Source organism: Archocentrus centrarchus, chromosome 11, assembly GCF_007364275.1.
Source record: "Archocentrus centrarchus isolate MPI-CPG fArcCen1 chromosome 11, fArcCen1, whole genome shotgun sequence".
In the NCBI taxonomy this organism is placed as follows: Eukaryota; Metazoa; Chordata; class Actinopteri; order Cichliformes; family Cichlidae; genus Archocentrus; species Archocentrus centrarchus.
The window spans coordinates 9,434,983-9,579,161 of record NC_044356.1 but is presented as its reverse complement, the minus strand read 5'-3'; the positions used below and the strand labels follow the sequence as shown (position 1 = coordinate 9,579,161).

General features: G+C 42.7%; 3 protein-coding genes, 1 long non-coding RNA gene and 4 other non-coding genes across 10 annotated transcripts; 1 reads left to right on the top strand and 7 right to left on the bottom strand.

Moving 5' to 3' along the window:
• Nucleotides 1-12,456: 12,456 nt before the first annotated feature.
• LOC115788343 (cyclin-dependent kinase 5 activator 1) lies at nt 12,457-14,978 on the top strand. The gene is made up of 2 exons (XM_030741324.1): nt 12,457-12,981; nt 13,601-14,978. The coding sequence occupies exon 2, from the start codon at nt 13,735-13,737 to the stop codon at nt 14,725-14,727; it is 993 nt and encodes a 330-aa protein (XP_030597184.1). The 5' UTR covers nt 12,457-12,981; nt 13,601-13,734; the 3' UTR covers nt 14,728-14,978.
• A 17,199-nt stretch (nt 14,979-32,177) lies between these two features.
• On the bottom strand, nt 32,178-115,213 carry myo1g (myosin IG). The gene is made up of 22 exons (XM_030740957.1): nt 115,089-115,213; nt 110,127-110,335; nt 107,354-107,447; nt 107,048-107,213; nt 102,936-102,989; nt 102,711-102,806; nt 102,524-102,640; nt 102,212-102,418; nt 101,889-102,034; nt 101,672-101,786; nt 100,190-100,360; nt 99,220-99,290; nt 93,822-93,896; nt 93,508-93,640; nt 90,512-90,678; nt 88,673-88,880; nt 87,956-88,179; nt 86,539-86,683; nt 83,597-83,701; nt 82,876-82,989; nt 77,727-77,884; nt 32,178-33,369 (listed from the first exon to the last, which is right to left on the bottom strand). Exons 1-22 carry the CDS (start codon nt 115,181-115,183, stop codon nt 33,207-33,209), a joined length of 3,033 nt encoding a protein of 1,010 aa, XP_030596817.1. The 5' UTR covers nt 115,184-115,213; the 3' UTR covers nt 32,178-33,206.
• Nucleotides 115,214-118,082: 2,869 nt separating this feature from the next.
• rbm43 (RNA binding motif protein 43) lies at nt 118,083-121,875 on the bottom strand. 3 transcript variants are annotated; one of them, XM_030741495.1, is made up of 3 exons: nt 121,805-121,875; nt 120,782-120,880; nt 118,083-120,706 (listed from the first exon to the last, which is right to left on the bottom strand). In XM_030741495.1, exon 3 carries the CDS (start codon nt 120,704-120,706, stop codon nt 119,576-119,578), a length of 1,131 nt encoding a protein of 376 aa, XP_030597355.1. In that variant the 5' UTR covers nt 120,782-120,880; nt 121,805-121,875; the 3' UTR covers nt 118,083-119,575. The 3 variants fall into 3 exon arrangements, with proteins under 3 accessions (XP_030597355.1, XP_030597356.1, XP_030597357.1); XM_030741496.1 differs by having other exon boundaries at nt 121,818-121,868; XM_030741497.1 differs by lacking the exon at nt 121,805-121,875 and adding an exon at nt 121,455-121,543.
• Nucleotides 121,876-122,751: 876 nt separating this feature from the next.
• LOC115788538 (uncharacterized) lies at nt 122,752-127,480 on the bottom strand. The gene is made up of 5 exons (XR_004020598.1): nt 127,355-127,480; nt 126,452-126,559; nt 124,448-124,555; nt 123,341-123,448; nt 122,752-122,927 (listed from the first exon to the last, which is right to left on the bottom strand). It is a non-coding gene; the product is annotated as an uncharacterized LOC115788538 (long non-coding RNA).
• Nucleotides 123,156-123,287, bottom strand: LOC115788851 (small nucleolar RNA SNORA9). The gene has a single exon (XR_004020642.1). It is a non-coding gene; the product is annotated as a small nucleolar RNA SNORA9 (small nucleolar RNA).
• LOC115788850 (small nucleolar RNA SNORA9) lies at nt 124,263-124,394 on the bottom strand. The gene has a single exon (XR_004020641.1). It is a non-coding gene; the product is annotated as a small nucleolar RNA SNORA9 (small nucleolar RNA).
• Nucleotides 126,267-126,398, bottom strand: LOC115788849 (small nucleolar RNA SNORA9). The gene has a single exon (XR_004020640.1). It is a non-coding gene; the product is annotated as a small nucleolar RNA SNORA9 (small nucleolar RNA).
• A 10,856-nt stretch (nt 127,481-138,336) lies between the features above and the next one.
• trnal-caa (transfer RNA leucine (anticodon CAA)) lies at nt 138,337-138,447 on the bottom strand. The gene is made up of 2 exons: nt 138,410-138,447; nt 138,337-138,382 (listed from the first exon to the last, which is right to left on the bottom strand). It is a non-coding gene; the product is annotated as a tRNA-Leu (tRNA).
• Between the last annotated feature and the right edge of the window lie 5,732 nt (nt 138,448-144,179).

Genomic DNA, 144,179 nt, shown 5'->3' with positions numbered 1-144,179 from the left:
CAGTTGCCACATGGGCCTCCTGATTCCCGTCTGCTGCTGAAGCCACCCCATGGTACAGTTTGGAGGCTGGTCGGGTCCAAGCAGCATCACAAGGCCACCTTTGTGATCACAACCACCCACGAGCCTGAGACTAAAACTCTATATCGGTCAGATATGCAGCTGCCTGGGAACCATCCAAAAAAAATTAAAAAAAAATACCCAGCAGTCACGGCGATGAGCATGAAATCACTGAATGTTGGTTATTTCACTCTGAGAAAAAAAGAAAAGAAAAACTTCAAAGGCTTCTTAATCCAGCGATGAATGCACTAATTGTTTCAGCTTTTTGTCTCTCCATCTGATAACAGTTCATTTATCAGGAAGCTATTGAATAATTTACATGACAGGCTGAAAGAAAAAAATGCAGACCTCTGATAGATGACTGACATTAATGTGTTTGGGTTTTTTTTTTGCAGTGTATTTGTTTGGGCAGGCAGATATTAAACTGCCAGGGCCTCCAGCCTCGCCGTCTTAGTATGACCCCAGACCCAGGACCAGGGGCGAGCTGACCCCAGCAGCACAGCTACTAGGATCACATGGCCACACAACCCTTCCACCACGAAAAGGTGGTGATTCACGAGGAGCAGCATAAAGCTCAGAGCAGAGCCCCTGCTCCTGGTTTAGGCATGCCCAACTGCAGACCCAGGGCACGCTGGTGACATCATGTTTCTGTCTGGCCTCTGCATCCCTCCAGACAAGCTGGAGGAGGTGGCTGGAGGCATGGAAGTCCAGACATCTCTGTCTAGACGGCTGCCCCCTGTGACCTGGATGAGCAACAGAAATCGGATGGATGGATGGATGCTGGGCTATATGTTCCCTCTAAGGATGCCTGACCCCTACTTTTGTTCCACTGTATAAGCATACCAGTCATCCCAAAAAACAGTTTTCCAGGATCCCAACAGCAATCTATGATCCAGCTCCTCTGGTGCTGAAAAAAGCAGTGCAGTCAGTAAAAACAGGCCCACACTTCATCTGCTACAGTCCCGCTGAGCGTCACTACTTTTGTTCTCTGCCAAAACAGGTTAAGTCCAGACTAAACTGGCACCCAGTGATTTAACATCACAAACAACACACGGAGAATTTAAGACGGCCATGCAGCCATTCATCATCCACGTACATGTATATACTGCCCTCTACTGGGAAAGATGTGCAAAACAACCACAAACCCAGAACCCGGCAAAACATTTGAGCTCCCAGTTCGAGCCACATATGCACAACTCTCACACAAAGGTGGCATCAAATTAAAGATACTCAGCATAAAAGAAGCAACCACGAAGGAAGTTTAATGACTTAAAGTCAGTTTTTTGTGTCTCTCTTTTTACCTGGAGTATTCTCTGAGGTGCAGAACACATAACCAGGTCGAGCGCATGCCGTGTTCAGAGTTTCGTTTAAAATCAGCTGGATTCTTTCATTTACATCATATTTTAAGTTGAATAGATTCGCTGCTGGGGGAAATGTTTTATATGTGGAAGCTGTTAAGCCGCACTTTATTAAAAAAAAAAAACACTGAATGAAGCGCAAACTGTGCCTCACATGATCTGCAGAGAAATCAGGCTGTGGGACGGCAACATTTAACATTTAAATGTATCCAGTTTAAAGTTTCAGAGCTCTGATGTGCAGCCGCACCTCAGCAATAAACAGCAGCACTGAGAGCGACTCGGCAATAAAATAGTTAACTGGAATTAAAACGTTTATGTGGGCTGAACTTTTACATCGATTTTTTTAATGTTCTTTGTAGATTTTTAATTACAATTTTATCATCATTTGACAGTGGCGGCTCCACAAATATTTTTCTGCAGGTGCTGGGGGGGGCTAAGCATTTTACTGAGGGTGCTATGAAGGATCACCCGTTCTTTCAGTGCTCAGCACACACAGACATGAGCTATTTTCTTGGGGGTGCTACGGGGTGCTGACTTTTCCAGGGGGGAGCTATAGCACCCCCTAGCGCCCCCCGTGATAACGTTTCTGAATGGTAGCACTTTCGTCCATCATTTCGTGTAGAAGAGTCACATGACCATGAAGCGCCCCCTTTTTATGTGAGCGCGCACAGCACCTGAGGCAAAAAGCCAGCTGAAAATGATTATCGATGTTTGTATGTGTGTTTTTATGTCTAATAACCTCGTTTATGTTGGTAAACAGGCTTTATGCAGGGATTACAAGTCAAATAAAGGAACGAGCTGTTTTGCAAGTATCCTCAATACTCCGCGTTATTGTTCTACACTGAATTCAACCCAGTCTTTTTTGGACACTTAAAATATCATAGACGCTTCTACCATGTGACAAATCTTTTTTTTCTGGCTCAAAATGACTGGATATCCTTCATGAGAGACATGTTGAGATTGTAGGTCAACATTTTAAACAGTTAAGACTGATAACCACCGCTGTGATGCTGCTTATCTCCAGCTGAGGCAAAGAAAGTGTGGCTGTGTTGAACCTCGTTCATCAAAAACACCTGCGGTCACTTAAAATACACGTTTCTAATGTTTAATATTCAATACTTTGCATCTCAGACACAAGTAGGTTTCAGTGTAACAGAAATAACCTGATAATAAAACTGTCTTTCACTCAGTGACGGTTATGCTAAAACTTCAAAGAATGCATAAACAGTGATTGACTCTTAACTGCAGCAAACAGGTAAACATGTTTTACCTGCGCGTTCTTCTTCCTGTCGAACAGCTGGTTACATTCACTGGTTACATTCAGAAGCAGCTGCTGATTTTTTTTCTTCACTTCCCTTGATTAATGAAGTTCAGTCATGTTTTCACACCATATTTGTTGTTAGTTTGTTTGCTTGTCAGGGTGCTAGCAGGCCACGCCCACTAGCACCAGGACCTCAATTTTTAATTGTAATTTCTCTTTTGTCCAGCAGGCGTCGCCAAAACTCACCCTGTCACATCAAATATATTTGAATTCAGGAGACAGACACCTCTCTACTTTTAATACTGGGATTTTTTCCTTTCCTAAACCCTAAGGCTCTGAATGCTGAGGGACTTCCCTTCATTCACTGAACATTTCTGAACCAGTCACAGCAGCTGGCTGCCCCTCACTGAGCCTGGATCTTTTGGAGGTTTATCATTGGAGGCATTATCATCTAATTAAAAATATATATATTGTATGGTGATCACTTTATAAATTCATAAACTTTAGAAGGAAATATATATATATATAAATGTACAGAAGTTAAAAGCAAATTACATTATTTAATTCATTTCTTTCCCAAGTTATACTTCCTACAGACTGTTTTCCTGTAGAGATAGACGAACATATTTAAGAGTCAACAGTGAAGCTGCATACATCAGGAAGGCCAGATAAACTCTCTCATTTTCCTGGATTTAGGATCAGCACTGTACGTGCACTGGCTTGTGTCTCCTCCCAGTCTCAAACTGCGATCTTTGATGAGGAAATCATCAGAACAAGAAATGAAGACTTTTATTTGATTGTGTCCAAATTTCAAATCCAGTCATCCCACCAAGTTGACTGATAATTCTGGTATCGAGCAAGGCATTCATGTCATCACTCTCTGACACTATAACCACATATTATGCATGAATATTCAATTAAACAGTCAGTTATTACTGCTTTAAGAACAGCAAACCAGCTTTCATGAAGCAAGTTTGCACAACCAGTTTGTCCACTGGAGAGCAGTATCACCACATGGATCCACAGCATGGTGAGGCAGCATGCAGCAGCAGACTGCTGCAAAGGCCCATTCATTCATTCAAACAGAGGCACACAGCCTTGTATTAATTTGTCTTGTATACATGTGTGTTGGAAGGATCCAGGGATCCAGGCTAAAACTGGCAGCATGACAGTATGTATTTTAAGTGTTCAGAGTTTCTGCTGAAAATCTGAACTGACGGAGACGTCACTGAAACAGGATTTGTTTTGATGTGGGACACCTGAGCGAGTGGTGGAGGAAGTAATGAGATAAAAGTAAAATTAACAAAAATAAAATGTAAAATACTTTATTTCAAGTGCATTCTAAGCATCAAAAGTAAAGGTATTAAATACAGAAAAAAATATGCTACATTCATTATTGATGCTCCTGCTGAAAGGTGCATTTATCATATTAATTACAAAGTTGGTCAAAGTGAGGCTAATGGGAACTTTTTTATATGTTGTTAATCAGCACTCCTGCATATTTTATAAGTCTGTGTTTTCATGTAATTTTGGAGCCCTTTCCAGTCTGGAGGCTGCTGTTCCAGAAGCAGACTGCATGTATGCTTATTAAAATAGATGCTACATTGTTGCGTTTCCTTTCTGCTGCATCGAATGTGATTAGAGCTGTAGTTAAGACCTTTTAGAAAAGCTTAGAAACCTTCAGTGTCAGGTACTCTTTGTTCTGTTGCTGTTATTTGACCTCTGATTTGAAGTGCTGAATCACTGTGACCCGGAGATCAGGACAAGGAGACTTATTTTTTTCAGAATCTCGGATCCACAGATAAGATGCTCATTTGTTTGACTTTTGATTGAATTTGAGCATTTTAGGTGGAAATAACTCAGAGGTAAAATCACAAACAGAAACCATTTTGTTGTTGTTTCTTTTTCCCATCCAGACAAAACAAATCAATATTTGATGTTTAATAAAAGCCTGAACAATGGCCTGAAGCATCCTGTAATCCCCCTGCGGCGTGTGTAGTCTTTTCCCAGTGTGTTGTCTGCTGCTTCACACAGGTCTCTAAGAGGGAGATTACAGAGTCTGGGTGAGTCAGACCGACAGATGTGTCATCAGGTGAACCAGTTTGACTTCAGCAGCAGCCACAGCTGAGCTTACTGTCCCTCTCTGACCGTCTGTGCCCTCGTTCTGCAGCCCCCGTTATTGTCTCCTCTCACTCTCGCCGTCTCTCTCCTGCCTCTGTTCCCATCTGTCTGTGTCCTCCTTTCACCCACTCCTTTTCTGTGAAGTCCCTGCCCTCGTTTCCCTCGTGTCTCATGTCTGCATCCCCTTACTTGCTCTCATTCTGGCACTTTTTGTTTTGATGTGGCTGGCTTTGTTTTTGTTCCTTAAAGAGTTGAGGGTGGGATGCTTTCCAACCTGAAGTGCCCCTGCTGCTGCTGCTGCACAATCTGCCTGAACTCAAATGGCCTGAAAGTCCAAATGAAAAGATGTCGTTTGAGGCTGCAGCACAAAGGAAAGTCATTATGTTACAAAGAATTCAATGCAAACGAGTGACAAAAAAAAAAACACTGGTGAGCTGTAATTATTCCAAGAAACACTTGCATGAAACAACTGAGGAAGCCCTGCTGCTGCAGAACAACTCACTGCAGGCTTCATTTCAGCGCCTTTCTGTAAGTCTTTTAAAGAAATGAAATAATAAGATCAGTGGGTGTGTGACAGACAGGCGAGATGGAGCCGCTGTGTTTTGATGTGAGCTTAGGAGCCTCTTTGTGAGAGAAGCCCTGCTGAAAAACAAACAAACAAACAAAAAAAGACAGGAAACGATTTGTTGGCTGCGCCCGTCTTCCTCTCCTGCTGCAAAATGTGGGACATGACGCTGCAAATCACAATTGCATAATGGATCTGGGTCAAACAACAGAAAATGACAGACCTGTGGAAAAGCAGCACAAAACAAGGAAACTTTGTGAGCAGTTCAGACATATTTAGGCAACTGCTAAGATGTAGCCACATGCCTTCCATCCACCTTTAATCTGAGGATTTAAAAGATCAAATGTCATAAATGGGGATTAGGATGACACCACAGGTCTGTGCTCAGGATTCCTGCTGCTGTAAAGTGATGTTGTGTGTGTGTGTGTGTGTGTGGTGTGTGGGTGTGTGTGTGTGTGTGTGTGTGTGTGTGTGTGTGTGTGTGTGTGTGTGGAGGGATAGAAAAGAGGCAGGGGGTGGGGGGGGTGGGGGGTCACCAGTGGACAACAACAGCTCTTTTCATGGTTGTCAGTGTATCCGGGTCAGCTGTGCAGGAGATGCTGAGAGTCCTGCAGCTGTTGGAGGGAAGAACAGCAGAGCAAATGAGGACGGAGGAATAGCAGAGTGTGTGGTGCGTGTGTGTGTGTGCGGTGTGTGTGTGGTGTGTGCGTGTGTGTGTGTGTGTGTGTTAATCATGTTGTGGGGACATGAATCAGTTTTACACAGATTGTAGCGATCTGCCTCCTTTTTGGGGACAAAAATCAAGCCCCCGTAATCATCACACCGGGTGATGAAGACCTGGTTTAAGGTGAGCGTGTGTGTCCATGCTTGTGTGACTGTGTATGTGTGTGAGTCTTCTGTCTGTTGAACGAGGAGATCTCCCCTATACAGCTCGAGCAGCCAATCAGCCGGCTCACTCTGACATAAAACCTAAACAGAGGAGAAAACAAAGATGGCTTCACGCCAGAAGACGACTGCGTCTGCTTGTTTTGTCTGGATCTTGTTGACTATTCATTCTGTCATGTGATCTGATACCCCGTGAATAATCCACACACATAACTCCAGATATGAGGAGAACATCCTCTCATGCGTTCCCCACATTCCCGTATTTTTCTTCTTCTTTCAGAAGCAGAATTTGGTATTTCTTTCTTATTGTTTTAGTTTCGGGGGGGGGGGGGGGGGGGGGGCACTGAGTCTTGCTTCTGTTGTGACAATAGTGGTGACTCATGCTCTCAGACAATGTGCCAAATTTGTCCATGATTAAATTCAGATTTACCATGATTAAATTCAGATTTATTATGCACAGTGATTCAGCTTGACGCTTTGATCTTCGATCTTGATCCTCTGTAACCGGGCAGAAGGGCTCACTGAGATGATTGAAATCTCTGCACTGTCAGAAGGGAGACAGCACAGACTTCTTGGAGACAACAGTGAGGAAAAATCACCTATTTTTTATATAGTTGTATTAAATGTACGTGCAGAAATGTTCTTCAAAACAGCGCATGCTCAGATGACGTGAAAATTAAACGTGACACCGAGCAGTCCTGAAAATGAATTTGCATGTGAAGAATTTGGACTCAGACCTGTCTCATCCGACCACTGATGCCAAAGGACGCCTCGAGCCGCTCCGAGAGGCCGACTGCTCTGACAGAACTGATGCATTTGACAACCCTGGCTTGAAGGACAGGATAAAGGTATTGACCGAGCCTCCAAACTGCCAAGATCCCAGTCCAGATGCACAACTTAAAGGATGTGACAGACTCCACTGACCTGGTTCCCTTGGGCAGGTCATCCCAGCCTTGGGGATTGACTGCAAATGTCCAAAACCAGTCGTGATCATCATCATCAGTGGCTACATTCATCTTTATATACAGCATTTAGGCTGAGCTAATTAGCTACAACAAACTGTATCAGATATGAGAGTCACTTCAGTCTGTGAACTCCCTGCACGATCAAATTAAGGTATTTCCCAAAATGTTGCACTACTCCATTAAAACGTGTATTTATTTAGGTTTTTATGTGTTTGTTCGGCTGAGCTGGTGAGAGTTTTAAAAAAAAAAATCCTGTTTTCAAACCCCCAAATCCTTCATGAATGAGAGAACATTTGCAGTAACTATGAAGGGATGTTGTGAGTGCAGAGTTTTATCTTATTAAGGCCTCTGTCTTCTGGAGGATGAGTCAGTAATAAATACAGCGGAGGGCTGTTTTTGTGACAGCTTGTTAGAGAAGCTGCCAAACAAGCTTTTAGACACATTCTGTGAGGTTCTAAAGTGATTCATGATCAATCAGGTGAGTGGTTTCAACCAAAATAACTTTTGAGAGGTCCTTTGTTATGGTTTTCCTTTTCACTGTTATTCAGCTCGTAGATTCACTCTTTGGAAAAGATCTAATTAATCTTTTGGAATTTAACTACCATGTTTCTTATCTTATCCTCTGGATTGGGCACCTAAACAAAAGATCCATGAACACTAAAGCTGAGATGTGCTTTCACTGAATGAAGGGTGTCTTTGAGTATGTCTTTCCCCACCCGACTGTCTCTGGGGGAATTTTGTCCTTCACAGCTGCTGAGCTGGGGGGTTTTAGCACCGGGGGAAGGAATGACGTGTCTGTTTGACAGATTTGAAGCCATCAAGGTGATCTGATTTTACTGCTTCATTTTCTTCTGTAGCTGCTGTAGTCATCCTTGAAAACTCCACATCTGTGCACTGATGACATCCCTTTCTGTTCACTGCAAATATGGACACTGGATGACGCAGGCAGTATTTGGTGTACAAATGCATAATCTTATGGTATTTTATGGTATTATACCGAGATAAATTACTGGAGGCATTAAAGGAATAGTTCAATACTTGCTTGATCTTGCTGAGAGTTACAAACCTGTGCATCAGGGCTAAATCCTGTGCACAGGATTGCAGGCCAGTAGGGCTATTCGCGCCTTTAATTGGATGATAGAGTGGTCGGCAGCTAAATTTATCTCACTTGTTTATTTCTGGACATAAGCACAGCGCATTTACGCTCTGATTAACTTTCTTCTTGGAAGCAGTTCAGAGTGTAAAGGGGATCAGAATACATGTTTAAGGTTTAGACTTAAAGGGGGGCGACTGTAATTTAAAGGGGACTTGTTATACTCATTTCCAGCCTCATATTTTTACTCTTGGAGTCTACTAGAGTAGTTCTGCATGACTCAGAATAGTCCTTATTTATGTTGTGATGGGCCTTGGTGAAGACTCTCAGTTTGTCTGAATTGCTTTAGTTCCCCTCCCTTTAAGGTGGCTTTTTTCTGATTGGCTGCCCCTCACAAACAGAAGGTGAGTGGGGATTCTGTGCTCACAGTCAGAGCTGTTTACCTGAGATGACCATATTAGTGATATCCAGTCTCTTTGATATCATACAGGGCCAAAAGTAGAAAAAAAACTGTTTAGAGCAGCCTGAACAAATGCAAAACACACATGAACAAATGCACATGTGCAAAATGAGTGTGTGTGCAAGTATTGATAGAGGAAAAGCAGTGCAGCTACACAGCCCCACCAGAGTTCATCAGTCTTACAGCTCCAGGGAAGAAGCTGTTCCTCAGTCTGGTGGTCCTGCTCTTGATGCTCCTCAGCCTCCTGCCTGAGGGGACGGGAACAAAAAGTGTGTGTGTGCTGGGTGTGTGTGTGGTCCTTCAGGATGCAGGGGACCCTTTTCCTGCATCTGGAGGTGTAAATGTCCGTGGTGGTGGTGGATAAGCTGACTCCAACAGTCCTCTGGCACATTCTCAAATCGGAGTCCGGCAAACGTTCTTCAATAAACTCCCCATCAGAGAATTCTGTGTGAAATCACAACGCTGGTAGAGAAAAAGCACAATTCCTCTTCTAATGTCAGCTGACATTTTTCAGGGTTTGTCAGGTCCAACACATTTACAGCGAAGCTGCATTCCCTTGCGCGCGCGCACACACACACACACACACACACACACACACACACACACACACACACACACACACACACACACACAATAAATAAAAAAATAGCAGTCACCTTCAAAATAAAACCATAAAACTGCAACAAACAAACAAATAAATGGGGAGTTTGATAATTATTCATTTATGTTTGAATCCTAATTCCTCATTGACCTCATATGGGCCAGTCAGTGACCAAAGTGTGACCTACGGGCTGTTCAAGGTCTGTTCTGAGGGGACAAATAAACCTAAACCATGCCTGCAAAAAGCCACCAGATACCCCGATGAAAGGGTCAGATTTCCTCTTTAACTTGTCACCTGTCTGTAACAGAAACATCTAACAGTGTCTCTAAATGCCAAAGATTTCTCTTCCGTCTCCCTGTCTTCACTCCTCCACTGCCTGTTTATGTTCTGCCTGCGTCTTTCCACCCTCTGACAATCCTTCCTTATCTCTTCGGCCCATTATTGCTCATTTAAAACTCTGCTTTCCTGCAATCCTTCGTCTCTGGGGAATCCTTGAGATACAGTCTAAATTTATCCTGTTTTCCCAGAAAGTCGTGAGCTCTCCATTGATGTCGAAGTGCCAGGGAAAGCCTCTGAGTCTCTGGCATGGAAAACTAAAGAGCGAGGTAAACAAATCCAGGGAAGCACTTTCCAACGAGACATCTTTTAAAAGGGGTTTAAATATATTTTCAAGTAGCAGGAAGGTGTTTTTTTGTATCCATGTTTTATAGATCTGTCTGACTGTTGTTTCACCAAAGGCATATAAAGTTATATAAGGCTGCAATAACGCAAGTTAAAGGCATTAATGTAGGTATTTTAATCCTTCAAATTTGCAGTTGTAAATATTATCAAGCTAGTAATAACAGTGCAATTACTCAAGGTGATTTTACACAATCTATAATCAATACTTATTAAAGGCTTAAATTTGATCTGAAGCTTAAATTATGTCTTTGTTGCAATTTAAAGTACTCACAAGCACAAAAAAAAAAAGGTTTCACAACATGTGGTTTCATGACAAAGATGCAACAGAAACTGTGCAAATGTTGCTGCACGTGACTTCATTTCCTCACACGTAGCTCCGAAGCAGCAGCAGCAGAAGTTTATTGATATTATCCTTCCTTTCAAACAGTGTATCCGACCCTCCTGAGCTTGACAGCTCAGGCTGATGAATGACCCACAGCGCAGGATAGACGCATGAAGACGGTTGCATAATACCTCCACGTGAGGGAGGCTTACTCACTGTAACTTCCAGTAAACCCTCCCAGGTGTGGGTTACTCACTGTCGTTTCATCATCGTCAAAAACATCATCATGTGATATTTCATTTTCTCTCTTTGATTTGATTTGTGTCCAGGGGGGTTATTCATCTGAGGATTGTCACGACCAACAGGAGTCCCAGAGCAGCAAAATACAATAAAAATAGTAAACAGGAGCAAAGCCTTCAGGGAGGTGCTCCGTGCGCAGTTTCATATATCTGTGAGGAGGACATTTAATCTAACGATTGTGCCTTAATGTTCCTATAAATCAACACGAACCTATCATTTTAAGGGCCCCTTCCTCCCGTGCTTGACACTTCTCCCCAGGCTTCTGGGGACTATAATGCAACTTCATTCAAGTCATTACACCTTTATTGGCCCAAATGCATTCTGCACCATTTGCAGTTTATGCAGCTGAGAGCATTTATTAGACAATCCCATCATTCAGCATGTGAAGCGCTGATGTGTGCAGAGCTGACAACAACATTTGTGCAAATGCAGCTTTGCAAACAAATAATACTACAGCTGTTACTGCACTCAAACCGCCTCAAACACCAATAAACTAACAGTTAACTGACGGTGCTGCTGTTTCTCTGCAGTTTGGTTTTATTACAACTTTCAGATGACTCCAAAAAAACGTCTCACACAAATTCAATCATTATTTTTGAAACGGAGAAAACAACAGTGAAGAAAGTTCAGTATCTACTATGGAGCAGATGATGGTTATCAGTCTGTCCATCCATCCATCATCCATCCATCCATCCATCCATCATCCATCCATCCATCAGTCCATCCATCCATCATCCATCCCCATCCATCCATCCATCATCCATCCATCCATCCATCATCCATCCATCCATCCATCCATCCATCCATCCATCCATCCATCCATCCATCCATCATCCATCCATCATCCATCCATCCATCATCCATCCACCCATCCATCCATCCATCCATCCATCCATCCATCATCCATCCATCCATCCATCCATCCATCCATCATCCATCCATCCATCCATCCATCCATCCATCATCCATCCATCCATCATCCATCCATCCATCCATCCTCCATCATCCATCCATCCATCATCCATCCATCCATCCATCCATCCATCCATCCATCCATCCACCCATCAGTCCATCTGTCTGTCCATCATTTGTCCATTAAATGAATGTAATTTGTTTATTTTATTTTACTAACTTTCATAACAGTAACTTGTAGTTAGGTACTTTTTTTAACCATTATTTTCTATTTATTATTATATGGTTAATTCATTTCATACATAAACTTATTTATTAAAAAAAATTTTTGTTTATGTAATTATTTCATATTTTTTGTATAATTTCATGAAATCTCACATAATTTTATTTTATTATTTTGTTGAATTATTATATTTCAACCTCACCTGTATTTACTTACATTATATTTAATTTAGGCTGTTAATTTACTTTTTAATTTTTTTTGGCTTAAATAATTATATTATTTTTATTTTTTTCCCTTTTATTATTAGAGCTTATTTTAAATGACCTGTATGTTCTGTTGTGCATTTTTTGTTATACATGTACTACTAAAAAGCTCTTATATAAGCACATTTTTTTAAGCTACTGGATCCCGGATCCATTAAATCTTCTTGCTGCTGCTGATGAATCTAGATTATGTGTAGCCTGCTTTACTGTACAATTTGTTTATTTATGTGACTCTCTCTCTCTCCGTCTCTCTCTCTCTCTTCTGTGTGTTGTGTGTGTGTGTAGCAGTCGAGCCCTGTTAGGAGGAGTCTGTGTCAGAGGGGGGCGGTGTGTGCCGAGCCGCTCCGTGCGCTCACTGGCTGCTCTGTCTCTAATGTGTGAGAGCGCTCTCAGAGGTCTGACTACCGGGACCGACCACCGGTCATTAGGTGACTGAAGCTCGCGGTGTGCGGACTCTCCAGCACCACCTCAGTCCGATCCTGGGACCGGCGAGGTCAGACGGAGGAGACTTTACGCACGGCTCTGCTGAGGAGATGGAATGCATTGAAAGGACTCAGACTCTGTGAAAGTTTGCATGTTCCCTTCGGGCATGGAGAAGCAAATGAAAGACGATTAATCGGAATGCAGTCACCCTTCACTCTCGCCTGGGTCTGAGGCGCAGCGGAGGATGACACCTGCACCCCGCCTGGCGCGGACCACACTTGGCATCTGCGAATAGTCGGTCAAAGCTTCTGCGAGAGTGACTTTCTGGCTCTCATTCTGCAAACAGATACAGTCCAGTTATTTTCAGCAGCTGCAGAATCAGTGCATGTGTTGCGCTCCAATAGCCTGTCTTCATCTTTGCACCATCGCGGACTGCGGCAAAAACACAAAAGCGGGCAAACCTCTCATACCTGGACTGCGTGTACACACAGGTGAGCAGCGCTGAGGACGGTCGTGTACATTTATGGTTCCGATGCCACAGTTTTTATCACTTTAAACTAAACAGAAGGTATAAGACAAAGAATATGTTTCTGTAAACAGCCTGAAGTGTGTTCTGTGCGCGCTATCCTATATTTTCACCCTGTCGGCTCATGCATTTCCTGATTAAGAGAGGAATCCTTAAAATAGTTTAAAATCCAAGAATCTGGAGAGAGATTCAATTAGGCTGGTGGCTAAGCCTTTACAGACTAGTTTCACTGTGTATTGTCCCCTTAAGGGTTGAAACAAATGGTCTTAATCCGCACTGACTAAACATGTTAAACATGTACAGCAGCAGCTTCATTCAGCTCCCCAATCATTTTTATTCTTAGTGAAATATTTAAACTTAATTTCAAGATATAATGTGATATGATATGAAAGATATGATGTGTTGTGTTTGGGATCCCCTCTAAAATGCAATGACAAGTTGACATAAGATGAGCTTAAGGAGGTTACAGTCAACAGTGTTCACTTGGCAGTAGATGATGTGTTTGTGGGATTAGTTGGTTTTGTTTGTGTTCATTCTAATTTGCATTAGTTTCAATTCTTTCTTCCTTTGTCTCTGTCATTCAGTCCTCTCTGACATGTCTGCACAGCTCACCTCTTCATGAGATCACATCTGTTGGATATTTAGAAAAAAAAGAGGAAACGCTCCCTCCACATCACCAGTGAGGCAGTATAATCTCTGGAGCACCGACTGACTCACCATGGGCACCGTACTATCGTTATCGCCCAGCTCCCGCAAATCAGGCTACTATGACAACCACCCCGGCTCGCTCAGCCACTACCCGAGCCTCAGCAGCCGCTCCCTCAACAGCCAGAAGGACCGTGGGCTAAAAAGGGGCCAGTCCATCTTCCTCCCGGCACTCACATGGAAGCGACTTGTGGCCTCTACAAAGAAGAAGGGCAACTCAAAGAAAGGCTCCAGCGGTCCGGTGGCTCTCGGGGATCCTCTGAACAACAACAACAACATTAACATCTACCAGAAGGATCCTGTGCTGCACCTCAACCGTGAGAATGTGAAGAAGTCCCTGTCGTGTGCCAACCTGTCCAGCTACGAGGGCCCGGCCGGTCTGGGTCTGGGGCTCGGCTACGGACTGGGGATGGGTCAGGGACACGGATATGGCTACAGCAAATCTCAGCAGCTTTCCTCTGTGAAAAAAGTCCCCCAGGGCACGGTGACCTCATCTCCGAAGCGCGTCATTGTCCAGGCCTCCACCAGTGAGCTCCTCCGCTGTTTGGGAGAGTTCCTGTGCTGTCGCTGCTACCGCTTGAAGCATCTGTCTCCGGCCGACCCGGTGCTCTGGCTGCGGGCTGTGGACCGCTCGCTGCTGCTGCAGGGCTGGCAGGACCAGGCCTTCGTCACGCCGGCCAATGTCGTCTTTGTCTACATGCTGTGCAGAGATGTAGTGGACGGTGATCTGGTGGCATCGGAGCACGAGCTGCAGGCCATCCTGCTCACCTGCCTCTACCTGTCCTACTCCTACATGGGCAACGAGATCTCGTACCCTCTCAAGCCCTTCCTGGTGGAGGCAGGTAAGGAGGCCTTCTGGGACCGCTGCCTCGCCATCATTGATGCCACAAGCTCCAAGATGCTCCGCATCAATGCAGACCCGCACTTTTTCACACAAGTATTTGCTGAACTGAAGAGCGAAGGAGGCTGCGGCCCCCAAGACTATAGCCGGGTGCTGGATCGGTGAGCACCCGTCCTTGCTGACCGCATGCCTTTGTGTACACTCATGCACTCGCACACAGACACACATACAGTTATCATGCAGATTTCTCCAAACCTTTTTTCTTCTATGAAGGCTTATCTTGACAGAATTATAAAGACTTATTGAATCATCCCATTTATGCTTGTTGCCATTGTCCTTCCCATCCACAGATAACTGGCTAACTGCAGCTTAAAGTTGTTTCTGTGTTTATTTAACTGGGGAGCCATTTGGTACACCTGCCCCCCCCCCCCCCCCCCCCCCCCCCCCCGCCCCCCGGTTGCAGTCGTCTCAGCTGCTCCTCTGCATCTGCGCGGCCTCACCTGAATGTTATCAATCAGTGTAAACAAGGCAGAAAGATGCCATCATCATCATCGCTCAAAAACACATTTTTCCACTAGTGACAGAAGACAAAATATGGCTCAGACAACACAGCCCACATGATACTTTCCTGGATAATACAAGGCAGCATCTTGACATCCTCCGCTGGCTGAGCTTCATGTGCCAGCGGTTCAAAGTGACCCAGACTGTTGGGAACAGCTGAGGGGTCTGTGTCTGGTCCTGTTGGTCCTGCTGTGCAATCAGTGAAACAAAACGAACAGGCAATGTTTCAGAGATGACATTTGGTGTTTTTTTTCCCTTCACTGTGGTTCCCCCTTTGTTTACATGTCATTTAACCCCGAGGTGGAAGCAGAACATGGGCATGTTTGGTGTGAGAGCATGCATGGCCGTGTGCGTAGGCATTGTGCAGTGGACAGCAGCCAAGGTCATCAGCTGTTTACCCCGTCCTTTGTTCCCTGCGTCTTGTTGACAGGGCACCCACGGCCGTGGTATTAATGAGATTAGCCGATTACTGCTGCCCCTCCCTTCCGTCAACCTCTGCCCCCTTCTTGTCCGGCAGCCCTGCAGGCCTTCAGCGGCTAATCAAGCCAGGCAGGAACTGGGCAGGAATGTAGACACACACACACATATTTAATACTTTGTTGTGTGTGCTTGAATGTGGTGGCACACGTGTGCAGCTTGGGGCTGAGGTGGATGCAAGCGAGCCTTTCCCAAAGGCAATCCAGGCAGAAATTGACAGATGAATGCTGTTGTGGTTAAAGGGGTTTGTTGCTGCTGCTTCTGAATTTGTCCCACTTTCTCATCCCCTCACCTGCGCATCCTCACTGCTATCAAGAGGCTTTCAGGAACTGGGAATTCATTTCTCTCATGTTCCTCCCTCCACTCAAGCATTCCCTTGAATGAACCATTGGCGTGTGTGCTTCAGTGACTTTAATCCCTAGTCCCCGCATGTCAAAGATGGGTCACAGATGAGCTCCAAGTTCATCGTGTTTAGTTTTTTAAGAGCTTATCAACTGCATTTGGACCACTGTAGTCATAAGAAGATTTTAATCTACAGTCATTTATATTTGGTAGTAGCTCCCCATCCTTCCACATGCATACAGAGAAAGCCAGAGGCAGGGAGAGCAGCAGAGCAGGCATCAGTGGCCACAGACATGATATTTATTATATCAGACAGAGCATGAAAGGAGGTGCTGCGGAGGAAGTGTGCTGCAAAGTGGCTTGCAGTTGTGCAGCAACTGTGGGCAGGTTAAAGCAGTTTAAATAGCATGCCCTATATGAAATAGCCAACTGGATGTGTAGAGGGGTATGGCTGAGTGATCAGCTGATGTGGGCTGGCGTTGAGATCAGCTGATCTGCCCAGATTTTGCAGCTGAGCTTGACTTTGTGGCCTCACTGAAGGAAAGCTATGCTCGATTTCATCTCGTAATAACGACTGTCTGATAAAGACATTTTTGAACGTGTTTGGGATAAAATGAAGTGGTTCCCAACTTATTTTGGGCTTGTGCCCCTTTAATAATTAACTATGTATCTGTGACCCCTCACTGAGGAATTTACAAGAAAATAAATATTTGTGTTAATTTGGTAATTTTTTTTCCTGCTTCCTCCCTCTTTTAATCATCTCCAGACACTTCAAAATTTTCCCGTGACCCTTTATTGGGATCTTGAGTGGGTTTAGGATGCATTTAGTCCAGGAAGCTGTTTAAAAACCTAAAAATCTCTAATTGTGTGAAAGCCTTAATCTTATTGTGGCCAGGCATCTGGAGGTTTGGTGCTCCACCTCCCTCCTCCACGTGGCACTCACTTTGCTGTCATGCTTCTCTACATTCTCCCACAGAAGGTCGTATGATGCACGAGCATCCCGCTTCACATATGACCTTTACGCACATGCAGATGCACTGTTGTGCACATATTCTCCTCGGGTAATCCAGTCCTAATCCTCCTGCCCAATCAAACAGAGAGAGGAAGCGCAGAATGGAAACATGAGAAATAAGTAAATGGCTCACAATCCGTTTGGTGAAACACTTCCCCTCAAGTGAAGCCTTCAAGCCCCCATCTCTGACAAACTGGAGGCTGAGAGCTCAGCCCCGCTGCCTGCTCCATCTCATTCAGGCTACTGGAGTCAAGCCTGCCTGCCCTCCTGAGGGGTCTCGCATGAGCTCACAGCAGTGAGCCTGAGTGGAGCGACGGCGCTGATTCACGCTCCGAGAGTCGAGATGTGAAACATCGCTTTCTCTGGAGCGTTGACTAGCAGCCATTTTGGACTTGTAGGTCTCTGCGGCCTCGCTTCGGCTTTGACAAGGACACTTGTGTCTTAGCTTGCCCCGTCCTGCCTCTCCCCTCCCCACGCCACACTCAGCTGTTGTTCCCTGCCTGTTTTCATTAGATTTGACACCCACACCCGCCAGCCATTGTCAGGACGAGGAAGGGCAGAATGGGCCAGTTTGTTGGCACCGGCCCTGGTTGTGTTTGTGTGCGAATGCAGGTCAAAGTTAAGGGCAACATCTGCTGCAGCCATGCACCTCCTGTGGACTTGGAAGATAATTAAATCAGAAGATGCAGCATCTCATTGACATCAGTGAGAAATAAGGAATTAAAGACCTCATTGTGACGCTTCCCTCTAATGAAAAAGGATGCTCAGTTACATGTGGCTCATTCTTCACACTCTGTAACAGCACACGGCGCAGCACCATATTTTATTTCAGTTCGAGCTTTAACACAATTTTTTCAGTTGTTTTATAATTTTGAGCCTAAACAAAAAGGCATCTTTTTTTTTTTTGTTCAGGCTCAAATATCTGTCAATCAGTCAGCGAGCTGGATGATGTAGCTGTTCCTCAATTAACTCGCTTTTCAGCTGGAGCTGTGATTGTGCTGATCCAATCAGAACAGATTCCAGAGCGAATTCATGCATCTGACTGATGGCAGACACGCGATGCCTGCAACATCTCCAGAGATTTAACTTTGATAAAACAGGATGTTTGGTGCAGTTTGGACCTCGCTCTGTAGATGGGACCTTTGCCTGGGACTTTGGCAACTCAGAGTCACAGAATAGTTGGGCTGGCTCTGTGCAGGAGACCCCGGCTCTGTGTGAACGATGTGATGAGTCTGGTGTTAATCTTTACATTCTTGCTGTCAACAAGCACCACGCATCGGACTGAGTTTTTACACTTTCAGACATGTCTGCATGTTTATCTGCAAACCAGTTTGTTCTGATTAAAGACGGGATGTGAATGTAAACTTTTATTTTATTTTAAAAAAGGTGGTTTTTAGTGAACATCAGTGAAACGGGAGTAAATCTGTTTGGGACTGCAGATGAATGCACATTGTGCATTTACAGCTGCAGGGCTTGACTTGGATGACTACAGTGCCTACATTCATTAAATTAAGTAGTCTCTGTGTTTAATAGTTTAATGGCTAAGGCTCAAAGGGTTAAGCTGCAGTATATCAATAATTATTTGATTTGTTGACACTAAGAAATCTTTAAAGTGTACCACCACTTATCCTTTAAGCTGCCACAGCTCTGTGAGCTGTGTTATTTCAGTGCTGCTGCTGTAGGTTGGTGTGTAATTTCCATGGCACGCCTTAGACTGATGATGTAAATATGTGTAACAAAAAGAACTGTTAAGAATGAAAAAAAAAATGAACAAGAAATAATATTGCTGTGTAGTAGCATGCATGCCAGCCAGGTAGCTTAGACCGTTTTCTTTCTTTCTTTTTGTTTTTACTTCTGCTTTTGTTTGATTTGTTTTTATATATGTGATGTTTTAAATGAATTCCTATGGTAATTTAAAACTGGATCTCATTGGTTACAGGAAAGATGATGTCATCAGTATTAAAGTGTCATGGTTGCAGTGTAAGTATCATCATTACCGTGGTCTGCTGATGTTTAGAAACACTAGAGACAAAAAAAAAAAGCTAATTTTTCTAAAATCCTGAGAGAATGAAGCATGTGATGTGACCGACTCTCACACTTCGTTTAGCCGTGGTCAGCTGGAGGGTTTTTAAAAAACCTGAGCTCCGGCCTTTCTTGTTGCTAAATTCGTAAAGAACTGATCGAGTTAGAGGTTTTCCCCATCGATGCTCCAGCTGGTGACACAAAGCCGTCCATTGTGCGTGCAGCGGTTGTCGCAGGCAGCTCCAGCTCAGCCGGCGTCCTCTCTCATCGAAACAACACCTTAAAAAATTTTCACAACTTTGTTTTCTGCACCTTTTCTTGTGCCAGAACTGACAGATGTTATTACGAGATAAATATATAACTGTCCAGCATCCATCTCCTCCTCCACCGCTGCTGCTCCTGAGTTTCCATGGTTACTTTCCTCAGCCATCTTTGTAACTGTCACCGAGATGAAGCAGCACCTCGAGCGACTTTTGTAGAGTCACTCAAGTGTGTGTCTCTAAAAGTAAAAATACTGTTGATGGGGAAAACTTGAAGACAAACAAATGTGACTGTTTCATTTTTTTGTTTATTTTCTTTTTCATGATGATGATGATGATGATGATGTTTACTATACTGATTATTTAATAAAGTATCGAGCTGAAATCCAAACCTGTGGTTTCCCATTTTCCACTTAACTAAACTGCCTTTGTCCTTCACACAGCACACATGATGGTGTACTACAATCCGCTAACTTCAGGGTGGCTGTAAATTCATGTGGGACACACACACACACACACACACACACAAAAAAGCCACACAATGGCTCAATGCTGCAGATGCCTTTTGGCTTCCTGTCAGCGAGGGGTGGGCTCCATCTGAGCATTTCTCTGCGCTCAGTCGCCACCCTCTCCTCTGCTACCACAGGTGGAAATGCTGCGATGTGATGCCGCCTCTGCTCAGCAACAGTTTCCTTCAAGTGATGTGAAGATTGGATTTGAAGCCTGCATACGACATGAAAGAACAAAGTCGGTGCTGCAGAGCGGAGACAGCTTTGTTCTGCAAGCGTACGTGAGATTAAAATGAGAAACGCAGAGACGAAAGCAGGTTTTGTGTTGCTGATATGGTAGCTGTGGTCAGCAGAGTGTCTGCCTCAGGCTGCCTTCACACACACACACACACACACACACACATCTCTGCATCTTAACTGTGCGTCTTTCCCCACAACAGTTTTTCTTTTGCATCAATGAAAATTCAAAACACTGCAAACCTGAAACAGTTTACATTTATCCCTTTGCTTTCATTTACCTTTTAAAAAAAAAGAGTCATGTGATGCACTGCCAATAATAATAATGTATAATAAATAAATGAACTGCATACATCAACTTTATATGTAATATTGACTGTGAAAATAGAATATTCTCTGACATGTCCCAAAATACAGAACTGAGGGGAAAACACAATCATAATATCTCACATGAGCCCATTATTATTATTGTTAAAGGTAATATTGAAATCCATCATGCACCACCTAATGTTGCTTCACATTAGACATCTGTGCAGCAGCCACTAAGCGACTTTAGTAAACAATTTGCTGGATAAGTAATAAATGCAGCCAAAGTTTGTGAGTGCTTAAATATGATAAATATATGCATTCCCCGAATGGCTGGAAAGCAATTGCTGGGTTTTGGTGAAGGTTACTGCAACCTTTGTGATCGCTAGAAGATTGTAGTTTGTAGGGAGGATGCAGTCTGCAAACACACAAGTGAGAAACTTTAAAAAGTGAGATGCAGACCAGAAATGGTAAATGGACTGGTCCAGGGATACTTTGGCATGCAGACTGGAGCAGCCAGGAATTGGACCACCTTCCAATTAATAGGTGACCTGCTCTACCTCCCGAGCTACAGCCACTCCAAATAAGGCATGTGTTGGTTGCCTGAGGAACGCTGGACTTGGGAGTTCAGTCCTGATCTTGTTCCACAGATGTGTGGTGGAGAGCGTCCTCTGCTCCTGCATCACAGAGAAGAAGGCTCTGCTGAGGGTGGTGAAAGCTGCACAGAGGATTGCTGGCAGCAGCCTCCCCATCGCCCCAGCAGATGCAGGGAAAGGGCCTCATGTATCTTGAAAGATCCTACTCACCTAGCACGCACACACAATCCCACTCCCCCTCGGGCAGGAGGCTGCAGAGCATCAGGAGCAGAACAAGCAGAGGAACAGCTTCTTCCCGGAGGGTTGTAAAACTGTTGAACTCCGATGGTGCTCTGTAGTCTCTGCTGCTCCCAGCCAAAGGTGACACAGAAACCACTTGTGTCTTTGTACCATCCACCACACATTTTCTTTGAAACTTGTAAACTGCAACATCTAAATTTAGTCAAGTGCATATTTAATACTTACTTTCTGTCTTACCTTTATAAAACTCTTCCAAAATTTAAAAGTCATTTGGAGGCATTCAGCTAGTCAACTTTAATTACTACTGTTAGCAGTTACTAGCTGCTGCAGCTACAGTCAACCTTTTAGCTAGCAAAACCCTGCAGTAACTATTTTTACTTTGCATTTCCAGAGTAAATGGGTTTTTGGTTAAATATCTGACATGAAGTCAGCGGTAAAGTACCCCAATCATAGATTTTTAAGGTTTTATTTGTCCTAGAAAAGGTGCTTGCTAACAGGTGGCTAAATGAGAGTAGCACCTTTAAGGCTCCCTCACTAACAGCTACCTCCTTAAGTGATTAATCCATACAATTAAAAACACAAACACATGGGTTTTCCTCTTAAGCTCATATATTTAGCTTTTGTCATGTAACAGATGTTCTCCATAAAACTAAGACTTCTGAGTGAAAGCAGCTTACTTGGTGGCGCAGCCCTATGTCTGTCTGTCTGATGATATTGGAAAATGATTATTTAAATGCCATTTATTATCTCTTCACAATGAGAGCGTGAGAGGGCAGTTGGGGAAAACTATACGGGGCTGGTCAGAGCTGGGGTCAATGGCCGACGCTGGGGACACCTCAGAGGGCAAAGAGGTGAGGGAGCTGAGGCCGGGGGTCCTTTAATAAGAAAAAGGAAGAAGACGGATGAGATGAGATGGAGAGGATTGGCTGCAGATGGCTGCCACAGCTTGACTGAGGCCTTTCCAGCTTTCTCCTATCCTCCGAGGACACAAATCACCAGCTCTCTGCCTCCCAGTGTCACTCTCCTATAGTGCCTCTGAGCTCCCTGTGGCTTTTCAAAGCCTCGGCTGCTGTTCGCTGACTTTTATCGGCCCTCTGGGAGACATCATCAATTCAAGCTGTGCTGCACTTTTCTACCTCAGCCCCAGCTTTAAAATATACAAAAGAAACTTATTCAGTTATTAAAATGAAGAGCAAACAGTAGCCGTCCAACTGCATATCCATCAAAGCTGTGATTGTTAATATGTCCGGCTATTGCCTACAGAAACCAAACACTGCTTCTACGGCCAAGGAGTACATTACTGCATAATTAGGTCACATTAGTGTGTGGTGGTCATAATAATAAAACCCTGTTTACAAGAACAAGCATATCCACTGTGGCGACCATATCAGTTATGTCTACTCTCCATAATGTTGGACGTAGGGGTCATTTCCAAAGCTCAACATTCGCGTCATAGTGTAATTACCATTTTACCATTTATAAACAGCACTCGCGTCAACACTAATCAACACTGAATGGGAAGGTTGTTTGGTTAGTGTTTAAACGAGCCAGCTGAGTCATTATTTCCTGCTAATAGTCCAGCAGTCGAAAAGATCTGGTGTACTTAAAGTACTCGGACTAACTAGCACGACTGCAGAATGAGGACAGAATATTTTTTTATTTCCAAATCTTCTACTTGGATCACGAACCACTGAGGGATCTGTTTTGCCCTTGACTTTTTAACTTCAGAGCTTCAGAGCCACTACCCATAATCAGGCCCCATCTTATCTTAAGGACCTCATAGTCCCATATCACCCCAACAGAGCACTTCACTCTCAGTCTGCTGGCTTACTTGTGGTTCCTCGGATACTTAAGAGTAGAATGGGAGGCAGAGCCTTCAGCTTTCAGGCCCCTCTTCTGTAGAACCAGCTCCCAGCCTGGATTCAGGAGACAGACACCCTCTCTATGTTTAAGATTAGGCTTAAAACTTTCCTTTATGATCAAGCTTATAGTGATAGGGCTGGGTCAGGTGACCCTGAACCACCCCTTAGTTATGCTGCAATAGGCCTCGGCTGCTGGGAGGTTCCCATGATGTTTCTTTTTCATTCATCTCTTTTCACTCTGTTTTTACTTCACTCTGCATTTAATCATTAATTATTATTAATCTCTGTCTCTCTTCTACAGTGTGTATTTTGTCCTGTCTCTCTCCACTCAGCAGATGACTCCCTGAGCCTGGTTCTGCTGGAGGTTTCTTCCTGTTAAAAGGGAGTTTTTTTCCTTCCCACTGTCGCCAAGTGCTGCTCATAGGGGGTCATTTTAATTGTTGGGTTGTCTCCATAATTATTGTAGGGTCTTTAGCTAACAATATAAAGCGCCTTGAGGCGACTGTTTGTTGTGATTTGGAGCTATATAAATAAAATTGAATTGAATTGAATATAAGGCAGCTGCTTGTCAGTCATCGCTCTGAAGCTGACATTTAGTGACTGACATCTGCTGACTTTCTGGCTCCAGATGTAGGTAACTCTATTTCCCACCCTGCCATATGTTAGCCACGGGTGCTTTTCACTCTCACTGGTAGCTGCTTAAATTGCTTCCCTCAAAGTTAAGACATCATCAGATGTGCCCGGGTCCAAATGCTTCTTCCTCAGCTCTCAAAATCAAGCAAATATTGAAGTACCACTGAGACTTAAACGTGATAGGTTGCTGGTTGAGCAAGTGACCCATTTTCCTGCAAGGCTGCTAGCAAAGGCCTGAGTTTGAGTCCGCCCACCCAGACTGTTTGTTCTATGTCTTTTTCCTAGCTTTCTTATCTTTTCTTCATTGTCCCAATTCAATCTGAAAAGCTTCCAAAAAAACAATTAAAATTGATATAAATTATTTCTGCATGACTGCTCATCCAGGTGTTACATGAAAGTTTAAAGTCCAAGCATCCATAAAAACAGAGGATTTATGAGGTATAGAAGCAGAGACAGAAGTTAGCAGCATCCAGCAGAAAGCAAACAAAGATGTACAGCACTACTGTAACTTTTGATGTAAATCAAGATAGAAAGCTAAATATCGGTGATATTTCTAGGTTAGTAAAGGGGAGTTAGTTGACATAAAATGATCTAATACCTTGTGGTTAGCTATAGAGCTATGGTTAGGCTAATATAAAGAGATGCTGACAGTCTTCGATCAGTAGAAACAAATAATAGAAACAGTCAAAAGTTCAGCCAGGAGAATATCTGCGATAAGCCCTTCCACAGCACAAAGTTAGGCATTAATGCTACAGTCACCACAGTGGTTGGAGACTGTGAGACAACCAAAATTATTGCGCCCACATGCAAGGAAGTTGCTTCAAAGAAAAGGACCAGATCTGCAAACACTTGCATTCAGATGCCATCTTTAAAGAAACTTTGGAGCATCAAGATGATAAAACGCCAATAAGATGGAGTCAGTCTGTTCTGACAGCAAAAAAGTCACTGAGCACAATCAATGGGCAACCACCTGGTCAGAAGGAGGTTGGCATCCTGTTTTTAAACCTTCATCCAAACATGGTCCCCTCTGGCACCAAAAACAAACAAACTGTGGCTGTAGCCTAAAAGCTAATGTTGTGCTTTTCAACAACATCAGACCGCCAGGGCCTCCACCCCGACTGTCAGTGGGCACACACTGCACCTGACCCCTACGGCGCCTCCTGTAGGTTGTGAGCCCACAGGAGGCATCAAAAGGAGCCGGCTGAGATGGTTCAAGCATTTTATTGGGACGCCTCCCGGTCACCTCCTGAGCAATGTGTGCTGGGCGTGTCCTATTGGGAGGATGCCCCAGGGGCAGGCCCAGGACACGTTGGAGAGATTACATCTCTTGGCTGAGCTGAGAACGCCTCAGTCTTCCCTCAGATGAGCTGGCCGGGGAGAGGGAGGTCTTGTCTTTGGCTGCTGCCCCCATGACCTGGTCTAGGATAAGCAGCAAAAAATGGATAGATGGATTTGTGTCAGGCTACGCCTTACTATAAGTAATATTATAAATCAAGCCTTATACTGTCGACCTGGGCCCTTCAGCATGCTAATATGTGGCTCTTCAAGCTGATCATCAGGCAGCTCGGTTGTTTTTAGGCTCCTGCAGAATCTGGTGACGGTAGAAACGAACATCTGCTGCTCGAACATGAACATTTGCTGTACTATTCAAGAAAGGCGGTATAAGATATAAAAGACAAAAAAGACATTCTTCATATCGCACCTTTACAAGCTAACCGAACGACATAAAATACGTTTCTTTTATTCAAGTTTGGTTGCTGTGGTTTGTCAAACCCTTCCTGATTAGTAAGCATTCAGGCTGACGGCATGCTGGCTCAGAGCGAGCCAAAGCAAAAACCAATCTCCCCCCTCATGTTACTGTAATCTGCAGCATGTGACCTCCCCTCGGCCTGATGATGGAGGGATGCTGGAAAACCTGCAGGGCTCACCAAACTGGTGGCTGCTGTGCACTGAGAGGATTTAAGGGGAAAAACACAGAGGCTCTGGGACACATTATATTCCCACTGGTAAATCCTCTCCAACTCATTACCAAATCCTCACTGCAGGGCTGCTAATCTCTAAAGAGAGACGAACCAGGTGCCAGTCTTTTTGTAATGGAATGGCACGGCAGTTTAAGTGATTGCATCAACAATTGCCAGCCCTGATAAATTAGATTAGACGTAGGAGAATCCTGTTTGCATACTATCACTGTAAGAAACCAAGAAACTTCATGATGATCCAATGCAAACATCAGATGAAACACTGTTAGCGTCAATCTACATTCTAACCACACAGCTGATTGCAGTATTGTGTTTATGCCTGCAAGATTGCTTTTTATTCACAGCGAGGAGAGACGTGATTGGAGCTGTCAGAGAGGAAAATGACTGCAAAAATGATGTGGAAGAAAAGCCTGGCAGCAGCAGCTGCGAATGTGATGAGGAAACAATTGGGAAAATAAGTTGCATTTGTGCTAATGGAAAAGATGACATTAAGCTAAGCCCATCAAAAAGCAGGGGGGTGCACAATGACTGCAGCTCTGTGCGAAAAAGAGGCAAAATATCCTCATTTGAACTGATGAATAACTGTTTGCATGCATTGAAGACGCACGTGAAACACACTTAATAATCAGAGATGGAGAAGCTTCGGGCGCTGCTCTGACACGTAATTGATAAATCACAGCTTTTACATGAATGATTAAAGGATTACACACAAACAAATGCAGCACATAATCTCCGTTTTCTAACACACAGTCTTCAGTGAGCGATTGGTGGAGATGTAACTGGGGAAGAGCCGTGGTTTTGGTGCAGAGGAGCAACAGGAGATTAGCACAGAAACTCTGGAGGCCTTCATTTGGCGCCGAAACACAGAAAGATTCCACAGTAACGCTGCGGAAGTCCGAGGCTCACGCTGAGGCGCTGCTTGTGGCATCTCGGTTAGGGAATCCTGAGCTTCCCTCTGCAGCTGTAGAGCCCTTTGGATTTTCTTATTTCCTGAGACGCAAACTCAAAATTAGATTTACAATTAACTTTGTTTTGCCACTAAATGCAATTTGCTGTGAAGAGAGGAGCATGAGGGCAGAGGGCTGAGGTGTGCGGACGACAGTGATTTCTGATGCATGTTTACTTTCATTTTTCTTTGACTAATGAGATCTGAAAATAACAAAAATCACGCCTTGTGTTTTCTACGCTTTTTATTAGCGATTAAATATTCTGATTTCGTGTGGGCGCTCCGTCTTGTTCTTGAGCTCACCCCACTGAGAAATCCTGGAAGTGCCCTTTCTGTCAGCTAGTCTTGCCACTTGGCGTCCACTGTGAACAGCAATGGGTGCTTATTTGGGAAATTCTTTTATTTCAATGGTCACAGGAACATAAAAGCTGCATCTGCAAAATTACCAGTCAAATATCATTAAAACTCCTTTAAATTTTTGCTAACTTTGCTCCAAAATACATTTTAAAAGGGTTTTTTCCTACTCTAGAAGGTATAAGGTATATAATGTCTGGTTTTAATGCTTTTCGAATCCAACAACACTACGCAGCCTCTCATGATACTATTAGACATTTGATTTCTTCAGGCTCTAAGTCGGCAGTCACTTTATTTTGCTGTATTATTCTTTAAGACGTCTCACACAGCTTTACCAGAGGAAGATGAGGCATTTGAAACTTCCTCTGGGTCGTTCACATGTTAATGTCACGTTGCAGTCATGCGAGAGTCGTTACAGTTGCGAGAATAAAGGTGCGAATTGACCTGAGAAAGGATGTCAGGATAGCTTTGTAGTTCCAACAGCACTTTAGAGGAAAGCAGAGAAGCTGCTGCATCAGTTCTAAACTCTTTGATGTCGTGGTTTGGTTTCACTAGCTGGTTAATGTGAAGCATTCTCTCCTTAAATGCACTTTAGCAGAGCATGATTTTTAGCTCGGTGATGGCTGAGCAGTGTGCTAAAGGTGTCATCTGATAACCCTTTGGGAAACTATCATGTGGGAATAGTTTAAAAGGCCGTTTTCACACATGAAGTCTGAACAGTTTAGGGAGAGCTGGGCTGGAATATTTTCCATAGTTGTCCTCTCTCACATGTAGCACACAGCAGGAAAGGGTCCAGGTAGGTTTTCACTGCTAGAAATCCTCCCAATCTCTTAAGCAAGGGAGCTGCTGGGTAGAGCGTGCCTTAGGCAGCACAGGATGCCTGTTCAGCTAACGTCTGACCCAACATTTCTGTTACACGCACCTTTGTTGGGTAATTTGAGAAAAGTTCAGGGCTGCAGTGCCTATTATGATCATACTTCCTCACAGCTGATCCATATGTGTGCAGTGAATCTTTATATACGTCTGTGACCTAAGCAAGTGCCCGATATCATTACCAGCATTTATGCTTGTGTGTGGTTATGTTTTATTATGCATTAATTACCTTGTGGTCGTGTCCCAGTGTTTTATTTGATCAAATAAAATCCTGGGACTTTTTTCTCTCGGATCTCTTTGTTGTGGTCAGTTTTTTTTTTTTTTTGGAGGCAAACCTATTTATCCCTCAAGTTTTTCCACTTTGTTGTACATTTCCTCACGTCCTTTCTAAGAGTTTCAGCAATCTCCCTCCAAGAATTGATGCCATGGTTATTATTTTTTAAATTAAGGCTATGATTATTATTCTCTCAGTGATAAATTAAAAAAACTAAAAAAAAAAAGTAGACGTAGATGCACAGGGGGGGACTGACGGTACTGATCAGTGACCCCTGAGGAAAGAAGTGTATTCACTGACCGGTTGGAAGGTGGTTGATGGTGAAATTGTAAGCTGTACCAAAAACCTCCTCGTGACTGCTGTGGTCATGTGGAAGTTTGCACAGAAGATGTCGAGTTGTCTGCAAACACACAAAATGCAAACTGGAAGTAGAGAACATTTTGCCTTCAAGGGGTCACTCATAAAGTCTCTTCGCTTGTGTGAACGACCTGGGATTCATCCTGCAGTGAATCTACGCCGTAATCTGACGCGTGTCACCTGGCCTGTTTGGTACCAGCGATCCCTCCTGTGCATTTCCAGCTAATATTTCATTGCAGTTTTTGAAATGATCAGTCAGAGAACATTGAACATAAATACGAGGATCCACAGATGTCGACGAATTCCAGTGCTGGTCCATAACTGCTGGATGTGTTCGGTAACATTTAATGTTAAAAGCACTACATGTTAGATTGTCAAAAGTTTAATACATACATTTTGTTTCCTCCTACTGTACCACGCAGGCAGAAGCAAATATTTTCTGAGGTGACGGGAAAATATCTACAAACACATAAAAGCTTCACAAACTGTACATGAAAATAATCACAAATACTCAAGAGGTGATATATTTATTATAAGTAACCAACATGCTGTACGTTGACTTCATGTTAATGTGCCGAGTGCAGAGGAGGCATTCAGAAGGTGTGAACATGCTGCACATTTTTATTCTCACCGGTGCAGCTCCACAGAAGATTTTGCTGAGTTTGGTTTAAGTTACAAAGCTACAATACATTTTCCTTTCACATTCTGAAGATCCCACTCATCAAAAATGCACACACACACACACACACACACACACACACACACACACACACACACACACACACACACACACACACACACACATCTGTACGCACACTCTCAGAGTATTATGTAGCGGTGAGATTTGGGGAATCACAGCAGTGTGTGTGTGTCAGAGAGCGGGAGTCACACCGAGGGCAGGACGTCACCGAGTCGCACTAACAGGTCACTGTGGAGATGGATTAAACCTGGCAGCAAATCAGAGAATTAAGATGAACGGAGATACACACAGTGCTGCTGCTGGCAGGGCAGCAACCGCATCTAAAGCCTCACTAAAAGAAAGCTTCTGCAATAACACACTATAAATTAATTTTTCCACATTAAAGTCTGCTTATACTTGTTTGTAAACCTGCTGCTAATCTCGGCTAGAGGCTACATAAGTTGCTACTAGCATCACACACCTAAATCTGCAGTTACATTGAGAGCAGTTACTCAGCAAAAAGCATAAAGAAGTCCGAGGCGGTTTAAAATACAGTCTATAGCAGGGGTATTCAAACAAGATTTAAAGAGGTCCGTTTAAAAAATTGCATTCAACAACCAACTGTTCACAAAATAGCAGCGTTACGTGTTTAATGTGTGTAATATTAAGTAAACATGAACATCAACAAGGAGAAACATAAAGAAAAACATGAATTCTAAAACTGAATAAACTCTCCAACAAACTTCAGCGTCAGTGCAGAACACCTGGTGTAAAACATCAGAACACAGCGAATGTTGGACAAAAACAAACTGAACTTTTGAAGGAATCAAAGCTCAAATCCAGCTGCATCCTGATGTTCTCACCACATGAAGCTGCTTCTGTTTTGGAGCTGCTCGGAGAGCTAGCTTTGCGGCCTCTGTACACAACCTACTTAAGTGGCCAACCATTTATGTTTGTGTAGCTGGATTGTGTGTGTTAATTACCTTGCGGTTGCGTGCTGGTGTTTTATATGCGGTTCCAGCTGGGACTTTTTTGGTCCTCGCTCTTTGTGCTCAGTTTTTTGGCTACAAAAACTATCACTGATTTTTTGGGTGATTGTTATTCTCTCACTGATGAATTCAAACTCTGCAGCAAAAAGTAGCCAGAAACGCACAAGGACAGAACAGGTTAATCACAACCTTGTGGGCTGTGTGGACCCGACATGTAGTCCGATTTCTCCGGAGGCGCACGTCAGGTTACGTTGAAGGATCAGTGCGGTTTCTCAGCAGACCGCTGCCATTACTTTGCAGACCGATGCGGTGAGCACGCACAGAGTTGCCCGATGGCGCTCCCAGCTTAAACTGTTAGAGCGGGAAAAAATGATTTCATATGAATCCACAAGGTTTTTTTTTAAATAAAATTACGAAAACAAAGGTCATTTTATCTAGAATTTCTCTTAGTTTTGGTTAGTTTTGTAAAGTCACAAAACTGTTTTTTGCTTTTAATTATAGATTTTATTTATTTCAGTTAATAAAAATGTTTTTTTCAATTTCAGTTTTCATTATTTAGTTCGTTTTCGTTAACTATAATACCCCTGTTTGTTACAAAGTTTACCAGCTGGCAGGAACCAGCTTGGTGGTGTCACGTGGTATAGCCAAACTCGCATGCAATTGGTCAGTGGGTTTCCTTGGACGCTTCACTACAACCGTAAGGACTGTAAAAGCTGCGCCGGTAAACCAGAAAGTGCTCAACAAGATTTTAATTAAGTCATTATTTCTGTTTTGGTATTAGGTTCAGGTCCGCTTGAGACATCATTTCGGTCCGGATCCGGACCGAGGTCCGCCTATTGGTGATGGCTGGTCTATAGTGAACATGTATGTTTGAAGATCCATCCATCCATCCGTCTGAGTCCAGGTCACAGGGGCAACAGCCTGAGGAGAAACTTAGATCTCTCTCTCCCCAGCCACCTCCTCCAGCTCTTCTGGGGTGATACCAAGGTGTTCACACGCCAGCCAAAAGATATGATCTCTCCAGTGTGCCCTGGGTCTCCTCCTGGTAGGACATGCCCAGAACACCTTGCCTAGGAGGCGTCCAGAGGCATCCGAATTCGACTCCGTTTGTAGAGTCTGATATTTTGGTGTTCACCATTTTCCATCCATCCCCTTATCCTGTTCAGGGTCGCAGGAGGCAGAAAGGTAAAATGCTAAGTTATCAGCCAACACTATCAAGCTTGGCTAGCATTAAATGGAGCCATAATCTATATAGGTCCATCGCACAGACACACACTAGCTAGGTGGTGCACATGTTGAAAAAAATACCAAAATGCAAAACTAAAGCAGAGACTTCTTGGATTGTTAGCACAATCAGCCACACAGCATTATTCGTTTCATAATTACATTAAAAAAATCACCCAAAATGGCATATTTACAGTAGTGAGGTACAGTTCAGTGACTAATTTTTAGCCCTAATACAGTTTAAATTGATCAGCATTTTTGTGGCAGGCTGTAAACATGCTTATTTCTGTATCGCTGGGTATTTTAACGTGGGAGTCTGCAGGGATTAACTCACAATTGGAAAAAGCCTCAAGTGGCTGCCAGAGGAACTGCAGTTTTTGGCCCCGTCTTTATTATTTTTTTTTCACTTGTCTTGTAGAAGTAAATTGCTGCTTCCACAGGACGATGGACAGGCAGGATTAAATATCAAGACAACAAACTTAAGGACTAACAATAGTAACTGTGTAACACTGTTTACCATCAAAGGATCATTTTCTTTCAGCCTGCTGTTTAATATAAATGTTGTTCACATTAACTGGGTAGTCTCCTCCTCTATTGTAAATACTCTGGGAAGAGTTACACAAAAGAGTACATATTTCTCTGCAGCTACTTGTAGTTAGACCTGTAAATATGAATAATTATTAATATAAAAAAAAGATTTATAGTTGTGTGTCCAACAGTGCAAAGTTAGCACGAACCACAGAGGCACTGTGATTAGAAACACAGCAGGATCAGCTTAATCACACTTCATTTGCTAACTTTAACCATGATAAACAGTTTTCAGCTGTCAGTGAGTTCCTCCTGGGACAACAAATTCACTTTTTTATTCCAGGTTGCACTTTATTTAAAAACTCCAATAGGAGAGGTTTGTGTAAAAGCAGGTTTCATGGCGAGTTTGAGGCTGACAAAAGTTTCAATGTTCAAAAATAACAGGAACATATCTACACAACTGGATAGCACAATAAATAAACAAGAAGTGTTCAATTTTGCGGAAATCCTGTAAAATTACGTCTGCAGTGCATCGTTTATCAGCCCAGCTGATCAGCAGAGGACACCGAGGGGACGAGGGAGGAAGCAGCGCCTGCGTCACGGGGCGACGGCGGGCTCGGCGGCTGCCGCTCAGAGGATGGCTCCGACTGATCGCTTTAAAGAGTGTCGCTTCTTGCAGGGTGGAGAAGCGACCTCATAAAGGCTAACATTTAAACTAATATTTAGCATATTTGTGCAGGAAATCCTTCCAGCCACTCAACACTGAACATGTTTGATGGTTTTTCATTACTGAATAATGTAGAGCTTCAGTCTGTTCATGTGGCAAAACATTAGCAAAGAGAGAACTCATTTAAGTAAAGTTTGAGTGATTAATTTTCCTCCACTGTTGTGTTTTCCTTCCCCTCTTTTATTACTTCGGTCACAATTATCTTCGTCTGCAGGCAGTGGTGTGATGCAACACAAAAATATGTCTGAGATTTTTTTGTCTGTATCTTTTGTGATTTATATATTTGACAATAAAAAGTGCTTTGTTCAATCTTGTAATAAACATCTTATATTTTAGAAAAGCAGCATATAATAAAAGGTATAAAGAATATTATACATGTAAAAATAAGTATTTCAGCTGTTTCCTGATTAAATTGTACAAGGTTTGAATTCCTGAAGCTCAGGATTAAAAAAGCAGATTCTACCAGCAATTCTGCTCAGATTAATACTTGATACTTAAAATTATTTTGAAAGTTTTTTTTTTACATATTTCATGAATGATGTAGCTCATAAAAATAAATTTCTGCTAAAGTCCAACAATGTGTCCTGACGTCTGGCTGACATTTTCTTTGCAGATATCGATGAGGCGTGGCTGTTAATGGTTTCACTGGACGGACTTTTAGTTTGCAGGGACCAGCAGGATGAAACCGTCTTTACTCTTCTTGAAATCGGTGATGGTTTGACCAGCTTTAGTTTCCACTGAGATGCTCTTGGGTTTGCCTCGCATGTGAATCTCCAGGGCTGAACGACAAACCTTCACAGGAAACTGAACTTTTCTCACCCTGGAAGACAAAAACACAAACATTTCGGTTTTACTGTAGCTGTGAGGTATTTTATTAACAGTAGCAGTGCCATAACAGACAAAAACTATCAAAATAAAACAGGAAACAACCCTAAAACTAATGAAGTATGTTCTAACTTCACTCTGTGATTCACTGTGAGGGAATCAGTTCGGTGTGACCAACTACCGAAGCTCAAATGACACATCTGTGACAGCCAGGCCAGTCGAACCATACTCAGGGATCCGCCCCTTCACGCTAACATGGTGGTCCAGCCGCTCTATACTCATCCTTGTTTTCTTCCCATGATAAACTACATCGTGCCCCCTCAGCGGGTCCAACCAGCTTGGTTAGCTGTTTAACAGTTTTCGGGTGTCCTGAAGAGCAGTTTGGTGCCAGACGCAGTTTTTCTGGCTTCAGTCAGAACTTGTGTAACTTGGGCTAACGCCTTTTCCAGGGTCCAGCTAGCATTAGCTTGTTAGCTGAATCAACTAGTAGAGTTCAGCTAACATGCCACCACGAGCTGACTCTTATGCTGAATAGCTTGAATTTAACCCTAGTGCCAGTGCTACCTACGAATGGGCTATTGCCTCCCGGCAAGCCTGGTGTAGCCCTGTCGCACCCCTTTCCAGTAACCATGGTTATGGCTACTACCCTGAGTCTGGTGTAGTTCTATCTTACTGTTTCCAATAATAGATGTGGCTACTACTCCTGCCAAAGGATCAGAACCAAAGGCCAAAGAGGATGCAGCCTCTTTGGCCTTTGGCTCCTCATCCTGAGGTGCCTCCATTTCGGGCAGGGACCCTCATCTGATCATCTGATCGCTTGTATGGGCTCAGACTTCCCTGGCCGACCAGCAGGAGTGTTGCCACTGCGCTTTGGTGCCAGAGAAAGGCCTGGAAGGAGGCTTTGAGAAGCAGTGGCTAACAGCCAGGACCCCAGCCTATCAGATGCTAATGCTACAACTGACATCCATCAACTGTGAGCCACCATGAGCTGCGTGGAAATAAGGGAGGATGAAATGACCGAAACGAGGGTGAGCCAGGTGGCAAAGAGGCAGATGGCAGTGCCTACTCCAACTCCCTTGACCTCGATGACACTGAGGAGGAAGAGGAGGAAAATCCACAAAAATCTAAACGAATACAAAACAAAAGTCCCAAGGGGTCACGAACATCGGCCTAGTCGATGCATCAAGGACTCAACACCACAGCACAGCTCTGATTATAGATTTGTATTAGAGTAAAAATTAAAGTTCAAAACATTGACTCGCAGTCATGTAAACATCCCAAGTCTTAGCAACAAAACACTTGCAATAAAGACGTGTCTTTTATTATTGTTTTAGTTTAGTTTGTAGAGTACAGATTAGTGTTTCAGGTAGTTTTCATTTAATTTTTCCTTCAGTTAATCATAACAACCATGTTTGTGATTCATACACAAAGGCTCAGTGGAAAAAACTGAGGAGGAGTTTTAAAAGCTCTTCATACTGGGGCTGTAGAAATAAGTTTTATTTAGGTATAACAGATATTACAATTGTAACCGTGCACAAAACTGAAAATGAGATGCTGTTTTTTTTTTATACATGTGCTGATGAATTCACAGAGGAACAGAGATGAAACTAACTCTGACCTTTATTTAATTTTTCCTCAGATATTAAACATTTCTACACAAGCTCTTAATTCAGGAGTCCTAAACCCTGCTGCGCTGCGTGGGCTATAAGAACATTGCTTTTGCCGTTGTTTCTCCAGTGTCTTGGGGGCCCAATTTTACAGACTACTTTTCTTAAAAGTGTGTTTTGAAAACCTACTGCAACAAGACTACAACATCTAAAGAGCAGGTCAAACAGTTAAGAAAAAAAAGCTGCAGCATCACTGCAAAATATTTGTTATTGATCACCTAACACCTTGCCATCTGCTGATTTCCCCTGATCAAAGCATTATCCAACCCCTCAGCTGACAGCTGGGGCATGGAAGTGTGCCTGGCCTTGCTCGGCTGCTGCACAGTCAGCCAAAGATGATCCACTGTGAAGTCGCTGCTTCCTCCAGTCCCCCCAAGGGATCCTGCAGCCTCAGTGCGGCCACCTCGACCCCCCCGCTCAACCAAACACAAGCTGGCCCAGCACATGGCCGGATCTGTGCAGCGTGCTTACAAAGAGTCTTAACACTGTATCCACCTACGTCACAGCCAGAGGCCCAGGGGATTGCAAAGCTCAGACTCCTGCTTGTGAGAGTATTTCTTTTATGAATGCATTCAGATTGCCTTTCTTCTCTAATCAGTGAGCACTCTCAGTTTCAGTTCAAATTACAGGCTTTAAAAAGGAGCTGCAAGACAACATTTACAGGACGGCTATTTGTGGAGTCCTCTGAATATTGGTAATGTGACTGATGATAAAGGCTGGCTTGTAAAGATAAGCCAACTTGGCAACCGGGAGTCTAGTTTGGCAAAAACAGACGAATGTGTCGTTTCAAAGTGTTTGTGTCATCTTCTCCCCAGACTGCATGGTTGTCTTTAAAAATACGGCTGGATATCATAGAGGATAAAGTCCCATTTTTGGGAAGATTACATAATTATTGTTATGCAACAGTGCAGGTAAGAATCTGAGGAAGAAACACCTGAAATGTTAGGTATTAGATATACAGTTTATAGCAACTTTAGTGGTGAATAGGGAACACTAATTACTATGTTAGTACTTTGGAAGAGCAAGGCTAGTTTGTGTGTCATTTGTGTTTTAATTTGTCACAAAAGTCTGGGGACTTCCTGTACTGTACTGTTCCTGTACTGCTAAAATCACAGTAAACATATCTTCACTGCTCCAGAGTTCAGTGGCGGCGTGCTTTACACCACTGCATCCAACACTTTGTATTGTCCTTGGTGATGTAAGGCTTGGATGCAGCTGCTCAGCCATAGAAACCCATTCCATGAAGCTTTCTCACACTGTTCTTGTGTTAATCTGAAGGCCACGTGAAGTTTGGAGGTCTGTAGCGACTGACTCTGCAGAAAGTTATGACCTCTGTGCACTATGACCCTCAGCATCCGCTGACCCTGCTCTGCGATTTTACGTGGCTGAGAGCTGTCGTTCCCAATTGCTTCCACTTTGCTATAATCCCACTATCAGTTGACTGTGGAATATTTAATAGTGATTAAATTTCACAACTGGACTTGTTCCACAGGTATCATCCTATCACGGTACCATGCTGGAGTTCACTGAGCTCCTGAGAGCGACCCATTCTTTCACTGATGTTAGTAGAAGCAGTCTGCATGAATGCTTGATTGAATACATTGGCAATATAGTGTATCAGTTACAGCAATCTAATCCCATTTTATTTAGACCAGTGGTTCCCAAAGTGTGGGCCGCGGCCCCCGGATGAACTGTGAATGTACTGCAGGGGGCCACAGTAATAACAGAAATTCAGTTTGAAATTATACATGCGATTTTATGCTTTTTAAGTGGGGCGCAGCACTCTTGACTTTGGGAACCGCTGTTTTAGACAAATATTTTTGCCCCTAAACACAGAACTATACTCAAATTGGGCCCAGATTTATGAACAGTGGAATTTTCCTTTAACAAGAAATTAAAATGATTTTTCTGGAATTTTCACTTCTTTTCTCATTTGTTTGCTACGTTTAAGCTAATGCTAAGCAGAACTAATTCTGTATTGAACATTTATAGATGAAATTAATATTAAACTACATTTAACTTTTGGTATATGAGCAAGTGACAGAATTTATCATTAAACTAGTTAAGTTTTTATTATATTCTACTGATATGTTTAGCCTAGCTGATTAGTATGGCTAGTTTACCACTGGTTTGGGTCTCCTTTAAAAATTCAGCCACTGTGAGTCTAAACAGGCTAAATTCTATTATTAAACTACATTTAATCTCCAATATAAGAAAAAAATGAATTAGAATACACCAGATAATTTAATAAACTGGTCATCAAGTTTTTATCACAGCCCACTATTACGTTTAGCCCAGCTTGGCAGTACTCAGATTTCTCACGTGAGGTCATGTGCACATTTCTCAAGAGTTGTTGATCATTTTGGATGTGAAAAATTTGTTTTTAAGCCAGAGATGCATTATCTGTTGTGCTGTTTCTAAAAGACTTTGACCTCAGTCGTTTGGTGTTTCCAGAGCTGTGCTACTATTCATCATGGATCACCCCAACAGGTGTGGCCCTGCTGTCTTTTTCCTCCTCAGCCAAGCCACCCCCCGCCCTGCTGAACCCCCAAACCAGCTGTCCAGCCCTGCTGGGGCTGTGACAAACCTGACACAGAAACCCATTGACCTCCAGAGGGTTTTTTAATTTCTGCACAATGCTGACCTCATCGTACCACAAGTGAAACCCAACTCCAGCAAAGTGTGTTGAGAAAAGCCTCCGGCTGTGCCTGAGGACAGTGGATGACAGACTGCAGCGGCCTGTGAAGCTTTCTGCTGGAGGAAACTTATTTTTTAAGGCTGAGATTGTCCCCACTAACCACAATGACAATATACTGCCAATGTACTGCCCCACAGGCTGGCTGAGCAAGCAGTTACTGTTCACAAGCAAGTTTATCTGAGAGGGGCTTTGTGGTTTAATAAACAAGCACACACACACACAAAAAAATCCCCAAAATGGTCATTTATGTGTACAGCTGTGCTTGCACTTATGTACTGTTAACCAAGAGGCACATCAGGAAAACAAGTCCACAAGGACCAAGGCTACAGCCACCTTTAGAGTCCACATAACGAAGTCAAGGTTAAACAACCTGCTTTAAACCTCATCATGAACATAATTACAACCATAACTGTGTGCAGAGGGTTAAGAAAAAATGCAACCACAATTTAAGAAGTGCAAACAAGACATGTCTTAGCATCCAAAGCAGGAGGGGCATTCATTCAACTCAGCACTGACTGCGAGTGCAGAAATGCTTTTTTGTAATTTTCCATTGAAACGATGCTTTAAAGCTGCACAAGCTGAAGCACGACCTCTCCTTCAGCTCCAAACGCACCGAGCTGTTTGTAAAGGTAACGCTGTGAATATTCCTCTGAACAGGCTGTTATGTTACAGCCAAACCTCCCAGGAAGGAGTTTGGGGTGGATGGATGGGTGTATAACCATATTGTCTATGTTTGACACTGTGGTTTGCATCCAGCCTTTAACCATCAATTAACACTGGTTTGTTTTTACCACAACCATGACCCTGCCATAACCAAATAGATTCAGTTAGCTAAACCCAGCCTTTAGACACCACCCTTATGAATGATTTGTTTTTTGCCATTTGGATTGCTGGATTGATTTTAATTGTCTCTATATGAAAGCATCTAACAATAATTTTGTAGTTGTGGGTGATTTTTTTCATCAGAGACAAACTTGAGAGACAAACGATCCAGATCTGGGTCAAATTCTTGCACAAACCTGTTGCTCAGCAGCCAGAAATGCATCCTCTCTGGCCCTGAAGTTTCTGGCATGTTTGAAACTATCACCACAAAAATCACAGGAGCTCTGTTATCAGCCCTGATTTATGAGAACAGCAGCGAGGGAAAGCAGGAGCGGAGTCGAAGTAAATGTAGCGGAAAATAAACAACACTGTGGCTTTAATTTGATTTGATTTGTTTTCTCGTCTAAGGTCGTGTGAGGTCACGTGAGTACTGATTTCAGATGTCTGCAGTTAGTGTGTCTTGGCTCACGTTTGTTAGTGAGCAACAAAATGACCAAAAAAGACAGAGATTATGTAGTTTAAAAAGTAGTTTGAGAAGCTGGTGTAGTTGAGTTTACTTATGTGAAGATTTGATTTCTTCATTTACTTTGAAAACCTCCAATATTATGAGTCTCCTGTGGTACATTAGTTTAAGTTCCCCCTCAGGTGCAGAAATGCAGCCCTTGGCCTTGACAGAAGTGCCCTGCTGGGGCTGTTTTTCCTTTATTTACTGTTAGTGTAAAAATAACCACTAACAATGAGGCCAGTGTGTATACAAGTAATCACTGAGTTAAAGGTCAGGCTTTGGGCTGCTCTGAAGGCTCTGTGTCAGACAGTTTTTTCCCACTCTTGGCTCTGTGTGATGTCATTGAGAGCGGATATCTGAAAAAGTGGGCATCTGTGATCTTTTTAAGGAAATCTTAGTAAAACAAAAGGTTTTAGCAGCAGGATGGGCAGTCACTCAGAAGAAATTTAACTTATAGCTCAGTCACACTAGAGTAAAAATAGGATTGCACCCTCCTTGCTGCTTGGTTGAATCTGTACCCAGTGATTTAATTACATTTGTTCTGGTTTCTGAGACTGATTACGGCAACCAATCGGTTACGAAGCAATTGCAAAGGTCAACTGGTGGGAGACAATTGTGGTCCTACTCAGACTGCCAACACAATCAATCAGAGTCAGTCTGCACCGATGAGGCCTCGGCCCTCTTTTAGGGATTTGATGCAAAGCATATTTTCAGGTTAATGAAGAAGACTCACACCTCAGGCCTCACAGTCTCTGAGATTGGAGGGCATTAGAAGGGCTACAGCAGTTGCTCTCACCTCTTATGACTCAAGGATTAAGACGCTGTTTAACACAAAATGCAGAATCCCTCTCAATCAGAAGGATTTATTCACATATTAAACTGTTTAACAAACCACCCAGATAGAAGCAGCTAGCAGCTCTGCAAGCTTCCCTCCTTTCTTAAACTGTCATTGTGATAGCTCGTTTTATGAACAGCTCCCCCTTGGTATGAGTTCAAAATGTCCTCAATGGTAATTATAAAATCAGTGACACATATTAGGAGACAGTGTGTGTTTCCTTATGAGAGCAGTGGGACGCAGTATATAAACATGGTCCACAGGCTCCTGTCTGCCAAAGAGTCCTCATGCTGCAGTCGAATAATTCATGGAGACGACGCTGCAGACAGAACTGGGGCGAGCAGCAGCTCCTGGAGGAGCCCTTGGACCCTCTCCCCCGCCGCCTCTCCCCTCCTCATCTCATCTTCCTTTTTTTCCTGCCTCCAAACACGCCTCCTCTTCTTCAGCTTTTTCTAGGATTTCGCCCTGTCATCCCCAATATGATCTGGGTGCTGATAATCCGACCTGAGTACATGCCTCTGGTGTCTCCATTATGGAGAATTACAGGCCATTTTATTTACAGCTGAGGAATAGCCGGTGACTCTGCTGAAACACGGGGTTTTTCTGATGCTGTTGGTGCCATTGTAGGAAAATCAGATCAACAACAACACGCCTGTGCAGAGTAGCTCACAGGGAGTAATGTGCCAGCACAGATAAAAGATACTTTTAATGTCTTTTTACACAGTTTTTCTTAGGAAAAAATGTGTCCTGCTGGAGGACACTTAATATTTTATAATTTTATCAGGAAAAAAAAAAACAAGCTTCCAAACAGAAAATGGAGATCACTGAAAGGCTGTCGAGTGGGTGATTAAGACATCACCTGCATCCATCTACAGAGCACCACTGAGACTGGTTAGGTTAAGTGTTTGCAGAGATTATACCATAAAGTTGGCATTGTTTGCATTTATATTTGGGAGCTGGTGTGTCTGCGTCGTCTGCCATCGAGACTTGGAGCTAATAAATATTGATTAAGTGCTACTTTTACTCAAACTCAGAGCCGACCGAGTCTATACACATATTGATAGAGCTGTGACTGGAAAACAGGAGCATGTCTGCAGTGGCTGAACACAAGCTGTTTTATTACAGCTTGTTACATTTAGTTTCACAGAGGTATTATCCTTGTGCTATTCAGAACACCGTATTTATGGCACATATTGCTATAAAACAAACCCATCACAGCTGTTGAGGTGTGCATCGCCACGACTCGTAGTTAAATTTCTGGGAAGATGCACATCAGCCTGCAGCATAAGGTGTGGAGCTAGATTTGACACAGTATTATAGACCAAGGAGTGCATCCCCTAAACTTCACCATTAATAACAGCTTTTTTAATGACTAAAATATTTAGTCATGTATCTTTTTTTAAAGTAGCATAAAGCGACCAAATCTGAATGTAATCATTCATGATTTTGAATGACAATATCCATTTTAGGAAGCTGCAATTTAAAGAGTGATTTAGAGTAGAAAAGATTGACAGCAACTTCTCACAGTGGATTAAAAACAAGACATGGTGTGTCATTTTGGCCCGCTTGCAGTCTTTATGTTAAGTTAAAGCGCCACCATGTCGAGTGGGCTTTACCGATATGCCTTTAAGCCGGTGGTGGAGGTAGTACCAGCCAAATTTATGTCACTAGTGCTGTTATGTTCAGCATCACCCCAGTCTAATTTCACAGTGTTGCTGTGGCTTGGTGTGACCATAGACGGTATAAAAGATGGACCTAGCCACCGTGACATCACCCACTGGTTGGTGAAGTCCTGTTCTGAAGCCTCAGGCTGAACATTGCTGCTTTCACTGGCTAAGGACTTATGATTTATAAGTCCTTAGCCAATGAGCATAACCTGTTTAACCTACTTTTAAGTTTAATGGGGATCATTAGATTTAAGTATGATGTCAAACTAGTGATTGAGCCCATCGGTTTTTCCCATAGATGTCTAATTGGAAGTCCCTTTGCAACCAGAGGAGTTGCCCCTGAATGTCTTCAGTTTTGTAAAAGTGTATCGCAGCCTCGAAGGTAACTGACAGCGAGACTAGTTAATATGTGTCAGTGTTACTGGGTTATTGTAGAATTCCTGGTCCATTTCTCTGTTTCCCTTCTTTGTAATCGCTTTACCTGCCAGGCTAGTATCACCTGTGTTCAATTGCCCAATCAGACATCTCATTACAAATACTCCCCTGTTTCCCTAGTGGTACTATTTGTGTTTCTGGTTGTCCTTGTGTATTTTTGTATATTTCTTTGTGTTTCTAGTTAATTTGCCTTCTTGCTTGCTCCTTACCTAGTTTGGCTACCTCACTGACTGCCTACCTGTGCATGTCCACTGCCTGTTTTTGGTTACTTGTTTGCCTGAAGTCTAGCAAAGTTACAGTTTTAAAGTCCCAGCACGAATTTGTCAGGTAAAAACACTTTGTCTTCTAGATGATCTCATCTTACACTGTTCATGCAAAAACACCTAAAAAAAAACCTAATTAACTCAGGAAGTCTCAAACTACTGAGCTGCAACAGCAAAACACAGTATTTTGTTTAAATAAACCCCCATAAAAGCAGACTTTAAAGGAGGAAATGCAGCGTGTGTTGATTGTTACTAATTCTCTGAAGTAAACAGTTTGTCAGTTTGTATCAGAGGCCTGTCAGGTTAGCTAACAAGCAGAGAGAGCGACGACGTCTGCACCTAATGATCCCGTAGACCCCAGACAACATCAGACTGTCAAAACTCACAAACTCTCTTGTGCACCAATAACATTCTCTTTCTGCTTCTACCACACACGAACACACACAGCCTGCAGATAACACTTTGGGTGTGTGAAAGAACAGACCGAAACCCTGTAAAAGAAACAACAGCTCGGCACCTGAAGTCATGTAATGGCACCTTCCGTCAGACAGCGTTAATGAGAATCAAAAGCACTTTCTTTGCACTGTTCAAAAGATCAGAAAGCTTTCTTCTTGTTCTTCTTCTTCGTCTGGGTTCTCTGGCAGCTCCTTTCTGTCATCTGAATCACCGGGTTTGAGAATAAGTGGTTTTTGAACTACTGTGGTGTGCAAAGACTGACCAAGAAGAGCAGAATCTAAGGTGGCTCAGGACCTCTGAAGGGACTCTAGGTCCAAGGAGGAGGCAAAAGTCATGAAACAGAGGAGAGGCCGAAGATCAGCATGATAGACACCCATTAGACTCCAGATGGTGGACAGCAGAGATGAGACACTTTAGTTTGCAGACTGTGGATTGTTTATGCACCACACGAGATGTAAACTATGTGGTAAACTACATACTCAGTGACTACATTGAATCTGTTTCTGTTACATCTGACTGAACTCTCGTTCTTCTGGTTATTTTCTTCCTCCCCTCTCTCCTTTTCCTCTTCTCTCTGTTTGCTTTTATGAAGCAGATTCATAAATAAAATTTTCATACAAGTTGGAACCATTTCAGTTCATGCAGAAGCATCTTCACAGCACTTGGCACACCCTGGACACATTTGCATTTGATTGTTTGTTTCCATTCACTTTGTATTCAGTTGTGGTTGCTCCAATGAATACAAAGTGTGGCACGAGCACTCATTATTTTTATAGTGTTCACTATTTTTGTATTGTTCCCTATTAGTCCTGTTCTGACTTTGTGCATCTGCAACTTCAACACAAATCACAAGGTTTTGCGATACAAACACAAACTCCTGCTTCAAGCTTAACTGACTTATGGATCAGTGGTGATGGACCCAGACGGCAGTTTCCAGAGGAAGAGCCAGAAAACAGCACATCAGTTCAAGAGCACAGTCATCTTTGTGCACAGTGACTACAACCTGCAGAGAAACACTGTCAATGTGACGCTGTACTGTAACATCCTGAGGACATTCAGCATGAAGGACCTCAGCTGTGGTAAGTACAAGTGTACTGTTGTGTGCCCTGCACTGGAAAGGCAAAGCGACACAATTTTTGTTCACCACCTGCCCTACTTGCCAAAATGGTCATACTTCAAAATAATATTCATGTTGAAATGTCACCAGGCTGATGAGCGGGCGGAGGTCCAGCGTGGCCAGAAATGCGGGAAGAGTAACAAAGCATTGATAACCATCAATAACTATGAAAGCTGCACATAGCCACCGTCATGTCACCCACTGTTTTTGGAATATGGATTTTGAAGCTGCAGCCGTGTTGGTTTTCTGAGAGGAAAAGGTGGAGTCCTAGGTTATTGTGTATCACCAAGAAGCTTTGTTAACAAGCTACAGCCACACACAAAACGCTGATATCTGCTAATTAGCACTAAGGACCAGATAAAACAGAATATCACTCACTAAAACTAAAACTTGCATATGATAACAGTCAGATAATTGAATTCATAATGATCCAGCTGACGACTTTAACATTTGGAGGACCCGAATGCAGAACACAGAAGGTATAAAACTAACAAACGGTGAGCTTCAAGAGCTACTTTCATGTTGGCTTTATTTTTAAGGCGGTCTCTAAGCAAATATTCTAGGTTTAGTGGGTTTAATCTGTACAGGTGAACCATTTCTTGATTAGGAGTCGTAACTTCCTGTAGTTGGATCTCCAGCTATTCAGACAAGTATTCCCTTTCTCTGTAAAACAGCACTTTTTTTTTGCACAGATTACACACATTACATAACATCAATCAGTTATGATTAATCATTTGTTATTATGTAACATCACTGTGCTGGCTGTCTCCCTCTTTTGCACCAAGCTATACTAAATGGCTGCTGTCCTCTATCCTATCCACCTTCTTCTCAGAACTTGACACCCTGTCGTCCTCACAGTCCTCCAGTTTTCCCCTTGCAGTCTTAATTAGCACTTCCTCAGCTGCCTGGCAACCATCACTGGGGCAACAGCATCATCTCCAGCCACCACAGCAGGGGCAACGGCGGCCAAGGCCACACAAGTCCTTGGGTATGAGGCGGCTGGGCAGGTGGGGAGCCATCCATCCTGCAGGGTTTGCTTTAGCGTCATAGTGTTGCTCATCGCCAACCGTCCATTATGATAATCGTCAGCATCATCAGTAACAGTGGGCCTATCTCAACCGGCTGCACCCTGCGTTTTGAGTCTCAGCAGGGAGCATTCTGGGAAAAAAGTGAGTCATAATGTAACAACAGCAGAATGGATGCATATAGAGCGACTTCTGTAAATGGATAAAATATGATTTAAGATGCAACGCCAACACTCTGCAGAGTTAAAAACGCACATGGCTTGAATCACTGAGTGAGAGGCACTTAAATAATTTTCTTGGCCCTGATTAATTCTCGGGACCACAGACATGTTTCTGAGATAAGAGCAAATCAGTTTAAGAGAGTCAGTGAGGGAGCACACAGAGCAAGAGCCCAGCATTTCCTCAAATTGATTATCGATAAGAAGGCGGAACTTTATCAGGGGTTTTTATGCAGCAGGAACATTTGTTCCACCTCAGGGTGAGTCACTGGACAGGCAACTCTTAGTCATGCTTGTTACTGAATGTGTATTGGTCCAAATATCATCAGCTAAGTGACAGAAAAAAAAACAGCCAAGCATGTGCCTTGCTGAGAAGAAAACATTTTTACTGTCTAGTAGTCGGTACTAAAGCAAGGCTGTTGTGAAGAATGAAAATGTTTGTGAGAAATCCATTTGTTGCTCTCTGAGGTCGATTTGGAGGCAGCGTGCACGCAGTTTGAATCCACAAAGAGGCCTTTTGATGCAGTTTCAAGGTCAGTGGCTCAGTCTGCAAGTGCACCCAGGAGGCTTAAAAGTTAAACGAGCCTTCGTACACCTGCCCCTCCGCTGATGTTGTCTTTGATGTAAACGTGTAAGATTGTGCTCATTAGGAAAGCATGATGTCGTACACACTTTCTCTAAATCCTTCACAGCACGCTTTAGGTTTCAAACACCTCTCATCATACTGCTGAAATCCTACAGCGGTACTGTCGTATCTTCCTCATCTGCATTCACGGTGCTTTCAATTTAATTCAATCCAATAGGGTTTGATTTATATAACGCCAGTTCTCAACAACAGTCTCTTCATCATTGTAAAGAACTCCAAAGAGCAGACTCGGCAACAGCGGGGAGGAAGAATTCACTTTTAACATGAAGAGACCTCCGGCAGAGCCAGCGTCAGGAAAACACGGATGAGGGGTAGAAGAAAGAGAAGGAATGAGGCTTTGAAGGAACTTCTTTTTCATGAGAAGCAGCAAAGGGAATCCAAACAGCGTGCATGGACACATCATTTGCATACATACGGTGTTCAAAATGAGGACCAGGACACAAATCCGACAGGAACAATCAGGTCGACGACAAAAAGCAGGATTTTAAGGGGACCATTAATGTTTTCCTTGTTTCCTGTAACAATGGTGGATGCTCATATTAAACATGACCAAAGTTTCAAAAAATAAGGTTTGTGTCAAAGTTCAGGCTTCAGAATATTAATTTCTACTCTTGGATTAATACGATGTCAGGAGAAATATCCTAAATATGGTCATCTCTGGCTACAGCTTTGGGGTTGAGCACTGAAGTCTGACCTACCTGATGATTAATCTTTTTGATTGGGATCAGCCAATCAGAGGAAACTTGCACCAAGGCCCAGTGTAAAATAAACGAGGGTTATTTCGAACTGTGAGTTATGCAAAGCTGCTCTAGTGGAGTGCAGAAATATGGAGCTGGAAATAAACAGTAACTTCCACTTTAATAATTAAAGCTGAAACAGAAAACACTAAATTCTAGAGGGAAAACTGAAGTGTGTCTTTTTAGAAAAATACAGCAAAACTAAACACAAACAGGAACACAAGAGGAGCGCAGCATAGACAAGAAGGCAGAGAACATGCAAACTCAGGTAGGCAAACAGAGGTAAACAGACGTCCTGACAGAGAATGAGGGAAGACAAAGCTATATATATATACATATATATATATATATACATATATATATATATATATATACATATATATATACATACATACATATATACATACATATATATACACATACAAATATACACATACAAATATACATACATATATACACACACACACGGAGCAGACAGGGAAGTAAGGATCAGGAGAAACAAACAAGGGAGAGACAGGCAATTAAAAAGGAAGCAAAAAACAAAGACAAAAACGTTAAACCGGCAGAGAAGCAAACAGACAAAGAAAGACAAAACACAGACACGGAAACACAGGGACACTCGAAAACGTGCAAAATACTAAAACATGAGAAATAAGCCAAAGAAAACTTTGGAAACAAAGTAACAGAACTGGCTGCTTCAGAAAGACGTAGCTGACAGAACCATTTTCTGTCGTGTATGCACTATAACTCCATTTTGTGAACACCACCAGGTAGTAAACTCAAATATGAGAATTTAGAATCTTTACTATAAAATTCTGTGACATCATTACTTTAAGGAGTATGTGGGATCAGGCCCGTTGTTGAAGGCTGATGGATTGGTTTGCATTGCTTCTTACAGGGACCTCGACTTCACCAGGGCTGCCCTTTTATTTATTTTTATGGACAGAACTTCTTGGTGCAGCCAAGTGGTGGAAATTTTCCATTTTGGTCCCTCTGGCTTCGTTGAGCGCTGACATCTAGCTCAGGCTAGGCCAGTTTGCAGCTGAGTGTGAAATGGCAGGAAGGAAAATTAGCACCTCCAAGTCAAAAGGGACATCCACGCTGAAGCGACGAGCAGTGACGTGGTGACCAGAAACCACAGAAAGTCAACGACATTCAGTGACTTCAAGTGTCTATGAGGAAAAATAAGAGCTGGTCATGTTAAGTTGTTGCGTGTTGGTCCTGAGATTAACTTTTCTCAACTTCGAGGCAAGCGATTGAGGCAGCTATCAGAGACAGCAAAGGATACCAGTGACTGACACATCACAGGATGGTAAATATATTATATTGCTTATTACTAGGCAACTTGAGCCAAGAATGCCAGCAACCAAACTTTAGCTACAAAGTGACAGGCAACAAGTTAAGTGCTTCCTGTGTGGACACTTAAGGTCACAGGTGTCAGTTGGAAAAGGGTTAAATGCCCACTCTGATTTGGGAACCAGCTCCTTCCCCAAGTGGAGAAGTTCAAGAATCTCAAGTTCTTGTTCATCCGTGAATGAAGGATGGATTGGTGCAGCTCACTTATGGCGATGAGCTGTGGGTAGTGATTGAAAAAATTAGGTCATGGATACAAACGCAGAAATGAGCTTCCTCCAAAGCTTGTCTGGGCACTCCCTTAGAGATGGGGTGAGGAATGCAGTCATTCGAGAGGAGCTTCTTCCACATTGAAAGGAGCCAATGGGCTCGGGCAGCTGACTAGGACGCCTCCTGGATACCTCCTAGGTGAAGTGGCTCGAGTTTGCCACCCTGGGGCAGACCCAGGATGCACTGGAGACATTATGTCTCTTGGATTGGGAACACCTCAGAAGAGCTGGAGGAGGTGATGGAAAGAGGGGGCATTTCTACTAAAACTGCTGCCCCCACAACCCAGATCTGGTTCAGTGGCAGAAAATGGATGAATAGACATTTATTGACAAAAATGGGTTTTATTGATCTACTGTAAGGCCCCATCTGGATGGGATTCATGTCTTTGAACAAGATGGGATCATTTTAGTGTAAACTGGATTGTTCGTGGATCGGGGGTGGCTGTGGCTCAGGAGGTAGAGCTACTAATCGAAAGGTCAGTGGTTCAATTCCTGGCTGCTCCAGTCAGCATGCCAAAGTATCCTTAGGAAAGATACTGAACCCCAAGTTGCTCTCCAATGCAACCATCGGAGTGGAAACGTTAGACAGAAAGCACCTAGCTGTAGAAAGAAGTGCTTGTATGAATGGGTAAATTCAAATGTGCTGTATAAAGCACTTTGAGTGCTCAGCAAGAGTAGAAAAGAGCTATATAAGAATCATGGATTTTAATCTGGTTTTCAACATAAAACCTGGTCATCTTTAAAGTCCTAATTCGTTGTTGTTTCTCAGGTATAACTAGTAGAGCCTGTAATTTAAGGCAGGTTCAAACAATGACTTTACACTTGAATATGAGTTTGAAGAGCCATGTTTAGGGCTACCTTTATTACCTCAGTGCACGGGGTGACAGTAAAAGAAAAAGAAAAGGTTTGTGGTGAGAAAGCAGATTTAGTTGTTGTAAATGACCCCAGTGCATAATGTCACAAAGGTTGTAAGGTTTGCAATATATATTTGTTGTTCTAGCTGTTCAGTCATTTCCTGTAAAGAAGGATGTTTTATTTTGAAAAGGAAAAGAAAGAACTCCTCACATGTGATGCTGAAAGGTAACGAAAAGCGTAGAGAAACGGTGTGAGCTAAAAGATTGCCGGGACAGGTAAACGAAGTAAGGAGAAATCAAGAGAGTAAACAAAGAGTTTAGCCTCAGCTGAGAGATGGCAACAAGGTAAAATATATGCATCATATGTGTCAGTTGTTTTAGTTTGTCATATGGTATTTGCTAAATTTTGTTGGTAATAGTTCAATGTACTGTGCTTTTGTTGTTTGTCCTTCACTGAGCTCTGACGTTGGTATGTGTATAATCTAAGCTGACGGCTGAACAGGAGAGACCATCACTTCAGGCTCTTACAGCTGTAGCTTCTTCAGCTAGAAGCTACAGCTGTAATCGATCTCTTATGCTGTGTTCTGAATTTAAACACTGTTCTCTTAAGTATAGACTAAGCAGCAATTTGGTAGAAACATCATAATGTGTGGATGATGAGATTACAGCTAAATGATCTCCTGAACATAATGTGATACCAAACACACGACTACGCCTGCCTGTAATAAAAGTCACATGGTTTTCCTACATGGTTTGCCAATGGCTAAAGTGGCATCCAGAAGGAGAAGTGAGGAGCAGAGATATTTTATTACCAACTTCCTGTAACATTAATGCTCTCTGAATTGGGCTTTTGTTAGTTACTCTGTAAGATGGATAAATGAAGAACACATCATACAGTCACGTGTTTCATATGAAGTCCCATCACATACAGCGTCTCACACTAGAGTCCGAATAGACAATAAATTTGTTGTTGTCAGTCTATCATGTGCCACACACACACTGCCTGCTGCCAGTGATTTAGCTTTCCTAATTTGTTGCCCTCCCCCTGAATAATTATTGAATGTTTTTAATATCTTCTTGCTCCATAAAACCTCTTTGTCTCTCTGTCTTTTCTGTATAGATTATCAGGTGATAGTTTTAGTGCTACGGTCCACTTATGATCAAATTGGGCTATATGTGGCCCACAAACTGAAAGGACACCCCTGATTTAGACTGTTAATCTGATCCCTTAAAATGAGCATCTGCCCATTGCCCAAAAGAGGGACTCAGAATATCATTGATAATGTATTCCTGCCAGTTCTTTTTATAGTTGATGAACTATAAAGTGTGTGGATGTGCTGTGTGATTTGTGCACATGGGATGAATTTTCGACATGCGTGCTGGTAGAAGTCAAATACACGCTGCGAATGTCAACGAGCCTTTTAGACCGACTTTAATCAGCAGTGCGACTGAAACTGGACTTTGTGGCTAAATTAGGAAAATCAGAGAAGCTCTCTAGGAAGTGAGAAGGAAATAGGTCAGAGTTTATCCGCCTGGGTTAAAAGCTGTTACTCTGCATATGATCAAAACCCCGATAACAAGCAGGGAAACCAAAACAAGAACCTGAGCAGAAGCTGCAGGTTTGGAAAAACTTTCAAAGAGACAAAAGACAAAAAAAAAAAAAAAAAAATCAAACAAGGGACAAAAAGAGGGGGCGAGCTGACCGAGGAGAGTCGGAGCACGAGCCGCTGCTCCTGTTGCTCCAGCCGGCAGGACCGACTGTGAGACGAGCACATTGAGGACAGCCACTGAGGGAGAAAAAGAAGGGGAGGCAGAGAAACAGGGGAGGCTATTTCAGGACTGGGATGACGCCTTTCATGACCTAAAAACTGAATTTAGAAATGAGAGGGAGGATTTTTCTCACACCTAGACTAACTGACAAACTGTTAATGTCCAACAAGGTCAGACAAGTCCACAGATACATCAGTAACAGGTCAGTGTGTGTGTGTGTGTGTGTGGTTCTCTCTGATCAGGGGCATTAAAGGCTCATTATAAGACCTCTCGCGTATGCTTTATGGTTAATGAACTCACGCATTATTCCTGCTATGCTGTAAAGGGATGGGTGACCCAGAATATTACTATTAATGCAACACCGTTCCAGGTCTTTCCATATTCATAAATGAAACTGCTGATGCGGAGATGAGTGGAGAAAATGCTGGAGAAGAGTCTGGAAGGAACAGAGGGAGAAAATGAAAACAAATAAGAGGCGGGGGGGGGGCGGGGGCTAACTAGGGTTATGGTTGTATTCTTCCACAAATCAGTCACGCTGAAGTTACATTGTTTCTGAAGACTTCATTACAAAGTGAAGACTTTGAAGTAAGTTGGGCACCAAATATCAGTGCATTCAATTCAGCATCTAAGTATGAAATATGGCCACAATCCACCTTCTGCCCCAGAGTTACGGTGCTGAATAAACACCAGAGATATGAAAAGTTGACCTTAAATCTTTTTAATATAAAATACCATCACCTCATCATTGCATCATTGTGTCTTAATGAACATTTGTCCATTCATTGCTTGGTCACAGTGACCTTTAACCTCCAAAATCTAATCAGTTTGTCCTTTAGTTCAGTCCCCTTTATAAAGAATGGGACGGACAGGTCACAGTGACTTCAGTGAGTGTTTGTGTTAAATATGAAAGCGGTAAATATGGGAGCGGGTGAATAACCTGAAAACAAAATGCTACAGCTGATATGGAGCAATGCAGAGATTTGGAGCTGGAGTTCCTGAGACGTGGTGTCCAAGCACACGAGAAATTAAATGGGTGACAACCAGTGTGGGTGAAACATGCTCTGAAGCGGTGCACTGCTGTGATCACATTACTTGAGTTATAGAAGTTCTTCTGACCTGGGGGTTTGAATTGTTTTTCTTTTACTTTTAAATTCTCTTTATTATTTAATATTTGATTCTTAGTATGTTTATTCGATCATCTCTGAACATTTTAGTGTTCTTAGATGCAGTTACTGTTTGTATAAAACTATTAGTTTCCATTGTTTTTTTCTGGCGTTGACTGTTTCCCTGTTATTTCCTGTTTTAGTTTGCTAGTCGGTCGTCTCCTGTGTTTTGCTTTCAGTGTTACGTCCCCTGTGTTATTTTCATTAGTTTCACCTGTGCTTCTTTCCCCAGCTGTGCCTAATTTCCTCAGTGTGTCTGTGTGGATGTTCCACTTTCCCGTTGTCCCGTCTCTGAGCATTTCTTGCTATTGAGTGTGTTGTGTTCTGTTTTGGATTTTGATATTTGTTTATGGATTCTGGCATTCCACCTAATAAAAGGTTGGTTTCGTGTCTGAGTCCTGTGTTTGGGCCCTTCCAATCCACCCTTACATGATGGGCAGAAAAAAATAATTCCTGTACACCTGTAATAATCTGACTTCACTTCCTGTGGAGGGAGGAGGAAAAACACAGTGGTCTACAAATTTTGAGGAGTGGAGATCTGGACATAACTTTAATTTTATTCCATAAAAGGACATCAGTGTGTCAGTAAAATGCAAACGGATCACAGGCACAAAAGGACATGAGTGTGACAAACTGACTCTGGGCTGGTATCGAGCTATCGACCGTCCACTGCTGCAAGCAGCACCAACAAAAACATCAGGATGGTCCAAAGCTAGCAGTGAAGAACCTCTGACCCAGAGTGATGTTTAAGCTGAGCGTGAGCAGACCCCAGAAACACAGCCAACCATTTCTACCCGTATCTGCCTCTACAGGAGAATCACTGTGGTCACAATGTTTCTTTGCTTTAGGCCGTGTTTATGTATTTATATATTTATGTGTCAGCATTGTATTCATACATAAAACACTAAAGGAAAAGTCTTGTGTGTGTCCTCTTTATGATAGGGATGGGAGGCAGTCTGTTGGAGGGTACCCTGAGATTTATATTGTTAACTGGTAACTGTACCTCAGATCATGCTGCAGAGATGAAAAAGTAACGCAACAAGTCGTGTAACTCACTATTTTTCTTCAGTAAGACTCCAGCAGTGGTGACAGTGATGATTTTAGATCTGTGTGTGGTGGAGTTTCTGACACTGTGTGCCCATCAGACTTGTTATTTGGACAGTCCATGAATCCATATTTAGCCCTGAATCTAAAAAACATTCTCCAGGTTTTTAGAGCAGAAGGTTTGGGCTGAGAAATGTTTGAAGAAATTAGACGTGCTGTACTATGCAAAAGTCTTGAGCCACCCCTCATTTCTTTAGTCCTTGTACCCGACCATCATCAGAGGGATGTTTTTGTTGTTTGTTAAGCCACTTTATTAGCAGCCTGTCACAAAAACACAATTTGTTCTCCTTTCCTTTCTTAACTCAGTCTAAAAAATGCCAAAAATAACAGTTTGAAAGGCATAAAATAGCATTTTTGCACCAACAAGGTGATTTCTCAAGATTTAAAATGTAGCATATCTCAGCATGCCATGTCCTTAAAAATTTTAGCAAACTGGAAAAGTGGAAAAGTGAGACCTAAAAAACTAAAGCAAAAGACCCATTGAAGAAGCTCTGCAGAACTTCCAGGAAACCACTGCTAAATAATGGCACCCAAACCTGTTTAGGGAACTGCAGTTTCCTGAGAATCAATATAATGACAGCAAAGCTGACTTGGATGCAACAGGCATGCTGGTGAAGATCCTGAAACTCAAACATGAATCCAAAGCCCTGCTTCTGATCAGCAGTTTTTCTCTGACACCTAAATTCTTACTAATTCTGAGTTAGCGAGGTAACTAGTGTTGCTAACATTCATGCATCTATAAAATAAATCACAGTCCTTCTTATAGAGATCCCGTCACAGGCTGCACATAAACTGCACGCTTTATAAAGACTCATATTATAACGTTTGGTGAACAAACATCTGTTAATTCTGAAAGAAGTCTCTGGTAGTGATCAAAAAGATTATAAACCCCCCAAATTGCCTTTTAAGTAAAAATCTTCCTAAATCTTTTAAGGCAGAGGCAGATCATACCCTAAATCCTGCCTTTAGCCCACTCATACTCCCCCAGCTGTCCCAGCAGATGGTCCAACCCCTCCCCACACACACACAAAAACACACACAGTATTTCCCTCTTAGTAAACAGACACACACATGCACACACACACGCACGCAGCGCATTCATACTGACAGCTCAGACCCAGGTGACAGGAAGAGAAAGCAGGGATGAGAGGATGAGGTTATGTACAGGAAAGGAGAGGGTGAAGGAGCGCGCTCTGCAGAGGGAACGAGAGTCGGATGTGACATGACAGCAAACCAGACAGCTCGTCTTTGCCATCCTCACCGACAACACAGAGCGGCTTTGAAGTCAGATTTTACCTTGTGCCTCTAACGCTGACCCAGTTTTGTACAACTCACTGTGTCACTGCAAACTCTCTCAGCTGTGAACACTGGCGGCCTCACAGATCTACTCGTGCTCTCTGAAGGGATGAGGAAAAGCAGCGGGAGTCACAATTGCTCCATTGACTGTTTCCTGCCCGGACCGTTCTCCCCACCAAACATGAAAAACTAAAATGACGTGCGCGTGACTCTCAGAGTCTGGCATACCATTTCCTGACAGAAGGAAGCACAAGACGAGCGCGTTTGTGTGTTGTCATGCCCCCCACCCCCCTCGCACATGCTCACACGCTTGCACATCTCACCCCTGACTTTGTCTCATGAGCCCCCTTTTGATGAGTAGCCTAGCAGAGGTCGCAGCCTCCTCCATTCACCGCAGATGGTGGCACAATAACAGGCGGGGAGCTGAAATCGATTCCCCCTGAGACGCCTGCCGCACCCCAAAACAGAGCCACACAGCTGCTGCGGGGACCCCAGTGATACAGATACTCACCCCCCCCAAAAAAAAGAAGAACCCAGACCAAAAGTCTAAGACTCATAAAATCCACAAAAGCCTCACCGGGGATCTGGGATCAGAACACTGAACATACACACAGAGAGACTCATAAAAGTGGGAACACACACACACACACACACACACACACACATACACACACCCTGGTGTGGCCGCCGTCTGCCTCTGAGCTGAGAGCAAAAATAAAACGAGTGACAGGACAGAAGAAATAAAAATCATGTTGATGTGAGTCAGCTGACGGCTCAGTTGACATTTTATCTGCACTCAGTGATTCCAGAAATCCCGTCACATGGTTTTTAATGATCATTAGAGCATTTTGTTTGGCGTCCAACACTATGAAAGTAATAATTTCAGCTTTTTGTTTGACATCTTTGCTGTCTGCATTTGCACTGTGTTATAAGGACACAGTACATTTTTCTGAAACAAATTTGTGGTTAACTGCATGCCACCAATACACCAATAACTGCAACAAATATTCATTTTAATTACCTGGTGATTATTTACTGCAACCAATCAATTAATCTACAAAATATGAGACAAGCAGTCTGAGCTTGCATCAATCCACCAAGAACAAACTGATCCACACCATACATGAACTCTGGATCAGAGTTAGTTTGATGCTAACTCAGTTTTTTTTATGTATTTGTGAAGATATAATGCAAATTAGCTCTTTTTTTTCCATTTCATGCAAAAGTTAATCACTTTTTGAGTAATCCCACTAAAAAAAAAAAATCAAAGTGACTCAATCACAGAACGACGACAGAATGACATCAAACACAAAAACTATTCAGCCAGCTGGATCCTGATTATTGGATTAATCAAAGCAGTTGCCAGTTATTTTTTGATATCAACCAATTAATTATCTGAGCTTTCTGTTGAAAAAGAATTAAAAAAATTAGCAGACATGCAGATGGACTGCACATTATGAACACGAAGTATCCATAGTGTCCATGTATAAGTAGTGGTGTGCACAATTAGTTGGCGAGATGATTAAATGTCCATGTCTTTGCCAGTGATAGTTGCTAGTTATTATCCATATTTGATACTGGTATCAACTGGTATTACTGGTAAGGGGAACTATGTGAACGTGCTGTTTGTAGACAGCATTAAACACCACAGTCCCCTCCAGGCTGGTCTCTAAGCTTGTTGGAGCTGGGCCTGGGCCCCTCCCTGTGCAGGTGGGTTTACAGCTTCCTGACCAGCAGACCACAGGTGGGTCGCCTGATTTCTCACAATGAAGAGAGATCCTACAGGAGGGACGTCTCCCGCCTGGAGAACCACCTCCTGCTTAACGTCAGCAAAACAAAGGAACTGATTGTGGACTTCAGCAGGAAGCAGCAGAGGGACTACCATCCACTCCTCATCAGTGGTGCTGAGGTGGAAAGAGTGGACACTTTCAAATACCTGGGATTGACCATCTCACAGGACCTGTCCTGGACTCATCACATTAGCACCACTGTGAAGAAGGCCAGACAGCGTCTCTAACTCCTCGGACAGCTGAGAGACTTCAAGCTCCTACTCGAGGAACTTTTACACCTGCACTGTTGAGAACATCGTGTGTAGGAGCATCACCACCTGGATGGAAAACTCCACCAAACAGAACTTCATGGTCCTTAAAAGGGTGGATCATTCAGCTGAACGGACCATCAGAACCACCCTCCCTGCCTGAGGACGAAGACTGAAAGGCTGAAGAAGAGTTTTAATCTGCTCAACTCTGAGGCCTGAACTGGACTGTTCTGCACTATGTAAAATACTCTGTTGTGTTTGACCACACCACGCACTCACTGACACAGCTGCAATAACATACCCTCGCATAAAAATCAACAACTAGAATTTTATATTTTTATCCAAGATATAGTCATATATATTTTTATCTTGTGTGCTGTGATGTGTGAACTACTTATTTATATTCACATTTTACCACTTACTATTGTCTGCAGGTACAAAACACATTTCACTGTGCATTGTACTGTGTATAACTGTGCATGTGTCAAATAAAGCTTATCTTATCTGATTAATGTACAACGTGAGATGGCTCTAAGCACTCCTCCTCCTCCTCCTCTTTGTGAAGGAGAGACCGATGACATCCTGAGAACCAGAGGAATTCTGCTGCACTTTGATCTAGAAAATGAAAGCTTGTATTTAGGCTGCGGTGGCGTAAGACAGGGATCGTCCTCTGTTGTGAAACACAGACAGTCGTCGACAGCGCTGATGACTTCTTGCTGTCACAGATCTGTGAAGTGATGTGCCTGTGCACGTTACCAGCTGGTGAATTGTAGCATAGCATCTCTGCTGACAAAATTTACATAATTCAGACCCGAGCAGAGCCTAACATACCTGCAAATACAGAACCTATAAAACTCTCATGAAGTGGAATACAGCTTGACCACAGCAACGTGCAGCTGTACACACTTGTGGATACTGAGCTGCAAGTGCCGCACATTTCAGTGGCATGCATGCTGAATACACTCAAAATTATTGTGCAGATGATATTTAACCTCGTCCATTAGATTAAGTGTCCCTCTGGTTTAACTAACCATAAGCAAACGTGAGTTTAATCAAGAGAAACTGAATCCTATAAGGAATAAAAGTCTGATGGATTTTACAATAAAGAAAATTAATCCAGATATGAGCTCTGCTTTTTTTTATTTCTCAGTGTGAACCTGGCAGGATTCACAGGAGATCGATTACTGCAGACTGGGTGAGGACTCGGAGGGCAGTACTTACGACAACACGGCCACACTTAAACACACACCCGCCCACACGCACACACACACACGCACACACCACCAAAACAGTCTGCTGTGTGTGAAAACTCGTGGGCCGCGCCATTCAAACGGAGTCTGGCAGAGATGAATGCGGGTGGAAGTGAATCAGGTTTATAAACAGCAACGAGAAATCAGAATCGGAGTGATAAATGTGATAAATGTCAGCGTGACTGATTCATTTCACGGCAGTTATTCAGAGCAGGACACAGACAGCGACAACTATGACAGTGATAAATGCCAAGAATATGATTTGCGTAATTGTTATGCAGCGTTAATAGAGTTCGTTGTAACCGAGACGTTTGGCTGGCAACAATGAGGCTGGAGCTGCGTCATTTATTCATGTGACACTGAGGCCCGGAGAGCTCCAGGCCTTCATTTCAATCACTTCACAGCTGATCTCACTAATTAATGTTTTTCCTCTCAGCTGAAAGTTTTGTGAGGAATGAAATCAGCACATGGAGCATTTTTGTTCTAATGAAAACCTGCGTAACACCGTCAAATGAAATGTCAAACATGTGAATCATCAGCGTGAGAAAACAAACGTGCATTTTTCAGCTTCTGAATTTGCTGAAGGTCTCTTTGACCACGACCACCAGCTCTTTGGGCTCGAGACCCTGCTGTGCACGCCTCGGTGGCCTGACACATCTACCATCTGGTTATTGTTTTCTTGCATCCTTATTAAACTGCTCTCCTCTCTCATTCATCTCTGCGGAGCTCACACCTGTGGAGCCTCAGCCCCTCCGCCATCAGTGTTGGTATTCCTCCATTGATTTTGCAGTTTTGTTATTAATTATTAGTTGACTTTGGAGTTACTGGCAGTCCTGTTTTTAGTCTCTCTCATGAGTTTAGTTTACTACCATTAGTTCGGGGGGAAAACCTGAATTCTACAAACCGTTGTAGTTGGTTCATGGTTTTTGCCAAGGTTCCCCTCTCCCATATTTGTGTTCAGGACTTGCATTATTTTTTTATACTTTTCTTAAAAGGCAGCAGTGTTGTGACATCTCATCCACTGTTTGAGCCGTGAATATAGCGACTATAGACCCTTCAGTTAGTGCAGGGGTGGGCAACACTTCTCCCCAGGGGGCCATACTGACTTCAATAAAGTCAGCAAAGAGCCAGACATTGAATAACTGAAGCGAAACCAGGTTATATTTAACATCTTGCCTATTGTGTGAAATGCATGGCCGCATAGGTCACTGATGAAACACACTGTGCTGGCATGGAGTTAAACAGCAGAGCAGACTTCCTGAGCATGATGTTACCTCTGATCGATTGGCTGATTCATGGGGGTTGTTTTGTTTTCCCGTTCGCCTTGTCTGGCCCAAAGGCTGCATTTTACCCATGTGTGGGCTTTTATAATTTCTTAAAGTGGACCCGCTGGGCCTCATTTAGCAATAGTTCATACCCTGTCCTAAAAATGAGTTTGCATGCAAACTTACTGTCAGATTTATGAAACATGCATATGGGCATATTTTGTTCTCATCGCCGTGCCTCTGTTAGCAAATCAGATTCATTCAGAACCAACAGCATTATGCAATCTCCATACAATTTGCATACCATCTGCATACTGCCCCGCCCCCAGAGAAAGTCTCACTGCAGATAAGTGAGTAATCGTGTCTGAGGTCCAAGAAGGAAGCCAGAAGAGAAGCAGCTTTCCAAAGTGTTGCCATGGGAGTGACGACCATTTTAAATGAATAAATGAATAAAAAAATGACACTCAGGCTGAAATAACTGGACTGCTGAATATCATTTCCCCTGAGACATTCACTGTAGCTCTAGTAAAAAAAAAAAACAGTTTGGAATCAAAGATGAAATGGAAAAAACAATTTACAAGAAAATGAAGAAAACAGGTGGAGGACCAGGAGCATGTGATCTGTCAGCCCCAGAGGAGAAAATCACTGCAATGAAAGGAAGCAAAAAAATCCAGATTCTCCAGCATCCGCGGGAAAGTGCCAAGAAAGGAAAGAGTAAGCGACGACATCCAGATATGACAGAAGTTATTTTGAAAAATAAAAACATTTAAAATACAATAAGATAAGATAAGGAGTAATGAAATATGTTTAAATCAAAGCCTACACATTTTCATTTAGTATTTTGTTTTCTTTACATCATTTTTAGGGCCCGAGCACGAACTGTGCGAAGGCCCTATTGTAATTGCTTCGTTTATTAGGGCCCGAGCACGAACTGTGCGAAGGCCCTATTGTAATTGCTTCGTTTATTATTTTTATTATTTTTATTAGGGCCCGAGCACGAACTGTGCGAAGGCCCTATTGTAATTGCTTCGTTTATTATTTTTATTTTTATTATTATTTTTATTTTTATTATTATTCAGGCAAATGAATTGGCTTTTTGGGGGCTTTATCATATTCAAAAACTCATGAAACTTTGCACATGCGTCACACCTGGTGAAAATTTAAGTATTTTAATGGGCTCGGGCAAGGGCGCGCCCAAATGGCTCGCTAGCGCCCCCTAAACTGGAGCCCCACCGCTGTGTTTCACGTACATGAATGAAACTTCATACACATGTATATCATGTCCAGGCGCACAAAAAATCCTCTTGGAGCCATGCCCTAAACCCAACAGGAAGTCCGCCATTTTGAATTAATTATGCAAATTTGGCGATTTGCAGCCCTCACACTTTTTCTAATAACTCAGAGGTTTTAGACGTTATCATCTTCATATTTGGTTTGTCTAACCTACACCCCCAGGGGAATCTAAATCTCGAAAATGGTGAGTTTTTGCCAAGGGGGAGGGGTCCTTATGCCCCTTTGAACTTTGATCATTCGCCATGAAATTTTGATTGCCTCTCATTCATACCTACATGATCCAATGTGCATCAAACTTCTCCAGTAGGATGAGGGTGCCCCCCTGAACACATACATATGACAATATTTAATATCACTCGCAGCGCCACCTAGTGGGAACAGGAAATGCCATATTTTACACTTGGAGGTCCAGCTCCAAGGTGGTTTAGCAGAACCATCTCAAATTTCACCTGGAAAGCCTTAAGAAGTTGGACTTACTGTGTTTTCAAAACTGTGAGTTTTTGACAAAAGGGCGTGACCCTTATGGGACGGCAAAGTTCGATGATTCGCCATGAACACAAAAATGGCTGTAACTCAAAGCCAACTTGCCCAATCTGGCTCAAACTTCAGTGGTGTGATAAGCACCCTGTCCTGAACACACTGATATGCATAAAGTCCATAAACGTTAGAGCGCCGCCTAGTGGCAGCTCGGAATATCTTAAAATAGCAAGTTTTTTGAGTAGCCCCGGAGCTACGTTTTATCTACATGTATGAAAATGTACATGCTCATGTAACATACTAAGACGTACAAAAAAGTCTCTTGGACCCATACCCCAAACCCTACAGGAAGTCGGCCATCTTCAATTGAAGGTGTCAATTTTTGCGATTTCCACGCCTGCTATTTGAACGAACTTGTCCTAGGGCATTTCACCCACTGACACCAAATTGGCTCCAGATCATCTACACAAGTAGCCCATCAAAAGTTATTCATGGTTTTGTAGAATATTGAACGGTGTTTCCATGGCAACCCTCTGAATTTGGACTTTTTTCAATTTCAAATTCACAGATATTCTAAACATCAGCCCCTGGGCTGTGCTTTCTCTGTGTATCTGAAAATGTGCCTGCTGATGTAAGATGCTAACATCTACAAAAAAGTCTCTTGGACCGATAGCCGAAACCCAACAGGAAGTCAGCCACGTTCACTTTAAAGTGTCATTTTTGCAGCATTTTTCGCCTTTTTCAGGCCTTTTTGCCTCAACTCCTCCTAGGGCATTTGACCCAGTGACACCAAAATGGCTCCAGATCATCCACACAAGTAGCCCATCAAAAGATATTCATGGTTTTGTAGAATATTGAACGGTGTTGCCGTAGCAACCCTCTCAATTTGGACTTTTTTTCCATTTCAGGCCCAGATAGGTTCTAAACATCAGCCCCAGGGCAGTGCTTGGTCTGTGTACCTGAAATCGTGCATGCTGAAGTAACATCCTAAGACGTACAAAAAAGTCTCTTGGACCGATAGCCGAAATCCAACAGGAAGCCTGACATGTTCTAATTAAGGTGTCATTTTTGCAGCATTTTTCACATTTTTCAGGCCTGCTATTTGAATCATCTTCTACTACAGCTTTTCATTCAGTCACACCAAAATGGCTCCAGATCATCTACACAAGTAGCCCATCAAAAGATATTCATGGTTTTGTAGAATATTGAACGGTGTTGCCGTAGCAACCCTCTAAATGTGGGATTTTACTCATATACCACAGTGCACCAAATTGTTACATCTCTGACATACATTGTCCGATCTGCCTCAAACTTCACAGGCTTAATGGGAGGGTAAGGGAGACCGGACACACCCCTCTATCAGCTTTGTTTCACACTCATAACGCCACCTAGTGGCAACAGGAAATCAGTAGGACACTGATACTCATCATCCTATGGTCATTACAGTTTCATTGATGGCTGCAGGCATTACATAGAGCATTGTGACATATTAATTAGTGGGCACTCACCGACGCCACCTAGTGGAAGCGGGAGACGATCGACGCGAAGTACGGCTAGCCTGCTGAGCCGTCAGCAGCCGGGTGAGCCCGCTACTCTCTCGTCTGCGAGAACCTCCGAGCGCGGCTCGGCTGGAGCGTGCCAGGGGTCGACGCGCGGCTTGGCTGGAGCGCGCCAGGGGTCGACGCGCGCCGGGTGCGAGGGCCCGCTCATCGCCGCTTGCGGCTTTAATTAGGGCCCGAGCACGAACTGTGCGAAGGCCCTATTGTAATTGCTTCGTTTATTAGGGCCCGAGCACGAACTGTGCGAAGGCCCTATTGTAATTGCTTCGTTTATTATTAGGGCCCGAGCACGAACTGTGCGAAGGCCCTATTGTAATTGCTTCGTTTATTATTATTATTTTTTTTTTTTTTTTTTTATTATTATTATTATTATTATTCAGGCAAATGAATTGGCTTTTTGGGGGCTTTATCATATTCAAAAACTCATGAAACTTTGTACATGCGTCACACCTGGTGAAAATTTAAGTATTTTAATGGGCTCGGGCAAGGGCGCGCCCAAATGGCTCGCTAGCGCCCCCTAAACTGGAGCCCCACCGCTGTGTTTCACGTACATGAATGAAACTTCATACACATGTATATCATGTCCAGGCGCACAAAAAATCCTCTTGGAGCCATGCCCTAAACCCAACAGGAAGTCCGCCATTTTGAATTAATTATGCAAATTTGGCGATTTGCAGCCCTCACACTTTTTCTAATAACTCAGAGGTTTTAGACGTTATCATCTTCATATTTGGTTTGTCTAACCTACACCCCCAGGGGAATCTAAATCTCGAAAATGGTGAGTTTTTGCCAAGGGGGAGGGGTCCTTATGCCCCTTTGAACTTTGATCATTCGCCATGAAATTTGATTGCCTCTCATTCATACCTACATGATCCAATGTGCATCAAACTTCTCCAGTAGGATGAGGGTGCCCCCCTGAACACATACATATGACAATATTTAATATCAGTCGCAGCGCCACCTAGTGGGAACAGGAAATGTCATATTTTACACTTGGAGGTCCAGCTCCAAGGTGGTTTAGCAGAACCATCTCAAATTTCACCTGGAAAGCCTTAAGAAGTTGGACTTACTGTGTTTTCAAAACTGTGACTTTTTGACAAAAGGGCGTGACCCTTATGGGACGGCAAAGTTCGATGATTCGCCATGAACACAAAAATGGCTGTAACTCAAAGCCAACTTGCCCAATCTGGCTCAAACTTCAGTGGTGTGATAAGCATGCTGCCCTGAACACATTCATATGCATAAAGTCCATAAACGTTAGAGCGCCGCCTAGTGGCAGCTCGGAATATCTTAAAATAGCATGTTTTTTGAGTAGCCCCGGAGCTACGTTTTATCTACATGTATGAAAATGTACAGGCTCATGTAACATACTAAGACGTACAAAAAAGTCTCTTGGACCCATACCCCAAACCCTACAGGAAGTCGGCCATCTTCAATTGAAGGTGTCAATTTTTGCGATTTCCACGCCTGCTATTTGAACGAACTCGTCCTAGGGCATTTCACCCACTGACACCAAATTGGCTCCAGATCATCTACACAAGTAGCCCATCAAATATTGTGGAAATCTTTACAAAATATTAAACGGCCTTGTCACACCAGGCCATTACATTTGGCCTTTGTTTTTCTCCCTCACCACCAAAATTGTTTGTGCACTTGTTCGCACATGCTTTGTCTGATCAGGCTGAAAATTTAATCACTCATGTACACACCCAGGCTGAATCCATAACTACAGATTCAAGACTGTAGGCGCAATAGCGCCCCCTACAGAAGCAAATGAAAATTTGTATGACCGTCCACAGAATTAGTTTTGCTCTGAAATACATGAAATATCTTTCACCATTCCTTACAAAATCCTCATCTATTTGATAAGCCTCCTGCCCTGAACACATTGATATGCATAAAGTCCATAAACGTTAGAGCGCCCCCTACTGGCAGCTTTAAATATCATAATATACCATGTTTTTTAGCTAGCCCCTGAGTTACATTTTATCTACAGCTCTGAAATTTTGCACACTCATGTAACATCCTAAGACATACAAAAAGTCTCTTGGAGCCATACTCCAAACCCTACAGGAAGTCCAGCATCTTCAATTGAAAGTGTCAATTTTTGCCATTTTCAGGCCTGCTATTTGAATGAACTCCTCCTAGGGCATTTCACCCAGTGAGACCAAATTGGCTCCACATCATCTAGACAAACAGCCCATCAAAAAAGTCAATCAGACCCATGCCCTATTTTGCATGCTGGAGCCGTGACCACACCCCCAAATATTCCATTGCGTCTATGCCGAGAGCAAAAGATACCTTTTCCTATAAAAGAATTCAACTTTCTAGAGACCCATCACGATCACAAAACCTCCGAGTGCGGCACGGGTCGACGAGCGCCACAGGTCGACGCGCGCGGAGTGCGAGGGCCCGATATCACCGCTTGCGGTTTTAATTATTATTATTATTATTATTTTTTTTATTATTATTCAGGCAAATGAATTGGCTTTTTGGGGGCTTTATCATATTCAAAAACTCATGAAACTTTGCACATGCGTCACACCTGGTGAAAATTTAAGTATTTTAATGGGCTCGGGCAAGGGCGCGCCCAAATGGCTCGCTAGCGCCCCCTAAACTGGAGCCCCACCGCTGTGTTTCACGTACATGAATGAAACTTCATACACATGTATATCATGTCCAGGCGCACAAAAAATCCTCTTGGAGCCATGCCCTAAACCCAACAGGAAGTCCGCCATTTTGAATTAATTATGCAAATTTGGCGATTTGCAGCCCTCACACTTTTTCTAATAACTCAGAGGTTTTAGACGTTATCATCTTCATATTTGGTTTGTCTAACCTACACCCCCAGGGGAATCTAAATCTCGAAAATGGTGAGTTTTTGCCAAGGGGGAGGGGTCCTTATGCCCCTTTGAACTTTGATCATTCGCCATGAAATTTTGATTGCCTCTCATTCATACCTACATGATCCAATGTGCATCAAACTTCTCCAGTAGGATGAGGGTGCCCCCCTGAACACATACATATGACAATATTTAATATCAGTCGCAGCGCCACCTAGTGGGAACAGGAAATGTCATATTTTACACTTGGAGGTCCAGCTCCAAGGTGGTTTAGCAGAACCATCTCAAATTTCACCTGGAAAGCCTTAAGAAGTTGGACTTACTGTGTTTTCAAAACTGTGAGTTTTTGGCAAAAGGGCGTGACCCTTATGGGACGGCAAAGTTCGATGATTCGCCATGAACACAAAAATGGCTGTAACTCAAAGCCAACTTGCCCAATCTGGCTCAAACTTCAGTGGTGTGATAAGCATGCTGCCCTGAACACACTCATATGCATAAAGTCCATAAACGTTAGAGCGCCGCCTAGTGGCAGCTCGGAATATCTTAAAATAGCAAGTTTTTTGAGTAGCCCCGGAGCTACGTTTTATCTACATGTATGAAAATGTACATGCTCATGTAACATACTAAGACGTACAAAAAAGTCTCTTGGACCCATACCCCAAACCCTACAGGAAGTCGGCCATCTTCAATTGAAGGTGTCAATTTTTGCGATTTCCACGCCTGCTATTTGAACGAACTTGTCCTAGGGCATTTCACCCAGTGACACCAAATTGGCTCCAGATCATCTACACAAGTAGCCCATCAAAAGTTATTCAGGGTTTTGTAGAATATTGAACGGTGTTGCCATGGCAACCCTCTGAATTTGGACTTTTTTCAATTTCAAATTCACAGAGATTCTAAACATCAGCCCCTGGGCTGTGCTTTCTCTATGTACCTGAAAATGTGCCTGCTGATGTAAGATGCTAACATCTACAAAAAACTCTCTTGGACCGATAGCCCAAACCCAACAGGAAGTCAGCCACGTTCACTTTAAAGTGTCATTTTTGCAGCATTTTTCGCCTTTTTCAGGCCTTTTTGCCTCAACTCCTCCTAGGGCATTTGACCCAGTGAGACCAAAATGGCTCCAGATCATCCACACAAGTAGCCCATCAAAAGATATTCATGGTTTTGTAGAATATTGAACGGTGTTGCCGTAGCAACCCTCTGAATTTGGACTTTTTTTCCATTTCAGGCCCAGATAGGTTCTAAACATCAGCCCCAGGGCAGTGCTTGGTCTGTGTACCTGAAATCGTGCATGCTGAAGTAACATCCTAACACGTACAAAAAAGTCTCTTGGACCGATAGCCGAAATCCAACAGGAAGCCTGACATGTTCTAATTAAGGTGTCATTTTTGCAGCATTTTTCACATTTTTCAGGCCTGCTATTTGAATCATCTTCTACTACAGCTTTTCATCCAGTCACACCAAAATGGCTCCAGATCATCTACACAAGTAGCCCATCAAAAGATATTCATGGTTTTGTAGAATATTGAACGGTGTTGCCGTAGCAACCCTCTAAATGTGGGATTTTACTCATATACCACAGTGCACCAAATTGTTACATCTCTGACATACATTGTCCGATCTGCCTCAAACTTCACAGGCTTAATGGGAGGGTAAGGGAGACCGGACACACCCCTCTATCAGCTTTGTTTCACACTCATAACGCCACCTAGTGGCAACAGGAAATCAGTAGGACACTGATACTCATCATCCTATGGTCATTACAGTTTCATTGATGGCTGCAGGCATTACATAGAGCATTGTGACATATTAATTAGTGGGCACTCACCGACGCCACCTAGTGGAAGCGGGAGACGATCGACGCGAAGTACGGCTAGCCTGCTGAGCCGTCAGCAGCCGGGTGAGCCAGCTACTCTCTCGTCTGCGAGAACCTCCGAGCGCGGTTCGGCTGGAGCGTGCCACGGGTCGACGCGCGGCTTGGCTGGAGCGCGCCAGGGGTCGACGCGCGCCGGGTGCGAGGGCCCGCTCATCGCCGCTTGCGGCTTTAATTATTATTATTTTATTATTCAGGCAAATGAATTGGCTTTTTGGGGGCTTTATCATATTCAAAAACTCATGAAACTTGGCACATGCGTCACACCTGGTGAAAATTTAAGTATTTTAATGGGCTCGGGCAAGGGCGCGCCCAAATGGCTCGCTAGCGCCCCCTAAACTGGAGCCCCACCGCTGTGTTTCACGTACATGAATGAAACTTCATACACATGTATATCATGTCCAGGCGCACAAAAAATCCTCTTGGAGCCATGCCCTAAACCCAACAGGAAGTCCGCCATTTTGAATTAATTATGCAAATTTGGCGATTTGCAGCCCTCACACTTTTTCTAATAACTCAGAGGTTTTAGACGTTATCATCTTCATATTTGGTTTGTCTAACCTACACCCCCAGGGGAATCTAAATCTCGAAAATGGTGAGTTTTTGCCAAGGGGGAGGGGTCCTTATGCCCCTTTGAACTTTGATCATTCGCCATGAAATTTTGATTGCCTCTCATTCATACCTACATGATCCAATGTGCATCAAACTTCTCCAGTAGGATGAGGGTGCCCCCCTGAACACATACATATGACAATATTTAATATCAGTCGCAGCGCCACCTAGTGGGAACAGGAAATGTCATATTTTACACTTGGAGGTCCAGCTCCAAGGTGGTTTAGCAGAACCATCTCAAATTTCACCTGGAAAGCCTTAAGAACTTGGACTTACTGTGTTTTCAAAACTGTGAGTTTTTGACAAAAGGGCGTGACCCTTATGGGACGGCAAAGTTCGATGATTCGCCATGAACACAAAAATGGCTGTAACTCAAAGCCAACTTGCCCAATCTGGCTCAAACTTCAGTGGTGTGATAAGCACCCTGTCCTGAACACACTCATATGCATAAAGTCCATAAACGTTAGAGCGCCGCCTAGTGGCAGCTCGGAATATCTTAAAATAGCATGTTTTTTGAGTAGCCCCGGAGCTACGTTTTATCTACATGTATGAAAATGTACAGGCTCATGTAACATCCTAAGACGTACAAAAAAGTCTCTTGGACCCATACCCCAAACCCTACAGGAAGTCGGCCATCTTCAATTGAAGGTGTCAATTTTTGCGATTTCCACGCCTGCTATTTGAACGAACTCGTCCTAGGGCATTTCACCCACTGACACCAAATTGGCTCCAGATCATCTACACAAGTAGCCCATCAATTATTGTGGAAATCTTTAAAAAATATTAAACGGCCTTGTCACACCAGGCCATTAAATTTGGCCTTTGTTTTTCTCCCTCACCACCAAAATTGTTTGTGCACTTGTTCGCACATGCTTTGTCTGATCAGGCTGAAAATTTAATCACTCATGTACACACCCAGGCTGAATCCATAACTACAGATTCAAGACTGTAGGCGCAATAGCGCCCCCTACAGAAGCAAATGAAAATTTGTATGACCGTCCACAGAATTAGTTTTGCTCTGAAATACATGAAATATCTTTCACCATTCCTTACAAAATCCTCATCTATTTGATAAGCCTCCTGCCCTGAACACATTGACATGCATAAAGTCCATAAACGTTAGAGCGCCCCCTACTGGCAGCTTTAAATATCATAATATACCATGTTTTTTAGCTAGCCCCTGAGTTACATTTTATCTACAGCTCTGAAATTTTGCACACTCATGTAACATCCTAAGACATACAAAAAAGTCTCTTGGAGCCATACTCCAAACCCTACAGGAAGTCCAGCATCTTCAATTGAAAGTGTCAATTTTTGCCATTTTCAGGCCTGCTATTTGAATGAACTCCTCCTAGGGCATTTCACCCAGTGAGACCAAATTGGCTCCACATCATCTAGACAAACAGCCCATCAAAAAAGTCAATCAGACCCATGCCCTATTTTGCATGCTGGAGCCGTGACCACACCCCCAAATATTCCATTGCGTCTATGCCGAGAGCAAAAGATACCTTTTCCTATAAAAGAATTCAACTTTCTAGAGACCCATCACGATCACAAAACCTCCGAGTGCAGCACGGGTCGACGAGTGCCACAGGTCGACGCGCGCGGAGTGCGAGGGCCCGATATCACCGCTTGCGGTTTTAATTAGGGCCCGAGCACGAACTGTGCGAAGGCCCTATTTTAATTGCTTCGTTTATTATTATTATTTTTTTTTTTTTTTTTTTTATTATTATTATTATTATTATTCAGGCAAATGAATTGGCTTTTTGGGGGCTTTATCATATTCAAAAACTCATGAACCTTTGCACATGCGTCACACCTGGTGAAAATTTAAGTATTTTAATGGGCTCGGGCAAGGGCGCGCCCAAATGGCTCGCTAGCGCCCCCTAAACTGGAGCCCCACCGCTGTGTTTCACGTACATGAATGAAACTTCATACACATGTATATCATGTCCAGGCGCACAAAAAATCCTCTTGGAGCCATGCCCTAAACCCAACAGGAAGTCCGCCATTTTGAATTAATTATGCAAATTTGGCGATTTGCAGCCCTCACACTTTTTCTAATAACTCAGAGGTTTTAGACCTTATCATCTTCATATTTGGTTTGTCTAACCTACACCCCCAGGGGAATCTAAATCTCGAAAATGGTGAGTTTTTGCCAAGGGGGAGGGGTCCTTATGCCCCTTTGAACTTTGATCATTCGCCATGAAATTTTGATTGCCTCTCATTCATACCTACATGATCCAATGTGCATCAAACTTCTCCAGTAGGATGAGGGTGCCCCCCTGAACACATACATATGACAATATTTAATATCAGTCGCAGCGCCACCTAGTGGGAACAGGAAATGTCATATTTTACACTTGGAGGTCCAGCTCCAAGGTGGTTTAGCAGAACCATCTCAAATTTCACCTGGAAAGCCTTAAGAAGTTGGACTTACTGTGTTTTCAAAACTGTGAGTTTTTGACAAAAGGGCGTGACCCTTATGGGACGGCAAAGTTCGATGATTCGCCATGAACACAAAAATGGCTGTAACTCAAAGCCAACTTGCCCAATCTGGCTCAAACTTCAGTGGTGTGATAAGCATGCTGCCCTGAACACACTCATATGCATAAAGTCCATAAACGGTAGAGCGCCGCCTAGTGGCAGCTCGGAATATCTTAAAATAGCAAGTTTTTTGAGTAGCCCCGGAGCTACGTTTTATCTACATGTATGAAAATGTACAGGCTCATGTAACATACTAAGATGTACAAAAAAGTCTCTTGGACCCATACCCCAAACCCTACAGGAAGTCGGCCATCTTCAATTGAAGGTGTCAATTTTTGCGATTTCCACGCCTGCTATTTGAACGAACTCGTCCTAGGGCATTTCACCCACTGACACCAAATTGGCTCCAGATCATCTACACAAGTAGCCCATCAAATATTGTGGAAATCTTTACAAAATATTAAACGGCCTTGTCACACCAGGCCATTAAATTTGGCCTTTGTTTTTCTCCCTCACCACCAAAATTGTTTGTGCACTTGTTCGCACATGCTTTGTCTGATCAGGCTGAAAATTTAATCACTCATGTACACACCCAGGCTGAATCCATAACTACAGATTCAAGACTGTAGGCGCAATAGCGCCCCCTACAGAAGCAAATGAAAATTTGTATGACCGTCCACAGAATTAGTTTTGCTCTGAAATACATGAAATATCTTTCACCATTCCTTACAAAATCCTCATCTATTTGATAAGCCTCCTGCCCTGAACACATTGATATGCATAAAGTCCATAAACGTTAGAGCGCCCCCTACTGGCAGCTTTAAATATCATAATATACCATGTTTTTTAGCTAGCCCCTGAGTTACATTTTATCTACAGCTCTGAAATTTTGCACACTCATGTAACATCCTAAGACATACAAAAAAGTCTCTTGGAGCCATACTCCAAACCCTACAGGAAGTCCAGCATCTTCAATTGAAAGTGTCAATTTTTGCCATTTTCAGGCCTGCTATTTGAATGAACTCCTCCTAGGGCATTTCACCCAGTGAGACCAAATTGGCTCCACATCATCTAGACAAACAGCCCATCAAAAAAGTCAATCAGACCCATGCCCTATTTTGCATGCTGGAGCCGTGACCACACCCCCAAATATTCCATTGCGTCTATGCCGAGAGCAAAAGATACCTTTTCCTATAAAAGAATTCAACTTTCTAGAGACCCATCACGATCACAAAACCTCCGAGTGCGGCACGGGTCGACGAGCGCCACAGGTCGACGCGCGCGGAGTGCGAGGGCCCGATATCACCGCTTGCGGTTTTAATTATTATTATTTTTATTATTATTCAGGCAAATGAATTGGCTTTTTGGGGGCTTTATCATATTCAAAAACTCATGAAACTTTGCACATGCGTCACACCTGGTGAAAATTTAAGTATTTTAATGGGCTCGGGCAAGGGCGCGCCCAAATGGCTCGCTAGCGCCCCCTAAACTGGAGCCCCACCGCTGTGTTTCACGTACATGAATGAAACTTCATACACATGTATATCATGTCCAGGCGCACAAAAAATCCTCTTGGAGCCATGCCCTAAACCCAACAGGAAGTCCGCCATTTTGAATTAATTATGCAAATTTGGCGATTTGCAGCCCTCACACTTTTTCTAATAACTCAGAGGTTTTAGACGTTATCATCTTCATATTTGGTTTGTCTAACCTACACCCCCAGGGGAATCTAAATCTCGAAAATGGTGAGTTTTTGCCAAGGGGGAGGGGTCCTTATGCCCCTTTGAACTTTGATCATTCGCCATGAAATTTTGATTGCCTCTCATTCATACCTACATGATCCAATGTGCATCAAACTTCTCCAGTAGGATGAGGGTGCCCCCCTGAACACATACATATGACAATATTTAATATCAGTCGCAGCGCCACCTAGTGGGAACAGGAAATGTCATATTTTACACTTGGAGGTCCAGCTCCAAGGTGGTTTAGCAGAACCATCTCAAATTTCACCTGGAAAGCCTTAAGAAGTTGGACTTACTGTGTTTTCAAAACTGTGACTTTTTGACAAAAGGGCGTGACCCTTATGGGACGGCAAAGTTCGATGATTCGCCATGAACACAAAAATGGCTGTAACTCAAAGCCAACTTGCCCAATCTGGCTCAAACTTCAGTGGTGTGATAAGCATGCTGCCCTGAACACACTCATATGCATAAAGTCCATAAACGTTAGAGCGCCGCCTAGTGGCAGCTCGGAATATCTTAAAATAGCAAGTTTTTTGAGTAGCCCCGGAGCTACGTTTTATCTACATGTATGAAAATGTACATGCTCATGTAACATACTAAGACGTACAAAAAAGTCTCTTGGACCCATACCCCAAACCCTACAGGAAGTCGGCCATCTTCAATTGAAGGTGTCAATTTTTGCGATTTCCACGCCTGCTATTTGAACGAACTTGTCCTAGGGCATTTCACCCAGTGACACCAAATTGGCTCCAGATCATCTACACAAGTAGCCCATCAAAAGTTATTCAGGGTTTTGTAGAATATTGAACGGTGTTGCCATGGCAACCCTCTGAATTTGGACTTTTTTCAATTTCAAATTCACAGAGATTCTAAACATCAGCCCCTGGGCTGTGCTTTCTCTATGTACCTGAAAATGTGCCTGCTGATGTAAAATGCTAACATCTACAAAAAAGTCTCTTGGACCGATAGCCGAAACACAACAGGAAGTCAGCCACGTTCACTTTAAAGTGTCATTTTTGCAGCATTTTTCGCCTTTTCCAGGCCTTTTTGCCTCAACTCCTCCTAGGGCATTTCACCCACCGAGACCAAAATGGCTCCAGATCATCCACACAAGTAGCCCATCAAAAGATATTCATGGTTTTGTAGAATATTGAACGGTGTTGCCGTAGCAACCCTCTGAATTTGGACTTTTTTTCCATTTCAGGCCCAGATAGGTTCTAAACATCAGCCCCAGGGCAGTGCTTGGTCTGTGTACCTGAAATCGTGCATGCTGAAGTAACATCCTAAGACGTACAAAAAAGTCTCTTGGACCGATAGCCGAAATCCAACAGGAAGCCTGACATGTTCTAATTAAGGTGTCATTTTTGCAGCATTTTTCACATTTTTCAGGCCTGCTATTTGAATCATCTTCTACTACAGCTTTTCATCCAGTCACACCAAAATGGCTCCAGATCATCTACAGAAGTAGCCCATCAAAAGATATTCATGGTTTTGTAGAATACTGCACGGTGTTGCCGTAGCAACCCTCTAAATGTGGGATTTTACTCATATACCACAGTGCACCAAATTGTTACATCTCTGACATACATTGTCCAATCTGCCTCAAACTTCACAGGCTTAATGGGAGGGTAAGGGAGACTGGACACACCCCTCTATCAGCTTTGTTTCACACTCGTAACGCCACCTAGTGGCAACAGGAAATCAGTAGGACACTGATACTCATCATCCTATGGTCATTACAGTTTCATTGATGGCTGCAGGCATTACATAGAGCATTGTGACATATTAATTAGTGGGCACTCACCGACGCCACCTACTGGAAGCGGGAGACGATCGACGCGAAGTACGGCTAGCCTGCTGAGCTGTCAACAGCCGGGTGAGCCAGCTACTCTCTCGTCTGCGAGAACCTCCCAGCGCGGTTCGGCTGGAGCGTGCCACGGGTCGACGCGCGGCTTGGCTGGAGCGCGCCAGGGGTCGACGCGCGCCGGGTGCGAGGGCCCGCTCATCGCCGCTTGCGGCTTTAATTATTATTATTTTTTTTTTTTTTTTTTTTTTTTTTATTATTCAGGCAAATGAATTGGCTTTTTGGGGGCTTTATCATATTCAAAAACTCATGAAACTTTGCACATGCGTCACACCTGGTGAAAATTTAAGTATTTTAATGGGCTCGGGCAAGGGCGCGCCCAAATGGCTCGCTAGCGCCCCCTAAACTGGAGCCCCACCGCTGTGTTTCACGTACATGAATGAAACTTCATACACATGTATATCATGTCCAGGCGCACAAAAAATCCTCTTGGAGCCATGCCCTAAACCCAACAGGAAGTCCGCCATTTTGAATTAATTATGCAAATTTGGCGATTTGCAGCCCTCACACTTTTTCTAATAACTCAGAGGTTTTAGACGTTATCATCTTCATATTTGGTTTGTCTAACCTACACCCCCAGGGGAATCTAAATCTCGAAAATGGTGAGTTTTTGCCAAGGGGGAGGGGTCCTTATGCCCCTTTGAACTTTGATCATTCGCCATGAAATTTTGATTGCCTCTCATTCATACCTACATGATCCAATGTGCATCAAACTTCTCCAGTAGGATGAGGGTGCCCCCCTGAACACATACATATGACAATATTTAATATCAGTCGCAGCGCCACCTAGTGGGAACAGGAAATGTCATATTTTACACTTGGAGGTCCAGCTCCAAGGTGGTTTAGCAGAACCATCTCAAATTTCACCTGGAAAGCCTTAAGAAGTTGGACTTACTGTGTTTTCAAAACTGTGACTTTTTGACAAAAGGGCGTGACCCTTATGGGACGGCAAAGTTCGATGATTCGCCATGAACACAAAAATGGCTGTAACTCAAAGCCAACTTGCCCAATCTGGCTCAAACTTCAGTGGTGTGATAAGCACCCTGTCCTGAACACACTCATATGCATAAAGTCCATAAACGGTAGAGCGCCGCCTAGTGGCAGCTCGGAATATCTTAAAATAGCAAGTTTTTTGAGTAGCCCCGGAGCTACGTTTTATCTACATGTATGAAAATGTACATGCTCATGTAACATACTAAGACGTACAAAAAAGTCTCTTGGACCCATACCCCAAACCCTACAGGAAGTCGGCCATCTTCAATTGAAGGTGTCAATTTTTGCGATTTCCACGCCTGCTATTTGAACGAACTTGTCCTAGGGCATTTCACCCAGTGACACCAAATTGGCTCCAGATCATCTACACAAGTAGCCCATCAAAAGTTATTCAGGGTTTTGTAGAATATTGAACGGTGTTGCCATGGCAACCCTCTGAATTTGGACTTTTTTCAATTTCAAATTCACAGAGATTCTAAACATCAGCCCCTGGGCTGTGCTTTCTCTATGTACCTGAAAATGTGCCTGCTGATGTAAAATGCTAACATCTACAAAAAAGTCTCTTGGACCGATAGCCGAAACACAACAGGAAGTCAGCCACGTTCACTTTAAAGTGTCATTTTTGCAGCATTTTTCGCCTTTTCCAGGCCTTTTTGCCTCAACTCCTCCTAGGGCATTTGACCCACCGAGACCAAAATGGCTCCAGATCATCCACACAAGTAGCCCATCAAAAGATATTCATGGTTTTGTAGAATATTGAACGGTGTTGCCGTAGCAACCCTCTGAATTTGGACTTTTTTTCCATTTCAGGCCCAGATAGGTTCTAAACATCAGCCCCAGGGCAGTGCTTGGTCTGTGTACCTGAAATCGTGCATGCTGAAGTAACATCCTAACACGTACAAAAAAGTCTCTTGGACCGATAGCCGAAATCCAACAGGAAGCCTGACATGTTCTAATTAAGGTGTCATTTTTGCAGCATTTGTCACATTTTTCAGGCCTGCTATTTGAATCATCTTCTACTACAGCTTTTCATCCAGTCACACCAAAATGGCTCCAGATCATCTACACAAGTAGCCCATCAAAAGATATTCATGGTTTTGTAGAATATTGAACGGTGTTGCCGTAGCAACCCTCTAAATGTGGGATTTTACTCATATACCACAGTGCACCAAATTGTTACATCTCTGACATACATTGTCCGATCTGCCTCAAACTTCACAGGCTTAATGGGAGGGTAAGGGAGACTTGACACACCCCTCTATCACCTTTGTTTCACACTCATAACGCCACCTAGTGGCAACAGGAAATCAGTAGGACACTGATACTCATCATCCTATGGTCATTACACTTTCATTGATGGCTGCAGGCATTACATAAAGCATTGTGACATATTAATTAGTGGGCACTCACCGACGCCACCTAGTGGAAGCGGGAGACGATCGACGCGAAGTACGGCTAGCCTGCTGAGCTGTCAGCAGCCGGGTGAGCCAGCTACTCTCTCGTCTGCGAGAACCTCCGAGCGCGGTTCGGCTGGAGCGTGCCACGGGTCGACGCGCGGCTTGGCTGGAGCGCGCCAGGGGTCGACGCGCGCCGGGTGCGAGGGCCCGCTCATCGCCGCTTGCGGCTTTAATTTTGAATTGTAATTCTGAGCATTTTTGGCTTAAGGTGTTTTGGAAAACTGTGAATAATGACCAAAAGGTAATAAGAAAAATAAGAATTGTTGTAAGTTAGTAGCAGTAGTAATATTAACATCAAAATTAATTTTAAAGACCTGTTTAAATTGCTAATGATGCTGGGCTGTCATTTGTTTGTACACAGGGTCGGGGGGGTGGAGTGTGTGTGGGTGTGTGTGTGGGGGGGGGGGGGGGGGGGGGGGGGCTAATTTGTACCTAAAGTTCGAACAAATTCAGTTATGAAAATATTTATTAATCAAGTGTGTGAAATGTTCATACACACGATTCACACACAGATTTGTGAGTACACACCGTTAGTAAATGAGGCCCATTCACTTTATTCCTTGACTCCACTAGAGTAGCTTTGCATGATTCAGAAGTTCAAAATAATGCTCATTAATCTTTTGTTGGGCCCCTCAATTCACCCAGCTTTTTTCTGATTGGTTGCCCCCTCACAAACAGAAGGTTATAAAAGCAGGTGGGCGGAGCTTCTGCGCTCACAGTTACAGTTGTGTGTCTGACTATGTTTGGAGATCCACTCTCACTGACATCATAAAGAGCCAAGAGTAGAAAAAAAAATGAAACCGCATTTAAAGTAGTGTGAAGAATGAACTTTTTGTTGACAGGTGTTACTCGCACATACACAGACTTCATTATGTCAGACTTTGGTGAGGTTTATATAAGCATTCACTAAATAAGAGCATATTTATGTCAGAAAAAAGGAAAAGCATAATAGCACATTATATAACTGGTCTAATAGATGTTTTCTGCTAGTTCCATATTTTGATATAAGAGCCGATGGTATTTGGTACTTTTACCCTGACAGTAGTGTGTATTACAAGCTAATTACTTTGTACTAACAATACAAATGGAAGGTGAAAGTAGAGCGTGCACCTCGCCCAACCCAAATTTTCTGTGGGCTACTACGTCCTACACTGCAGTACGTCCCAACTAATGTTGTCATAGAAATTAATTTTATTGGCTTTTAAAAACTGTAAAATTTGATTTTATATTTTTATTTAAAAAGTTAGATTCACATGAACGGATCATGGCATCTATAGCCTGGATACAGTTTATTTGTGTATGCTATTTTTGTGTAGGGTTTGTAGTTCACTTTGCATTATTGTGAGTAATTTAATTTTAAAATTAAAACTGCACTGTGATAGATGAAAAGTTTTTCCTATGATAATAGATGGGATTTTTTTAAATTTTGAAAAGTTTTGGTGCCCATTGAAATTGAAAAGGAAATCATATGTTCTGAGGCCCCCAGGGAAGGAAGTTTTCGAGATAGGAAAATTGTTCCTATCTCACAAAAGTAAAGGATCATTTAAAAAATTCCTGGATTCAGATCATGATCCAGCTCAGCACCAAAATTGAAGCAACTCCAGAAATTTTGATTGAATTCTGCTCATAATTTTCGGAGTTATCCTGCAAACAGACCAACATGATCGGTGGGTGAGGTAAAAAGTCTGTAACTGACCGTGTGAAGTGGTCCACCATCGCTCCCACCAGTTCGCCCACTCGGTCCTGGTTCGGGTACAGCTCGCCTCGCTGCAGGCACATCAGGACGTCATCCTGGGAGGACGTGTGCAACGCCACCATCTGGTCGACCCCGGAAGTCACGCTTAGTCCCGTAAACTGTGGACAAAGAACACGTTAAAGAGTCGGATCTTAGTCAGAGTCGAGCTTGAACTCGTGCCTTGCATGATTTTTTTTTAATGTATTTTATGATTCACTGACAGAGAAATAACCTTTGTAAGTGCTGAAGGTCTGCTGTTGGTACTAATTAAAGTGAAGAAGCATCTGTGAAGCATGCAAATATTTGTTTTAGTATCATTGTTCCTCAGTTTTCATACAGATACTGCAGGCATTTGTTTTAAAATAAATAAATACCTTCTTATGGGCCCTCCATACCCTTCACCTCTGATGGTATTTTCATCAGAGGTGAAGGATATGGAGGAGGGTATCCTCCTTCCACTAAAGCTGCATGCATGACCTGCCTATAGGCTGACCTTTAATATGCAGCGACACAGATTGCAGCATTGGAAATTCATTTGTATAACAGTGTCAAGGATTAATGTATAAAACCTGTGAGTTTAATACAGTCCAGTGCAGCATATCTTGGATAAAAAAAATAAATAAATAAAAAATCAATGCCATAAATGAAACCAGCGGATTATTTCTGCACTGAATATGTAAGCCGGAGGTGCACGTGTGTGGATGCAGTGAAAGGAAAGTCATGAGCCGTGACCCAGTTGGAATTAATGTACTGATTTACAGCAACTGAGAGAGAGAGGAGGGCGGCGGGGTGCAAATAAAGAGGAAGAGAGAAAGAGAAGAAATATATCCATATAGGTCAAAAACTAAACCCGAAGAGAGACGTGCAGACAATCAAAGTTTTGTGGGTTTTTAGAAAGCAAATGGGAGACAGACTGGACTAAGCCTCTTACGGCCTCCAGCCATACAGGTTAATCCAGCGGGACAATGTGCAGGATGTCCCAGCACTGATGAACTCTGGTTTAACCTGCCCTTCAGTGGAGGGGATGCAGCACAGCTGATTTAGCAGTGTGAGGTTATTTACTGTGTCCCTAAAAAAAAATGTAATAAATGACAGATTTTTTTACTTTGTTTTATTATATCTGCAGAGCTTGTCTTTGCAGTAGCTGTGCTCAAATTGCCAAGTTATCCTCTTTAGGACCTCAGTTTGAAGTCATTTTTTTAAACATCAATAATCCTGCTGTATTAGGCTTTATCCATAGGGCCATATGGCCTAAAATAACACAAGACAGATTAGATTTAAAGCTAATTTATGATCTTTTTTTCAATTCATTGTCTAGTTTGGTCTATAAAGTTTCATAAAACAGAAAAACAAGCTTAGGCTGCACCGCAATGCAACACATCATCATTCAGGTGCACACTTTGTCCATCCAGCAGCTAAAAACTAAAAATATTCTATTTATAATTATAATATTAATGTCACACATTTAATTAAAACTCCCCTGGATATTTTAAAAACCTGTTTTATATTAGTGGCATTTACTTTGAAAGCCTCGGTTACTGAGGTGAAGCAGAAAGCAGATAAAGGTTCAATGTGGAGCACGAGCAGATTCAGGATGATTCTTCATGGCCGATAAATCTGACCTAAATTCAACCAGAACTGACTCAAAAGAGGTGTTACAAAGACCTGGTCCTCAATAAATCCTGAATTAAAATCTATGGGAGCATTTTATAGCCTCAGAGATGCCATACTCTAAAACTGTTGAGATGTTGTGGTTCAATTCAATTCAATTTTATTTATATAGCGCCAAATCACAACAAACAGCCGCCTCAAGGTGCTTTATACTGTAAGGTAAAGACCCTACAATAATACAGAGAAAACCCAACAGTCAAAACGACCCCCTATGAGCAGCACTTGGTGACAGTGGGAAGGAAAAACTCCCTTTTAACAGGAAGAAACCTCCAGTTGAAGTCATTTCCTGTTTTATTTTGAAATCACTGATTCTCGTGTATTCCTGTTAATTTTATTTCCTCTCTGTTGTTCTCTCTCTCTCTCCATCCATGCACCCTTCTTCCTCCTCCACCTTTATTCGTGCCACCTGTGTTTTCTGTCATACCTGTTCTGTTGCTCCTGATTGATTTTGGATTTATTGTCCCTACTTTGATTTTATGTACACAAAGTTGAATATTTGACTGTCATAAATACTTGTTTATCTTTTACATAACAAATCAGAGTTTAATGGCCATTATAAACTGTAGCAATACTCCAATATAAACAATTTATTAGCATTCTTGTTCATTAACTTTCTATCAGTTATTTAACCAATAACTGTTAACCTTACAAGGAGTTTATGCAAAGTGGATGCAGAGCTTTATTTTCATAAATCACTGAGCTCAGTTGTTTTGTGTGCCTTTGTTTTGAAGCCTGTGCAAACATAAGCTGCCAGTAAATCAAACTCAAACCAGTCACAGCTATGCAGAGAGATGCTTCAGGGTTTGACCTCAGCTGTGACCTGGGTGACAGAGGTGCGCTGCTTCTTTAACGCTTTATTCTGAGTTTCTGACCTGGATAAGACTCCTATTCCTCATTCTGAGCCGCAGAGCCTAATGGCACCAGCTATCTTTAGCCGCTTCACTGCTGCATAATGATGGTTTTTAACCCTCTGGCATCTTGCGAGCGCTCTCTCTCTCTCTTCTTCTCTCTCCATCGCTCCTCTGTCTCGAAAACCACTGCTGGACGTCCAGCTGTGCTGACTCACTACATCTCATGAAGGTGTTCGCAAAGTCTGATGGCACTTGCACACTCTGTTAATCTCCAACTTTTCTTGGGATCCATTTTAGTCACGAAGTCTCTCAAATTCACCACGGTGAGGAATTAATGACTTTTTTGAGGACTGATATAGAAACTAGTAAAAAGAAGTAACAAGCAATGACACATTATGACAGAAATGTCATTAAATGTGGCAGAAATCACAACAAAATAGCATGAAAATGTCATCAAACATCTTATATCAAAGCGCTACAGCTTTGGTGCGAATGCCAGATGAATACTTTAAGGCAAGGCAGTAATTATACTTCAATGTCAGTAATTGTACTTTCTTGCATGTTCTCCCCGTGCTTGAGCGGATTCTTACTGGGTACTCTGGCTTTCTCCCACAGTCCAAAGACATGCATGGGTCAGGTTAACTGGTGAATGTAATAAATTGACCGTAGATGTGAAAGAGAGCGTGAACGGTTGTGTGTGTGTGTCTTAGTGTTAGTCCTGCAATAGACCGGCGATCTCCCAGCACCAGGCTTCATGCAGCAGCACATCAAGCTATAGAAGAAAATCCTGATTTCTGTTATTTCAAGAGAACTTAAGCATCAGATTAAACACTTTCAGCCTCGTGCCCTGCAGAGCCAGTGGCCCTTTGAGATTCCTGATCCAGTTTCTCAGCTGAGGCCACGAAATGAGCCAAGTTCGCCCCATATGGCAGAAAATCTAACGCTAAGCTTGGCAGCTGCCTCCCAAGCATGATCACAGCCTCACATGTTGACCACAAAACCTAATGTACACACACACACAGACACACACACAGACACACACACACACACACACACACACACACACACACACACACACACACACTGACTGACCAACAACCTCATGAATCTTAAAGGTCACCAGCCCTGAGAGCAAAAGGAAGGCTGTGTTCTCTCTGTGTGAGTCCTCTTATTGCTCTTGTACTTATTGATGGATGGCAATGACCTGGGTCAAACAGGATGGAAGGTGTGTGTGTGTGTGTGTGTGTGTGTGTGTGTGTGTGTGTGTGTGTGTGTGTGTGTGTGTGTGTACAACTGAGGGGACAGAGGAAGAAATAAAGGACAGCCAGAAGAAAGCACAAAAAGTCTGACTCACATTCATAAGCTGTTAGGGAGAGTCTTTTGTGTTTGTACCTCACTGTAAGGTCAAAAACCTACAAACCATTTTTTTGTTTACGTTCCTTGAAGGATTTGCCTGACAAACATGATCAAAACATTCATGTTATTTTCACGGGTAAAACTGGTCGAGATACAACAGCAAAAGCCTGTTAATACTCCGGCTTGTTAAATCTCCCATTTTTGAAGTTTCTCCAAGTAAACAAGATGTATCCAAGTTTCCAGTCGTATATTTCCAGCACACCTGGCAACCCTCGATCTGATTCGACAGGTCTGTGTTCGGCTAATCTCTTGCTATCTTAGTTGCTGCTTCAATACTTCGGCTCTGCTTTGCTGCAAAGACGTGTTAAAGGCGAGACTTTAAAATACACCAGCATAAATGTTGGGATGAGTAGCAGGTCCTGATTTTCAAGCCTTAATAAAGCAACACACACACAGCCAGATATGGATGTAATGAGATGTAATAGTGGTCCAATCAGACCCTCACTTATATCATACTTTGTAATAAAGAAAGCAAATGCATGTGTCTTCAGTGGTGGTTATAATAAATAAAAAAAAAATCTGTCAACTGATTTGGTCACTAAATGGTTGTGAACGGGGCCACAAAACATGAGCTGTATTAACAGAGAGCACGATTAGCTGTTTTTACATTTGCATATACGTACTGTATACAGTACAGTGCAGGGGGGGTGGAGTCTATCCCAACTGTCACAAGGCAAGAGGCCTTTAGAGCTACGGCTAATTTAGAATCACCAGTTAACCTAACGTGCATGTCTTTGGACTGTGGGAGGAAGCCGGAGCAGCTGGAGAGAACCGATGCAGGCACAAGGAGAACATGCAAACTCTGCACAGAAAGAACCCTGTTGGCCGGTGAATTCAAACCTTTTTACCGTGAGGCAACAGTGCCAACAATGCACCGACGTGCTGTCCAGTTATAATTTAATTTGAGCCACAAAAATGATGCACGATAGTGAATTTGTACCACTAGTCAAATGCATTATGATTAACAAATCTGCAGCTTGTACAACAGCAGGAAATCTCTTGCCAGTCATTCTGATGCCACATGAAAGCTCAGTAAGACAAACAAGGACAAAGACAGTAAAGTGAATCTGAAAATAGTAGCAGTGAAGGTCGGAAGGGATTTCTTCCCTGCTTGCAAATGAGTGTGTGCGAGCTTGCATTCAGAGTGCACGTTCTCCCGTGTGAGTACTTACAGCATCTAAAGGAAGCTTCTTTAGAACCTTGTACTGTTTCTTTGGCTCTAGTTTGTAGATGTACTTGTCTGTGATGAGCAGGCCCCGATCTGTGCTTCTGTTGAACCTGTTCACCTGCGAGAGCAGAGGAGAAAGAAAAATGCTTTAACACGTTTGTTCATTTTCTATTTTCTGTAAAGAGTCTTGCAGGATCTTTTCAGTTATTTCAGCTCAAAAATATGTTTTCCTGGTGGAGCGACAAAGAAGCAACACACAAAAAAAAAGACTGTGGTGGGTCTGTCAGTCGGAGGTTGCTTCAGTTCCCTGTATCAAAGGCTACGTAGCTTTAAATATAAGCTCCACTCGTAACTTAGTGGAAGCCCTCTCTCTGTTCAGCCGCTGATATGGAAAGTGTGGCCATTAATATCCCAGGGGAGACGATAAGAAGTTCAGCATGAGGTAAAATAATAAGCAGGGCTTCTTCAAGGCTAAAGGAACTTGAGGACTGAAATCATAGTTCAGTTCCTTTCACGATTGATCCTGAGATTACTTCCTGAGAAGGCTGTGTTCACTGGTGGGACATGAAATATTGAAAGGTGAGCTGGTACAAAAGAGAGGAAGCACGGGGGGGGCAGTGAATGAGAAAAACATCCCAAAGCTAAAAGGAAGCAGCAGGAAAAACTCCTTGTGGCTACAAAACAGACATTTCCATTTCCCTGTGTTCTTTCCCCACACACTGTACCTTCCTACAGAAGCCTGAGAAGAGGACCTGATTGTACTTGTCTTTGTTCCTCAGCTCTTTGGAAATTCGGATGAAGCTGGAGCTGGTCTGAGGGCAGTCTAGAACCTGCGGAAATAAAAGACCAGTATTATTTCAGGAGGCCGGCTGAGGCCACCAGCTACAGTACAGATGGCATAAGAATACATTTAGTCACAAAACTCTAGGTGACCTGTTTCAGCCTTTATATCGCTTTAATTCCATGAGCAGCGGATCAAAGCTCGAGGCCCCGGGCTGCTGTTACCAGACACGGAGTTTGCCATGCTGTTTGAGAGGGACCGAAGCTGATGAGAAATACAGTCGGTAGCAAATCTAACAGCATGTTACAATCGTCCTCCTTTAAAGTGCAGCCATCACAGTCATTTCTTTACCATTTCTCTGACAATCTATTTTACGTGCATTAAAATCCGGCACAAAGCCTGAAGCAGTGGTTCCCAGATGGTGAGCGCTGAGAGAATTCAGGTGCGACAACGATGCGTTGATTTGGCATTAATGCAGAAAAACATCTAAATTAATTCGCTCTCAGTGTCAGAACTTTCTGCACATTAATTTTACTTAGAAAAATCTCTTCTATCAAAGCAGACCGCAGTCTGTTTGAGCTTTATTATGAGAGCGTGGCACATCAAAGGCCCTGACTGACAGCAGGGAGGCTAAGAAGAGGGGAAAACAGGTCACTTTCTTCTGTCATTCAAACCACAACTAACCACCAGCGCAGACTATACACCAACTAAAGGAAAGAGGAGACAAAAAAGCAGCTGGGAGTACAGTGAAAGCTAACTGCCTGATGGCTTCAGTTGGACCAAAGACGTCAGCATCCCTTAGTCTGAGTGTGTGCTAACATGATGCCGTGAAAGCCTAAAGAGCAACTTTGAAACCAAATATCCCTTATGAGAGAAACTTAGCCTACTTCAAACGAGCGCTGAGTGTGAACCACGAGGCTCCGTGACCGCCCGTTGGTTTGTGTTTTATAAGGTGATGGAGGCAAAAACTGCAGCAGCCATGCCACAAACTGACTGAGAGGAGCATTTGTCTGACAGTGTAGTCAAAAGAATGATGTCAGAAGGTAAAGGATGTATTTTCCACAGATATTATTATAGGCGTACCCTTATATTACAGTTGGTGTTGGAGGCAAGAAGTATGCGGGCGCGGTGCCCAAACTTTAGTCTGAGGATTTTAAAATATCTGCCAGGTTCCTCAGTTCCAGAGGGAAATCTCAATAGTACGCAGTACACCGATACTCTGGTGTGTTTCCAAGCTTCTACCAACAGTTTCCTGATTTAATGACAATACTGCCCTTCAACCGACCTGCATGAAGCACGAACTTCATAATAATCAGTTATAATTGAAACATTCTGATCTGTGAATAACGCTCATTCAAAATCTCAGAATATACAAGACTCGACTTCAGTACTTTGGCCATCTCATCTTGGTGTTGAAACTGGATGTGACAAGTGAAGATCTCACTGAAATACATACAGCAGTTTTTGTAACTCAAATGAGTTATTTAAAATAATTTACATCAGGAAAACATCTGTGAGGTCACAGATCTTGTGAGAAGTGGGGTCATTTCTCCATGAGCTCCTACACAGTCAGACATCAGGAGTCGGCCGCTCTGACTGTTTAAAGTTTATAGCATTTTGCATTAGCGTCACCTTTTAGACCTGGAGAACGCCTGCATCTTTTATATACAGTCTGTGTATAACCAGGAAACTAAGACTCGTTACTGCTTTGATACATTTGACTTGAAACTTAAAGGAGCTAAAATCAATCAGCTGTGGATGCGTCAGGTCATTATTCAGTGGTCCGTGTGGGAGAAAATCACTGTGTCCAAACACAGCTCATATCAGCAATGTGAAATTTAGGCAAGTTTAGGCACCTTTTGTAGGTCTGAGACTGGACATGATCTCCTTGATCTCAGTGAAGTTCAACCACAGGCAAGTCAGGATTCAGGCTGGCTGAATGCCACAATGCATGTACTAATCAATAAGGTCATCACGGAATTAAATACAATCACATGAACTTAGGTCCCATAAAGGAGGCCAGAGAGTCAGGGGCCGGCTGATAAACCAGCGAGGGGAATGACTCAGGACTCTCGGGCAGTCACGCTCCCTGAAGGCATCTTTAAAGTCAGAAAACAACCTCGGATTAGCTGCTAAATGAAGCAACTGTAGGGCTCATCAAAGCAACGCTGTGTTCACGAGCCGCATCCTGCTCTGGTCATGCTCCGCAGCCCGAGGCACGTCACATGCGCAGTATACATTCACAACAAAACACGATCCTATACACAGCAGATCATTCAAGCCTTTTTTTTTTCCCCCAACCGTGACAAATTCATGTGAAAATTTCCTGCCAGTGGGCTGCAAAACATTCAGCTGAGCTGTTTGTACTGAACGGGGTCATGTGCACTGAAGACATTCTGCTGTTTTGGAAAGTAAAGAAGTTAAAAAAAAACAAGTAGAAAATATAAAACACTGAAAACTATTAAAAATGTTTACCTACAAAGCACTTTAACTTTTTTTTTATATCTAATATTATTTATCATTAGATGTTTTATATCTAATATTATTTATCATTAGATGTTCACTGTTTTTAAAGAAATGTGTTTTTTTATTTTAAAATCATGTCCTGCTTTTCCAGTGACTGATTACACCTGGCAACAGCCAGCAGGCTGCAGCAACCACTTGGCAACTGGTTGCACATTTTCCTCCTCCAACTAAAAGTTGTCACCAGCCAGTGTGGCCTGTGTGACTGAGGCCTAAATCTTGAGGAGCTCATCTCAAATTCAAGATCATTTTAAATGATGTGGCTGCAAATGGCTGCTGACTCTGTTTTCATGTTTCTTTCGGTTCTTAAATTTAGTTTTCGTATACTTGTACAATTTGCTGCGTACATGCTGTGATTCTTACATTTGCCAGGTAGTCCCTCTCCCAGGCTCGGCTGACTCCCCAGTCTTTCCTCTCTCCGCTCAGAGCGGACAGAGCTGCCACCTTGGCCCGAACCTCCAGCATGTCAGACGGCGGGATGTTCTTCACAATCTGCCTCGCCCACCACCTGACGCCAAGGGATGAGAAGGAGACAGCACGCTATGAGGGTGGATATTACTTCAAAGGCGCAAAGAAAGACGAGTACAGTAGGAGGAACATCTGTAAGTCAGTCAGCGAAGGATAAAAATAGAATTTATCTGTGGTGCCAAAACTTATTGTTGTTGTTCAAACACACCCAAACACTCCTTCTGTAGAGGCTGAGAATTTAGTGACCTGAAGAAATGAGTTGATTTCAACTTATGTGCATTAAAGGAAACCAGATTTTAATTTACTTTATAAAGTGAAGATGAACGAGAGGGAGGAAGAAAGAAAAGAGAAAAGGTAGAGAAGAGGGGGAGCTCTGAGCTCCACTGCACAGACAGTGTGCACAGGGAGCAGTCACTGTATGGGAAACACTGCTAACACAACAACTTTCAGCTAAACTATAAGAACCACTTATTCAAACCAGGAGCTGTACTTACTCAGGCCCCCAGAAACACATCCACCAAGTTTGAAGTGGATCAGAGGAACCACTCTCACATCTGTGCATCCAGGCTTTAGCCTTCAGTCAGTTAGCTTAGCTTAACAAAACAGCTGTAAACGAGTGGGAAGGCCTGTTTATCAATACCCCTGAATGTTAATCCTTTATTAACCTCTAAAACGAATCCACTAATTAAAAAGTTACATCTTTTTTGTTTAAACTGTTAAAGTGTCTAAAGTGTCTCACATCGGAGCAGCGACTTCCGGAGATGAGAAACGAAGGTGAAAATCCCCAAAGATGCATTTTCTAAATCTGGCTCAAGAAGTCACGTCAGTCCCCAAAGACCACCATCTGATAATACCCAACATGGAGTGTATGAAACCGCATCCGTTTTTATGAAGGCTACAGTTATGAGAAACACGGCTGCTTCAAGTGGCAGGTGGGTGGCAACAAAGTCCTCTTAATTCCTCTGGAAGCAGGAAGGATGTGCTTAGTTTTCATGTGCATCTGAGATTGTTTGTACCTCAGTTTAAGACCTGAAAGGACCAGGTGATTTTTATTATGTCGTGACAGGTAAAACCTTAGAGTTTAAGAGTGTAACTCTTTTTTTTACCATGACTGTACTTGGCAAACTGTCAGACTATTTCTTTGAGGATTTTACTTCCATGTTGGAACCTGATTTCTGCTTCTGTTCAGTACAACTGGATTTCTCCGATATAACTTCACTTACAGTGTGTGTAATGTAAAATATCTTCAGTATTTCACAGACCAGAGTTGCATAATTTTATGGGGTGTAAGTTTCCATCTGTGGGCTCTGACCTGCGATGCAGCATGACTGTGATCTTGTGAAACTGGGACAGCGCTGCAGGTGGCTTCGGCCACTCCACGCTCTTCCCGTAGTCAGCCATGGTTCGCACATTAGAAAACCTCCCCTCCACCTCCCAGAAGTGCGCCTTGACCTTGTAGCGCTTATAGCAGCCCATGATGGCGTAGATGGCCCTCATCCGCCGGCACCTTGTACGAGCTAGAGCCCCACGCCACACCTGTGGGTTGGGTTTGATAAAAATGGGCATGTTAAAGACACAAAACAAGAGAAGAATTATTGTCTCCATATCTCACAGTGCCGAAGGCAAACTTTTCCTCCAGTAACAGATCCATACTTCTCTACAATCGTTAAAGTAGGTCAGAGAAGAGAGAAAAGAGAAGGGTATTTCATTGAGCAAGCAAAGTAATTGACTTTAATGCAGCTGTGCTCTGGATCGCATTAATTATCCCAATTATTGTTACAGGAAATTAGGATTCATGCTGGCAGATGAATCTCAGTCAAACATAACCGAGAGCCACATATTCATGAGGCTGAGACAAACTGCAGCGTCTGCTCTGAAACCCTGAAGCCTGGTGGAGAGAACATTGTGGGTGATTAGCACACTACCTGAGCTGTTCCTGACACTGAATTCGATGTCAAATAATCAACGTCACACGCAGGTATATAACATTACATCAGCTGTGGAGGACGGTGACACTCTCATGTCTGACCTTCTGCAGGAAAAGCACCAGGATGGGGATGAGGGTGGCTCTCTCCTGCTCCAGGGTGAAGAGAGAGCGCGGCGTTCGCACAAACAGCTTCGTGTGGCCGTACGCCACGTCGTCCTGGAAGCCGTGCTGGGTGACGATGGCCTCCACGGCCTCCCTATCTGATCCCATCAGGTGGTTTGGCCAGGTGTACTCACACGTCATTTTATACCTGAACAACATTCAACAAGAATCAGAGATGAGGAGTATTGTTCAAAGTTATGTTCTTGTTCAAATCTAGACTATTTCCAGCACTAATTAAACACTTTAATTGGCCCTGAAAGGTCCTGTTTGGATCCCTTGCGTGTGTGCTGCAGACCTCAAACTTGCACAGAGAGAAAATTTAACTTGACCCGACTTTAATGTCAATGATCGTCACCGTTTCTACCACCCAGGAACCCGAGTGTAGTTCCCTGATAAAGAGCCCACAGTTCCTGATGCATCAGAATCAGGAGCAGCAGAAGGATCACTGTCACTGTGATTTTGACATTTACAGGAATGTGCACATAAATTTTCACCCCAGGGTCAGAATGTTAATGCAGAGTCCTTCTTTGACATCCAGGGAGGACATCTTAATTTAGGGTATTATCAGCCAATTTAGGAGTCAAGTGTATAGCTCATATATTTAGTGAAAATGGCAATTTCATAACTTTTACCGTCTGACATTCGCCATCGTGCACCTGCTGAGAGGTTGTTAAGGCAAAAACTCAGGAGTTTATAGGTAGCACCAAAACAACTGAGCCTCACCACCCTCCCTAGACTCCGTATTTGGCTCATTGCGACTTCCTCCTCTTCCCAAAAATGGAATTCAAGTTGAAGCGTTGCTATTTTGACCCAGTGGAGGAGAGCCAGCAGCTGGTCAGAACAGGGCTTTTATCCTAAAATACCCGGGGTGCTCAAAGTGGTGCTGCACTACACAAAAAGACAAACCTGAAGGGAACAGCAACCACAGACAGTACGCAAGATGGACGTAAGATCTGAAAAGTGAAGCCAAAGAGCCTTAAACCTGAATTCATTTGAACTGCCAGCAGGGGGCGACTCCTCTGCAAAAAGACTTGCATCCTATGGGAAAACAGCTCCTCTGCTCTCTTATGATGTGATGACTTTTTTTGGCTCAGTCAACAGCTGCAGGTCATACTGAATAAAACGAAATGTCCATTATTACTGCAGAATGGAATATTTAAGCAGCCCTTCTCCCTCTTGATAGACAGTATGCTCACTGTTAGAGTTAGAAATGAGAAAATTAGATAACGACTTGTCCAACATGGCGACTCCAAAGAATTCATGACTTCAGTAACCAATGGGTGAAGGCATGGTGGCTATGTCCATCTTTTATATAGTGTACGACAGCAACCCAATTTAATTAAGGTGTTTAGTTTTGTTATCCATCTTTGAGCACGCCTTAAATATGAAAATATTTTTAGTCATGTTAGGTTTTATTTAAAGAGGCACCAACAGTCTAAATCTCTTGAGTAATACTTCCATCCAGGGTTGTGGGGGGATGGAGCCTATCCCAGCTTTCATAGGGCGAGGGGCAGGGTACACCCTAGACAGGTCACCGGCCTGTCAGAGGGCTCATTCACATAAATGTATGGTGTCTTTTCAGGGTCTGGAGAAGCTTTGTTTTGCATATAGGAAATGTTTTGCTCCAAAGAATATAAAATTACATGTCTAGTTTTTCTTTCTTTGGTACATATTGTACTTGTGGTGTTATACTCAGCTGCTGCAGAGGTAAAACAGAGAAAGTTTAAAAAAGTAAAAGCTGAAACTTTGTTTCTCTACACAGTAAACATGTCGTATTACCTCTGCAGGAATCGAGCGTAGGGCTGCCTGTAGGCGAAACCGGCCCTGCGTACCCTCACGTTCTCCAGCAGGCCGAGGTAGGCCACCTGGTGCTGGCAGCGGGCGTCATCAAACAGCACTGATGACTTCATTTCGTTGGGCTTTACACATCGCACGTAGTATGGTTCCTGCAAACAGAACAAGCTGTTCAGCTGTTATGTGTATCACTGGTAACTGGTAACTAGGACTTTATCATCTGCACAAACTTGAGTAGGTCTTTGATTTTCTCAACGTTCTCGTCACTGCTGCGATCATCACCGTGCAAGTAAATAAACTGAACTCAGCTTGTAAACTGTCACTGAGCCACAGACGAGCTGCAAAGCTGGCAAACTGAGTTCAGTGACCTTATTCAGACTTGCAGAATGCGTCAACAGACGCCACAGTGAGCAGCTGGGCCTCACAACAGCCCAGCCCCACACAGCTACTCACTAACAGCACACAGAGTGGCACATCAGATGAGGCATGGCTGTATGCCTGAATCCTGACTGTTACAGCTGAGGGACACTAACTGAGGCTACTGTGTTTTCACTGATTTGTCCATTAAACACAAATAAGACGGAGCACTCTCTGATACAAACACAGATCCTTCTGCATTAGTTCGGCAGCAGTTTAAGAAAATGTCAGAAAATGAGGGCTGGGAGGAAATAAGGTGGAAAGCCTCAACACAGGTGCTTCAGCACAGCTGCTGAAGAAAACTGTCTGCTCTTTGAACATGACCTAAAGAAACAACCTTCAGCCATGGGAGTTTACTTTCATTTCATCTTAGCCACATCGTGGCGGGATGCTACAGCTGCCCGGCAGCAGGCTATCCCAAAATAACTGCAGGAAATGTCAGACTTCAGTCAGTGAGACGAGGCCAGGAGAGGTGAGGTGCATACTTTTTGCACCACCTCCACCTCCTTCTCCTCCTCACCAACTTCCAAACTCCACAGAAAGCCAGAAAGGATGAGGATAACCTAGAAAACTGCTACTCTCTGACACCATAAGAAGCAGAGTGCTATGTATACATGTAAATGTTATGCACCATCCAAAGAGACATCACACAAACACACTGGCAGTCTGAGAATAGTCTGTGAGTCATGCAGGCTTACAGGGACCAGAGCCGCCTATAACTGGTGCAGAGCATCAGTACAGACGGCAGAGTAAACTGGGGAGATGATCTACGCTGGCACTAAACACAAACTCTGACACAAAAATATCAACAAATCAGTTTTCAGAGCATTGATTCGACTTCAGTCCCTGTCCTACAAAATCAAAGCACAGAGGAAAAACCAAAATAAATGTTGCACCGGACTCAAGTTTTCAAGTCTGTTTAAAGAAGCGTGTTATATTTCTGAAAACAGCATGCAAAAGAAATGCAAACCATAAAATTTTAGGCTGGCTGTAAAGCTAATGTGACAGTCATTCTACATAGCTAAATCAGGCAGCAGCTAAATCCAATCATGACAAAGGAAAACTAAACTCCTTTGAAGCTAACAAGCTTACAGGAACTCAATAGTTAAACTGGCAGAATTTTAACTGGTGAGATAGGCATAGCCACTTAGCTTTAGTTAAAGCTAAACCTAAACTAAATGATTCAGCTACAGCTGTTTAGGGGCTTTTAATAAAACTACATTTTAATGCATCTGTATGGAGCTAAATTGGGGCCATAAAGTTTGTTAAAAAATAAAAAAAATTTTTGAAACAGAAAAATTATTTTGAACCCAAAAAAAATTAAAAGAGGAAAAAAAAAGTTTTGCAACTGAAAAAAAAGAAAGTGAAACTGGAAAAAAAAAATTCAAAGCTATTTTTCATATTCAAGTTTTTTTTTGCACTTTGATTTTTTTTTTTTCGGGTGAAGACGAGGCCATGGTGACTAGAGCTCCGGTCTAACACTCCCGCCGCTCAGTCTGGCAGATCTTCTGCTTTACTTTGAGAGCATGGGAAATCTCCAACACGGACTTAAAATGCTGTGCAAATCTGTCAAGATCACATTTTTTCCTCTGAGATTCGAGTCGTGTATTCACATAAGCATGTTATCTTTCAAAACCAATCAAATACATATAGAATAGCGATGATGCGGTAAAGACATTTCCAGTTCCCACGGTCCCTGAATGCAACAGCTGGGACTGTGTTGCTTGTGAAATTTTTTCTGGTTAGAACCCTGAACTCATCTAAAGCTAACAAGATAGGCTAACCAGTGGTTACTGGTGAGATAGCTGCCACCAACAGTATTGGGCCACCAGCACAATACACCTACAGTAGCTGCTTGGCCATGGAAACCCATGCCATGAAGCTCCTGGCATACAGCGTGGAGCTCTGTAGTTATTGAATCAGCAAAGTGTTACTTTTAATTTTTTTTTTTTTTTAAACTTTCATGTACTATGGTCCTCAGGACTCAGTGACCACGTTCCTAAATGCTTCCACTTTCCAGTAACAACACTTAAGAGTTGTGGGGGAATATGTAGGAGGGAAGAAATGTAAAAAACTGGCTTGTTGCAGCCGAGGCATCCTATTTACAGTACCACACTCGAATTCAGCGAGCGCTTTAGAACGATCCTCTCTTTTACAAATGTTCATAAAGGCAGACTGCATGGCTAGGTGCTTGATTTTATAAACCTGTGGCAATGTGACCAAAAACACCTAAATTCAAAGATTAAGAGACTGTGTGGCCCAATGCTTTTGTCCATACAGTGTAGCTTTAGGGTAGTGAATGGGTTAACTCTGGTATTAGTCATGTTTTATGTCAATAGCTCATTTAAAGGGGTAGTGGTTAAAAGAATCAGCTTAAGAACGATATAAAGCAATGGTATGGCCCAGAAATCCCTTTTTTCACATCTGTACTGCTTCTTCATTTACTACTCTTTGGCTTTCCGGGCTTTAAACATGCATGAATTCGCTGAAAATACATCCACAGCCTCCCCCAGAGGTTAAGGGTAAAAAAAAGAGGAAGTCAATAACAACTAGAAACTACTGACCTTGCAGCCCAGTTTATCAACCAAAGCCACAATGGAGTTCTTGAACAGGGTGGCAGCAGTCAAAGGCCGCTTGGTGACCTCTGTGATGCTCAGCTGACCATCTGGCCACATCTCCTTTAGGACTGTGTTGGCACTGTGAAAAGCAAGAAAAGGGGGTAAAAGAGTAAATAAAGGACACCATCAACTGGGTTAGCAGAGGAGGGACGTGCAGACAGAGTGAAGAAGAAACTCATGTATACACATGACCCAGTTATTGAACTGTCAAGAGCATTATGTTGCCGGGAAAAAGTTTCAGTGATGCTTGTGTTTGGCACCTGTTGTACATAAGACGCTTGAAATCTTGGAAGAGCAGGTCCTTGTTCTTGTCCAAAAAGCCCTCGACGGAATATCTGCAATGGACGTAGAGGAAGTAATATGAGGATAATTATTTAGTAATGAGAGGGAGGCCCCACTGAAGAGCACTTGGAGTAAAGTGGTGTGCTACAAAAACAATCAGGATGCTATATTTGCAAGACGATCCGACAAAAATAGAGTTTAAGGAGTGTCTGCCACTCAAAGGGTCACTGTGGTTAACTCCACTCTGCGCTACTAATGACTCAAAGACCTCCGGCAAAGGATTAGAGCAGGAGTCATGCTGCTTAGTCAATTTACAAATTAGGAACATGGTCAAATTCCCCCCATGGCTCATGTTCAGATAAAAAAGACCTGTCTACAAACTAATCTGCCTTTTTTTCCAAACTGCTCAGTTGGTTTTGATGAGGCATCAGTGGGAGGTCATGGGCACATTGTAAGGCACAGTTACATAAGCCGTCCAGCCCCGGGGTATGAGCCTGCTGTAGTGTAAGCGTTGCCTCATATAAACCTCTCCCTCTCATTCACAGTGTTACAATATAACGCACAGTGTGGATGCATCTCTGACTTGAAAAGTCCATCCTTTCTGTTGGACTGTACGTGTAAGCGGTAGTGAAGGAGCTTTAAAATCAGTGAAAGCACCAACACAAGAGTGCACAAAAACACTCCCCTATAGTTAAAAGTAAAAATAAATAAATACAATTCTATGTACTTTTCTACTCTTATCATCCACTTAAAGGGCTTTAAACTCCAATCCACACTCACAATAATTACACACTGGAGGCGGTTTGGGGTTCAGCGTCTCACAAAAGGACACGCGTACATGCTGACTGTCAGAACCATCTGAGTGGTGGAGGATTTGCTGGTTCTCAAACCTTCTGTGGCATGGAGAGCTTATGCCCATTACCTTATAATTGTTTTTTAATTTATCATTAACGATAATTAAGATTCCCACCTGAATTTTACTTAACGTGGAAGCACCGTAAGCCTGCAAAAAGACTTCCAGTGTTATAGAAGTCTACGAGAAAACAGACTTCACCTGATTATGTATGTGCACACATACCTTAATAAGTACATATCCTTGATCACTCAAAGTCCCAACCATTCATTTATTTATACTTTATAACACATTTCTTCTGTCTTGTTATTACTTTTCTCTGATTTCCATGTTTTTACTGCTACTGGTTACTGCTGTTATTATATTATTATTACTGCTGTAAATAAATATTATCATCATTATTAATTACTAGTATACTTGCATAACAGACTAAGTGCATTTCCATATCTGCTCAAAGTCCCAGCCTTTCACTGCATCTCATTGATTTATTTCTTTATTGTCTTTTTTGTGTGTTCCTTCATTTGATGTGCTCCTTTCCATCTCTGACTGATGCAGAGTGGGACAGCGTAGCGAGGTAGCCTGGTACCCAGGGTGGCTGTGGAGGAGAGGCCAAGGGAGGCGGAACCTTTTTGGTTGCAGTTATTAAAAGTGGGCTTTCATGGTTTACTCCTTCAAACACAACCAGGCTCACAAGTCTGTCGGTGCCTAAAAAAACTGGCCCCCTCCTCGGGGTCTGGAGGCAGTTTTTATGGGGGCTAAACCCTCTGGGTCAGCCTCCTCCTATAAGGGAACAAAATCAGGATGATCCTGAGAGATGAAGTAAATTATTTCAAATGATGAAATAAATAAATGTTTACCCAACACGAGTACCTGTGCTGCCTGTGCTGCATTAGAGTCCAAACAACAAGAGGCCACAACACTCATTTACAAGGACGGGAAAGATGGTGGGATGGGTCAGACAGGAGAGGACAGGCAGAGAATAAAGGCAGCAGGTCTCCTGAGACGTGGCGATGATTTAGATGAAAGTATATTAAAGTATGAAGGTCAAAGCTGGTGGAAGGAAGAAGGTGAGTGGCACAAGGTGAAGGTGAACACATATATGAAGAGAGCGAGGTGACAAAGAGCTGAGATGTCCTGCAATATAAAGCTGTGGAGTGTGAATATGTGAAATTGTATATCTTTCGTCAAAGTGCTGCATGTGCAGGTTAAAATACTGCAGGGATTTAAAAATGCGGATGGCAACGAGAGCCAGGTGAGTGTTGCAGTACAGAAGGAGGAGGAGGAAGCAGGATGAGAAAAGAGAGAGGAAAAGGAGGAGGAGAGAGCGAAGTAGGTCAAAGCTTCTGATAGAGGTGGTTTGGTGAGAGTGGAGAAGGGGGGGCCAGCGGGTGGTGAGGAAGTGGGTATATTTAGCCAGAATAAGGAAAGCCTGAGATGGGATGGGATGGGACAGGGGATGGTGCCACCAGGAAGCAATATACGAGAGGTGACAGCTCAGCTGGAGAGACCCCGTCATGGCCCTGAGGTGAGCAGGGGCCGAATGATGGGGACGCGCAGTGACAGGGACAGCCATCTGTCATCACCGCTGCAGGTCTGCGACACACGCTCTTATCCAGCCCGTCGTGTCACTGCTGGCTAGAGTGGGATGCAACTGCATATCCAGACCCTGAGGATGTGGTTTTTCTAAGATGCTCATGACAAATAAAGTTAATATTCAGTGGTTTAACTCTAAAAACTCAGTTACTGTGGTTCATTACGGGTGCGTCTGTTTCTGTGGCAGCACAGAGCTCTGGTCAGCAAAATTAATCTGCTTATCTTTGCAAAATATTTGGTTAAAGAAGCTCGGCAAAGCTGCTGCATATGGCAGGGTAGCTGCTAACTTGCTAGCCGGGCATGTGATAGTGACAGAGACGCGATACTCAAAGAATCCCAAATTTAAACCTGTGGGAAGAATTCGATGAGAGGGGCAGAAGCGCCATTTCTTGCTTGGTTGCTAACAGGAAAATATATATATTTGCTTCATCAGCATCTGTACAGTTATTTCTTTTGTGCTACTTTGTTACATCATCACTTAACAAGCTGAAGTGCATCTCTGACCCGATGTGCCAGACGCTTTGTTACAAAGACAGCATCTGGGAGAGTGTTTCAGGGCAGGTGCTCTTTCAAAATATATCTACCAGGTATTTGGATGAACCATCTGTTTTTCACTGTCTAACTGGCTACTTTCATCCAATCAAATCAACAAACCACAGAGAGCTAGATGAAGCTGATGGAGCTTTGAAAGGCAGCAAGCAGTCAGCCTCACCAGACAAACAGCGTGTTGTTAGAGGATTCTCTGTAAGGAAAATCACAGGCTAACGTTCTTGGCTAAGGCTGATAGTGATCAACCAGCTGTCGTTCTTCATGAAAGCAAGCTTGTTAGTTTAAAATAAAATCCTCCAACTCAAACAGCTACTTGCACATTAATGCATTGGTAATTGTTTTGTTTCTTTTGCTGCTATAAAGACTTTTTCCTTTATATGTTTCAGGGGAATACATTAAGTGTGGGTGAGAGCGATCCTGGGCTTCAGATAAAATTGTTCTGTGTTTCTGTGTGTGTGACATCCTGTTAGCCTGGATTTCCCAGAGTCAGAGAACCTCAATAAACCTCCTTCAGTACTCCTTGATTACTGCTGCTGGATCACACAGAGACAAAATTGTCTCATCAGTTGGCTCCATCCCTCATCATCCTCTTCCACTTGTGTGTTCCCTTGACATATTAATGCCTTTCCCCGTCTAGATTGAGGGCAGTACACGTGAGCTGTGGGGATCCAAAGCCACGGCGGGCAACTGCTGGCCAGGCGCCTCATCTGGCCACCGCAGTGTTTAAATCCCGATAAGGAAATGGAGCAGTGATGGAAAAGGAAGCTGAGCAAAGTGTTTCATCTTTAGTCTGTGTGTCATAAACCAAACAATCACCAGCATCAAATAAATTCTGGCTTCAGAGCAGGCTAAAATCTAAAAAACTCCAATATGTATATATCAGTTTTATAGCCATACATGTGATTTATGATATAATCTATTCTGTAAATTGTGTTCTAGCAGCTCAGCTCAGCCTCCTGTTTGACCCGAGTAAAATATAATTTTGCAAGCTGCTGCCAAGGTTACTTTTTAATTTTAGTTTAGTTTTTAATTTTTATATTTAATTCAGTTAGTTTCCAGAGATGCCCTGCTTATTTTAGTTTAGTTTTTGTTGCTTAGAAGTTTCTTTTTTAGTCTGGTTTTTATTAGTTTAATCAATCTATGCATTTACTACAGGGTCAGGGCTGCAGGAGCATACATACACAGATACCCAGACCTCCGTATCCCAGGCTGCCTCCTCCCAAACAGTGAAGTATTCAAAGCCAGATGAGAGACATTACTTCTCCAGTGTCCTGGGTCTTCCCAGAGGCCTCCTCCCAACATGTCCCAAACATCTCACCTAGGAAGCATCCAGGAAGTCTTCTAATCATATCCTTGAACCATGTCAACTGGCTCCTTTTGAAGTGGAGGAGTACTAGCTCTACTCTGAATGAACGAGCTCCTCCTGGGAAGCTTATTTTGTATCTTTTGGTCACTACCTGCAACTCATGGCCACAGGTGAGGGCAGGAAATCAACACTGTCATTGTTATCTGTTATTTCTATTCATCATCATCTTTTAGTTTTGTTTTTATGTGTAGTTACAGTGAACTAAAATAGCCTTGGTCACTAAAGACACAGTCAGTGATGGATGGCTGTGTGTCTCTGTGCGTTAGGCCTGCGATGGACTGATGTGTAACCCGCCTCTGCCTCCCCAGCTGAGATAGACTCCAGCCCTCCAGAGACTTTGAACTTAATATTTCAGACATAAAAACTTAGAGGGGGCTGCATGGTAGCACGCTGGTTGCTGTCGCCTCACAGCAAGACGGTCCTAGGTTTGATTCCACCTTGGACAGAGCCCTTCTTTGTGGCGTTTGCATGTTCTCCCCCTGTCTGTGTGGGTTTCCTCCGGGTATTCCGGTTTCCTCCCACAGTCCAAAGACATGCACTAGGTGGGGTTAGGTTAACTGGTGATTCTAAATTGCCCGTAGGTGTGAATGGTTGTGTGTCTCTCTGCGACAGGCTGGCGACCTGTACATGTTGTACCCTGACCCTCGCCCTGGGACAGCTGGGATAGGCATTGTGTGTACCTGTCCTTGTTTGTGTGTAGCTGAGTGAACACATGTACCCTGCTGTAATCTGTGTTAAGATTCAGTTTCTACAAGTATTCATTACTTGGATACGGTGAAAAGTAACCACATCTTTACAGGATTGCACAGATTCTTGCTACATATTCAGCTCAGTAAAGCTGTCACTGGGCCAGTGGAGCCCAGATGACGCCACTGCCACGAGCTGACCTCTTCTAATATGATTATATGGCTTACACTTGTGAACTCAGCACAACGTGTCATTTTTTTTCTTCTCCACAGAGGGGGCCACGGGCTGAAAAACATGGCAACAAAGAGCGCAAAATGTAGCGACTCACGTGACGTCTCCGGCATAGTGACGAATACGGAAGTGTTTCTTAAAGTCCATGGATTTGTCAGTGGGGCAGAGCTGGAAATAAGAGAAAACAAGATGATCTATTAGCTCAGTTACACACATCTCCCATTGTACAGATTCAACTTTAACAGCAGCTGTGGAGGTCCTGCTGTTCCTAAAGCATCTTATGTCTGAAAGGAAAAATATTGGATAAACTCTGCCCTCTACTGGCGAAAACTCAAAACTGCACCCTTTTCTTTTTTTTTTTTTTAGGTAATTCTGCCTATTTGTATTCTCCTCTATATTTAAATCAAGCCTAAACATATCAGTTTGTACAGTACTGTACAAAAGTCCTGACCCAGCCCTCAGTTCTTTATATTTTGCTAGGAAAACATGACACAGGTGCAGTGATTTATTGAACACGGTATATAAAATATTCAACATCTAAGGTAAAAACAGTTTGTACAGTTCTCACAGTATTTGGTGTGGTCCCCTTTATTCTTCATCACAGTCAAAAATCTCACAGCTTTCTTATAATTTCTTTAAATATAAATATTTCCTTTTTTTTCTCCTTTCAGGTTTACTGTAAGTCTAATGAGGATATGTTGACACCAAATTACCACTTCCCTCTCAGTTCATTCTGAGAGTTAGAGATCCTTTTTTTAAACCACGGCATTCAAAGATGTTCTGCTTTGTAGAAAGACTTAAAAAAAAAAAAAAAAAAGATCCTCTTATATTATTGTGAACTGGCAGAAGTGTTAATGAAAGCCAGGGGCCAGTCATTATGAAAGCATGTGCAATCATAAATAAAATTATAAATAAAAAAGTGCTTAAAGTAAACAGCTGGAAGAAGCAAATCCTTCATTGCTAAATAAGGAAGTGGCCTTGGCAGAGGATGGGCTCTGTATATATGAGGTTATTTATCCCGGCGTACATGTTACATAAGGAGAAAAGATGTAGTCATTATTTCTCACCTTGCGGGAGGTGTAGTGGGGGTGCTGTGCCAGTTTGGTGTCCATGGTGTCCAAGCAGACTGTGTCAGTGACTTTTCCAACAGTTAGGCAAGCCTCATCCAAAATGGAGATGATGCCTTTGTGGGGCTGCTCCACCAGGTCAACGATGATCTGGTTGTTGAAGTACTCGATCTGCACAAAAAAAGCAGTCACATTACTTTGTGACTGAAGCGGTCGGGCTTGTCGCTGCATGAGAATTTGCTTGTTGTGCGCTTTCTTTGCAGCTGCGTCCACACACTGTGGGTCTGAGGTTTTTGGTCAGTTCCACGGGTTTGCAGTCACTGTAAAAAGTCTGTGAGACACCCCATAAAAACGCATGCACACTTTGTTGTGTATGTGATGCCAAAATCAACTACAGCTCATGAGAATTAAGGAGAGACTAGCAGTGATGTGGCTACCAGAGACTGCGGGATGAAGATGAGTGACTGAAGCGACTGCAAACGGGAGCGAAATAAACTGTTTATTGATTTAAGAAAGTGCGTTAAAGACATTAGAGGGTTACATAAGTAACCAGTCATCTGGGTTTTAATCTCACATGAAACTATAAGAGTTTCTGATTTTGGTTTGCACCGACCGACTATGTCAACTAATGTCTAAACAATGTGTGTCAATAAAGATTTTCAATTTAAATATTTCATTATTCAGCATCTAATCTGTGATTTAAGTGTTTAGATCAACATTATGAAAGCTGATGTAGCAGCAGTGCCTTAAACCTGTACTCTTTTAAAGAGGAGTCATTGAGCTCATTTGCTAGCTTCTCATTGTTTCCAGGTTATCCTCAGTTTCACAGTCAGAGCAGCCTCTCACTCGCACTGACAATTAAGTGAGGGGCTGATCTGACTGTGGGGAGCAGAAATGCTGCGTGGGTTATATATTTATACTCTTTTCTGTGAAAGTATAATTAAAACATGAATTTGAGATGGGACGGAAACCCCACAAGTTGACGTTGAAGGCAGGCTACACTTTCCATCTCTCACCCTGACCTTTGCATACACCTACACACACATACACACATCACATTTCAGAGTCACTATGTAGGAGTTTATGTTTAGTTTTGCATGTTTGACAGTAAAATATTTCGTATTAAAGTCGTACGGGGCTTTGGTATCGAGTTCATCCTCTGTCTGAAAAAGCTGTTTTAGCGCCTCTCCTTCAAACTCAATTTTCAGCTGATTGTCTGCTTCTCTCAAACAGAAGGTCTGAACAGCAGGTGGGCGGGGCTTCTGTGCTTACATATCTCCTGCTTTGTAGCAGAGAGCCAAGAGTAGAAACTGTAGAATAAAGTGGTCTGAAGCCTGATCTACTGGCTATGTTTAATATGATTATAAACCAGTGGAACTGGATGCAAACATGACAGAAACAATGGAAACCATAATAGGTCCATTTGAGGAAGAACAAATATGGCGGCTCTTGCACAAGTGCTTGTGTTTGTGTTTTCCTCACGTGTTGCCAGGTGATGCCTTCTCTCTGGTATTCGTCTTGTTCCTGTCTGAGGATCAGCTCGATGAAAAGCTGCTGCAGCTTCTCGTTGCAGTAATTAATGCAGAACTGCTCAAAGCTGCCCAACAACAGAGGAACAAACACTTGAGCAACAATGTCATCGATGACTAATATTCACAAGAAAGATGCCGGATGTCAAAAACAGTGTTGTGACACACACCTGTTGTTGTCGAAGATCTCAAAGCCGTAGATATCCAGCACACCAATCACGGTGTTTTTCCCGTGCAGCACCGGGTCGTAGTCCTTCACTTCAATGATGCTGTTGATGCGGCTGACGATCCAGCCAAACAGCCTTTCATAGAGCGCCTGCAGCCGGGAAGAGATCAAAATAATGTGACGACTGATGTGAAAATGAGATAAAAGGAAAGCGTGTCGCAGCAGGTTGTTAACATAATATCTTCGTCCTCGGGAGCTCAAACACGATTAATCTTCCTAAACTCTAAATCTCATCCCGATGAGCTATTTTGGGCCTGTTTCGGGCACCTTGGCAAAAGCATCCCGTCCAAAACAGGCATCCTGCTCTGTGTGTCCCTTTTCGATGACCTCGCCGCCACCGGTGGCCACCGTGCGGTACAGGAGGCTCTTACTGACGCTGTCCGGGTCTGTGGCTGTCAGATCTGAGATGTGGCTCACAGCTTCATCTCCCACAATATTAACGCTCTCGCCATCGCTTTCAAACTGCATGTTGCCCTGAAAAACAAACCGTTACATTGCCCTGGATGTTTGAAGTATATTAACCTATGCATATTTGACATTTATTTCATTTCATGGAGCGACGTCTGAACTGTAACTTACCAAAAGCAGAATGGTGGCGAGGATCTCATAAACTGAGGTTATCTCCTGTTTTGAGAAGCCAATAACTTCCAGTGCACTCATCACCGCTTTGTGGCTCGAGCGATCGTTGTTGGAAGTCTAGAAATGTATGCGGTTTGTTTAATTTTCCTCAGTTATTCAAACAAAACTCTATAAATGATATACTCACAGCAGTCCCAGCTCCCTCTCTGGTGTACACATAAACAGCAGGATCGTTCTGCAGGTGAAATGACTGCAGCATTTCCTCAGAGCCGCCACGAAGCAGCTGTGGAAACACCGAAAGAGGCATCAGTGGGCAGGCGATGATTTTTATTCCACTCGTGGAGGTTAGAGTGCACAGCTTCGTTGTTGCTGAGGGGTTAATGTGGTCATGTGACAGCACACTGCAGTTTACCTGGTAGAAGGAGTGGAAGTTCCTCTCACCGTCTTGCTGTTGCACCACCCTGGACTTGAACAGGGAAACAGATTAAGGTAGAAAATAAAAAAGTGCCTCCTCAGACACGTTTACAGTGTTATACAATTACTCTGATGACCAAATGTTTTCAAGATTACTCTCTGAAGTCAAGTGCAGCTGCTGTAACCAGTGTTAGGGTCATTCCTCAAAAGAAGTAATGCACGCATAGTATTTGTTTCCTTTATAAAAACAAATGAATTACTTTACTTATTTCCTGTAGAAGGGTAATACAGTAAACTACTTCATCCATCTCCTGATCTAATTCCAGGGTATGAAGCTGATCCCAGCTGTCATGGAGCAACAGCATGGACCGGTCACCAGACCAGCAAACTCAGGACTACCAGGTGATTAATCACCAGTTAACCTAGCAGGAGTACCTATACAGGACTTGAACCCAGGACCTTCTCACTATGAGGCAACAATACCAACCACCATAGTACCGTGCCATCCTTGTTATACTACATCATGTTATATTTCTGTTGTATTTCATGGCCTGTGAGCTTACCAGTAAACTTTTCATATGCCCACATATCTGCAGAAATCCTTACCCCAATGAGGACACTTCCTTACTTTAGAGCACTTTTAACACAAAGAGTGGAGCTGCTGCTCCTCCACAAAGAAAGGAGGCAGCTCAGGTGGTTCAGGCATCTGACTAGGAAGCATCCAGGATGCCTCCTGTGTGAGGTGTTTGGGTGTTCTACTGGAAGGGAACCCCAGGGCAGACCCCATGTGTCAGGGTTTGATGCTGTGCCCGACAAAGCAGAGGACCTCAAAGCAGGACTCAGAAGACACAACTAAAAATAAACTTAAGATTTATTACTTTAACTCAGAATATAAAAAACACTGGATGGGGAAACAGCAAAACAGAAACACTAAACAGTCAGGCACACAGACAAACGACAACACAACAAGAACTGAGGGGAAATGCAGACAATAAATACACAAAGGGATAACAAGGGAACAAGCTACAGGTGAGGGACACAGCTGAACATAATTACCCAGACAGACAAGGGGAAGCAAAACTAAACACAAGCACAAAGGACTATGTCTCTGTAGATTCTCAGTTATCCAGGTCATAGTAGTCTCTGGAGCTTGAAAAAGGCGACTGGACTTCTTTTTGTTTCTTGAAGACGTTTCACCTCTCATCCGAAAGGCTTCTTCAGTTCTCAACCAAATGGTGGAGAGACCCAGGTATTTAAACCCCTGTGGGCGTAGTCCCCTGGAGGTGGTTATGACCCTCTATTGATCATGTGCTTGAACACATGTGCCCAGGTGTGAAGGGGGCGTGGGTCATATTTAATCAGTGGTTTCAGTTGAAACCAACTTAGGACTCCGCTCCATTGTTTCCTGTGGCCTATTGAGGTCACTGGAACAAAGGTGTGAATGGGGGTTGAGACGTCTGGGAAGGGAGCTCAGGACAGCACTGTAAGCGGGGGAAAGTTGGTGACGTAATCCACCTCCTCTGTTCAATGATGGTTGTTCACAGTGGACATAGATGGCTTCTTTCACTCCTCTTTCAAACCATCTGTTTTCCCTGTCCAAAATGTGGACATTGGCATCCTCAAAAGAGTGCCCTTTTTCCTTCAGATGCAGATGTACTGCTGAATCTTGTCCTGTCGAAGTGGCTCTTCTATGTTGTGCCATTCGTTTGTGAAGAGGCTGTTTGGTTTCACCAATGTAGAGGTCCGAGCACTCTTCACTGCACTGAACAGCATACACTACATTGCTGATCTTGTGTTTGGCGGGTTTGTCCTTGGGATGAACCAGTTTTTGTCTTAGGGTGTGACTTGGTTTGAAGTATACTGAGATGTCATGCTTGGAGAAAATTCTTCTGAGTTTCTCTGACAAGCCTGACACATATGGGATGACAATGTTGTTCCTCTTGTCCTTCCCATTCTCTGTAGTTTGTGTTTGGCCTTCATTCCTGTGCATCTTAGCTGATTTGATGAAGGCCCAGTTGGGGTAACCGCATGTTTTGAGGGCTTGCGGTTACCCCAACTGGGCCTTCATCAAATCAGCTAAGATGCACAGGAATGAAGGCCAAACACAAACTACAGAGAATGGGAAGGACAAGAGGAACAACATTGTCATCCCATATGTGTCAGGCTTGTCAGAGAAACTCAGAAGAATTTTCTCCAAGCATGACATCTCAGTATACTTCAAACCAAGTCACACCCTAAGACAAAAACTGGTTCATCCCAAGGACAAACCCGCCAAACACAAGATCAGCGATGTAGTGTATGCTGTTCAGTGCAGTGAAGAATGCTCGGACCTCTACATTGGTGAAACCAAACAGCCTCTTCACAAACGAATGGCACAACATAGAAGAGCCACTTCGACAGGACAAGATTCAGCAGTACATCTGCATCTGAAGGAAAAAGGGCACTCTTTTGAGGATGCCAATGTTCACATTTTGGACAGGGAAAACAGATGGTTTGAAAGAGGAGTGAAAGAAGCCATCTATGTCCACTGTGAACAACCATCATTGAACAGAGGAGGTGGATTACGTCACCAACTTTCCCCCGCTTACAGTGCTGTCCTGAGCTCCCTTCCCAGACGTCTCAACCCCCATTCACACCTTTGTTCCAGTGACCTCAATAGGCCACAGGAAACAATGGAGCGGAGTCCTAAGTTGGTTTCAACTGAAACCACTGATTAAATATGACCCACGCCCCCTTCACACCTGGGCACATGTGTTCAAGCACATGATCAATAGAGGGTCATAACCACCTCCAGGGGACTACGCCCACAGGGGTTTAAATACCTGGGTCTCTCCACCATTTGGTTGAGAACTGAAGAAGCCTTTCGGATGAGAGGTGAAACGTCTTCAAGAAACAAAAAGAAGTCCAGTCGCCTTTTTCAAGCTACAGAGACCACAAAGGACTATCAAAATAAAACAGGAAGTAACCAAAGCAGGTACATCCAGACTTGACACATAGAGGGAACCTAAACATGACCAAAACAGAAACCTAAACACAACACAGGGAAACACCGGGAAGTCAAACCAAACACAAGACACGAGACAAGGGACTAAGACACGAGAACAAAACAGAGACAGGAACAATGACAGAACAAGAGGACAAGAGAAGTGAAACATAACACAGATAATAAAACATAACCGAAAACCATGATAACCTAAAATCCTAATTCATAACTCAAAAACACAACTCAAAGAAACAAGGCACACTGGGCCAACAGCCCAGGATCATGACAATATGTCTCTCAGCTGCACCCCCAGAAGAGCTGGAGGAGGCAGCTGGGCAGCATTTCATGCTTAGACTCTTGCCTCTGTGACATGAACCCAGAGAGGCAGCAGCAAATGATTGGAGGGATGCTGCACTGCAGACAAATGCAGTGCGATAACATTAATGTTTTACTTCTGCTAGGGTTTCTCAATAACGCGTTCAACAAGTCTGAGACAATATGGTATATACCTCCATATATGTTCTCAATCTAAGTGTAAATATTAGAGCTGGAAGGATTAGTCCAACTAAACCTGCTTCATCAATTTGAATGCATTTGTTGCATTTTGTGCATTGATATTAAGGTAAATAGAATATATGGTAACTTCAATTTCTAGTGTTGCTTAAAACAATGCAAAAGTATCATCATGCAACTAAGACCAGACCACCTAGTTTTGTAGTAATAAGGCGAAAATCTCCAGCACTGTGTCAGTATTTCAGTTTGAGATTTTTGTGCAGCTCCGAGACAGCGTGGTTATTTCTGCCCTCTGAGAATAAATCATGGCACCATCATTCAAACGAGCTCTGAGTGTCAGACGGTTCTTTAACAGAGCGGATAAATACAGCAGCATCAAGTACCCCCAGGTGAGCGATTCATTAACACGCAGCGGCAGCAGCACAGAGGCTTCACAGGCACATCTATTCATGGATGTTCCCTCACACCTCTTTGTTATCACCTCATGAAACATTCATATTCAGTGGGAAAGATGTAATTTAAAAGCTAAATGAGAAGAACTTTTTGGTACTTTTCTGCAGAGGCTCGCTGTGAAGTGCCCTCCCTCTGCAGTTTAAACTTCTTCATCATCTCACCTTTTCCAGCAGGTAGTTGTTGATGTGTCCTCCAGTGGGATCGCCATTAAAGTTGAAGTTGATGTCCATGTATTTGCCGAAGCGGCTGGAGTTGTCGTTCCGATTTGTCTTGGCATTCCCAAAGGCCTCCAGCACACAGTTGGACTTCAGCAGCACATTCTTCACACTGATTGATCACGTTGTGGTAACCGATGATAGAAACATGCAGGAATCGCGAGGGAGGTGAAATGGAACAGGGTAAAGGCGGGTTATTTATGGAAACATCAAACTGAAATAAAACTCACGAATGACCGTGTGAGGGCTCACCTCTCGACCTCCGCCCTCTGGCTTGGGTTTGTGATTGCTGCAATGTACTGCATTATGTATTTACTGGCTTCTGTTTTTCCAGCTCCACTTTCACCTGCAACACAAAAAAAAACCCTGATGAGCAGGTCAGTGAATTAGCAAATCAGAATACTTACACAATGTGAAAAAAAGCAGGATCTCACTGAAATGTGGAAAGATGTTTTTTAGCAACATGTCAAGGCAGGAATAATCACTGTTCATTTAAATAAGATCATATTTGATGATAACTTGTAAAGTAGTGTCCATAATAAACATGAATTAAATGTCCAAAACTACCCAGCTGAATATTAAAACTGCAGAAAGCGGACCTCTAGAGAAACCCAACACCAGACTAATGCTGATTTGTGTGTGTGAAAATACTTCAGTGCTGTTTATTTGGCTTTAAGTGTTAAACCACACTTTCAAAGGGTGCTGTCCCCTGTTTAACCCTGTGTCTGTGTAATAATAATTGATGCAGTCATTTGGTGATTGCATTTGTACAGTCAGTGCCTGTATCTCAATTCTGTGGATTTTTAGTGTTATAACACAAAAGAAAAACTTGTTTTTTAATCCAGATTTTAAGTGAGCCATCTGTTCACATGATGATAGAAAATCAGTTTAGTGATTAATACTGAATAATACTGTGGTAATGAGCTTATTTGGAAGAGTTAAAAGTATAATATCCATGCTTACCACTAGCATCCAGTCACTGCATGCACCCAGCAGCTAGCTTTGAGCTTAGCATCATGCTAGCTAATGTTGCATTTTAAATGTTAGTATGCTGTTCAGTTAAATGTTGCCATATTATAATGTTAAGTGTTGAATAAACTCTAATATTAAATGCAATATTTTTATGTTAGGTCAAAGATAAACCTAAATAACTGTAAAATACAATAATAAAATACAGCAAAAAAAAAAAAAGTTAGCTAACTGCTATAACTTTAATTTTTTTGTTTTAAAATACTGAGAGTGAAAATCAATCTTCTGGCATACCCACATTTTTTTAAAAAGTATTGCAAACCTACAAATTTATGAAGTGACTTTTACAATAGCAAAATCCTAAAAGTAAAAAACAGCTACAAATTATCACCCACCACTTTGTCAGGCACACCTGCTCAGCTGCTCATGAAGGCAATCTAATCAGCCAATCACAAAGCAGAAAGCCAACATTTAGCCATGGACACCTCAAAAGTAACTGGTAAAGTTCAAACCAAGCCTCAGAATAGGGAAGAAATGTGATTTTGTAACTTTGGAAGTGGTATGATTGTTGGTGTCACATGGGCTGGTCTGATTATTTCAGAAACTGTTGATCTGCTGGGATTTTCCCTCATGAACATCTCAAAGGTTTACAGACAATGGTGCGAGAACGAAAAACGATCCAGTTCTCTGGATAAAAATGCCTCGTTGATGCCAAAGATGATAGAACTGATCAGCATCTCTGAAAGCACAAGACCCATGAAACAGATGGGCTGCTGCAGCAGAAGACCACATCAAGTAGCACTGCTGTCAGCTAAGAACAGGAAACTGAAATAGAAAATTGGGAAAATGTTGCCTGGTCTTCTGAGTCTTGAATTCTGCTCTAACATTCAGCAGCAGGGTGTAAATAACATCAAAGCATGGATCCATCCTGTGTTGTATCAATGGTTCAGGCTTGTGGTGGTCTAATGGTGTGAGGGATATTTACCTTAGTACCAGCTAGCATCATTTAGCATCATGCCACAGCCTATCATCATTGCCCAAGTCCATTGTTTTTCTTTTCTTTTCTTTTCTTTTCTTTTCTTTTCTTTTCTTTTCTTTTCTTTTCTTTTCTTTTCTTTTCTCTTCTTTTCTTTTCTTTTCTTTTCTTTTCTTTTCTTTTCTTTTCTTTTCTTTTCTTTTCTTTTCTTTTCTTTTCTTTTCTCCCCAACCGGTCACAGCAGATGACTGCCCCTCCCTGAGCCTGGTTCTCCTGGAGGTTTCTTCTTGTTAAAAGGGAGTTTTTCCTTCCCACTGTCACAAAGTTCTTGCTAATTGGGGGTCACTTGATTGTTGGGGGTTTTTTTTCCAATACTGTAGGGTCTTTACCTTACAGTAGAAAGCTCCTTGAGCTGACTGTTTTTGTGAATTGGCATTATATAAATAAACTTGAATCAAATTCCTGACCATGGTGTACCCATCTGCTGATGGCTGCTTCCAGCAGGATAATGCTCCAGGTCACAAAGCTCAAATCATCTCACACTGGTTTCTTGACAGTGACAGTGTTCACTGTACTTAAATGGCCTCCACAGTCACAAGATCTCAATCCAATACAGCACCTTTGGGATGTGGTGGAACGGGAGATCCACATCTTGGATGTGCAGCCAACAATCCTGAGGTAACTGATATGCAATCATATCAGCATGGACCAGAATCTCTGAGTAATGTTTCAGCACCTTGTTGAATCAATGCCATGAATAATTAAAGCAGTTCTGAAGGCCAAAGGGGGGGTCCACCCCGGCGCTTTTCTAAACTGGTTAAAAATAATTGTGAAATATTTTATTCCATAATTAAGTGATTAAATATTTACTTTTCCTTTTAATTTCCACTTAAGTAGCTTTAAAGTTAAAATGATCTTCTATCCTCAGTGGATTCTTCCACCTCTTCAGTAAACTAAGGTTTCAACATCCATCAGAAGTTTTTATTGTCCATCCCACCAGTCGGACACTACTTGTTATGAGGTTATGGAAAATACTGCAAAGCATTCAAAAGCCACAAAGAGCAGGGAGGTTAAACTGACCTGATATGACGATGCAGGTGTCTTTGGCCCGTCTTTTCATGGCCTTATAGGCCGCGTCAGACACTGCGTACAGGTGAGGAGGGTTTTCATACAGCTCCCGGCCTCGGTACGCATCAATGGTATCTTTGCCATAAATGTCCATCTGTCTGTACGGGTTCACGGAGACAACCACTTCTCCGATGTAGGTGTAGATGCGGCCCTTCTCGAACCTAACACAAAAAAAGAGGTGTCACACAGCTGCTGTTATTAAAGAGGACATTTGTGATGTATTGTAAAGTGCAGTAGAAAATACCAAGTATATAGTGTTAGGCCACAAAGTCAAGATCAACCACAGATCAGCTGATCTCAGTGCTAGCTCATATCTGCTTACACCCTTCTACACATCAAGTTTGCAAATCTCCTGTTCACATGTGTAAGCCACTCTGCAACCCACCTCTATGACAGACCCTCTTTTTCCTTGCTTTTTCTGACTCAGTCAAGGTGCTATATTTTGTCAGTGACACCATATTTGTTCTGTGCCTTTTTTCATTCATCCAACCAACCACTGCCACCAACTATAAATCGCTGCAGATTTAAATAGCACTCTCTTTTTGAATACAGTGGTCCTGACTGAACTGTATGTTGGATATAATTATTTCGTTTATTCACTCCTTGTGAAAGCTTGTGCAGGTGCGGGTTAGCTGCATTTCCCTCGACTTTTTCACAGTGCATTTGAAACAGCTCATGCACCACTATGTCATAGCTGACAGGAAGTGACACAAGTGTACTGAAAGCAAGAAATGAAACTTGTGGTTCAAAGGGTGTCACCAAAGCCTTGGGTAATGTAGCTGTGCGGGTTTGTCGAGCTGGGCGGGGTTAAAATGATATGCCACAGAGGTTACAGAGGCTGCTGAAATTAATAAGACAATCTTGTTGCATATATAACTTTGTAGACGGTAGGTGTGGTGCTGGGTCAACATGTGGCAGAAGCTGTGCGTCAACTGAGAGGTTGGAAGCCGTCTTCAAGAATAATTGGTGTTTTCCAATTAATGTGGGTCAGGCTAACTTTCAGCCTCCACCAAAAGTAGGATCAGACCATTTGCCTATTTGCCTAAAACTTTAGCTAAACACCATCAACATAGTAAATCTTGCACACGTGTTCTTTCTAAAGTTTTTGGACTGTGGGAGAACAAAGGCCGGCCATCAGTTTGGAAGCCAGGAGGCTTTTTGCTTTGAGGCAACAGTGTTAACCACCGCCTCACCAGTGGTGTGAATGTGAGCATGAATCATTGTCCGTCTCTTTGCATTGGTCCTGTGACCAACATGTCTGTGCTTTCTCCTCCCTCTCGCCCTGTGACAGCAAGGATAGGCTCCGGGCCTCCCACGGCCCTGAAGTGTTTAAGGAAATAGAAGGATGGGTGGGTAGCTAATTGTTCGTAATTGGTTTGATCCTCTCCAATCTAGTTATGATGCTGGTGAGGTTAGCCATGCTTCTAGCTGTCTGACACCAAAACTGCTTCCTCTTCTTAATTCAGCTGTTCCTTTTAGGGGTCACCACAGAATAGCATCTGCCTCTTCTATTGCATCTTCTTCTATCAAGCCAACCCTCTGCATGTCCTCCTGCAGTACACTAAAACAACGGAAGATACTAAATTTATTACACTGCAAACTATGTACCACTTTTTATTTTTATGTTTGACTATTTGTGTATGCTTGATGAATCTAAGCAGTTGGGTCTTCATGCACAGTCAGCTATAACAGAGAAATCAGAGAGAGACCGAGCACTCAGAGAATCCTGAATTTGAAATCTACTGTTGAATTCTGCAACAGCAAAGATGGTCGTAGAAGTAACTTTCATGGTAGAAAACTATTAAAACCCTAAATTGGTGCATAGTTTTGAAGCTGTTTTCACTCAGATTTGATGATTCTGTACATTCAGGTTTTACATCCTAGTGACATTACAAACATCAAAGTTATAGGAAATTTGAAGTGTTTAAAAATAACTGCCTAAATAAATGCATAAAGGCATTTCCAGGGCAATTATATTTGGAAAATGTCTTTGTTACAGCAGTTAAAAATTAGGTCAACCTTCTGAGGTTTTAGTCATCATAGGTGGTACCTCTAACGCTAAACCCTATATAGGGTTTTATATATATATATATATATATATACATATATATACATATATATATATATATATATATATATATATCACTGCCCCGAGTGTTCCGATTACCACGGGGAGCGCTGTTACCTTCATCTTCCACATCCTCTCTAGCGCTTCTCGGAGCCCTTGGTGCTGTATTTCTTGAACTTCTCACGGTCCTTTCTCCCGATGTTACTGTCACTTGGTATTGCTACATCCATCACTATGGCCTTCTTCCTCTTCTTGTCCACCACTACTGTGTTCAGTGGGTTAGCCATCACCAGTTTGTACGTCTGTATCTGGAAGTCCCACAGGATCTTAGCTCGGTCATCCCATTTTGACCTTGAGACTTCCAGGTCATGTTCTTGTATATTATACCAGCCACTTGGTTATGGCACTCCATGTATACCCTGCCCGGTAGCATCTTGCATCCTGCTGTTATGTGCTGTTTGTCTCAGTCTCTTTACAGCCTGCACCTGGGGTCTTGCCTAGTGTGGTAGACCCCAGCCTCTATTGTTGCAGATGCCATTTGACTCAGTTTTTCTGCAATTTCACTGGACTCTGAAGGTAAATAGGAAATGTGCATTTCTGTGCATGTGGATTTGTTGATTTATCACAGTTAATTGCTGCATTGTCACAAACAGATTGCGTTTAATTGCCAGTTTGACCCCACTGAATTGCAAAATGATAGCAGACTGACTGCATCTTATTGCTTTTTTATTGCTGTCTTGATGCACCAAAGTCACTTTACATTGTCTTTTGTCCTGTCCTGTCTCTCTCCCCTCAGCCCACTCACAGCAGATGACTGCCCCTCCCTGAGCCTGGTTCTGCTGGAGGTTTCTTCCTGTTAAAAGGGAGTTTTTCCTTCCCACTGTCACCAAGTGCTTGTTCATGGGGGATTTTTTTTTTGTTGGGTTTTCTGTAGAATTATTGTAGGGTTTCTTTAGCTTACAATGTAAAGCACCTTGAGGTGAGGGTTTGTTGCTATATAAATAAAATCGAATTGAGCTGAATTGAATTAAAGATGGCAGCTGACTGTGAGTGTTTTCAGACCTGGTCCTCATTTTCAAAGTAATTATTTAGAAGGCAAAGAGACTACATGTCCATTGCACACAGTTGCAATAATTTTGGCTGTGCCACAGTCTCCAACCACTGTGTTCCCTACTGTGACTGTAGCATAAGTTCAACCACACTACATGTTTAAAAATCACAGTTAGTCCTCAATGATTTTTCAAATTTGAATTTATTCAGTTAGATCAAACCATATGCTAATGGGTAGTTTTAAAGAGCAGTTCAAATTGGCTAATTAAATAAATTAATGTTACACTTTATTCAGCTGTGCCAGCACTTGTGTAGTTTCTGTTAGTTTTCTTAATACTGGGATGAGACCACCTGATTAGAAATTATCTTCCAAATGCAGCCAAGAAATGATAATTTCCTTTGCCTGAATTTAGAAATCGCAGCCGCTGTAGTCTTTGCAAACCTCAGTATCTACAGTTTATGTGCCATTCAAGTGATTCAAGTCAGCTCATACAGTAAAAGAAATGTTATAACTGACTGCACAGTATTTACAATGCATTTTTTCCTCAGGGTACTATAGATTAATAGGTAGTAGTAAAATCTCCAAACATACTCACAACTGACAAATCAAAAAAAAAACCAACATAAGTATCTTGATAAGGTGTTTCTCTTCAGCACCACCTTGGTATTCATTCTCCAGGTCTTGGGAATGCAAATATAGGGAGGAAATACCATTTTTCCAAAAGATGTTTACACTTACTGACCTCTTGTACCGAACAGCAATATCATCCTAGAGGAGACCCCTCCCATTAAGAAAGAAATGCTTCATTGTAGGATTAAAGACTATCAATCAGAAAACTGATGCAGTGAGTGTTCCCACTGGACCCAGACCATGTCACTAAACTGCTCCTTAGAGGATACCAGAGTGACCAGATGCCTTATTTTATAAGTTTTTCCCTTAATCTGTCATCCATCTACGAGTTTGGAGGCTATGCTTTGGCCCCAGGCAAGTCTGCTCTGCTGCTGGTGAAACTTTGTGGCGCCAGGCGAGAGTGATGTGAAAAATGTTAATCTGGAGCCACCAGCTGTGCACACGTCAGCTGAGAAAGTGTGATTACTCCCTCCAAGTCTCATTTAACAGCGTTTGACATTTTTGGTGTTTTGGCTCCTTCTGGTCATCCTTCAGGACGATGACAGCCGGGTACAAAGTGCTGTGACTTCTCACATTTTGAAATAAGGACATGATGCCCCCTCTCAGAAGATTCAAAGGAAGTGAGAAAGGCCTGGACTGAAAAGCATTTACACACAAAAGTTTGCAAAACCAAACCAAAAAAATGTTACCTCGAGCTGTTAAACTGCATAATTTGCTTCCCTTGACAGCGAGCGAGGTGTGGTGATGATGAAATTAACCACGAGTCTGTATCTGAACACTGACACTGAGCGGGAAAGTGGAGGTAGGTAGAAGTGACTCATGGTGTCTATTTTTTCCCCTTAATGGTTCATCTTAATGTCTTCTCTTAGCCCCGAGTGTTTAAACTAATCAGGATGCCAAACTGTTAATTAAGTATTATTGTATGAAGTTTATGGTTTTTAAACTTGTACCTGAGAAGTCCTGACAGTATACTCAATGATTTGTCTTATTGTTTATTCCTTGAATAGCTGGCTCAACAAAGACATGTAAAAAACAGCTGTTTTCCTTCATATACCACCCGGTATGTGTGAAGTATAGCCCTCTGCATCTCTGCCATCCAGCTGCTTCCACCCTCCTCCTCCTCCTCCCCTCCCTTCCTCCTCTCTAACTGTATCTCAGGCCTTACCTCAGCTTCAGATTTTCCATAAACTGCTCCATCGTGACCTCGTCCAGGAGCACAAAGTCTGACTTCCCAAACTCCAGGCCCTCCAGCTCCGCCATCCCTGTATGAACTCGCTAGACACACAAGAATAAAAGACAGACAAAGCGTAGGGGAACAGAAAGCACCTCAAGGAAGAAGAAAGAGAAGTATGCTCGACTTCTCTGACCCGGTAGTGTAGTCAGCGCGCGCGTGTGTGTGTGTGTGCCGTAGGCGTGGTTGAGTCTAGAGGCTGTGTTCAGTCAAGTCACTGAGAGCTGCGGTGTACATGCTGCAGCACGTCACGCTGTCACTCAGCCCGTGCCCTCACGCAGACCTATATAAATAAGAGAAGGCTATCTTTAAAAGCTCAAACCACTTCTGCATCCTCCTCCGGCTCTGCCTTCCTGCCATAAGTTCTACTAATTTCTAAACTGTCACCGAGCAATGCTTCACAATTCTGCCTTTTAGCCTTATCTGTGTGTGTGTGTGTGTGTGTGTGTGTGTGTATTTTGTTTACTTTCCAGGAACAGAAACCCACATCTGACACAGTGCCAGAGAAGAGCAGTTAACCTTGCTAATTTGGGGTATAAATTTATCTTGTGGCATTTCTGTGTTCGGCATCATGTTCCTCAGAGGTTTCTCTCAAACTGGGATCCAGTTCGTTGATGGTGAAGATAAGGTTTTCCAGCAGCATGTCAGTATGTAAGTGCGGGTGATTAAGTTCAGAACATGTGGGAATGCTGACTAAGACAGATTTCTAAATCCCTTGTGACTAAACATCAACTCCTTATGTTGATCTTGGAAATCGTTTCGAGAAGTCTTGAAGCTCCGAGCTCCTTGGTTTTAGTCTTTTATGTAAAAGGTGACTTTCAGCTAATAACCAAATGCTGTCATCAACTTCATCTCTTTTTTTAATAACTGCGATGTACATTTTAACAAGTAGCTTTATTGGGTCATATCCTTATAAAATCAAGTGTAACAGAAACAGACATGTAACAAAATTAGAGTGATATCCATTTATATCCAGTTGGAAGCATGTTCAGGTTAAAATACAAGAAAAAAGGTAATAAAATAAAAAAAAATGTTTCCTGTTATATTGTTGATTTAGAAAAGCATCACTTCTTCCAAATTTACTTAATCACAGAGTCAGACAGAAGGTGCAAAGATGCTCAAGAGTGTATTTAGTCTGGTGCGTGAACTCGGATGATTACATCTGCATTCCTCTCAGGATGGAGTCAGAGAGTCGAACGTGATGAACTTGATCTTCGTTTCCAACATGTTCCTGCAGTTCTCACTTATCTTTCTGAGCACAGACCGCTGACACAGCATGACTCAGATGGATTGTTTTGTCTTTTGTTTTTTTTTTTTCCATGATGAGACAAATCCACGGCTGTACTGTCTCTTTCACAAATGGAGTTTGTAATAATAAGAAGCTCCTCTGGTTTCTGAAAGTTTTGTTCCAATAAAACAAGCCCCTTTCAGAGTGCAGTCCTCTCACTTTCCCGACACTCAGATTTAGCAGGGAGCAAAATTTACTTTTAACAGGAAGAAACCTGCAAAAGCCGGCTCAGCGACAGCTGCCACGTGCTGCTGAATACAGAGATGCAGAAGGTTCGGGGTTTATGTGTGAAGATGCTAAACCAAAAAGGCACGAGGACTGATTTAATTTGTGGTGTTCAACACATTTTAGATTTCATTTAAGAGAAGAGAGCAGTGAAATGCTTTATACCTGCATTTGTCCCAGTGGCCATTAACACTAATCTGGGTGAAGAAGTCCATTTGTATGGGACTGTGTCACTCTGGACTCAAATGTGCTGAAGGACATTGAAAGAAAGAGGGAGGCAACAGGTATTTTGTTAAACACCCGCTGTCTCCCTCGCCACATCTGTTTGGATCTCCAGTGGGAGGGATTGATGTTAGGGGAGGAGAAAAGGACAAAAGCTCCGTCTGTCTGTGTGTTTCTTTCTTTCTCCACAAACTTCTCCTACGCCATCAGCAGCTGAGAAACCAGACTTGGTGCACAGGTGTATCTTTGGCCCCTTATACACGTTTCTGTGTATCGGAGCCCTGACAGGTATGATCCTTCGTATCTTGAGTCTGAAGGTGCAGCCACAAATTTAAATGTCCCTCCACAGCAGGTTAACCTACGACTTCTCTTCTGCCTTTGACGCACTGCATATAAACTTTATGTTAAAGTCGATTAGCCAGCAGGGAGATGTCCTTCCCAGCCACTGTATTCAAATATGGCGGGGGAACATGGCGGCGCCCGCTCCTGTGTATTTTTAATAGATTCATTATAAATTTATAAGACTGCATCAATTTGTTGGAAGATGTAATCACACATAAATTTATGTATCCTTTTCTTTCTATCAAATGAGCTAAAAATGACTGACTGTCCCTTTAAGTTTTCTGTCTCGATTAATTAGAGCCTCTCAGTCTTTGTCTCCGTTCAATTAGATGTTCAGACTGATAAACAGCACGAGGCCGTGTGGCGACATTTCTCATCATACTGATGTGTTTTTGTTATTAAATAAACAAAAATGATCTTTTTAATGTACACTCGACACATACACTCGTTGGAAAGTACACGTGTGAAGGGACTTTTTATCAGAAACCCAGAACCCTCCCCACTGCAGGGCGTTCACCTGTCTCGTCACATCCTTCAGCTTCAAATGTCTCATCTTAAACGATTTACCGTTCAGTTACTACGGTTAGGCTGTTAGATCCTCATCAGTACTTCCCCTCTCAGGTCAGGCCAACGTCAGAGACGTTTTCACTTCCTGCTCAGGCTTCCTCTCGTCTTTTTCTGACTCCATACAGATGTCGCATTCAGGTGTTACGGGGGGGAACGTAGTAACAAACACGCAGAGACAAAAGATCCAGAAGGAAATCTCAGATGTGAACACTCACACGTCCTTTAAGTGCTTCATTTTTATTCTTCTGTTTTTACATTTACACACTTCAGTGAGTCATTACTGTCCGATGAACACACTGATGTGGAAAGATGCCAGACAGTGACAGCAGCCATCAAAAACATGGTTACAAAATGTCAGTCTAGAAGTGATTCGCAAACTGTGTTCACATCACAATGGAAAAAACATTTCATTTACTATTAACTACGTAGTGCCCTCTTCAGTTAATCTCTTCTGATTCGTTTAGCTGCTCTGATTCGTTGGTGTGATTATCACCACAGCAGATAATCACACCAACCCTCTGCATCTCCTCCATCACTACATCCATGACCTTCGTTTGTGGTCTTCCTCTTCCTCCTGCCTGGCAGCTCCTTATCTAACATCCTTTGCCCAGAATATCCACTCTCCCTCCTCTGCACATCCAAACCATCTTAGCCTTGCTTCTCTAGCTTTGTCTCCAAATTAATCTCATTATGTGAAGCTTATTATTATAAAATAATTTTAAGGCATTTGAAGAGTGCAGAGTCAGAACCAAAATCAGGATATTGCACAACAAAACAGCAACCTTCACCTGTCTAAAAGAACATCAGAGATGAGTTTAAGGTAGAAATCTTCACACACTCATCGAGCAGTTTGGAAAATATACCAAAGTCTGAGCTGCAGAAATAAGTGTCAAAGGTCATCAGAGGATAATTAGATCCGATCAGACCGTCGACCGACAGACTGACAGATTACACGGTCGCCTCGTGAAAAGAGCAGCGATATAACAAGTAACTGTTTAACTGATTTCTCACCGTCAGGCCACCTTTACACTAAATAAAATGTGCTTTTATTTTTAACTCCTCAAACATGAAAAAAACTACTTATTTGTCTTATTTAAACAGAATTTAATTCAAATATTTTGGATTTTGAACTCTTGCTCAGAAGACTTGATTTTATTGATTTATTTAGTTGATTTTAAAACTGAAAGTAGGGATCATTCAGAGCTGAAACTCCTCAGATAATATAAGATGCTGGACAGTCTCCTGTTCCAGACATTTCACCTGGTGGGACGGGGCTATTTCTGAGCCACCCAATGATCAGTGTACCCAAACAATGACCCAGGAACAGCCGATCAGACACACTGAAAGGGGAAGAAGGCTGCGTCAGTTTCCTCTGTTGTTTCTGTAATTATAAGGAAGGAAACTGATTCCTGGGTGTTTTTGCCAGTGGAGGAGGTGCATAAGCTCATGCTTTATGTTGACAACATTTTACTTTTATTAAAAGTGAAGTTTGATGCTGAAAGGTGGAAACTGCCAGGCTGTCCCCCCTTTTTCCAGTGTTTAGCTGCTGCAGCGTCATTCTGACAGTCTATCAAACCTTTTTCTAACTCTTTTAAATTTAAAGTAATAAAAGTGCATTTCCCCACAAGCCGAACACGTTTCAGTATCAGTTGGGCTTTAGGGTATAACATCACAGCAGGTACTCAGTAAGAAATCTAACATGAATTTGGACACTTAGTTACACACATACAGGGGAAGCAGCAGGGCTCTGTTTTGTGTCATTAACGGAGATTTTCTCTCATTTCTTTTTTGCGTTCCGCTTTTTGAACACATCCTTTATATCTTTAGGAATATTCATCAAAACTTTTTTGGGTGATCTCTGAGCTGGCGCTTTACTTTCTTTCTCTCGCGTGTTGCCATCAACCCTGTTTGCGTCTTTATTCCCACGGGACAGAGACCAGCTTCTTCCCCGGCTCTGGGCAGCAGCAGCAGCTCCCCACCCGGTCGCAGCGTCTTCCCGTTTATCATCCTGGTACTTCGATGGGGAGTAACCTGTGGCCCCTCCAGGCGATGGATTGGGGTGGGCAGCTGTTTCTGTGCTTTTGCGATTGATTGGTGGAGCAGAGCTGCTCCTTCCCCTGGAGCTTCTAGCTGAGGTCCTTCCTGTGCGTCCCAGCAGCCTTTGCTTTAACTCGTAGCTCTCTCTAGATGAGCCAATGAGGTGGAGTCTGTCTGTCATGTGGCACACCAGCACTGAGCCGTCGATGTTCCCGTTTTGCTGAATTTTCCCTAAAAGCACTCTGCCGTCAGGATTCATGTCCTTCAGAGGAACTTCCTGCGTGCGTAGTGATTGGCTGAGATCATCCATGAGGCTCTGTAGTTTGCCCATGGCTGCGTTTGAGTTCCTCCCCATTAAAGTGACGTTGAACATATCACCACGTTCCTGCTGTTTAATTTCAACACCATGGCTGGTCCGGATGGTGTTAATGTCTTTCTTCTTGAACTGGTCAGCATACATGAACACATCTGCATCAATGACAAAGGAGGCATCACGCCTGAGGGAATCGCGCCAGTCAAGGGAAGAGGCTGGACGACTATGTGAAGAGCCTGGTGCTGGTGAGGAGGAGGAGGTGGGTGAAGATGGTGAAGCATGTGGAGCCTTGTCTCTGCGACTGTAGTTTTTGGGAACAGCTCCAGAGTACGCAGTTGGGACTGGTGAGAATGTGTTTGGCGACATCCTGGTTTGTGAACTGAGAAGCTGATCCATTTTAGCCTTTGTATCTCTGAGCTTAGAAAAATAACCGTTTACACGCACCTGACCTCCTCCTAGATCCTCCAGCTCAAAGCCATGTGACCTGAGGATTTTTAGCACTTCGTTCCTATCTTGGAACTGATTCAGATGTACTGTTGCCTCCACTGGGAAATCCATCTGAGGAGAAAAGAGGAGGACATGAATGCACGAAGGATTAATCTGATGGTAAATGTTGAGGCAGTGTTTGGTTACCTTCGGTGTTTTCACTGTTAAATATTAAAGCGGAGGACCCTCAGACAGTCTTCCAAGTTTATGACTCCACCAACTTCCAGATGAAACCTACACCTCTGACTGCAAAGAAGGCAAAGCATTAAAATAAATTCACAGTACAAATAATCAGAACTCCTGCACACCATCTCACTTTCTGCTGATATAGTTATTAAATCCCAACATTTGGTCCGTCTGACCTTCAGGCAGTAAGTGTAACAGTGTTGGAGTAATATGTTTCTTTTTTACTTTTATTTCTCTGATACACCTGATTAAGAAAACTAAAACTTAAACTGAAACCAGTGAAAACTAAACTAAAACATAAATGAAACGAGCGAATCATCTCTGGAAACAAACTGAACTAAACTGAAAACTGCTTGAGGATCAGCTGACGGGCCCAGAATAATTGAACTGTGACTGATACAAAGTTACTGGAGAAGAGTTCAGAACGGGGCAGCAGTGCAGCAAGGCCAATTTAATGGTGTTGCAATTCATACAAACGCCTGTAGAGGGCGGTAAAGTATCATATATTAATGCTCATTGAGCGGCTAAAATTATTATTATCCACACAGAAGCTTTACAGCAAACATCTCCACCTCCACCTGACCACATGTTTCAGGCCTTACAGCCGCTGCTGCTGAGCTCCAGGCGGACTCACCCTCTGGCTCCTCGAATATGATGAAGGCCCGTTCGGGCTGGTGACAGGGGTCCGCCACCTCCAGAGAGGCAGCATGGGCTCTGTCGTCTTTAGTTAGTTTAATCGAAAGTGAAAGCAACGCTTTTTGGACAGTAAACATGTGCAAATGGACATTTCTGACCCGCAAAACTGAGCAAAACTAGTGCAGCTACGATGAGCTCTCGCTGCAAACAAACGCTTCTGATTTAAAACAACTTTTTCACACAGGCCGAGAGGAGCCGGTTCATGAGATCAAGTCCATTAAATTCTCATTACAGGCACCAAAAGCTGAGCGGACCTGCACACCGAGGCTCTGATAACTGACAACTTACTGCGACTGCTCACTTCTCTGTATTCATGACTCCGGCTCTGTTTACACCACAGCCCTGAGGATCCAGCCAGGGCGAAACCGAAACTCATTACGTCACGTCCGGTACTGACTTGTTACACATGAAAATCATGCAAAATAGATAAATGCATTTACTAACAATAATTATATGTTAAAAAATAAAAAAAAATAGGATAACCATCATTTGTCCAACTTTGTTGATCCCAACTTTTGGGATCAATAAAGTTGGGATGCACCTGCTTTAAGTGGAAATCTCTCAGGTTACAGATACATAGATAAACTGATTAATAAGTTACAGAAGTGAAAAAGCTTCGAACTGCTTAAAGTCTAACTTTGACTTCTCATTTCCACTTCATCCACAGACCAAAAGGTTTCAGTGCAGTTTAAACGTCCTCATTAAACTTTTCATACAGCATTAAAGAAACCAAGAAAACTAATCAGCGATCATACTCACTGTTTGCAATTTAAACAAGGCTTTCTGACCTTTACACACTAATGCAGACCACTGTCGCCATCACATGGATGTTATGCAGAATGACACAAACATTTTATACCATCTACTGGCAGGAGAAACGGCAGGTTTTTAAGTGTTTGTCCATCATACATTGGACATCCTCTTAAAATAATGGCCCAAGTCATTTTTTTCAGGTTTTCTAGAAAAGACAAATAAACTCAACCAAACTTTGAAAATATGAAAACTTTTGTTAAAAAATTACCATTATTTAGGCCATTATTTTAAGAGGGTGATGGTATTGAAGATTGAGCTACCAGGTAAGAGGAAGACCGCAGAAGATTCCCGGCTGTGGAGGACACGCAGAGGGCTGGTGTGACGGAGGGTGGCAGGGATCTCGTTACCAGTGAGAGTCACTCATGAACATGAAGGTGCATTTAATAAATTCTGCAGAGCAGAAATAAATAGCATCAAATCCATTTTCATTTTCAGGTTTTTAATATTTGCCCTGAATGTTTAGCAGCAGATGACTTTCACATATTCCCACATCAAAACACACAATCTGCAGTTCGACTTAACCAACAAGTGCTTCAAATGACATAAAAATTATTGTAATATTGATTTCTTCTTTTTTCTTCAGCTCTCTGGATGAAACCTGCAGAGAAAGAGGAGGACAGAATTTAATAAAAGTGGTAAATAAACTATGATGATGTCTGATGCACTTCAGGAATGTGATTGGCTGCAACATTACAGCAACTTATTGTAGAAGATGGCTTCTTTTTTGCTTGATGAAGATCAAAAACAGTGCTAATAAATCTTAATTAATAAAGAAAATGCTCAAGTGGTGCAATGAGCATTAAGCCTGACTTGAAAGGCAGTAAGACAATGTTGGAGGTTTACCTATAACCCTGACATGAGGAGCCACAGCAGGGCCTCAAACAACCTCACATTTCTGTAGCAGACTTAATAGGAAAGACAGAGCCACTGCAGGCACAGTCTCGCTGGAAGTCTGCACACCGCCTACACGTTCACGTCATGTGTGATGGAAGATAATGACAGAGAAATTACCGTGTTTACAGCTCGTGATCATTCACCGCCTCCGAGAACTGAAGGTGGCAGCTGCCAGGCTTCATGTGCTGCTGCTCCTTCAGACTCATTACTGGAGAATCCAGCCAGCTAAACACAAATACAGAGACAACAGTTACACACGTTTCTCCAACGAACACCAAACTGACTAAGAAGCAGCTGTTCAAGCTCAAGCTGACCAGAAGTGTCATTGCAGCAGGTTTAATTCAGCACCAGTCACCTCAAGGTGCTTTACAATGTAAAGACTCCACAGAGAAACCCCAGAATCAAAACGACCCCCTATGAGCAGCACTTGGAGACAGTGGGAAGGAAAAACTCCCTTTTAACAGGAAGAAACCTCCAGCAGAACCAGGCTCAGGGAGGGGCAGCCATCTGCTGTGACCAACTGGAGGTGAGAGAAGGGAGACAAGACAAAAGACATGCTGCAGAAAAGAGCCAGAGATTAATAATCACTAATAACAATCCCCCAGCAGCCTAAGCCCTTTGCAGCATAACTAAAGGATCGTTATAAGCTTGATCAAAAAGGTAAGTTTTAAGTTTAATCTTAAAAATCCCAAACTGGCATTCCACAGAAAAGAGGTCTGAAAGCTGAAGGCTCTGCCCCCCATTCTACTTTTAAATACCTGGTAATAAATGCATGAATTAGCTTTTCAATAAAAAGCTGGCTGACTCGTGGTGATACCCTACATCTTAACCAGCTGTTTGCAGCTGTAAGGGCAGGAAACCAGCGCTTCAGCAGCGATCACCTGAAGTTAAAGGGTTAAGATTGGACTGAGTGATTGAATCTGAGATTTTCAGACCTGTAAGCTGCATGATGCCTATGCATGACATTAGTGATGCACAGAAATAAGGCATGCCTACTCTGTGACTGATTACACTTCACTGTAAATAAACAGTCTGGTCAGTTTGTTGGAGGTTTACCTATAACCCTGCCATGAGGAGCCACAGCAGGGCCTCAAACAACCTCACATTTCTGTAGCAGACTTAATAGGAAAGACAGAGCCACTGCAGGCACAGTCTCGCTGGAAGTCTGCACACCGCCTACACGTTCACATCATGTGTGATGGAAGATAATGACAGAGAAATTACCGTGTTTACAGCTCGTGATCATTCACCAGCTTCAAGAACTGAAGGTGGCAGCTGCCAGGCTTCATGTGCTGCTGCTGCTTCAGACTCATTACTGGAGAATCCAGCCAGCTAAACACAAATACAGAGACAACAGTTACACACATTTCTCCAACAAACACCAAACTGACTAAGAAGCAGCTGTTGTAGTTTCAGTAAACCACAATAACCTTTATGTAAACCCCACTGAGTTTATCAGAGGGACAGCTCAGGCCGAGTGCTTTAGCAGTAGGGTTTAATCCCGGTACCCGGGATTCCCGGGAAATGCGATCAGAACCATTTCCCGTTTCCCGGGAAACGTTAAGTCGGGAAACCGGGAAAAAAGTTGTGCGCGTCGATTTGACTTTCAGAAAGAAACGAAAGCTTCAGAATGTTAAATTTAAGGAAATATTGAGAGAAGGGTTCGTTTAATGCGAAAAGCATTATTCTTCATTTCAGGCACGTTCAGCCTCTGTTTAAGGCTTCAGCCTTCATCTCAAGCGTTTTAATAGAGGTATTACACAGTTGTACTTTTTTCCTCTTTAATTTGTTGAAATCGTAGGCAATGTGTTTAGCTTAAGGTATTTTGTATTATATAATTTTATATTATTATATATTGTTATATTGCATTATATAGCCTATAAAATATGCCTGCCCTGAACAATAAAGAAATATCTGTTTAACTTTGAGTGTTTCTTTTCCTCGTTTGCAGCCACTTACTAACAATCATGAATTAGGATACGGGCCTAATGTGTGAAAAAAGTATCATGAAATAGATTATTTTAACATATTACGCTTTTAAAATGGAGTTGAGTAAAATGTATATTTTTTAGGCTATAATGATTGGCCAGTTTTTCAATAGACGATTCACAGCGAACCTACTTTAACCCTCAGACACGGTGTTATAAATTTGCTGTTGCCAGAATATCAATGACCAAGTCGTAGTGCATTACTCAAGGCCCTGTGTTATGTCATATTATAGTGTAGTACGGTAGTTAACTTTTCAATGACTATTACAGCGTTCCACTGGTGGAGATATAGTGCAACAGATGTCGCCACGACAGCGTGGCTGAGCCTTTATCAATGTTGTGTGGAGATGAGCTGTATTGTTCTGCACCAGCAGTTGTAAAATAGCTTGGTATAATTCCATGTACAATGCAGGAATATTCGAATTATATTTGTTAAGGGAGTGTTGAGGAACGATACAACACCGCATAGCTCGAGCACTCAAATGCCGAGATGTAGGTTTTATTCCATTAATCAAGCCGACGTTGCCCCCTACTGGGCATAACAGGACATAGCTGGAAAGCTACCTCCACAATATCAGAATAGGTTAAGCCCGACACAGGCTACAGAAGGCCTAATTAAAACAAAAAAATAAATAAACTTTTTCCCGGGATTCCCGGGAAATGGCTCGTCTTTTCCCGGGATTTGATTCATGTCATTTTCGGGAAAAATATTAAACCCTATTTAGCAGCAAAGTTAGAGAGGCGAGGTTAAGATGGTTTGGACCCTGGATGATCCTTCTGACACGTAACTTTATAAAATGGATTTACTGTTTTGATTCAATATGAACTGAAATGAGAGGCTGAGCCCTGAAGTGTGTTTACCCAGGCTGTTTTCTCATAGACCTCAAGATGACCGTTAGTCTGTTTGCAGCAGGTCTGAGGCAAGTCAGAGTTAGCTTCATTTTCCAGACCTGTAAGCTGCATGCTGTCCATGCATGGACATTACTGATGCACAGAAATAAGGCATGCCTACTCTGTGACTGATTACACTTCACTGTAAATAAACAGTCTGGTCAGTTTGTTGGAGGTTTACCTATAACCCTGCCATGAGGAGCCACAGCAGGGCCTCAAACAACCTCACATTTCTGTAGCAGACTTAATAGGAAAGACAGAGCCACTGCAGGCACAGTCTCGCTGGAAGTCTGCACACTGCCTACACGTTCACATCATGTGTGATGGAAGATAATGACAGAGAAATTACCGTGTTTACAGCTCGTGATCATTCACCAGCTTCAAGAACTGAAGGTGGCAGCTGCCAGGCTTCATGTGCTGCTGCTGCTTCAGACTCATTACTGGAGAATCCAGCCAGCTAAACACAAATACAGAGACAACAGTTACACACGTTTCTCCAACAAACACCAAACTGACTAACACTAGAATAGAATGGCATGGAATGCCTTTTGTAGAAAGTCACACATATAAACATAAACATACATATAAACATGATGTACAGTATTGGACATTGGTGAATGAATATTGCACAGTGCACAGTTAACTACAGTTAACTGTAGTTAACTTAGGTAGCTACAGTAACAGCTCAGGCTGAACGGGTTGGAGACAAAGTTAGAGAGGCTGAGATGGTTTGGAAATTCAGGAGGGAGAGTGGATATATTACTGGACAAAAGATGTTAAAGAGGGAGCTGCCAGGTAGGAGGAAGACCACAGAGAAGATTCATGGAGGTAGTGAAGGAGGACATGGAGAGGGTTGGTGGGACAGAGGAAGATGGTAGAGAGGGGTGAGATGGAGGTAGATGATCTGCTGTGGTAACCCTTAAAGGGAGCAGCCAAAATGTATTTACTTATTTTAAAGTACACCATATTTGCATATAAATACTTTAAAACAAGAACTAAAGCCGGGCTCAAACAGCCCCACATCTCTCTGACAGAGAAAACAAGAAAGGACAGAGCCACAGCTGACTGAGCCTGGCAGGAAAAGTCTGGAACATCTACAGAACAACACAGGAAAAAGTTTTCAGCCTGAACCTAAAGAGCCGGGCTGCTCTTAAACTCACTGCCATGTGTGAGATACAGCCCGAAAAGAAACAATGTTCATAGGTTTAAAGCAACATTTCTTTCAAAATAACTCTGCGGTACTATAACTTACCCGTTTCAAAAGCATAACACGGCGTCGGCAGTTTGAAAAGCTTCATATTTTAAGCTGGATGGAAGCAGATTAATCAAACAGACCGCCATGTTCGTCCACTGAGTTCAAAAGGAGATTCTCTGCGGATGTGACGTAGTTTTACTTTGCGCACAGGGTTCCCCGGCAGGGGGCGGCAAAACACCAAAGATGGCTACCGGATGTTGGTTTGATTTTTTTTCCCCCTTTTTTAATCTTTTATTAATAAACATGTAAAACTGCAAAAAGAAGAAACAAGAGGCACTTCCATTATTCATATAACAAAAAGACATTCTGATGGCAGATAAGAATTTAAAAATATAACAGAAAATTATATCATGAGACACATTAAATAAAAATAAGTTAATTCTGTATCACAGAATTTAAAAACATTGAGTGGACACTAACAAGGGTTTTCTGTGGGTCATAACCTTCAATGACTTACTCAGAAGGTTAAACTTGATCAGTTTTTGATTTATACATGGCCCAGTATTTATGTATAAAACATTTATGTGTAAGCAAACCTCCCTAATAACAATAAAGGTCTAAAAAAGAAAGTTCAAATTCCAGTTTTTAACACTTTCCACACAAAATGTTAAAAGTCCAAAATAAAAAGAAACTACTGTTAATTTTCTCATGATTACCATATTATGGGTCCACACTAAAGCAAATCCATGCAGGCTTGAAGGAATGTACCTTAAAATATTTCTTTTTGTTTGACCAGAGCTTTTATTCCAAAAAAAGTTTAAATTAGCAGTAGTTTCTCTAATGGATATTACGTAAGACATTACTGAATAGAATCTTACCCTTATAAGACAAACATTTTGAAAAGTGCTTTTTATCCGCCAGCATGGACTATTTCTACGTAGGAGGGCTTTTGTAACCCAGCGAACAGCCGTTGGTGGTGGGTGTTGGCAGCTCTGGAGTGTCCACGAGGAGATCACTCGTGGTCGATGACTCATACTGCACAGCCATACAACAATACAGGCCATAGACGAGCAGCCGTCTGTCCGGGCCTGCACCATCAGCAGACGTCCGAGATGAATTTCAGCTTTGTTTGACTGCAGTGATGCTGACCGCTCGCCCAGCTGACATGTCCTACGTACAGATGAAAGCCTAAAAGTGACAAAACGCAGGCTTATATTTTCTTCAAGACACTGATATATTTTTAAAAACATAAACCTGGGTGCACAAACTGTAAACAGTAAGCGAAATAGATAATAATCCTATTTCAGCCTTTAATTCCAACAACAATTTCAACAATTTCAATCAGGCAAAGCTTGAAATTATTTTACCAGATCTGAACAATCAGATGATCATATTTCAGCCTCCGGCCAAAAATAACCAAAAGGGCCAAAGTGTTTTCCACTATAAGCATTTCTTTCATTTTATTAGGTCAGAATAAGAAAGGAAAGTAGCGTCATGTGTCAGTGTCATGTGCTCAGGATTTTTACTGGAAACCTGGGAATTTTACAAACCAAAGCCAAAAACTTGGGTATTCCCAGCAAATTTAATTTTTAGGTTTTAATGCGTGTACCTATAAAATGAACTATATTCTACACCAATTAACTGCTTTATATAAATAATGGATACATTTCATTTTTAGCTTTATTCATCCAAAAAGTGAAACTCTTAAGATTAAGAAGATTTTTGCAGTCGTGTCCTCAGACCTGATGTGCAGCATTAACTCAATACTGGCAGAAGAAACTTCATCTGCAGGAGAAAACTCATGCAGGCACAGAGTGAATGTGGAAGCTCCACTCCTGGATGAGCACAGCCTCCTGGATGAGCACAGCCTGCAGCCGGCAGCTATGTGGTGACTGGTTGTGGCTGAATCTGATGAACTCTCAGACATGTTCAATAGGAGACAAACTGGGACTACATGCTGGCCAGGGAAGTGTCTGGATATGCTCTTGATCCAGAAAGGCCTGCACTGCTTTGGCGGTGTGAGGGTGGGCACTGTCCTGCTAAAACAGGACGGCTACACAAACCCAGCCTCAGTCAGCAGCACTGGTGATGGTTTTTTGTGTGTTCTGAGACCACTGGTTTGAGAATGCAGCAAACTGAAACAGTTTTTAGGTGTACAAACAGGTTTGTTTGAGTATGAAAAACAAATTACCATCCCACCATTGATTAAAAGTAATCAACCAGAACCAAAACTTAAAAGAGAGATTCTGGAGGGACTGACCATATGTCAGATGTCCTGAAGATGGATGGATGCTAAAAACTGGGAGTTAAACACATCTCTCTATTAGATGCATGTGAGGATGCAAATGCACAACAAGACTGGCAGGTAGCTGGTCTTTAACCTGCCAGCTCCTGAATGCAGTCTTTGTAATGTTGGAGAGCACAGATAATACCCTGCTGTGTTCACCGCCCATGAATGGGTGCACAATCTACCCATGCAACAACCTCATCTAAACCACACCCAGTATTGTGAAATATTTTTTGCTGTGCAACTTTGCAAAATATCCCAACATATTCTCTCAAAATTGCCTGAAATCATGTATGAAGGCTTATGTACAAGAAAGCTCCTGAAAGACAAAGAATATCATATTTCCCCAGTTTTAAAGCATAAATAACATATCATGTGGCAAGCTGTGTACAAATGAATGAGCTATTTAATTAAATTAATACATTTATTATCTTATCATGACTCCATCTGCAAGATACAGCTGAAAACACCGGAGCCAGTGGGCTCTATGCATATCTTCACATTATCGTGCAACATTTAAATGCAGTATTTATGTACTACATTTTTATTAATAGCAGCTGTGAAGACTTTTATTTCAAATTTGGTGGGGTTACAGAGGTCACCCCCCAGAGGGACCAAACACAGCTCATTTTAAAGAGCGGTCCTCGGTGCCTCCACACTGATGCTGACTCATTGCACTTGAGGCTCCTTTGTTATGTGAACTCTTCGAGGCACCCCTCAGTCGTTTCTGCATGAATGAATCTGGTTTCACAAGATTTCCAAGGAGCCGCATGAGAAACTGGGACTGCTGTGGAGGGCTTCATAAGCTTACTGGTGCAATAAGCTTATAAGGAGATATAATTTACATTGAGCATAATTGAGGTTATTGGTGCAGCCTTCCACAACAGTCTTGGGGAAATTAATTGCCGAACCCCATTTTAGACCATAACTAAAGAAATGTCCTGACAGTTTGCACAGTGTGTTCCTGGATGTAGATCTGAAGAGTTTAATTGCAGTTTGTAATAAAAGCTTTATTATATTGAATTAGAGCGAAACAGGGAGCTTGTGAGTCTTAATCAAGTTGAATGGCCAGAGAGGTTGGACTGCCAAATTAAATTTCTGGTGTCAGAGAATTTGCCCGACCACAGAAACCACTTCATCTCCAAACCTGAGCGGTAATCTACCTAAAGGCCTTTTGGCGAGCAGACAGAGCAGCGAACACTGCTCCAAATGACGTCACTGCCTCTAATATGTCTCAAGGTGATGCACCGAGGCTCAGCACCAACTGAGAGAGTAACACGCAGTGACTCTACCCTAAGAGCCTTTTCTCAGAATCACTTTGAGGTCACACAATTTAAATCCAGCTGCCAAGTGCATTCATATCCCCCATTTATATGCATTTATATATATGGAGTGTGTAAAAAGGGAGCTGCAGGCTTTGCTTGACTTAAGTGAGACTTATGTAACGAGCATTAGACCATATTGGGTTGGGATGTGATTAATGCCCTTGTGTAAGTCAGCTGACCAGTAAAGGGGTGGTGCAGCTAATCATTAACTGACCTATAAAAGTTATTTTAATTATTGTTTAACCACAAAGGCTATAAATTTAAATGTAATAGAGCTGATCAAAAGTTTCCAAAGCCATACAAAGTTTACACAACAAATATAAAAAAGTGGTTTCATGAGTTACTGATACACATGTTAAATCCTGTTAAACAATAAAAATAAGTTTACCAATCAAACGATCTGTCTCCACCTTTCAGTCCCTGACTTTAATCTTAACTGGCAGGGCCCCTTCTGTGTGTGTGTGTGTGTGTTGGGGCACATTCCTGTGGCCCCCTCAGTTCAGTCTTATTTGCAATGATGGAGAAACAGAGAGCTGAGGTGCAGCTGAGGCTCCAGCTGGTTCCTCCTCCTGTACTGTAGCTCCCGGCTACTCTTACGAAACAGCGCAGTAATTTGAGGGGCTTTGTGAGGCTGCAGTTTGGGAATAAATGAGGTTTGACGCAGACTTTTCCTTTAGTGAACACATAATCCTGTTCACCTGATCCCTCTGGAAAGATGGGAAAAGTCTCAGTGCCGTTTGGTTGAGAAAAACAGAAACCCAGCAGAGTTAAAGGGGTTTAATTGGACTTTTTTAGGCACCCGCAGCTGAAGTTAGACAGACCCCTGCATGATGAAGCAGGGTGCATTCATCGTTATAATTCAGGAGGTGGATCTCACACACTAAGAAGTTTTCCAGCGCATGATCTTCTCACTGTGCGTGTGAGTCAGCCTCTTAACGCCACACGGTGCTCGATGCAGGATGTTCCCTCTCTGTGACTCTGAGTCAGCTTTTTTCTCGCCTCCTGTGTGGCACCACATCGCCACCTCTGCACCTCTCATCCACGCCCTGTCCAACACCTAGGCAGTTTTTTTTCCAGCTTCTCTTTCTCTCAATGGCACCACCATGGAAAGCTTAAATCCAGGTTATTTAGGGAGGCTAGATCCTCCTCTAATAGCCTTATCACATGACACAGTCCTGCCTTCATGACTGCGCAGATACTCTCATGGCTTCACAAGGGTTCTGGGAAATTTGCATCATGTGTTAATGAAATGCAGACAGTATCCCTCCCTGTAGGAGTCAGGATGCCCTGATATCTCACATCTTAAGTTAATATGTGTTGCACATATGAGTGTTTTCAGTCCTGAGCAGCATTATTCAGCTTATGCATGCTGTGCCTGGATTTCACAACCTGCAGTGTTGGGGGAAAAAAAAATGTTACTCATGAGTGTTTTCAGTGCAAGTGGATCAAAATGTTTTGTTCCTAAGACTTCAAAACAAGAACATGTTGCACACAAGAAGGAATCCCAGGACAAATCCTTAGCATGAGCGATAAGAGCATTTTTACATTCAGTTATGTTCCTGCCTACTCAAACGTGTTTCGCAATGGGAGGTGATGCTTATTTATTGTCCTGTGAAATACAGGCCATAAAAATACCATCAAGTATTTACGAGTGACTCTCACGACTGTTTGCTTTCCCACTTTCTGAGCCAATCTGCATTTATTGCTTCCTGTGCAGTCACATGGGATGAACACATAGGGCGACACTGATGGGAGAGTGATTGATGTGTCTGACCGCGTGGAAAAATCCTCAGGTCACAGCAGGGTTTTATCCACACGCAGTTGACACACTTAATCTGATCCATCCTCTGTTCTCACACTTGGGCTCGACTGATGGAAAAACACTCGCATACAAACCTGAAAAAAGATTTTAAATATAAATAATCACAGCAAACGAGCTGGTTTGCTTTCAGGAGCAGATAATTGTAGTCTTAGGTTGACCACGGTCTGAAAACCTAAATATGGGCCAACAAGTGTTACTAATACTGAAAGACTGCCTGATGTTTGAATATAGCTCAAATTTTAAAAATCTAAATAGACACATGCAGGCTTCAGGTTTGGCATCAATCACGTGAAGGAGAAATGTTACCTGTGTTTTATCTGGGTGGTATTTTTCCTAAATCTCCCTCATCAAGTAAAAAAAGCATGAATGGAAGTTTTATGGTTTTTTATGGTCTGCAGTGACCATAAACAACAACACCTGAGCACCCCGGTAACACGCTCAGTCAGTCTGCTGAACATCTTTGGGTTTCAGTCGGGCTGCTTCTTGAGAAACTCCCGTGTGTTGACTTTTGTGAATTCGAGCCAATTAAAATGTGTAAAATTGTCACTGCTCATGGTCCCTGATTATTATCCCTGAGGTTTGAATCACTTTGAAGTTTTAAGTATTTTCTTTTGGTTTCACTGCTCGTTTAGTGCTCCAAGGTCCTCGTTACTGCAAGCTACATTTTGGATTTCATGCTCTTTATTATTCTAGTATATTTTGATGATCTTAATTCTTAGTACCTGTGAAACTTTGTTACCATTCTAATGATTATCTTTAAGCACATTAACAACATTAAAATTTCAATGACGCTGAATTAACAGATGACATTTCCAAAAAAGTGTTGGTACAACACTATTGAAACATCCATCCATCCACTTTTCTGCTTAGCCTTTTAGGGCCGTGGAGGCGCTGGAGCCTATCCCAGCTGTCATTGGGCAAGAGGCAGGGTACACCCTGTGCAGGTCACCAGCCTGTTGCATGGCTAACACAGAGAGACAGACAACCATTCACACTCACATTCCAGTGTGCTTCCAGTGCCGCTCCAAAACCTGGATAAATGGGACGGTTGCGTCTGGAAGGCCATCCGGCACAAAATCTATGCAAATCAAAAATTCAAACACATTCACTATGGTGACTTTTTCTTGTTTTATCATAATTTATATTATTAAACTATTCAAATTTATTTAAGCCATTTTGTTATAGTTCATCTTTAACTTTTGGCTGCTGAATGAAGGAGCTTCCCAAGTTTTAGGATACATACATTACAGCTTATCTTCTGATTCACTGACCTTTGCAACTAAAACCAGTGAGGGGTGATTAAATGTTCACAAAGAGATTAGTCAGCATTGTTATCTAATGCATTTGGGTATTTTCCTTATACTGGGAACCAGATCTGAAAAGGAAACTAATCCCAGGCTTGAGTCAAACCCACAGACTGTATGTAAAAGATGGACACAGCCACAGTGATGTCACCCATCCTTTTTTTTTTTTTTACCATGTTAACCCAGCATGCTCGTGTGGTAGCAGCTTATTAAAGCATATCCTACTTTATTGTCCTTTTCACTCTGAATGGGACCATAAGGTTAAAGATGAAGATCATTTCCTGACAAAGAAGACTTTAAAATGAGGACTCACACTGAAAGATTAGTAAAATATATTGCTGTAATAAATCAACTGAGCAGTAGGGTCACTTTCTCATAGACTTTTGTGCCTGCCAGACGTGCTGCCATATGAAGAGTGCAGGTTGAAGGCATGGTTTCCCTTTTTAGACCAGGATGGCATGTCTATTTTTTTTTAATAATCTATGGTCAAGCCTCTCCAGCCTTCTTTTTGTGAGCAGTGGAAGAGACTGCTGGTAAAACTCGAGGCCCCTGAAGCCTCCCTGATCCACACATCGCAGCTCCACAGCAGAGACTCAGGAGCTGAAGACACAGTTGATTGCTGCAGTGACTCGCACTCCATCAGACAGGCAGTAATTGTGAAGTAGATGTGAGGAGGCAGACAGAGGCGGGGGGCAGAGCACAAGCAGCTTGACAACAGGCCAGGTTAGAGGGAGGAAGTCCGAGACGGAACATGCCGATCTGCTGCTGCTTATAATTGGTCGTCTGTTTCTCCGCTTACCTGTGGGTGTTTTTCAAACCAAAGCCACAGTGTCACTGCGCCTCCTGCCAGGAGTCGACCTGTTTGGGGCTTAATGGTGCCCATACAGGAACTTCTGTGTCTGTGTGTGTGTCTGTGTGTGTCATCTGTACAGCAGCTCTGCTGGTAAAAATCAATTAACAAAGGCTAATGGAAACACAGATATTTCCCTCTGATGGCTTTAATCCACTTATACATGTTTTGGGGAGGGTGGCAGTCCTCCGCATATCTGTGCGCATCAGTGAATTTATCAGATTATCTTACTCGGTTTTCCCCTCTCTGGCTTAAAAAACATCCAGACTACTTTACAGCAGCTTATGTGTCCAGTTTTTATTGCAAATGAGGTGCAAATACTGCTGGCTTTGCATGAAAGAAAGATGAACTGTAACAAAGACACACAGCAAGTAATTAAGGGTTTTGCAGGGGCTAAAATATAAAAAAAAAAAATGAAGCTAATGTTAACTTGACTGGACACATAAGCTGCTATAAAGTACACACTCTGGACTTTTTGTTGGCAGGGACTACAGAAATCTGCTGGCAACCAAAGCAATCTGAAGGAGGTCTTTGGTGCAGAACCCTCCCTGTGACCGATTTCACCTGGTGGCAGCCAACAGCCTCCAGGAACCTCTCACCAATGCACCATTTTCCCCCTGCAACCAGTCTGGACAACTCATACAACACTCATATTTGAATGTTTACAAAACCTCTAACAGTTAAAACCTATACAAAAATATTTCATTGAAAGCTCTTAGTAGAAACTAATTGCTCAAAGAACAGTGATGCGCAGTACTTTGACTGTCGTCCATATAATTAGGTTCATTCAGGTTCCCTCAGCGTGCTCAATAACAGCCTTTTATAACAGCTTTTATTCACCAGTTTTGTCTCTGTGAGCAAATGCACCACCAATACTGAAATGCTAAAGGCTGATGTTACTGTGTGGTTCATCTTTTATGTCAATTTTCTCTTGAGGGACATGTTTGTATCTGTGGATTTTTCACTGTCACAGTTACCTTCACTGCAGTATTTGAAGTTTAACAGTGAAATGAGTGAGTCACTTCGGTCCTTTGCTAAAACTCCAACATCACCTCCGGACTCAGCCTCATCTCCCTTGTTCGCTTATGTGGAGGTTATTCCTGACGTTTAACTAAAGGGCAGAAGCCCTGTGAGACCAAGGCCAGCCGAGGCAGTTGCAACCATAGCAACAAGTTTTCAGGACCTGACCTTTTGTGACCTCCCTCCCACTGAGACCTGCTTTCACACTGAGCCCACCACCTACACACGAGAGCCTGACTTTACAGTGAATACAGAGTAACTTTGAGCTAAATTAAGGCACACTGTTGAATCATTCATGAGGAGAACACTTGAATTAAACTTCACTATACAACCTGAATTATCTGAGTCATGTCTAAATTATTTTACAGTTATGCAATGTTCTCTATGATGCAGTTTAATCCAGTAAAATCATGATCTGGCTCTAATCGGGGAGGCTGTACTTGGGCTCGGGGGGGGGGGGGGGGGGGGGATAACCATGATAGGGTTAATGCTGTGGTTTTATTTAAAACTAGTCAGGGGTAGACAAAGGGGGCACCAAGAGCCAAGAATCAAAAAGATACAAACCACTTAAAAATGAAGAGTTGTAATGTTTTTAATCACGCACAGACCTCATGCCTCCATAAACATGCATCAGGAAACGAGGCTGCCACGTAATGATGTGCCAAACAAAAAGCTGTCTGGTTCCAGCCGTAAATTGTGGTTTGGTTGAGGCTCATAAAAGCAAATATGTCTTTGGTAGCATCTGCAACAAGCAGATAAACACTCACTGGCCACTTCATGAGCTACAGCAGTTTATACTAAGGGGCCCAAAGTGGGCATGCTTCCTGGACCTGTTACATATATCTCATTAGCACAGAGTTTGGTGCATTTTATATTATTTGGTTATATTTACAGTAATGCACTGAGAAAGAAGAGACTGTTTTTCCAGAAAAATCCAGACCCCCCCCCCCCCCCCCCCAGAAATTTCCATGGTGCCCCTCCATGTCCCTGCTTTAGGTACGCCCTGTTGGAATTTTCCACCATCATATAATCAACTGATATAATCAATGCTGCCATCACAGGCCAGCAGGTTTAGAGACACTGTGATCCTCCAGCAACTTTCCATGTCAGTGGACTCAGTGATTGGAGCTCTCATTGGGACAGGGCAGCACACATCTGTCTCTAAGTGTAGTATCTGCAGCCCAGCTCCCACAGGATGCTCTGCTAGTCCCAAATGAACTGGATCCCTCAAGAAAAAATACTCACTGATTACTTCAGTTGTGGCATTTTTCATCTTTTAGCTTGAAGCTTTATGTTATCCACATTTTCCTTCATTACTATTGTCAGTTTTGTCCCAGGAGACTCAGAGTGAACCCTCGTCTTATGATGTCTGCACACACTGCTGCTTTTGATTGAGAAGTTTAAGTTTAATCTGCTGTTTGACTCATTGTAATTTGGCTGAGGTCATTAGTGGGCACCAGGTAATTGCTGCAAATGTCCATGATTAGGCCTTTATTTTCAAACTCTGTGACACAGGAAGATAATTTAAAGATAATCACCAGACTTAAATGTCTCTGCAAACATTAAAGGACATGTAATAGTCCAGACTTTGGTTAAGTTTCCACATTTTCTTTAATGACTTTGATTTTTGCAGCTGTTTCCATCAACCTCAGTTATATATTTACTGCTAGATAGCAAATCTTAGCATGCTAGCAAGCTAAACTAAGGTACTGAACATGTCTCACAATAAACAAACCAAACATCAGTATGTTTGCAATGTTAGCATGAGCAGGTTATCATTCTGAAGTTAAACCTAGATTAGTCAGACAGCTGGAGACCCAACGACTGAATAGTTCCTGTTATAGTTCTCCAACATCTGCTCGAAGTTCATCGCCTGCAGAGCATGTGTAGTTGGTGCATTGTAATGTGAATTCTCTGCAGATGAGTCTGCGCGGTTTGCATGGACCCTCGTCCTAACCGCCTGATAACAGTCTTACTGAAAGCTGCTAGCTTAGCCGGGCCTCAGTTGTGCAATTTTGGCAAATGGAATTTTGGCTTTTTAATTCACTGGCTGATGTCTGAGCCCCTGCAGTCCCTGAGTGCCTTCCAGGGATATATCAAGTGTCTCGAAACCTGCGTACATCTGAGATGGAAGAACTTTCTACTGGAGGAGGTAGAAAGAGGAAGCAAAGACACTGCTGAGCATTGCCAAACTTTTCTGCCATCTTTTTAGGCTGTTGCAGCACTCTGTATAATCCTCTATATAATCTGACAATCTCTGAGCTCCTGTAGCAATATATCATTGAAATGGCAGTATGTGTTCAACCAAGCCACGCTACCTGTGTGAAGAAAGCTACAATGTTGTGTATTCATACAGGGTGCAATGACCAATAGGGAAAGACATAAACTTACATGCAACTTGAATGAAGTCTGAAACAAGAGCAAGAACACGTGTCAGGAGCAGGATTTGAACCCACGCCTCCACCTGGAGACCAGAAGCCTCTTCATTCAGGAAGGAGCTCATCCTTGAGTCTGGCGCCTTAGACCACTCGGCCATCCTGACAGGCTGTGAGAGGAGCTTGTCAACATTACTGTGCATGTAACAACTGCACCAACTTTACTAAGTTTTTGCCATCATCACAGAACACGCTGTGACTTTATAAAAACATGCATATAGCACTTTTGATACTAACTACTGTGCAGCGCTTTTGCCTGGATTATGTGTTTTACTGCTTGATCAGCTTCTTTTATATTCTGCTCAATCCAGTTAAAGGAACCCTTTTTTCAATCAGAGTATGGCATCAAGTTAATTAAACTTCTGGGATATTGATCTGGTCAGTTAAGTAGCAGAGGGGGTTGTTAATCTATTCTCACTAATTAGGTGTTAAAGGAGAGGTCGTGGAGAAGCTGTTATGCTGCCTGTAGCGTTCTTCAGCCAGTTTGGAGGTGGGTCAGTGATAGTCTGGGGAGGCATATCCATGGAGGGATGCACAGACTTCTACAGGCTTGGCAACAGCACCCTGACTACCATCAGGTATCAGGATGAAATCCTTGGACCCACTGTCAGACCCTATGCTGGTGCAGTGGCTCCTGGGTTCCTCCTGGTGCACAACAATGCCTGGCCTCATGTGGTGAAGGTATGAAGGCACTTCCTGGAGGATGAAGGAACTGATACCATTAACTAACCGCCATGCTCGCCTAATCTAAATCCAATAGAACGCCAGTATGGGGACAGTATGTTTTGGTCCATCCAACACCGCTAGGTTGTGCCTCAGGCTGCTGAGGAGCTCAGGGATACGCTGGTCCAGATCTGGCAGAAGATACCCCCCGGACACCATTCGGCATCTCATGAGGAGCCCTGACGTTGTCAGGCTTGTACACAAGCACATGGGGGCCATACAAACTACAGAGCAGGGTTATAATAGTTTTGGATTTTACATTATAGTTTAGTTTTAGTTAGTTTTTACTTTTTTTCTCTAATTCAGTTAGTTTTAATTAGTTTTCAGAGTGGTTTTGCTCGTTTTTATTAGTTTTTATTTTTGGTTTCATGCTTAGTTTTAGTTAGTTTCAGTTAGTTTCAGTATTAGTTTTAGTATTTTCATACCTAATCAGGTGCAAGATTCAAGGCGCAAAAGTGACTATTGTGTAATGAAAACTTGACAAAAGATACAGTTTAAAGAAATATAGTCAACAACCAACTGTTCACAAGACATGCTAAATTTGTGTAATATTAAGGACACACATGAGCATCAACAGGGAGAAACAAAGAAAAACATGAACTCCCAAACTCAATAAACTCCACAATAAACTTCAGCATCAGTGCAGCAGATTAATAACGCCTACATGTGGTGTTAAACAAAAACAAACTCTTTGAAGGAGTCAAAGCTCAAATCCAGCTGCATCCTGATGTTCTCACCACCTGAAGCTGCTTCTGTTTTGGAGCTAGCTTGGTTAGATGCTCGCTAATTAAACCTGCAGGGTCTTTGCGGCCTCTGTACACAACCTACAGAAGTTGCCGACCTCATGTCCGCATTTATGCTTGTGTAGCTGGATTGTGTGTGTTAATTACCTTGTGGTCGTGTGCAGGTGTTTGTACTCAAAGAACCTCCATACGGGACTCGGCAGCCCGCAGCCATTACTTTGCGGACCAGCGCGGTGAGCGCACGCACATGCGCACTCACACAGTTGTCCTGTGGCGCTCCCAGCTTAAACTCGGAGAGCGGAAACAATGATTTCATATCAATCCACAAGGCTTAAAAACCCCCCCAAAAAAACAAGTAAATGAAAGTAAGTTTATCGATTATTTCAGTTAGTTTTAGTTAGTTTTGTAAACTCACAATTCAGTTTTAATTAGTTATCGTTTTTTCCTTTTAATTATAGTTTTTATTTATTTCAGTTAACGACAATGTTTTTTCAATTTCAGTTTTCGTTATTTCGTTCGTTTTCGTTAACTATAATAACCCTGCTACAGAGTACGATTTTGAGCTGCTGCAATGAAATTTCAGCACCTGCATGTCCTTCCCCTCCTGTTCATATTTCTGTGTGTATGCATACTCATGTCTTTCCCTTTGTCTGTATTATTCAATCCTCTTGATATGCTGCCTTTATTTCTTTTCCCTCTGTTTTTCCTGGCTCGTAGTATTTCCTTTTTTTTTTTTTTTTGGATTTCTGTTTTTGTACTTTTTCTTCAGCTCACATTTTGTTATGTTATTCTCCCTCTGCCACTACAACGTGACACAATGTCCCAGATCACAAAGTGATGTCTTTAAATCTCTTATGTAATTAAATTAAAAACGCCAAAAAGCTTAAAATTCTCACATGTCAAACTGAAAATGGCAGTTATCACTACAGTTGTTCAGAATCAACAAAGTCCTTAAAATGTTGACAGCTTGCAGTGTTTTCTCATCTCGTCAGGATAAACTGTGTGACCTCATGTTGAGCTAGAAAACAGCAGAGAGCACAGATTAAATAACAAAAACAAAATGTTGTCTCAGAGTGAACTTGAGTTCACTCTGAGACAACATGTACAGTGAGACATGTGCAGCAGGAGACGGCGGAGCAACAAATACACGTAACACCAGATGTCTGCAGTCGTCCTGGGTGGCGAGCTGCTATAATTAGCCAGACACGCTTGAGTCACAGCCAAGGAAAGAACATATCTGCAGGAGGCTAAGTCCAAACCGTCCCCAGTGCTGCCGGGAACCTCTTGGCTCACTTTTGATATCCCTGTGGGAAACACTCATGATACATAAAAAAAATACAGTCTGGGCTGCGAGGGACCGTCACGCATTGTTAAAAACACTCACAGGCCCTGAAGTCTCTACCTCAGACAGCTCTATCTTAGAAGATAACCCACATACAGGGGAGCTCTCTTTTTTGTGCATGCGGGGTTGTTTTTGTGCTGCAAAGAGATCCGCTTAAAATTCAGTTCGCTCAGTACATCTGGGACAAATCACAGAGTTAATCTCCAGAAGTTTGGTGTGTCTTAGCTTGTTTGTGTCCCTGCTCCTCCAGCTGTTTCTGGTGAGGGGCCAACAAGCAGCATTTCAGGATATGTTCAGAAATCATTCAGATGTTCGCAAACACAAGCCTGAAGATGAATCCTGAATGTGGCACTGATGTCCAAACCTTGGTAAATTTTAGAGACCTGCCTCCACACACATATGAACCTGAGTGACATCCCATTCTTAATCCATTGGGATTAATATCATGTTGGCCCACCCTTTGCAGCTATAACAGCTTCAACTCTTCTGGGAAGGTTTTCCACAGGTTTAGGAGTGTTTATGGGAATTTTTGACCATTCTTCCAGAAGCGCATTTGTGAGGTCTGATGTTGGACAAGTAGGCCAAACTCACTCATCCATGTCTTTGTGGACCTGCTTTGTTCACTGGTGTGCAGTCATGTTGGAACAGGAAGGAGCCATCTCCAAACTGTTCCCACAAATTTGGGAGCATGAAATTGTCCAAAATGTAAGAAGCATTAAGATTTCCTTTCACTGGAACTGAGGAACAACTCCTGAAAAGCAACCCCACACCAGTACACCCCACTATAATCCCACTATCAGCTGACTACGGAACATTTAGCAGTGAGGAAATTTTACTTGTTGCACAGGTATCCTACAGTACCACTCTGGAATTCACTGAGCTCCTGAGAGCGACCCATTCTTTCACCAATGTTTGTAGAAGCAGTCTGCATGCCTGGGTGCTTGGTTTTATATACCTGTGGCCGTGGAAGCGATTGGAGCACCTGAATTCAATGATTTAGACGGGCGAGTGAATACTTTTGAAAGGGGACCACCAGGAAAGTTGTCGTGCTGTGGAAGAGACCATAATTATGTTAAAAACAACCATAACGTCTGAAGTATTCTGCTTTTGTCTTTTATGTGCTAACCTAAATGCATGCTAAATTATGAGGAATGTTTAGTGTCTTCTGGGATGGTTGTCGGTCAGCTGCAGTAAAAGTCGCATTATCAAAAGGAATCCTCTGGCTATAATTTTCTGTAAAGCCACAGTGAAATGTTTTTGGCATTCATTTCTGAGTTTAATTTCAGGTTTCGACTGCACGATAATTGGTGCACACGAAATGCACCGAGCATGGGTATTGGAGCTGGAAATGCACCATCTTAATGTCCTGAGAAAAGGTGGAGTTTGTGTGTACCTGGGTGCATGTGTGTTTTAAATATGTTTTGTGTTGTATAAAGTATACTACTTTGGTTGCATTTGCAGTTAATAATAATCTTACCCCTGTTTTCTCTCTTCTCATGTCTGTCAGTTCTTTCATGGTGATGGTCTTGGATGCTGGAACTAAAGTTGCTCTCTGATTTTCGTTACAGAGACCTTTTACAAATTCTGCTGCAGTGTGCTCTTAGTCTTGTGGATCAGTGATGGAGCTCCTACTCTTAATCCGTAGCTGCAAGCTGTGAGAAGAATAATTCCTTTTGAAGCCTTTTCTGCAGCATTAAAGGATAAACCCTTTTCATCCTATCAGCCCCGGGACCAGTTTCATGAGTACCTGAGTGCCTCTGCATCTCGAAGGATGAGGCTGGGGCTTTTGGATCATGCTTGGAAAAGAGGATATGGAGCCATAGCTTGATATGACACCAGCATGGAATATGAATAATAAAAATACTGTTGTTTTCACAGGACTCCATGAAGAAATGAGTTCACTCTTAATGAAGGTAAGTAGCAGCCAGGTGCTGCTAATCAAATACACTTGATTAACTGATCATCTGACAGTGTGAGGACTAAAATAAAAGCAGAAGTTTTGGCAGTTTGCTGGTCTGGAGCATTCAGGTGTGTGTTAGCAAATGTGAGGCCATCTGTCCAACAGATAAAGCTTGACCCAAACTGAGTCATGCAACAGAACAATGATCACAGCAGCAAATCTACAACAGAACGAATCAAACTGCTGCGATGGCCCAAAGTGCACACCTCAACCTCAACCCGACTGAAATGCTGTGGCAGGACCTGAAGAGAGCTGTGCATAAAGCAAATGTCTGCAAACTTCAGTAAAATGAAGCAATGTTGTAAAGAAGAGTGGGTCAAAACAACAATGTGAAGAGTCTGATAAAGTCATCCAGAAAAAGATTACTTTAAGTTATTACTGCTAAAAGTGGCTCTGCAAACTTCTGAATCATGGGGTGTACTTAGTTTTTCACAGTTTTTCAGTGTTCTCATTCACATGATTATGATGATCTAATTTTACAGCAGCCATCACTTTCTGTTGTTTCCAGTCTTTATGCTAAGCTAAGCTAACCTGCTTCCTCTTTGTGTGCATATTTGCTGTATGTACATTACACCTCAATGAGTTTTTTCATCAAACTTTTAGCAGAAAAATTCCCACATGTCATATCAAGTGGATTTGATGTCAGAACTTAACTCTCAGAATCTTCTTCCTGTTCTCTTTTTTGTAGATTTGTATGGAAGCTTGTTTCCGCCACTTAAAAAAAAAAAAAATCGCCATTCAAGAAAATAAGTCAAAATTTTGAGAAAATAATCAAAATTTCAAGTTACATATCTCAAAATTTTGTGTCAATAACACAAAATTTCGAGCTATTACTGCCAATCAGGAAGCTTCTTGAAAGAGGTCACCTCCTTGTTACCTGGAAGCAAATGACGCCAACGCATGCGCAATCAAAAAGGGGTAGCGACCATATCAGTGAGCTAGCAGTTTCTAGCAGACGTGAACAAATTGTCGTCATGTTTTTGACCGTCAACGGTCAAAATGCCTTCTATCGAAAAACAGCCGCATAAAAGTTAAGGAATCAATGTTTTCATGTCGATCAGTTGAACAGCT

Bases quoted from the DNA above. Each gene is read 5' to 3' on its own strand.
- LOC115788343 (XM_030741324.1), top strand. From the start codon at position 13,735: ATGGGCACCGTACTATCGTTATCGCCCAGCTCCCGCAAATCAGGCTAC.
- myo1g (XM_030740957.1), bottom strand. From the start codon at position 115,183: ATGGCGGAGCTGGAGGGCCTGGAGTTTGGGAAGTCAGACTTTGTGCTC. The intron at 102,990-107,047 runs GTGAGATGATGA...TCCCTGTTCAAG, and splicing joins ACAACTACCTGCTGGAAAAG to TCCAGGGTGGTGCAACAGCA. The intron at 102,641-102,710 runs GTGAGTATATCA...ATACATTTCTAG, and splicing joins GAGAGGGAGCTGGGACTGCT to ACTTCCAACAACGATCGCTC.
- rbm43 (XM_030741495.1), bottom strand. From the start codon at position 120,706: ATGGATTTCCCAGTGGAGGCAACAGTACATCTGAATCAGTTCCAAGAT.